This window comes from Sphaerodactylus townsendi, linkage group LG06, assembly GCF_021028975.2.
Source record: "Sphaerodactylus townsendi isolate TG3544 linkage group LG06, MPM_Stown_v2.3, whole genome shotgun sequence".
NCBI lineage: Eukaryota > Metazoa > Chordata > Lepidosauria > Squamata > Sphaerodactylidae > Sphaerodactylus > Sphaerodactylus townsendi.
The window spans coordinates 119,143,122-119,284,910 of NC_059430.1; the positions used below are offsets into that span (position 1 = coordinate 119,143,122).

A 141,789-nucleotide genomic window follows, 5' to 3' on the forward strand; every position below is an offset into this window, starting at 1 on the left:
CGGGCAAAGCTGTGCTCACTGGCAAATCTGCGCACTCTGGCTGCAAAGCAAAATTAAATTGGTGCTAGGAGTGGTCTTGCTTATCATTACAAGAGTAAAATGTGAAAGCGAGGCTTGAGAAAATACGACCGTACAAGCAATCTTGTGTGGAACCACATTTGCCCCCGTTGTGCAGCAGATGCCTTGTGTGTAATCGCCCACTGGGATTTTAAGGTTTTAATATGTCCGTTTTCTCCTTGGCTTTAACTTTATTGCAAACTGCTTTGAACAATGAGGAAAAGCAGTATAGAAATAATGTCAAGTGACTTAAATGAAGTCAGAAAGCTAGCAGAATAAGTCAGAGATTAAATTTCTATTCTCATTGAGGAACGGGGTAAAAGCCACAGTGCCAGGGAAAACAATCGTACAGGGGTGGCCAAACCTATCATAAGAGCCACACAGAATAAATTTCAGATGTTTGAGAGACACAACACAGGGACAAATATTACACACGTTTTGATAATTACATGCGCATTTTGATACAAACCTTGCATATACATATTAAGAGATACACATACGTAAAAATAATTATTCATGTACGTAATTTTTATTGATGTTACATGAGACCACCAAACATAAAAACAAATAATACTGCCATTGATACTTCTTTGACTTGCAGCCCCATTGAAAGATGAGGGCAAATCCGCCAGTAGGAGCGGTGCGTGGCCACACCAGCAGATTCGTCCTCCCCAGGACACTTGCCCGGCTATTATCCTAAGTCACAGGTGTCAAACTTGTGGCCCTCCAGATGTTCATAAACTACAATTCCCATCAGCCTTTGCCAGTATAGCCAATGCTCATGTTGGGAGAGACTGATGGGAACTGTAGTTCATGAATATCTGGAGGGCCGTGAGTTTGACACCCCTGTCCTAAGTGCTGGGGTCTGCCCCTTTTGAGTGGGAAAATTATCTAGCGCAGACCATACTTTAACGAGGCAGGGTAAGTTTAGGATCTTTTTCCACCAACATTTATTTTTATTTATTTATTTATTATTTGGATTTATTAACCGCTCCACCCCTGTAGGGCTCTGGGGGGAGTACAACATTATTTCATAGCACAGAAACTATAACAGGGAGCAAATAGGATAAAGATAAACAGGCTCCAATAAATACAAAAACGAAATCCCATTAAACAGCAATCAATATACAAAAGGCGCCCAGCAATAAAAACCCCATTAAAACCCTCCAAAAGAAGGAAGGGGGAATGGCGAGTACCACTGATGTTAAGGGACCCCCGGAGAACCGGGGGAGGGGGGGCACACCAGTGGCCAGACACTCCAAAAGCCCGGTGGAACAACTCAGTCTTACAGGCCCTGCGGAACTCACCCAAATCCCGCAGGGCCTGGACAGCTGGAGGGAGAGTATTCCACCAGGCAGGGGCCAGGGCCGTAAAGGTCCTGGCCTGAGTGGAGGCCAGCCGCATCATAGAGGGGCCAGGGGCCACCAGTAAATTGCCTCTGCCGAACGCAGAGGCCGAATAGGGACATATGGGGTAATGCAGTCCCGAAGGTACGAAGGTCCCAGGCTGCATAAGGCCTTAAAGATTAACACCCATATCTTGAAGATGATCCAGAACTCAACTGGGAGCCAGTGCAGGTGGTGCAGCACAGGCTGAATGTGATCATAAAAAGCACCCCGTGAGCAAAAGCATCGCAGCATGCTGGACCAGCTTTAACCTCCAGATCAAACGCAAGGGTAGGCCCACATAGAGCGCATTACAATAGTCTAGCCTGGAGGTGACCGTTGCATGGATCACAGTGGCTAGGTCTGCTTGGGAGAGGAAGGGAGCCAGCAACCCGGAAAAATGGAAAAATGCAACCCGGGTTGTATGGGCCACCTGGGTCTCCATTGAAAGAGACGAATCCAGGTGGACCCCCAGGCTGCGAACAGAGGAGGTCGGTGCCAATGAGACCCCCTCCCACACCAGCGGCTGAAAACTCCCAACCTCCCCCCCCCCGCGGCCAAGCCAAAGGATCTCCATCTTCGATGGATTGAGTTTTAACCTGCTCTGCTGCAACCAACCAGCGACCGCCTCCAAACTCTGCTGTAGAGCTGAAGGCGGCAACCGCTCCCCCCTCCATCGACAGAATGAGCTGAGTGTCATCCGCATACTGATGACAAATCAGCCCAAAGCTCCGTATCAACTGAGCAAGGGGTCGCATGTAGAGGTTAAATAACAATAGGGATAACAGCGCTCCCTGTGGTACACCGTGATAAACCAGGTACTTCCGGGAGGCTTGATCCTTGCTGACTCCGGTCCTGGAGGAACAAGACAATCCACTGAAGGACAGTGACTCACACTCTGGAAGCGGCCAGATGGTGGGGCAAAAGGTCGTGGTCGACCACATCAAATGCTGCGGTAAGATCTAACAAAACCAGCGGTAGCTATTTCTCCCAAGAAATGTGCAAGAATCCAAGGTAAAGGTTCACAATTTTATTGAAGGGTAAAATAATAAAACATCACAAACATACAAATCAAAGAAGCAGAGACTTCACATAGGCCTAGGATTTAGATAGTGTTGCGGGGATAGGTTTGGAAAAGATTGGGATATTTATGGGGAAAGGCTATAATTACCTAATCTAGAAGCAAAGTGGTCTGACGAGCATACTCCAGTGATCCATGGTGAACTCTAGAAGAAAACAATCCATTAGGGACAGTATCAACTAGACCAATGATGGTGAACCTTTGGCACTCCAGATGTTATGGACAATTCCCATCAGCCCCTGCCAGCATGGCCAATTGGCAGGGGCTGATGGGAATTGTAGTCCATAACATCTGGAGTGCCAAAGGCTCGCCACCACGGAACTAGACAGAGAGGTGCCCAGAAAGATACTGAATATTGACTTCCAGGTCAGGGGACTAGTTATAAGGAGAACCTGCCCCTCCAGTTATGCTAAATGATCTTGATCTCCCAGGGCAAAGGAGATTCTCGCCTGCCGGGGGGAAGACAAGAGAGGAACACTGAAGTATTGGGCACTTGAGTTAAGTGTTGGATACTTAAAATTAATGGCTAGACTCTTGGCTTAAAGTTCTAAGCTTGGGAGTGCTTGGAAATGGGGGGAGAAGCTGACTATAACAACTTCGAGACAAAGTCAATGTAAACGAAGGTGGTCTTAGAAGAGGTTCGTCAAAAATCAGAAGAATAGTATTTTAGAAGATTGTCTGGAAGGAATTCCTTGATGAAGTCATATTAGCATATTCTTTGTTTCATGGAACTATGTAGACCAGGGTTGGAGATGGGAGCTTGCTTTCCCAAGATGGAATATTGTGCTCTCCTAATCTCCTTAGGGAAAGGATGAGGCAGGTTATTCTGCAAGGCTGATGTTGGCAAGGGCTAGTCCAGTCAGGTTGGGTGACACTGTGACAATGCAAAGGATAGCATTTCATCTTGGCTCTGCTCTGTGAGGCACCCTAAGGATTGGAAGGATGGGTAGAGACACTGTTGTCCTAAAAACAGAGCTCCCCCGGCCACCATGGTTTGGTCTGGTAACACAGAGGAGGGGATTTTGCTGGCATGCAGTTGCCAGCATCTCTGCATTTCTTTGGCCACTGAAATCATAGTAGGGACATGGCCGGTGGAGGAGCCAACACAGCTAGAACTTAGTCCATTAAGCACAATGGATGCTTCCTGACAGCAGGGAAGCTTTTTTGCATTTCTAGCCTCCCTGCGCTGCCGGGAAGTATCCGTGGGAGCCGCAGCCCAGTGCCCGACCCCTTCGATAAAGCTGCCTGACTCTAAATACCTGGTCAAGGCATGGGGGGAAATATGTCAGTTCAAATGTTGCACTGCAAGGTGAGAGGTTCCCTTTCCACATTTTGCACAATCCCTCTGATCTTTGCACTGTGGATTAATTAAAGTCTTCTATGCTAGGAAGCATTCAACTTTCACGTTTGGGGAGAGGGGATTAAAATCCAGCATGGTGTAGTGGTTAAGAGCAGGTGGGTTCTAATCTGGAGAACCGGGTTTGATTTCCCCACTCCTCCCCCTGAGTGGCAGAGGCTTATCTGGTGAACTAGACGTGTTCCTGCACTCCTACATTCCTGCTGGGTGATCTTGGGCTAGTCACAGTTCTTCAGAACTCTCTCATTCCCACCTACCTCACAAGGTGTCTGTGGTGGGGAGAGGAAAGGAAAGGAGCTTGTAAGCCACCTTGAGTCTCCTTACAGGAGAGAAAGGTGGGGTATAAATCCAAACTCCTCCTCCTCCTCTTCTTCTGTTTGCTCTGCAGGAGCTGATGGTTCTTCAACTACACAGGGCAAACAGCTGGATAAAGGTGTCCATTTTCCTTTGCCCTAAGCTTGATCTTTTAAATTATCATCTAAGTATTTCAGATGGGAAACAGTAGAATTCTTATTGTTCTGGCTTGTAACTTTATCCCAGAGAATCAGACAATCCATCTGTCAAGGGTGGAGACCCTATTTTAAAAAATCTTAAATATCCCATTTTTTTCTTATCAAACAAACCAGTAAATTATCCCTGAGGGCAGCATCCTCCTTTGTACAACAATTTCAAAGATTTTGGCAAAGTTCAATAAGCTTTATGTTTTAATATATGCCTAAAGGCAATTCCCCCTCCAACCCCCAGGATATACCACTTCACCAACTATGCTAAAGGCAAACTTGGGGGCAGTAGTTTAAATTCTGCTTGCCCCAATTTCCTGAACCTATCCACAGGACCAAGACAGAGATCAATTAGAAATTAGATCTTTCCAAGGACTAATGAACCAACCAGAACCTTTTGACCATATTCCCCTCAAACAACAAAAAATTTAGAAAAGAGGAAACACAATGCTTACTACTCCAAAGACCTGGACACCGGAGAGGGAAAGCCCTATCAAAATAGTAAGAAGAATAGTTTGGATTTATATCCCCCCTTTCTCTCCTGTGAGGAGACTCAAAGGGGCTTACAATCACCTTTCCCTCCCCCCACCCACAACAAACACCCTATGAGGTGGATGGGGCTGAGAGAGCTCAGAAGAACTATGACTAGCCCAAGGTCACCCAGCTGGCATGTGTTGGAGTGCACAAGCTTATCTGGTTGACCAGATAAGCCTCCACAGCTCCAGCAGCAGAGTGGGGAATCAAACCCGGTTCTCCAGATTCGAATGTACCTGCTCTTAACCACTACACCAGTGTGGTGTAGTAATTGGGAGTAAAACTCTTACCAACACACACTTAGGTCAGTACCAAAGTCCAGGGTCTGCTCCGGACAGTCCAGTTGAACTCCCTTGTTCGTGATGCCAAACTAGGAGAAATCAGGCTCATCGACTGGAGGCCAGACCAAAGACACAGAGAAATTTATTGCACATCAATACACAGGGAGAAGTAAGTCCAACCAAGATAGCTGGGAGGAAGAGTTCTTACTGTACTACGGACTTCATAAGCATTTTATTGCAAGAGATAAACAACTTTGGTAATTTCATTAAATCCTTTGCAAGAGATGACATTTCGGCAGCTACTACGGTGTGTCTTTCTCTGGTAGGATTCTGGTTCTGCCCAGCATTTACCTGAGCTGGAAAGTTTACCCTTAGAATACCTACAGGATCCTGATTCAGCCTGACGTGTTATTGCCTACCTACCTGCCTAAGACCCTGTGTTTTCTCTCCTGCTTGTCCAGAGAAAGAACAGGACAAGATGTATCAAGTTAAAGTAGTGGTACCCCAAAGGCTCATTCCTATACAATGGAGCAGGAGCCATCACCCTTCCTGAGCCTGTGAATACCTTTGCAATCCTGACACAGGGTGGGAAAAATTCTACAATGGCTGCCTCAAGAGGTGGAGCCAATCACAAAATGGCGGACACAGGAGGCAAAACCAAACACAGAAGAAGCTCAAGTTCCAGTGGGAGGAGGGGTAATTTTAACAATCCCTTGGCGAAAAATGAAGTGAGAGGATAAAACAAACACGGTGGTGGCGGCTGCTGCTGAAATGATGTGATTTTAATCTAGGGCTGCCAACATCAAGGTGGGGCTGGAGAGCTCTTGGAATTATAACACAGGAGAGGTCAGTTCCTCTAGGGAAGGTGGTTGCTTTAGAGGCTGGATTCTACAGAATTATCCCCCCCTTGAGCACCCTCCCCCCAACTCTGCCCTTCCCAGACTCAACCAACAAATCTCCAGACCAGTGTTTCCCAACCTTTTCAACGTCGCGGTACCCTTGACTTCGCTCTTCATATCTCAGGGTACCCTTGAGGTTCATTTGATATTTTTTTTTGCATTTTTAAGGGTTTTTTTTCCTGTTTTTGGCCTGTATGTGGGGGGGAGTGGCAAGCAGGGGGAGGGGAGGGAAAGCAGCGTTGACAGCCGCGTCGTTTGTTTGCCGAAATTCGGCATGGATTGGGGGGATTTAAAGGGAGTGCTCCCTTCAAATCTATCCCCCCAATCCACACCGAATTTAGGCAAATAAAATAATGCTGTTTTTCAGTGTTGTTTAAAAAGAACCCATGAGGCTTCCAACCCCCCCCCCCCTTTCAAAATCCATTTGATTCCGGTGGGGGGGGGCAGGCGGTAGCATTGTCATGGTACCCCTGGGATGTGCTCAGGGTACCCCAGGGTACCCCGGAACCCTAGTTGGGAATCACTGCTCCAGACATTTCCCAACCCAGTGTTAGAAATTCTACTCTGATCTGCACAGCCAATCAGATTTTTAGTGGCAAATCAGAATCCCTGCTGAGAAAAAGTCCCACCCACCTTTTAAAGCACTGGGTGAACACCAAGAAAGGTATCAGCAGCTGGTGTGGGCACCACAATGGTGAGATTCCTATAACAGAGCAACAGTTCTGCAGTGCTATCCACAGGAACCAACCTGTTTTGTTAAAAGTAAAATGAGAAGTGACCAAAGCTATTTTAGAGTTGCAGGGTGACTCTTATGGGACCAGAAGATCCAAGAATTCCTGGATATTTTTCAACCCCTGTGTTGCCCTATAAAATGCAAACCTGGAATACTCCATTGAGGCAGATCCAAAGGCAAATTGTTTTCTAACGAATGGGGAGATCAAAGCTTCCTTCAAAGGGTGAGGAACCATCTAAAGGACTGTTCACCACATCTGTCACCCAGACCAAGACCAAGCCGGTTTCACCAACCACAACAAGAGAGGATCAAGGGAATACAAAATTAGCCTCTTTCGTTTAGGCAGTAACTCCTTGACATGTATCCTAAATAAGGATTTGCTGCAGACATCCCTGCTAAACAAGCAGCGGAATCCAAGTTGGAACAGAGTGTAGGGATGCACTGCTGACCCAGCGCTCCTACGGCCTTCTGGTCGCACCGCTCCCCCACCCCTCATCCCCCGATGAGTCACAGGTCATGAACTACCTGGCTCACAACCACCGGGTGTCCCGGACAAAGGGACAATGGCCTTGCCCCCAGGTGAGGATTAGGCCCAGACGCCGATGCTCCTCTCTGCACGTAGCAGCCAGGTGAGATCATGCATCACATGATGATCTCTCAGTCCCCCGCTCTCCCGCTCTCCCAGAATTCCCCCCGTTCCGCCCTTCTACACGCCCCCGCTAGAATCATAATAAAAGGTGCCAGGAACCAGCATACGGGAGAGTCGCTTGGAACACGGACACCCGCGCTCCCGTTGCTGGCGCTCTCCACCAGATGAAATCACCGCGTCTCGTCTCGTTCTTACGCTGACCTCGCGGCACGACTACAAGCTGGTGCCGAAACCCGGGAATCCTCGAACCTCCACCCTGCTCACCGTCGCCTGGGAAAGGGCCCGGTAATCAAGTCCGCTGGATCGGCGCATCCAGGGACCCCATTTCGGTATTGCCCGTCCGGCTGGATCGGCGCATCCAGGGACTTCGAAGTCCTAGGACACTCTCTCGTCCGACGGAACACCGGTGAGTATGGGAGCTTGCAAAAGCAGGGCTTATGACAAACGCGTTAACGAGCTAAAGCGTTAGCGAAACGCGGCAGGGTCCCGGTAAAGAGGAGCTGGCGCAAATTGGTCGAGGAGATTGAAGCTCAATGTCCATGGTACCCGGAGGGGGGGACATTGAATCTTAAGGATTGGGAAAACATCGGGCGCACTCTTCGCACAGAGCCTCGCACGCCGGTGTCGCTGCTACTGACGTGGAGACAATGTTATGTCGCCATCAGCCTGCAGACCTATGGCTCCCTTGCTGTAGGCCGCCCTCCTTTCGATCTTTCAACTTCAGTTTCACCCCCGGAATTTTCTCTATCCTCTAAATTGGACGCCTGTCCTCCTTCTGCCCCCAATGCTCCCCTGCCTCCTTCAAATTCTCAGCGGCTCGACCGCCCCCTCCCCTCGCTCCGCCTTCATTTTCTGGAAGCCATAGCACCTCCGTCGGCGCCACGTAATGGCGCGGGTTTCAAAACCCTCGCAGAACGTATTAACCACGACCTGCGAAAAAAGGAAACCCTGACAGAAGACGATACCGATATTCTCGCCTTATGCCCCGTTCACTTCACGGATACCGAGGGGGAGGATGGTATTGTTCGACGGGTTGTCGAGTACCGCCCCTTAAGCTATAATATCCTCACCGAACTCCGCAAAGCGATGCGGGACGTAGGAGTCACCAGCCCCTTTGTGAGAGGCATGCTAGAAGCAGTCGCAAGGAATCACCTAATGGTTCCGGATGACTGGAAGACCACCTTTCGCATGCTTTTGAGCCCTGCACAATTTGTGATCTGGGAAAGTGAGTTCCGCCAGCAGTGTATCGCTAGGGGAGCCGCCTCAGGCGGCGCCTACACCGCCACGCAGCTTTACGGCTTTGATGCCTTCGCCAACCCCAACGATCAGATTGTCCTGCCAGAGGCCACCCTTACGGTCGCCGAGATGCCTTGCTACAAAGGCGTTTATCAAGGTCCCTAATGCTGGCCAACCTACCCAAAGTTTCTCCACCATCCGACAAAAACCCCAAGAGCCCTACGCCGATTTTGTGAACAGGCTCCAGGAGGCCCTTAAGAGACAGGTAGATAGCGAGGAGGCCCAAAACGAGCTCCTCATGCGCCTCGCCAAAGAGAACGCCTCCACTGAGTGCCGTAGAGCAATCACGGGCCTAGGCAAAGATCCGGAACTGGCTGACATGCTTAAGGCTTGCCAGGACATCGGATCCTCTGCCCACCAAGCTAGCCTCCTTGCCGCAGCACTCTCCACCGCCCTAAGGTGATTGCTTTAATTGCGGCAGGTCAGGACACTTCCGGAGGGAGTGTAGGCAGCCCGGCGGGGGGGCCTACAACCCCGATGGAGGAGGGTCCTCCCGCAAGAGGCGAAGGCCTCCGAGGCCGCCAAGAACCCGATGCCCCCTGTGCCAGAAAGGTTTCCACTGGAGAAGCGACTGCCTGTCGGGAAACTCGCACCCGGGCATCTCCCCAGCCCAGGACCAAGGGGAAGAGTACTAGAGCAGGCCCAAACACCAAGACCCACACCCAAACCACCCCCCTCTCGTGGCATCTCGCTCATGTGCACCCAGCCAATCTCCTTTAAGTTCCCCCACGAGGTCCTCGTCGCCCCAACCCAATATGGCGACCCCATCCCTACCGGGACCATTCGGCTGGTGCTGCCAAAGGCCTCCGCCACTGAGCAGGGATTGTTCATCATCCCCGGAGTCATTGACTCCACGCACCAGGGACTCATCCATCTCCAAGTCTGGACAAACATCCCGCAGGAGCTGCCCAGAGGGACCAGCTGCGCACAGCTGATCCTCCTGCCCCATGTGCTGCCTGCTGCCGACACAATAAAGGCCACGAGCCCCGGCAGCCATCAGGGCACAGCCAATACTACCATCGCAGCGGTGGAAACACCCATCGGAAGCTCCCGCCCGTATCTGGAGCTCACCGTGGAGGGGTGTCTGTTCAAGGGCCTGGTGGACACCGGCGCTGATGTGACCGTCATCAGAGCAGCCGAGTGGCCTGACCAGTGGCCAACCGAGACCTGTCCGCACATCTGGGGGGTGGGGGGAAAACAAACCGCGAGACGGAGCATCCGCCCGCTCACGGTCCACAGCCCAGGGCTCGAGCGGCAGCTCACAGTCCGCCCCATCGTTCTGGACATCCATGTCAATCTCTGGGGAAGGGACCTCATGAGCCAGGTCAAAACGACCCTAGTCTGGGATGGATAAACCCATCCCACAGATCATAGATCCTAATTGTGCCTTCCGAACTCATTCTCGAACTTCCGCCGGGAAACTACCCCCCTTTTCTCTCTTTTCTTTTCCCTCTATCTTTCAACCAGCAGAGGCGGGAGGGCCAATTGGCTGACTGGCCCTCCCTGGATTAAAATCTGGGCCCGTCCTGGTACCGCAGCACTGCCAGGACAGGCCCCAGTTTAAAAAAGAGGCTGCCGCCACTATGCCCCTGACAAACCTGTTTGGCTTGTGGCTACCATCGCCAGGGCGCTTAGCCGAAACCGCCCCTTAAGGAGTGGTTTCGGCGGCCAGGGCAGGCCTCTAGTCAAAGGGATGCTGCCGCACCAAATTCACACACAAACCTGTGTGGGTTGTGGTTGCCCAGCGCCTGGCGGCTGTGCAAGGCCAGGCTTGGCGAAGCCGCCCCTTAAGGAGCGGTTTCGGCGGGCGGCAATTCCCCAAGATAATTCAATTACAAATTCAGCACCATTCCAGCCTCTCAGCGTTAACCACCAAGGTCACGGTAAGTACATTTTCCCCGCAAAGAAAGAACCCCTCCCCCTTTGTGTGTGAAATTTACCCCTAATCGCCTGATTACCTTGTCTCCCGGATGCATCCATCACCCAAAAGCGCATCCAAGCCCTCTTTTGTGTTGCAAAATAAGCATGCATACCCACAATTCCCCCAGGGTCCGCTTGCCCCTCCTTCCTCGAGGATCGGACCCTCGCTTTGATGCACCCTGATGACGCCCTGAAGCCAGCTTCCATCAGGATTGCCTACCCTCTGCCCTTCCTGTCAAACAATTTAAAGAAAGAGGAGTGGACGGCCCCCAGTAGACTGCATTAAAAGCAACCCTTACGCAGGCTGCAAAATAAGCCTGTCGTCCTATATCAAACACTAAACCCAACAAACCTGATTTAACAAACTTGATTTTGACCTCCCGCCATCGGCTCTCCAAGCCCGGCAGGACCCGGCCCCCTCCTATAACCTGGGGAAGGGGGTGTGTTTCAGTCCCTCTTCCTACAGATCTCCGGTGGATCCCGACCGCCATGACAGGCCAGCCCATGGAATGGCGCCAGGAGGAAATCGACCCCATCCCGGAGATGGAGCGAATCTCTCTGGAGGATCAGCCCAGCTGCCTCGACGGGAACGCCGCCACCGACGCCCAGACGGTCCAAAGATCCGGATGACCTGGGGGAATGTCAAAGCAACCGCCAGCCAAGCTCAAGAGCTGCTGCGCCAGCAAGGCCACCCCGAGACGCCCGAGAACCTCTGTGCCACCCTCTTTGCAATCATCACTGCCAACTCGACGGCCACCATCCTTTGCCTGCTCTGCTGCCTCCTGCCGGTGGCAGTCGGCCACCCCCTGACGAGATTTGACCAGACCAACATCTGGGAGCAATTTGCTGCCGCTGCCAACGTTTCGTCCTTCTGCTTGGGCCAGTACCTAGGAGTCGGGAGCCTGCTAAGCTCCTGCCTGCTCCCTGTTTGCAAAGCCCCTGGAGACTTCCTAGCGGAGTCTGGCTTAAGCCCCTTTATGAATGCTTCATCCATCAAGTACTCTATGAGCGCTGACTGGGGACCCGTCGTCCAAACCCTCCCGGCCGGCGCTCTCTCCCTTGTCACCAAGACTGTCGCAAATCACAAATCCAACACCTGCGCCCGCATCTCCGGCGCGACGAGACGAGGAACCAACCCGGGCCCATTCACCGGTTCGGCCAACTGGAACTGCACGCGCACAGAGGACATTCCCCCCGTGTACGGGAACATCTTGCTCCCGAAGGGTTGGTTCTGGACTTGCGGGGAGAGAACTTTCAACTACATCCCTGCTCAGCTCTCTGCCGGGACTCTCTGTTGCCTTAGTCGCCTCACCATCATCCTGCCTCAGGCTCCACCCCAGGAGCCCGGCCGCCGCCGCCACCGCTCCACTCTGCCCTTCGACCCCTCTTGCCGGAGCGATGCGGTTGCCCTCTCCGAAGTGGAGTTCGTCTCCCTCGCGACTTCCCTAGTGGGAGTCCCCAGACTCGCTTCTTACAACGCTAAGACCATTGGCCGGCTGGCCTGTGCCCTTGCGAAGTCCATCAACTCTACCTCCATTGCTCTGGATGCTCTGGCCTCCGAGCAGCAGGAACTTCGTCAAGCGACTTTAGATAATCGTGCCGCTATTGATTATTTGTTGTTATTGCATCACCAAGGTTGTGAGAATGTACATAATATGTGTTGTTTTAATCTTTCTGATAATTCCCATTTGATTCATATGAAAGTGCGTGAACTGCAAGATGTTGTATCTAATCTGAAGCATGACGTTCTACCCCACTGGTGGTCAGCCCTCTGGAGCTGGCTACCGGGGATGGTTGAAGATAGCTATTATACAGCTCTGCATTGGCTTGATTGTGTGCCTCATTGTTGGATCTTGTTTCATTCAATGTATATCTAATATTGCCTGTAACATGTGTAAGAAACCCCTTGACTTTCCCTTACATCGCAACCAAGTCCAAATGTTGCACAAGCAGCTCGGCCAGCTTGGCCAAACGGCGGAGGAGACGAGCGTCCCCCTAAATCGCCCCCTAACATTTCGGCCTCCCTTCTAAATGTAAAAAAAGGAGGAGATGTAGGGATGCACTGCTGACCCAGCAGCACCGTAAGTGGAGCGCCGGCACACCGGCGCTCCTACGGCCTTCTGGTCGCACCGCTCCCCCACCCCTCATCCCCCGATGAGTCACAGGTCATGAACTACCTGGCTCACAACCACCGGGTGTCCCGGACAAAGGGACAATGGCCTTGCCCCCAGGTGAGGATTAGGCCCAGACGCCGATGCTCCTCTCCGCACGTAGCAGCCAGGTGAGATCATGCATCACATGATGATCTCTCAGTCCCCCGCTCTCCCGGAATTCCCCCCGTTCCGCCCTTCTACACGCCCCCGCTAGAATCATAATAAAAGGTGCCAGGAACCAGCATACGGGAGAGTCGCTTGGAACACGGACACCCGCGCTCCCGTTGCTGGCGCTCTCCACCAGATGAAATCACCGCGTCTCGTCTTGTTCTTACGCTGACCTCGCGGCACGACTACAACAGAGATGAGGATCCCAATCCACTAAATGAGTAGCAGGCGAGTTATAGCAGGCCGCCAAGGTATCGGCAGATGTAACAACCCTTTCATTATATAACAGCGTTCCAAGAAGTCACTGATAATACTACAGAAACCTGTTCCTTTGATATTACCCCTGCCACAGCCAAGGTGTGCCAAAGTGTGCTCAGAGTTTTCTTCCAACTGTGCTATACCCTTTCTGGAGTAATGACAGAGATAACTAGGCCCACTGGCCAATAAGAGATTGTTTGGATGCAATTGTGGCAAGATTCTGAAAGGAATGTTTTAAAGGAAGAAGAGTTTGGATTTATACCCCGCTTTTCTCTTCTGTAAAGAGTCTCAAAGAGGCTTACAAGCTCCTTTCCCTTCCTCTCCCCACAACAGACACCTTGTGAGGTAGGTGAGGCTGAGAGAGCTCTGAGAGAATTGTGATTAGCCAAAGGTCACCCAGCAGGAATGTAGGAATGGGGAAACAAATCTGGTTCGCCAGATAGAGTCTGCGGCTCAGGTGGAGGAAAGGGGAATCAAATCAGAATATAGTCCACTGCTCATCACTACCGCGCTGGCTCTCCAGCCCAGCTAGATTACTCCATTATTCTGGAGAGACAGGAAGACTATCATTAACTCTTTACCACACAGTTCAAAGAACATAGGCATGGTATAATTAATGCATGGATGAATCCAGCTAGCTTTTCCACTGGTAAAAAGGGATGCCTCCCTTTGACCAACAAAAAAATGTGTATGCTGGGGGATCATGAGATCTTCACGGACTAATAGCTATGTGATACGTCAGTTGTAACAAGCAAGAGCATCGAGTAGGGAAAAGCTGTCTGGATCCACCACAAATCCCTTTGTGGTAAAGCAGTGGTGCGACCGCACTTGGAGTACTGTGTTCAGTTCTGGTCGCCACATCTCAAAAAGGATATCGAAGAGATAGAAAAAGTGCAGAGAAGGGCAACGAGGATGATTGAAGGATTGGAGCACCTTCCTTATGAGGAGAGGCTGCAGAGTTTGGGACTCTTTAGTTTGGAGAGGAGACGTCTGAGGGGGGATATGATTGAAGTCTATAAAATTATGCACGGGGTAGAAAATGTTGACAGAGAGAATTTTTTCTCTCTTTCTCACAATACTAGAACCAGGGGGCATTCATTGAAAATGCTGGGGGGAAGAATAAGGACTAATAAAAGGAAACACTTCTTCACGCAACGTGTGATTGGTGTTTGGAATATGCTGCCACAGGAGGTGGTGATGGCCACAAACCTGGATAGCTTTAAAAAGGGCTTGGACAGATTTATGGAGGAGAAGTCAATCTATGGCTACCAATCTTGATCCTCCGAGATCTCAGATTGCAAATGCCTTAGCAGACCAGGCGATCAGGAGCAGCAGCAGCAGAAGGCCATTGCTTTCACATCCTGCATGTGAGCTCCCAAAGGCACCTGGTGGGCCACTGCGAGTAGCAGAATGCTGGACTAGATGGACTCTGGTCTGATCCAGCAGGCTAGTTCTTATGTTCTTATGTTCTTTATGGCACATTCCCCCAACGACTATGGCCGACTCAATCAACTAAATTGGACTTTGTTTTCCTTTTGCTCTTGGGAGCAGAACGGGCCTCATTCAGACAACAAAGGATGACCGATTTCCCAAATCAAATCTGAAACCGAGGGGCGTGTGTCACTTCAGTTATTCTGCATACACGTTCCCGCAATCTAAATCAAAACTCTGCCCCAACCTTCTCATTTTTATTTTTGTGGTGGAAGCCAAGAGTGGGCACATTCGCCTCAGCCTAAGGAACGACTCCGCCACCTTTTTTGTGCAGTTGTTTTATTTTTGAGCTGCTATACAGCCGGACCTGTTCTGCTGCATCACCCACTTAAATTGCCACGTGCGAATACAAACAAAAGATCTATGAACCAAGATGAAAACAACATTCCACAAAGCTGTGGGTCTGTTCTGGACTTCTCCTAACTCAGCAGCTGAAGAAGACTGCTTCTCACCTTCCAGGTCTCTTATTTTCCCCTAACAGACCATTATCTTTGGCTGCTTTGCTTATCAGATTTTGTCAGAAAGTCAGAACTCCCATGAAGTTAGACCAAGCACGCTCTTCTCCTAAATGCTGGGAGCTTTGAAAGAAACTTGTGAATGATACTGTGGAGAAAGATTCCTCTTATTTGAATGATGTCCCATGCAATCCATATGAGGTCATTAATTGTAAAAAGTACTTGCCTGTTGTACATTATGCTGGCTCGGGGAAAATTGCTTGGTTGTGAACAGGGAATCCTGAACACATGCTGTAAAATGTTATCCCCGAGGACAGAGAAAGGCTGGGATTCAAGACATCCATCTCCTCCTCCTATAACTTCAGAGGGACCTCTGGCTGATCAAAATAACTTCAGTCAAGTAGCTGAATGGTGCTTAAGTACTTTGAGAGGCTTAATTTTATCACAACGGTGCCTCATCAACAGATTAGATAGTTAAGGCAATTTCAGATGTAAATGTACACTCACTGGAAAACAATGGTGGTTTATATACATAGAATAGGTCATTAAGACTCCTAAGATAAATTCCACAGGGAAAGCCACATCTGTCTGCTACATCCAAAACCCCCAAGACTGTTGTGCCACCTTTTAAGACTAATATATTCACTATGACATAAACTTTCATGAGCCAGAACCCACAGAAGCTGTGCCACCATAGGCAAAACTGTACAAATAGGCAATACTGCTACATCCAAAACACCACTGGCAAAACTGTACCATTTAGGCAAATTATAGGGAATACTGAAGTGAGGAACTGCTGATTCATGTTGCCATAGGTGTTCTCAGAAACTAACTTTGGCTGCTCCAACAATTAGGAGGGAAGGTAGAATGGTATAGCCCCGTGGTGGCGAACCTTTGGCACTCCAGATATTGTGGACTACATAACATCTGGAGTGCCAAAGGTTCACCACCACTGGATAGCCTGATCTTAGAAGCTAAGCAAGGCTCAGGTCTTAGGCCTCTTCTGCACAAGCAGAATAATGCACTTTCAATCCACTTTCACAATTGTTTGCAAGTGGATTTTGATATTCCGCACAGTAAAATCCAGCTGCAAAGTGCATTGAAAGGGGATTGAAAGTGCATTATTCTGCAGGTGCAGAAGGAGCCCTAGACAGGAGTCCATCAAAGACTGAAGAGGAAGGCAAACCTCTGCTTTTCATTTGCCTTCAAAGCTCCTTGCTGGAATCACTACATGGCCCCTTCCGCACACACAAAATAATGCGTTTTCAAACCACTTTCACAACTGTTTGCAAGTGGGTTTTGCTATTCCGCACAGCTTCAAAGAGCACTGAAAGCAGTTTGAAAGTGCATTATTCTGCATGTGCGGAATGAGCCTATAGGTCAGTTGCAACTACTTACCTATATATTCCGACCAACATAATACAATGCAAATTCTTACCTGTATATTCGATTCGATTTCGAATGCCTTTAATGGCATATAAACAGTTTAACATTAACATTGCAAGATAATAACAGCCCTTACAACTTCTGACGAGTTAAAATAACACCATTTTAAAAATTTAGCCACCGCTTCCAACAGCTCGTAGTTGTGGCTGTTTAAAAGATATATAACCTTCTGTTCATCTGTAATGCCTTCACATAATACAATGCAAATTCTTACCTGTATATTCTAACCCCACCTTATCGGAATCAATTTCAACATGCTGTCCAACCATAGCTTATAAAAACTGGCTGAGGACAGAGACAGCTGCTGCTGGAGGCTTAGAAAATGACAAGTATAGCTGGTGTTGAAAGAGGCCGGTTACCCACTGCTGGCTATTCCCCACCCTCGCGCCACTCTGGGGCAAAAAGTCACACCAGACGTGCTTTCCCTTTCTCCGCAGAGAGTGAGAAGCAGGCATGGGGGCAAGAGGAAGCGTGTTGGCGCAAGAAATCTATCAGCAAATAAATCTTGCCCCAACGCACCTTTCTTGGTGCGCCACAAAGAGGAAGTGCGTCGGGACAAGATTTCTTGCCCTGACATGTTTCCGGTCCCAGAGCGCCGGTGGATCATCGGCCAGAATGTCAATGTTACCCAGGTTCAAATGATCAATTCAATCGTGTCAACCGATATTAAAGATCATGGGAGGAGGGAACTACACAGCCCCCACGGCAGTCATCAAGACGGCTCCCACACAGATAATATAGGCCGTTTCCGCACGGCCACAATGGGGGTTGGGTCGGCGTACATAACGCCGACCCAACCCCCCCGGGACCGTTCGCACGAACGGTCCCGGTTGCGACGGGGAGGACGGCGCAGCATCCGCACAGGCTGCGCCGTCCCCCAAACGCCTCACCGTGTCCTCCGGCCTCCAGCGCGTTGCACAGGCCTGGGGACATGCCCCCCCCCTGCCCTTTGCGACAGCTTGGAAGTCGCAGGGCAGGGGGGCATGTCCCCAGGCCTCGGCGAAGCGCCAGAGGCTGGAGGACACGGTGAGGCGTTTGGGAAAGGGGAGGGGGAATGGTGCCTTCCAGGCACTGCCGTTCGCACGGCAGCGGCTGGAAGCCGCTGTTTCCCAAAAACCTCGCTGGGGAAGCGAGGTCGGGAAACAGCAGCTTTGCGCCGCTGGGGAGGCGCAACTGCAATGCAGCTGCGCCCCCCATGCAAACAGCTCCCTGGGGACGGCGTTTTTGCCGTCCCCAGGGCGCTGTTTATGGCCCGTGCGGAAAGGGCCTCAGACTTTGATAAAAACTTTCTACCCCTTATTCATGTGGAAAGAACAAAAGTGCTACAAAGACAGGTCAGATGTGCCACGATCTCGTTCAATCCTGGCCAATAAGATGGTGCTGTCAATCATATCAAAAGTGGCCACAAGATCTAAAAAAGCACCACCCTCAATGCTGTCTTTGCTCTGCTGTCACATTGGAAACCAGGCTGGAAACAATCAAGGAAGATTTAAAAACCTGGAGTTGTTCTACCACCACCCGCTTAATTATCTAGCCTGAAAGAAGGTCTGACGCTGACTTATAATTTGCTAAATCCTCCTTAAACAGCCCCCCTACCCCACCCCCACCCCCCAGCAGAGTCCGGAAAAACTGCCTCCTTCAGTGTTTTGAATACACAGCCTTCCACCGGGCAAGCATTCATTATCCCGGCCACGGGAACCGTCACCTCACTCGTAACACCATTTAATTAGCCACGAGGGGGTAAAGGATCAAGTTGACATGTTTGCACAACACCCCGAAACCTGTTCACTTTGGTCAGTTCAGAGGAAAGAGTCTATCAGCAACCCATCTTGACAACTGTCACGGCTGAGTAAACGGAACCTGATCTTCCAGAGAGTCCAACCCAAGATGCCGTCAACTTGTGCAATTATAAACAGCTCAGGGGGATGAGCGCGAGCTGGCAGAATGGCAGCGGAGGAGCATGCTTGCAGTCTTTGTCACCATCATCCCGTTGTCAAAACGTTGGCTTACAGGATCTCACACCTGGATCTCTAGCTAGTTTACAGTCCAGGGATGAAGAAATCTGGTGTCCTATAATAGAGCCCATCTGGCAAACTCTACATTTGCTATTTAACAGAATCCTCTTGGTGTTTCCTTTGCCAGCTACCCTGTTTCCCCGAATATAAGACATCCCCTAAAAATAAGACATAGTAGAGGTTTTGCTGAAGTGCGAAATATAAGGCATCCCCCGAAAGTAAGACATAGCAAAGTTTTTGTTTGGAAGCATGCCCGACGAACAGACCGCAGAAAAATAAGACATCCCCTGAAAATAAAACATAGCCCATCTTTGGGAGCAAAAATTAATATAAGACACTGTCTTATATTCGGGGAAACACGGTATTTCCTGTATAAATCCATGCTTTGCCACACTCAGGCCTCTTCCGAAAACATGCAGAATAATGCACTTTCAATCCACTTTGAAGCTGGATTTTACTGGGCGGAAGAGCAAAATCCACTTTCAAACAAATGTGAAAGTGGATTGAATGTGCATAATTCTGCATGTGCGGAAGGGGCTTCAATGCTACATCAAACTGAAAACATGCAATGCCTCGATCCTCTGAGCCGTTAAGTCACTTAGCAATCTGTGGGGGTCTGATATTCGTCTGGCTTGGGAAAGAAGCACTGTGGATTCCCCTTCATTCCTTTCCTGTTTGGTATACGGTTGTTTACTTTTTAACCCTAACTGGCATCTCCACCTCTTCCTTTTCTATCAGCTTTGCTCTGCAGCAAATTAAGCCTCTATTAATGGGCAGCACATTTTTTTCCTGGCCAGGAGGAAACTTTACTCTGGCAATCAGAGATGTCAACAAGAAACAGATTAATATGTGCTCAGCAACAAGAAAATCCAACAGGATAGGAAAATCCCAAGTCACACTGGGAACAAGATGGATTTGCCTCCAGGTTCTTAGCTAAGCTAGCCATGGTTTCTGCTTAGTCAGAGGCTAAGCAAATTTCAGGTCAAATTTGCCTGAGCCAGAAGTGTTTATAGGATCTGTACCCCGTGGAAGAATTCCCATAGCACAGAGTGGTAAGCTGCAGTACAATAGTCAAAGCTCTGCTCACAACCTGAGTTCAGTCCTGGGGGAAGTCAGTTTTAGGTAGCTGGATCCAAGTTGACTCATCCTTCCATGGTGAGGAAAAGGAGTACCCAAGCAATACCAAACCACCCAGAAACACACAGTCTGCCTAGTAAACATTGTGATGTGACGTCACCCAATGGGTCACTAATGACCCACTGTTTGCACCTTTACCTTAACACATGACTGGCTCTGGCCTATCACCAATCAAGAAAAACTGGATTGGTCATTATCATTCCCCACAGAATAAAATCAAATTCAAACTCATTACATTTAAAAGGGGGGGGGGGGGCGCTGAGCTGAGCCACTAAAATTCACACCGCAATTAGATGAACATCATATGGAAGTAATGCTCACTGGAATTAATCTAATTTCTGAGTAAAGATCCGTGGGATTGAACTACATCGATTTTCACCTTCCTATGTCAGGAACGCCTCCATTTTCTAATTGGATCACCTGCTCCGTTGTTTACAGGAAGTAGCTTCATCAGAGACAACTACCTTTTCCGCACAAGCTGCTTTACATCGTTTCCGGTCCAGTAATGAAACGTTTCCTCCGTCGAGTTGCACACATTTGCCACCTGTCCGGTCCCAAAAATGTTTGCAAGCACCTTTTGTCGCATTGTTTTCCAAAATATTTTTACAACATTTTTAGCTGAAATGTTTCCAAGCCGACTTCCCTAATGGTGCGGTCATATTTGATTTTTTTTCTCTTTCTCTTCAAAAAGCCTGGCCGTTTTTCCTGCCTCAGCGCTGTCGCCCAAGTTCCCCTCAGCGCCTGGTCCACCATTTTTTCATGTCCCCCACCTCACTCCTTTTCTGCTTTGCCTCTTTATTTTCGTCATTTCATGCCGGGGGGTGGGGGGTAGGAGGTTGCTGTTTTGGGCAAATCAACAAAGCATCAATTAAACAGATATACGGACCATCAAAGCAATGAATGAATGAAGCATCATTTCAACAAATAAACAAAAAGAAAAATCCTTACAGTGGCCATGAAACATTTGGTGAGTGTGAGCAAACAAATTGAGGTAACGAAGGGATTGAAAATATTCTTGAACTTGTGCGTGAAAGGCCAAAATAAAGGCAGTGGCTACAGAGAGCTATTTAGCATGAACAGCTGTACAGCTCCTACTTTTCCAGCTATCTTGCCATTTTTTAAAGAAGTTTCAGTTTTCCCATGTAAACCTTATAGTGTTCTCCAGCTCTGGGAAGCAATTAACCCACAGTTCTTTTTCTCCTTTAAAAACAAACCCCCTTTTTTTGCATTCTAGTTAATGCACAAACAGCCTACTCTGATGGCGGTAACAGAATTCTTGATGCTGCTAAGGCCCCTTCCGCACCTGCAGAATAATGCACTTTCAATCCACTTTCACAATTGTTTGAAAGTGAATGTTGCTATTCCACACAGTACAATCTAGCTGCAAAGTGCACTGAAAGTGGATTGAAAGTGCATTGGTCTGCATATGCAAAAGGGGCCTAAGTGTGACCAGGACTACAGAGTAGCCCATGGCAATCTATAAAATTATCAATCGCCTGGAGAAAACGGGCAGAATTATTATTTTTAAAAATTATGATAAAAAAGGTCCGTCAACTGAAAATATGGAAAACAGCGCCGTACATATACAGACCCAACAAGAATAAGCATCCGCTGACCAAATCGTGGAATCGAACCATCAAGAACAGGGCTGCGATCCTGAGCATCAGGGCCAAACCCCACCATGGACAACACCAGCTTCACTAATAAACCTGCACAAGGTTGTGTTGTTAAGCCAGAATGGTTCTCAACTTTCCTAATGCCGCAACCCTTTAATACAGTTCCTCATGTTGTGGTGACCCCCAACCCTAACATTTATCCATTTTACAGATGGAGAATACTGATGCAGAGAGTCTTAGGCTACTCCTGTGAAAGGGTCGTTCGACCCCCAAAGGGGTCCGAGCCACAGTTTGAGAACCACTGTTCTACCCGATCCCACAAACAAGTTCAGAGGTATCTGGGGGAAAGAGCAGAGTGCGCTCCGGGCATTTACACTGAATTTCCTGCAAGCCTATGCACAGACCATCCAAAGCCTCTTCTCCCTTCCTGTTCTTAGCCAAGTTCATGCAACGAGAATTGGGGGAGAGGGAGGGAAGAGGGGAGGGTTTTTGTTTTATTTTGCACCAGCTTGGCGTCTCCCCGCGGCCAACTCGGAGTAGGAGGCGAAGGGAGCTCCCGCTTCCGCCCGAGCTGTCAACACTCCCCGGGACCAGTCACCGCCTCTACAATGGAGCCCGCGCGCATGCGCCCTGGTAACACAAAAGGGGGGGGGAGTGGAATAAAAAAAAGGAACGCCGTGACTCCCCTCTAGTGCGCGGCTACCCCCACCCCCACCCCCGGCCCGATCTTGCAAGGTTCCGCGCTCTCCCCCTCCCGTCATCGCCGCCGCCGCCCTTTCATCTCAGGCCGCAACATTCGATCGCGGCGCGCGACGTTCCACCCCGCCTTCCCCCGCCCGCCGCAACGTTCTATCCCCTCCCCCTCCCCGCTCGGGCTGTTGCAACGTTCCATCCGCCGAACGAAGGACTCCCGGGCAGGCCGCGCGCGCGCCGTCCGTCCCCAGCCCCCCCCCCCGCCCCGGCTGCAGCCGCCCCCTCCTCCGGGCTGGGGCGCCTCACGTGTCCCGGGTTCCCGGTTGGGAAGGAAGGAGGGGAGGGAGAGGATCTCTCGCTCGCTCGCTCTCTCCTCCTCACATGACCCGAGTGTTTGTCCCCGTGATCAGCGCCTCGGCTCCCGTGTCTCCTCCGCGTCCCCTCTGCCTCCATCCGGCGTGAGATTTGCAGCTCGGCCCCCTCTCTCCTTTCTCCCCCCCCCCACCCCTCCCTTCCCCCTGGTCGCGGCAAGGGCGCTTTCTTCCCCCCCTCTCCCCCTCCCTTCCCCCTCTCCCTTCCCCCCTTCCCTCTCCCCCCATGGACATGCTGGATCCCGGCCTGGACACAGCCACTGCCTCTGCTGCTTCCAGGTAAGGGGGGGAACCCCTTGTTTCCCCCTCCCCCCAGGATCCCTCGTCGGGACTCGATCCTCAGGCCTAGGGAGGGATGGTGGGGGAGGGGAGAGGAAACCAGCCATGATCCTCCTCCTGCGGTAGCAGCACAGAGAAGGGGGAGGACAAAATGGAGGACGAGGCACGACTCGGGAGACCGGCTCTTGGGGGCCGGGAGTGGGGGGCACGGGGGGGGATAGTCCAGGGAGGCAATGTGGGGTGGGTGGGAGAACAAAGTGTGTACAGGAGGAGGGGCTGAACTCTGAGTGATGTCCCAACTGGGGGAGAAGAGACGGGACCCCCCTCCTCCCTTTCCTTTCTTCCCCTTTCATGGGTCTTAAAATGTATTGTCAGAAGGGACAGGGCGGGGCTGGGGTGACCTTGCAGGGGCCAAAGGGGGAGGAGGGAAAGGGAGAAGGGGAGGGATTCTCTGGTGTGGTGTTGGGGAGACACTACCTGGGGCAGGGTGCAAGTGACGCCTGGAAAGGGAAGGCTGGGCTGATCTGGGGGGGGGGGGGGGGGATCTCAGAGAAGGAAAGACACTGGGCTGTTCTGGGAGGGGTGAATCTTTGGGCAGAAGATTAAAGGGAGAGAAGTGCATAGCTCTACATTTGGGTCTTGTCTCCAGGAGGCCCACTGGCCACACTAGAATATTTTCAAAAAACAGGCAGAGATATTTGAATGCTAAGAAATGCGAAAATGCAGGCATATGCTGCATAGTGGGCAAAAAGAGGGGGTTGACCCCCAACTCCTCGGGGTGGCGGACTGGGGTTTGCTGCCATGTAATGTGGTAAAGACTTTTGGAGAGTGTGCCCCAGGGATTCCCTTGCTCCAGGGTTGTGGGATAGTGTCTCCTAAGTGTCGTGCGAATGCTGTGTGTGGCCTAACCTCGGGCTTGGGAGCATATATGTTTATCCCTCCTTTTTGCACAAACCTCAGGGCAACGTGCAGGGTTTCTTTCTTTTCCTAATGTCACCTTTTGCAACAACCCTGCGAGGTAGATCAGTCACCAGGAAGTTTTGTGTCAGGCGTGGGATTTGAATCCAGGGCTCTGTTTCTAACTTCTGCAACTCACTGGCCCTCTGCTTGCTTGCTCACCTATGGCGATTAAAATCGGGGTGAACCCAGTAAACTGGAAAATGGGATTTTGTCTTTAGGTGGCTGATACACCCTGACACAGCAACCTAGGCTAGTGTATATTTTTGTCAGGTGGTAATGCAGGTGAGCTTGCTCTTAAATATGAGTTTTTCTCTGGGAAATGCCCTACCTCCCCCACCCCTGAAAGGGAGCTGCCCCCGCCCCAGGCAGAGAAGAATGGGAGGTTATAATATGGGTTTGTGAAGGGCGATTGGAATAAGATCTCTGGGCCAGAGATACACAGCCGCAGCTGCTGACACCAGGATATTACATGATTCGAGATTAATTCTGAGACCCTCATCGGCGTAGAGGCCGGTCTGCGATCAGACGGTCGGGACACCAGATAGCAGGCAGCTAATGAAAATATTTTTTACGTAGCACCACGCAAGAATCCAAGGCACTTCACGCTCATTATCTCGATCGTCCTGACAAACGCCACCCCTGTAAAATAAGCCTATTATTATCCTTATTAGTGCATGTTTTGGAGGCAGGGTGGTGACGAGAGGCGAATGTGACCTGGAGAATCACGGCTTGCCTGAGGCCAGGTGCGAAGTTTTGTAGCTGAGGTGAAATTTGAACTTGGAGCTTCAGGTTTGCGGAGGCCGGTGCCTTGCCAAGCTGGGTTGCCAATTTCCAGGTGGTGCCTGGAGATCTCCCGAAATTACTGGTGGTCCCCAAACAACAAAGACCTGTCCCCCTGGAGAAAAATGGCTGGTTTGGAGGGTGAACTCAATGGCATTATTTCCTTCCCGCAAACCCCACCCTCTTTGGGCTTCGCCCCCAAATCTCCAAGAATTCCCTAATCCTCTACTTGCCTCCACTTTACATAGCCTCTTGGGTATGGAATGTAGCTGGGCCAGGATTACTTCTTATTTCTGTTGAACAGCTGTGTGTAGCTATGTGCGTGTGTGTTTGTATATAAACATGCTCTGACCTGGATGGGTCAGGCTAACCTGATCTCATCAGATCTCTGAACCTAAGCTGCATGATCCCTGGTTAGTACTTGGTGGCCATCAAGGAAATCCAGGGTTGCTATGAAGAGGCAAACGGCGGCAACCCGCCTCAGACCAACTCCTCCCTTGACAACCCTGTAGGGTCACCATAACCCAGGGATGGCGAACCTTTTTGAGACCGAGTGCCCAAATTGCAACACAAAACCCACTTATGTATCGCAAAGTGCCAACATGGCAATTTAACCTGAATACTGAGGTTTTAGTCCTGCGTACACCCGCCGCTCTGCCCTGCGCTGCTCCAGTCCTCCACCCCTCTGCCTCCACCCCACCCATTCGAGCAGGGGCCAGCCTGCTCTAGCCTCCAGCAAGTCCCACACGCACTGCTCTGTGCCTCTCTAGCATCTCCACCTCCTCTGCCTCTGCCCCCCCCTCGGGCAGCAGCCATCCAGAGCACAGGCACCAGGCCCGCCAGCCGAGTCCTCCCTGCTCTTTGTGGGGTGTCGTGCCCAGCGGCCCAAGCCAGCCTAGATGTGTGTGTGCATGGGGGGGGGGTGATTTTCTGCCCCCCCCGCATGATGGACCCTGTGTGTGCGTGCCCACAGAGAGGGCTCTGAGTGCCACCTCTAGCACTCGTGCCATAGGTTCGCCTTCACTGCCATACCAGCTGCAACTTAAACAAACACACACACATAATCATACTTTGCTTCCCCTTCCAAAAAAAGAAGACCCAAAGGAGTTTATATCGCTTTCTCCCTTTGTCCATTTTTATCCTCCCAGCCACAACCCTGCAAGGTGGGCTAGGCTGAGGCAACTGGGCCAACGCCGCCTGGAGAGATTTTGTGGCTCAGTGGGGGATTCAAACCTGGGTCTCCCACGTCTTAGTCCAGAATAGTAACCACAACTCCTTGTTGGCTGTAAATATAGCAGAGAAGCAAACGGCTAGCTTGCCAGCGTTAGCCTTCCTCTCTTTTAATTTACTTGGTCCAGTCTACATTCTTGGAGTTGGTTCATGATGTGTTTTGGGGGAAGGAACTGCAAAAATGTTGCTAACTTAGTGGGGGAAGCTATGGAGCAGGGAAGAAGCAGGATGGGACAGAGTTATCTTATGTCAGTGCAGCTGGTGCCAGTTGGGGTGGAGGTACAGATACATGCTTAGAGACCGGAGTTGGGTGTGTGTGTGGGGGGGGGGGTTAGCAGTAACAAGATAGTAGAGGCAAACAGAGGCCCCTTCCGCACATGCAGAATAATTCACTTTCAGTCTACTTTCACAATTGTTTGCAAGTGGATTTTGCTATTCCGCACAGTGAAATCCAGCTGCAAAGAGGATTGAAAGTGGATTGAAAGTGCATTATTCTGCATGTGCATAAGGGGCCAAAGACTGGCTTGGTCCACTTCAATGAAATTGCTCAGTCTGTTTGGGGAGGGATTGTATTGGGGGGGGGGGGCGGATCAAAGGAAGTCAAAAGGGATATACTTGCACGGCTGAAGAGGTAGTTCTCCATAAACAGGTCTCCATAAAAGTGGGGTGGGGGGGGGGCATTTTTGTCGTATGCCGGAAGACAGAGTCATGCTGTACAGATCTGAAAAGAAGTGGAATAAAATAAGTCACTTCGGATACTGTGAGAGCCATTGTGGTGTAGTGGGTCGTGGTTTGCCATCTAAGAGACCTGGGTTCCAAACCCCAAGCTCACTGTGAGACTGGCCTACCTTGCAAGGGTGTTGTGAGAGCGAGATGGGGAATGAGAGAACTGTGTTCACTGCCGTGGAGAAAGAGTGCGATTAAAATATGCCTAATAGCTTCTGATCTATCTCTTGTGTGTGCCTCTGTTTCTGTTCTCCTGACACTGTGAAACTCAAACTATAGAGCCCAGGGATCAGATTGGAGCAGGTTTGATTCTGAGTTTTCTGTACCCTTCTTTATGTCCCGTCCCCGCATGCATGAATGGTAACTGGTCTTCATACAGAGAAGTAAATGGCCAATTAGGATGTTGTGGGTTTTCCAGGTTGCATGGCCGTGTTCCAGTAGTATTTTCTCCTGACGGTTCGCCTTCATCTGTGGCTGGCATCTTCAGAGGATCTGAATGGCCAATTCTTGGGTGAAACCCTTTGCCCCAAGACCGTGTGTTCTATGATGGAGGTCTCACGTGTAGATGTCTGGGGTGGGTGATTCACCCAGGCATTTTATATGCCTAGATAAGAAACCACACATGGGCAAACCCAGTCGGGCATTTGGCTGGTGACCCAAAATGTATCTGAAGCATGTGCATCATGGAGTTCTCGAAACCAAAGTTTTGCCATCTGTACAAGGCTGTTTCCCAGTTTAAGAAACCTCAGTTAAGAAACCTCAGTGGAATATGTGCATGCAGGGAGGCAACATTCCCCCTTCACCGTTTACCCTAAGCATTTGTTATTCCAAGATAGACTGACTCCGAGCTTGGGGGTTCCACTAAACTGCAAAAAACAAATAGCATGCATTGCTATGGGGATAGATTTGCTGCTTAGCATAGTGATGTTCACATAACACTTCTGCATCATTATATATAATTCTGATTACACTGAAAATCTTCTATAATTGTATTTGGGTTTTTTTTAACCTATTCAAGAAAAAAAATGTATTTCCTTAACCCTGCAGGGAGTAAGGACAATTAGAGTCTTGCTGGGGGATTTTAAAGGCTAACAAGAGAGGAGTTTTGTGGGGAGGGATTTCCCTTAGTTGTCAAGTTTGTTCTGGTTGCTACAGAATCACGTTTTTCCCTGTTGTATGGATGCCTGTGTCCTACTTGGTGTGTGCTGTAGAGAGATGGAGCACAGCGCGAAGCACGCAGCGAAGCTCCAGAGTTTGAAAGACAGGAGCCCTTTATGGGGTACTGGGAAGTCCTGAGTTCAAATCCTCTTTCAGCCACGGGCCGGTGCATCACACCTGTCTCACGGGATTGTTTACGGATGACATGGACGAGGGGAGAATCAGGTACGCCACCTTGAGCTCCTCTGAGGGATAACTGCAGGCCAAAGAGGTGATGGAGGGGAAAGCCAACAGTGAACGCAAATGCCGGAATGGTTCCCGAGCAGAATCCTGAAGAGGCAGCGGGCCCAACTAGGGTCTGCATAGCGGCCAGAGGGAATAGGGATGGGGGAAACGTGCCAGGCACGGGAAAAGACAAGGAGGGAATAAAATTGGGGAGAAAGGGCTTCAGAGGGCCATCAGGAAAGGAGTCGGAGCAGTTCTGAAAATGGAGGGCCCGCAGCCAGCATTATAGTGAACTTTGCACATGGGTTGGAACTTATCAGCAAGATGTTACTAATTTTTTAAGCTGCACCAGCACAGTGTAGTGCAGGGGTAGGGAACCTGTGGCTCGAGAGCCGCATGCGGCTCTTCTGCCCTTGCACTGTGGCTCCATGAGCCACCGGCCCCATCCTTGCCTGCCCTGCGCACCAACTGCCCACGGTCAGCTGGGCCGTGGGCTTCCCCTCTCACCCGCCCCATTGGAGCAGGGCGGGTGCTTTCCCAGTGGCCGGCGAGGCCGAGCCGCCAGCTTCATCCTTGCCTGCCCTGCAGGCAGCAGGGCGGGCGCATCCATGCGCTTCTCAGAATGAGCGGAGTAAAAGGTGTTATCTTTATTTTAAATGTCAAAAATTATTTGCGGCTCCAAGTGTTTTCTTTTCCCGTGGAAAACGGGTCCAAATGGCTCTTTGAGTGTTAAAGGTTCCCTACCCCTGGTGTAGTGGTTTGGAACAGGTGAACTCTAATTTGGAGAACCGGTTTTGATTCCCCGCACCTCCACATGGGCAGCGAACTCTAATCTAGTAAACTGGATTTGTTCCCTTGCTCCTACACATGAAGCCTGCTGGGTGACCTTGGACCAGTCACAGTTCTCTCGGAATGCTCTCAGTCCCACCTACCTCACAAGGTATCTGTTGTGAGGAAAGGAGGGGAAAGAAGTTTGTAAGATTCTTTACAGGAGAGAAAGGCCAGACATAAATCCAGACTTCTCCTCTTCTTCTTTTTGCTATGAGACAAAGTTTTATGGTGAAATTCGTCATCATGGAAGAAATTTGAGCAGGGGTTACCAGTGTTCCATTACCTTCCTAATGCCGCGGCCCTTTAATACAGGTCCTCATGTTGGGGTGACCCCCAACCCTAACATTTATCCATTTTACAGATGGAGAACACTGATGCAGAGAGTCTTAGGCGACCCCTGTGAAAGGGTCGTTCGACCCCCAAAGGGGTCCCGACCCCCAGGTTGAGAGCCACTGGGTTAGACAAAGGTGTGAAGCAGGGGTGTCAAACTCACGGCCCTCCAGATGTTCATGAACTGCAATTCCCATCAGTCCCTCCCAACATGAGCATTGGCTATACTGGCAAGGGCTGGTGGGAATTGTAGTTCATGAACATCTGGAGGGCCGCGAGTTTGACACCTGCGGTGTGAAGGAATGGTCTAAGTGTGTCTATGTGGCATCTCAGCTAAGTGAATCCTCTTTGGTCAGGTGCAGTAGAACTTTGCATGCCAGATACAAGGGAAACAGGGAAACGGGTCTTACTCCTCCCCTTTTGGGTGGACCAGTTGGGACTTCTGGATGCTGGAGCAGACGGGCCCTCATCCTCAACCAGAAGGGCTATTGCACCCCACCTGGATTCACCATGGCTGCTCTGTAATATCATCCACCTATCCTAAGCATTTCAGGGAGGTTAGCTTTGGCAGAGCTTCAACGCTCTTAGAACCAGGTCCTCCTCCTAAGATGTAGAATTTCGTACAAGTCTGTGGGGTAACTTTTAGTGCCGCTGGAAACACAACTTGCTGGGGCAAGTGCCTGTCTGTTAAAAACATGCTGAAAGCCCGTCCTGCTATGCTATGCCGATCCCGGAGAATCATGCAAATGGCCAATAGGTGTCTTCAGTTTGTTTCTGGAATCTGCAGACTTCCGGAACCGAGTTTTGCTTCGTCAAGTTGAGCGTTGGGCAGCCGTCTAATGAAACGGGTTCCTAGCTAGTTGGCAGGGAGGTAGGACCGGCGCCTTGTTTTGGTTCCAGGACTTATCTTATTGGCTGCTGCAAAGTTACGGGATGGGAGGGCAGAGCTATCTGTCCCACACTCACCTTTGCAGTGAGCCCTACAGCTATCCAGAGCTGTAGAGCTCAAGTTTCCAAAGGTTTTTTTGTTCTTGCAAGGGTGCTGGCGGTGGAAGAGCCTCGTGGCCTTATTTTGGAAGCTGGGCTGGGCATGTGACTCAGCCTCCCAACTGGGCATGTGTGCGTGGGTTGCCTAGTTTTATTTCAGGTACCTCCAGCAGGTGATTCAGTCCTGGGTGACAAGACATTGATCCGAAGGTGTAAATTGCCTATTGGTTAGAACTGTTTGCTCTGCTCCAGGGGTTTCCAACTCTGGCGTGTCAGATGTCCATGGGGCTGATGGGAATTGTAGTCCACGAACATCTGAAGCACCAGAGTTGGACACTCCTGCACTACTCTGTTGAGTAATCGTGTTGTAATCATGCGAGCCACTGGAAGTAGTCTGGCTTCCACAAAAGATCTCTCTGGCCACCATTCTCTCCCATCCTCTGGTACGCATGAATACGAACGTAGACTTACAAAGCTGCCGGCTGAGTCAGACATTTGTCCCGGCAAGGTCAGTTTTGTCTGGTGGTGGCTCTGTAGGTTTTAGATAGAGGTCTTTCTCATCCCCCTGTTGCTTGATCCTGTTAACTGGAGATGCTGGGGACCGAACCAGACCATCCACATGCAAAGGGTATGCTCTGCCACTGAGCCACGGCTCCTTGTGTGGAATGCCCACATGCACGCACACACTTCTAGAAGTATCAAGCCTCTCCGTGGCTCAGTCTTTGCCCATGAAGATGCCAACATGATTCTAAATGTGCTTGCTTGTTGGATCCTATTCTCAACCATGGACGCAGGAGCCCCTTCCAAGAAAAGGTACCCACAAAGTGGGTTTAGACTACAGTTTCTGCAGAAAAATGATTTTAAAGCGGATCTTCGGCTCGGTTTATGCGGATTCCAACGCGGCACTGCTCAAAACCAACTGGTTAAACGTGTAGCATCTTTTAAGTAAACTAAGGAATAATGCACTTTCAATCCACTTTCAATGCACTTTGCAGCTGGATTTTACTGTGCAGAATAGCATAGCCCACTTGCAAACATTAGTGAAAGTGGATTGAAAGTGTATTATTCTGCATATGCGGAAGGGAGCCTTAGTATTTTTCTGATAGTACCCTTTCTCCTCCCAGCCTTATATGCCTTTCAGCTTAGGATAACGTCTGAGAATCAGAAAATATCTATATTCTTAAAGGCTTTTGCTAGGCTACCAGAGGACCCTTATGTTAGCCATGCCAAATGCTCTTAGTTCAGGAGTCTGCAACCTGTGGCTCTCCAGATGTTCATGGACTACAATTCCCAATTGGCCATGCTGGCAGGAGCTGATGGGAATTGTAGTCCATGAAGATCTGGAGAGCCACAGGTTGCAGACCCATGTCTTAGACTGTTCCAGGGTACAGTGGTGTGCTGGGAGAACTTTGTGCATTTGAAAGAGCTAAGCTACGTGAGTGGCATCCACCTGTTTGTTCCCATCGGAGCAGGGAAGCAGCGTTAACCAAAAAAACCCGGGCTTCATCTATAGAGCAGGAATTTCTACGATCCTTTGCTGGAGTCAAAGCAAGAGCTGAGCGTTATAGGGGGCAAATCCCAGAAGCGTCACTACTCAGAAGCACAGTCCTGCCCTTGAGGCTTGACTACCTGGCTTAAGAGAAGAAAGACTGCAACATCATCAGGAGGTCCTGCTGCTTCTTTCTGATAGCTGAGGAAATACTACCTATCTCTTTTCTGGGTGTGGGTCAAAAGCTGTCTCTCAGTATGGATACAGAGGGGCAAATATTCGCCAACAAGTTTGAAAAGGAGCTGTGGAAACCGGATCGTGTGCAAGAAACCCGGGAGATAGCTCCGGTTCAAACAGTTGTCCTTTGGGGAGCTCTTCCACCCGGACTCCCCTGTATGCGACGGGTGCTTTTGCATCTCCTGTTTGGTGCATTTCTGTTCTGCAGTGGTATCCTGTCGAGATACTGAGCGTTATCTCTCCCTGCCAGCATGAAGGATTATGATGGTTTAATGCTTTCCCGGCATCGCAGGCTGCGTCTCTGCAGGCGGCTACGTGCCCGCCTCCGTCCTGTCTTTGTGAAAGCAAAGGATATTAATTTGACCCTCGGCGCAGACATCAGGGAAACGATCTCCTGCTTTCAGGAGCGCTCCAGTGGAGTCGCGAGCTGAGTTTCTCTGGATCCTCGTAGTCGGGCGTAGCTGGGCTTCATAACACCCTCTTCTAAGCAAGCACAACACTGTTTATCTGGGCCACCGTGGTGGGAGATGGTATCGAGCAATCTGAATGCTGTATCCATTTGGCAACTAGCAGATCAGAACATCGATGTCCAAGATTCTCTGTGTTTTGAATATTTCTTTTTGTTTGTTTTTGGTTTAATGTCTATTATCCTAGTTTTGCTAATTATGAAAGGCCCTTTCTCACTAATATTTGGAACACTTATAAAGTCATCTCTTTCTTGCTCCTGAAATAGCAGGATTTGTTGCCCAATCGCTTTCATGCCTCTCTTGGCATTCATGAGGCCTAGAAACTTGCTTTTTTTTTTAAAGAACAGGAGAATTCCGTTTCCTACATAACCTGAGATTCGTCTCATCTGTTGCATTTTTCTCCTGCCCTTCCTCAGAGAGAGGTCACATTTTTCCACTCCCCTATTTATCCTTGCAACATCCCTGCAGGGTAGTTTAGGCTAAAAGCAAGCGTGGCCATCCTAAAATCAACCCTTTGAGCAGTGTTGCCAACAGCAGCTTTGTGCATTTAGGTATTTCTGAAGCGAAACAGTGGACCAAGCTCCCTGCTTAGTTCTGGATGTGTTCTATCAGGCGTTGTTTTTGGTTTGGAAATATCTGAGTGCATACTCCCAACTTGAAAGCAGGTTTTCCTCGTCTCCTGCTAACCACTCTGCCACTCTGGCTCCCTGCGTCGTTATATTTTCTTTTCTTATTCAGGGCTTTGTTTTGCTGTCCGAGGAAACTTCAGAATGAACTGTTCAGGACCAGTCTAGAGAATGCAACATAACAAACATGTTCCCTGTTTGTGTGCCTAAGTGACCTTGGTTCGGTTACTTGTGGTCTCTCTTCTTTAGCCCAACCTGCATCACAGAGTTGTAGCAAGGGCAACGTTTTCCGGGTGACCCTGGGCCCTTCCTTCCCTTGTAGCTTGATTGTACCATACAGGGTTGTTGTGAAGGTAAAGATTCTGACTGTGAGGAGCCCCGAAGTATCCTTGGCACAGCAGCATGAAGTAAAAATGTCAGCATGTAATAAGAACATAAGAACAAGCCAGCTGGATCAGACCAGAGTCTATCTAGTCCAGCTCTCTGCTACTCGCAGTGGCCCACCAGGTGCCTTTGGGAGCTCAGATGCAGGATGTGAAAGCAATGGCCTTCTGCGGCTGTTGCTCCCGAGCACCTGGACTGTTAAGGCATTTGCAATCTCAGATCAAAGAGGATCAAGATTGGTAGCCATAGATTGACTTTTCCTCCATAAATCTGTCCAAGCCCCTTTTAAAGCTATCCAAGTTAGTGGCCATCACCACCTCCTGTGGCAGCATATTCCATGGCAGCATGAAGAAGTGTTTCCTTTTATTAGTCCTAATTCTTCCCCCCAGCATTTTCAATGAATGCCCCCTGGTTCTAGTATTGTGAGAAAGAGAGAAAAATTTCTCTGGGTCAACATTTTCTACCCCATGCTTAATTTTATAGACTTCAATCATATCCCCCCTCAGACGTCTTCTCTCCAAACTAAAGAGTCCCAAACGCTGCAGCCTCTCCTCATAAGGAAGGTGCTCCAGTCCCTCAATGTACCTAGTGTATTTTGGAATTGCTTGAATGTGGGCAGCGAAGAGCAGAAGTGTGTTGATAGATATTCTGTATCCATACTGTGCAAAGACAGCTATTATCCTTGAGTGCAAGATCCAGTTTTATAAGATTGGCATCAAAACAACAACAACAAAACAACAAAATGTTTATCCTCTCTCCAGCAGTGGCATAGCGGTTAAGAGCAGGTGTACTCTAATCTGGAGGAACCGGGTTTGATTCCCCGCTTTGCCGCTTGAGCTGTGGAGGCTTATCTGGGAAATTCAGATTAGTCTGCGCACTCCAACTCACGCCAGTTGGGTTACCTTGGGCTAGTCACAGCTTTTCGGAGCTCTCTCAGCCCCATCTATCTCACACGGTGTTTGTTGTGAGGGGGGGGGGGGGAAGGGAAAGGAGTTTGTAAGCCCCTTTGAGTCTCCTTACAGGAGAGAAAGGTGGGGTATAAATCCAACTCTTCTTCTTCTCCAGCTTGGTCAAAATTGAGCACTCCGCATGCTCAGGTTTGCAGAGCACAGTTCTGTCTGCTGCAGACGCTGAATGTGCAGTGTCAGGAGTGTGCATATCCGCTCTCAGTAGTTGTGGTTTTTAGTCTCTGTCATGGGGATACCTGGCACAGTCTTAGAAACTTTAAAAAGTAGAAGATAAGGGACACTGAGTGAACCTGCTGCTGTGGATGTTCCCTGGCCACGTACAGCCACAGGGGGAGCGTTTGGAATGTGGTGCGCTGTACCACCAGTTGATGCTGTAGGCCAGTATGTGCAACAGATTCTCTGAGTGTACAGAGCTTGCAAGCCACTGTTGGAAAGTGTGGCAGCTGTCCTGTAACTTGGAACCAAGCCTCACTCTCATACAGAGGTCCCAAAACTTTGGTCCGGCATATTAGCCAACCACTGTTTGTAGTTGCCACTGACTCGGCTTAACCCTGTGTGCATGGAGCAGATGTGTGTCGGGGAGGGGTGTGTGTATCTTTTTGCATTACTGTTGCCTGTTCTTTGCTTGATCTCCTCTTCTCTCCCAGAAGCAAGGGGAAAGGTTGGGGGGGGGGGGATCAAATGTTGCCTTCTTTCTCCAGTATACTCTGGGAAGAGTACATACTTCATAGCAAAGTAGGGATTCAAATCCAGACCTGCCACCATCCTAACCCACACTGGGAACAGGGGGGATCAAATGTTACCTTCTTTCTCCAGTATACTCTGGGAAGAGTACATACTTCATAGCAAAGTAGGGATTCGAATCCAGACCTGCCACCATCCTTACCCACACTGGGAAAGGGGGGGATCAAATGTTGCCTTCTTTCTCCCGTATACTCTGGGAAGAGTACATGCTTCATAGCAGAGCAGGGATTCGAATCCAGACCCTCCACCATCCTAACCCAATGCGGAAGCTCTGATAAGGTTTCAGTGATCATCAGAGTTCTCCCTAAACTTCTTCCACAATCATTGATTCTGCAGTATCTTAAGTATGATACCACAGTCATACTGAAGCAAGAAGAAAGTGCCTGAATGTGGGGAGACCTTGTACAAACCCCCGTGTGTTCTGTGGAACCCATGACCCTAGAGTGTTTTGTTCCACGTGAACAACAGCTACATGGGCAAGTAGCATGTAAAAAAAACAGTACTTTTTGTTGCGTGCGGAAAACTTGTTGTGATGCAGATCCACACGGAGAAAACGGTGTGGCAGGGGCCATCCGTGTGTCCCTCTATGATTGCTTGCCCACAGTTGTAACACATATTAGTATATGGGGATTGGTTCAGAGATTTGGGCCCAACTGTACAGCTTTTTGGAAGGGAGTAGACTCTAGTAACTGAAGCAGAGGCGTAGCGCCAACGGGGCTGGGTGGGGCGCAATGCCACGGAGTGGGGGGCGTGGCCAGGACGTTCCGGGGGCGGGGTGGGGCGGACGATGCTGCAGCAGGGGTGCAGGGCGAGCACAAGTGCTCTGAGTAGAGTTCCCCCCTCATTCCGCTCCTGAACTCACGTGTGGGTAGGGGGCGCACCAAATGTGAGCACTTTAGATGGTCACTCAGCATTTTAGATGACCGTCTCTTCCCTCTCCATTTTTTTGTTTACAGCCACGAGAAAGCTCAAGAAGGAGAAGAGGGAGTCGAACTTCAGGAAGGTGAGGAGGGGTCCCAGGCTGGCCCAGTACCCACCCAATAATATAAGGCATGCAAAATGTCTATATTAGGAACCAAGGTGAGCTTTTAGCCTTCTCTTGCTAGGACCTTTCTCGGCCCATGTTCACCCATTCTGCATTGGGAGTCCCAACTCCTGCACACCTTTTCAGGTGTGCCGTTCACATCCCTTGCAAGATATTATTCACCTTGCCAAAAAGGGCAGCCACCTGATTTGTGAAATCGTAGGAGATTCTAATAACACGTGGGATCAGAATTGCATAACATGAATCCCGCGGTTTGGAGTGGTAGGCTGCAGCACTGCGGTCTAAGCTCTGCTCACAACCTGAGTTCGATCCCAACAGACTTCAGTTTCAGGTAGCCGGCTCAAGGTTGGCTCAGCCTTCCATCCTTTCAGTCAGTAAAATGAATACCCGGCTGTGAAGGGTGATAAAGTGTAGACCCGTGGTGGCGAACCTTTGGCACTCCAGATGTTATGGACTACAATTCCCATCAGATGTTATGGACTACAATTCCCATCAGGTTGGCTACAATTGGCCATGCTGGCAAGGGCTGATGGGAATTGTAGTCCATAACATCTGGAGTGCCAAAGGTTCGCCACCACTGGTGTAGACAGTTGGGGGAGGCAATGGCAAACCACCCCATAAACATAGTCTGCCTAGTAAACATCAAAATGTGGAGTCACCTCATGGGTCAGTAATGGTTTACCTTATTGAACACCGTTTTAATGCACATAAACCAGTCAGGAGTAGGGCTTGCCCATCCCAGGTTAGGAAATTCTTGGAGATTTGGGGGTGAGGAGCGACCTCACCTGGACTGTAGAGTCCGCCCTCCGAAGTAGCCATTTTCTCCAGCGAAATTGACCTCTGTTGTTTGAGGATCTTTTGCGATTCCGGGTGTTCTGGAGGTTGGCACCTGGCGATTGAGCTGATCTCTTTCTGTTATATGCACACACATGCTCTGGCATGGGCGGCTTTGCGCCAACTGAATTGGGGAAGAGACAGCAGTGCATTGTGGGAGAGATAGGCTAGATTCATGGTGGGTAGGGGACATTGACTCTTGTATTAGAGTTTGGGCTTGCTGGCCCTCTCTAGGGCTGCTGCCATCCCCTGCTGTTTTGCCTCACACGTGGCACACAAGGCAGGCACACATGAGGTTGTTGTGAGTCGGAGGTTGTGCCGCCTCTCCCCCTTAAATCCCCAAATGGGCATCTTCAGATCATCATGACTGACTTAAGGGTCCTCGGTTCTCACCCTCCCCAACATCTCCTTCCATGAGCAAGGGCATCTTTGTGACCTAGTAGAGGTCAGGGCGCCAGCCCCTCAGACGCCCATCATTGGTTTTCTCTTCATTTCTCAGGAGACGGCACTAACGCGGATGAGCAGACTGCAGTGGCTATCGCCAGTGTCCAGCAAGCAGCCTTCACAGATCATAATATCCAATACCAGTTCCGCACAGAGAACAATGGAGGACAGGTAACTTTGGAGAGACCGGCCCACCTTTATAAAATCCAGTACAGTCCACTTTTTAAATCTTTTGCCTGTTCTACGATGAAATTCGCGCAAAGTATATAAACCTCATTTTAAGACACAGGGCCTGACTTCTGATAGTTCCAAGCTGATCGTCCTGCTCAATACCCTCACCTTAGAAATGTGTGGGAATGTAGCTAAATTTCTGCAGGGAGCCATTCATCTCAAGCTTCCAAAGAAAAGGTGCTAATTTTTATTCTGGTCTTTTTTAATGCTTGTAACTCTTTACTTTTAAACTCCATGCCATATTGTTTTGTACGGTGTCTTTTATCTATTTTGAATCACGGTATATTTTCAATTTTTGTGTATTATATAATATTTTATGTCCTAGGTGCCAATAAAGGCCTTGGATTGGATTGGATGATGCAGGTGTTGTTGTTTTTAAATTTCATACTTTAAAACCAAAATCCAAAACTTTTAGAAAGACAAAAGTTGACCAAGTCGTAAAGTGCTTATTTCATAGAGACTTCGGCTCCTTCCGCACATGCAGAATAATGCACGTTCAATCCACTTTCACAATTGTCTGCGAGTGGAATTTGCTATTCCGCACAGCTGCAAAGTGCACTGAAAGTGGATTGAAAGGGCGTTATTCTGCATGTGTAGAATATTAACTCTGAACCGTTGAACTCTAAACTTTCAGCACTTGGTCATTAAAGGTCAAAACAGAATTAAACTATTGATTTAAAATATCTCGCTTTTCTCTACTGAATCTTGTGTTAACAGTCCTTAACTTTCAGAACTGCTAGCCACTGGCTCGGCCTTATGGGTTGAGTATGACGGGAGAGGTAAGGGTTTGGGATGTACAGATGCATTCTCTGGCAAGTTCCCCTTTAAGCAAATACTGGCTTAGCGATGTGCTTGTGGTGGTACCATTCCTGGGATCATGCTGGTTTACAATTTTCCTGGTGCAGTTGTCACATGAGTATATGGATGTCAGAATAAATTCCCTGCCTGTATAAAGTTAACCCATTAAGAGGGGAAAAGTTCTAATTGGGTTTTGATGTTTTTGTTTGTAGCAGGGCTTTTTTTGTGGTGGTACCTTGTGGTCTGAATATGACACCTTAGGGGTGGGGAAAATCTCAGGGCAGAACTGGTGGAATTCAGTGCAACTTCTACTTTTTTTCTTTTTACAAGCAAGCATAGGGTTGTGTGTTTGTGTGAAGTCCTTGCAAACACATAAGGGCAGCCAACTTCTCCCTTCCTCTTGAACATCAATAATTTTGTTTAATGTTTTGATTAGGTTTTCTTCCGTTTCCTCCAGCCAGATATTTAAAGCCAGGAAAGGGGTTTTGAGCACTCCACCACCAATAGATCCCGCCCTCACCCGTGACTATTTTTTCCCCTTTCTCCCCAGGTAACATACAGAGTAGTCCAGGTGACGGACAGTCAGCTGGACGGACAGACCGACGCATCAGGAGCGGTCAGCGTAGTCTCGACGGCGGCATTTGCTAGTGGCCAGCAGGCTGTTGCGCAGGTAGGAGTTGGCCCCTTCATCGCAGAATTTGGTGCCGCTTCATGTTTAGAGTCTATGAGTCTGTGCTAAACGGGGCATTGTTTCTGCCATCGCTTGCAAGCCGTGAGCAAAGTGGGCTAGTGGGGCACATCTTTTCTGTGCCAGATTGAGAGTTCAGGCAATCATTTTGTAGTTTTCCCTCCCAAAAGCAAGCCTGCAGTAGGATATATCCGTGTTCGCAGCTGTGCTTGAGGACTAGAAGAAGAAGAGTTTGGGTTCCTGTAGGAGACTCAAAGGAACTGACAATCTCCTTTCTTTTCCCCCCTCACAAGAAACACCCTATGAGGTTGGTGGGGCTGAGAGAGCTCAGAAGAACTGTGTCTAGCCCAAGGTCACCCAGCTGGCGTGTGTGGGAGTGCACAGACTAATCTGAATTCCCCAGACAAGCCTCCGGAGCTCAAGCAGCAGAGCAGGGAATCAAACCCAGTTCCTCCAGATTAGAGTACACCTGCTCTTAACCACTGCGCCACTAGCTTCATGCCTGTCGTAATAATCAGAGGTGCTGGGAAGGGGCATACAGGCTGTGATGGGATCCCCAATAAAACAATTTTCAGTGGTTGCCACGTGTGTGTGTCAGGGGGTGGGGTCCAGATCCTGCTTGTGGGGGAGGGGCTGTGGCTCAAGGGAAAAACCTCTGCTTGGCATACAGAAGGTTCCGGGTTCAATCCCCGGCATCTCTACTTAAAGAGTCTGGCAGTAGGTAATGTGAAAGACCCCAGGAAAACCTTCTGTCGGTCTGAGTAGACAATACTGACTTGGATGGACCAAGAGTCGGATTCAATAGAAAGCGGCTTCGTGTCTCCATGTGTTTAAACCCGCCCAAGTGTCCTCCATGTCAGGGTTTTTTCCTCCTCATTAATTAATTAATTAAAAAGAATTATTAGCCTTCTTGCTGCCCTGCGGGACTCAAGGCGGCTTACGCAGTAAATAACACAACGACCAAAAAAACAACACAACGTTGAAGACCACAGTTTAAAATCACAATTAGAGCCGCCGATAAATAAAATAGTAAATCAGTCAACTGCAATCCTCAATCTTCAACTACCTCTTAAAGGTCGAAAGCATGCGGCCCAGGCATGCCTACCTGGGGAACGGGTTCCATAATGGTGGGGCCGTCACCAAAAAGACCCCTGTCTTGTGTACTTACCAAAGAGCTTCTTTGATGGATGGGACAGCCAGAAGGGCCTGCCCCTTGATCTTAATTTCCAGGCAGAAATATATGGGAGATGATGGTCCTTCCCTATCCTGCCATATTGTGCTTTAAAGGACAAAAACAAATTGGGGCCGGGGTGGTTAAGAGCAGCCGATTCTAATCTGAATAACCAGGTTTGATTCGCCGCTCCTCTTCAAGAGCACTGGTTCTAATTCGCCACTCCTCCACATGAAGCCTGCTGGGTGACCTTGGACCAGTCCCAGCTCTGTCTGAACTCTCTCTGCCTCCCAGGGCTGTTGCTGTGGTCCAGGGAGACGATTGCAAGCTGTTTTGAGACACCTTACAGTTGAGAAAAGCGGGGTATAAAACTTAACTCCTATTATTGTTAATCACACAGAAATCTGCCTTCCAATTAGCTTCCCCATGCAATTCAAAATGCTAGGTTTTTGACCCAGAGACCCCTAATGATGTGGTGATGATGTGCTGGAAGGACCATGTGCTTCCACGAGGGATCCACCCAGTGATGGGATCCAAAAATTTTAGTGGTGGGATTCAAACTGTGGCGTAGTGCCAATGGACTGGGCAGGGTACGACGGGGGCGTGGCTGGGCATTCCGGGGGCAGGGCATTCCTGGGCGGGGCTGTGGCAAGGATGCAGCCGCTGCGCCGGTCCTTGGCCGGGAAACGAATGCACGCAGGCGCAGGCTGCCACGCACGCCGGTGCACCTCCTGCTAGACTGCTTCAAGTTCTGCGCGCTACTGCTGAGAGGAGGGGCGTAACTAAGGCAAAAATCACGTGGCAAAATCACCAATTAGTAACCCCCTCTCGGCACACACAAATAATTAGTACCCTACTCTCGGGAACCTGTGAGAACCTGCTGGATCCCACCTCTGGATCCACCCAGTCACTCAGATTATCCTTCGCATCCCTGCTTCCTGTTCAATCTCTGGCAGAGGCTGGGCTAGCCAGTGCCAACAATATAGCCTTTCCCAGACAGAACACCAGAGAGATCCAGATGTTAGCTAGCATTTCTGGTGCTTGTGTTTTCATAATTCTGTGATCATTAATATAATTGTATGTTTCCGATTCCTAAATCAAATGCAGTTTTTTATTTTGTTTTTTAAAAAATTACTATTGACAGAAGCACATTCTTGGGCTAAGTGCCCAAAGTAACCCCAAGATCTTTGTGAGTGAGTGGGGGATTTGGCCTCTCCTAATCTTCCCCACTATACCACTTTTCTTCACGCAACGTGTGATTGGTGTTTGGAATATGCTGCCACAGGAGGTGGTGATGGCCACTCACCTGGATAGCTTTAAAAGGGGCTTGGACAGATTTATGGAGGAGAAGTCGATTTATGGCTGCCAATCTTGATCCTCTTTGATCTGAGACCAGGTGATCGGGAGCAACAGCCGCAGAAGGCCATTGCTTTCACATCCTGCATGTGAGCTCCCAAAGACACCTGGTGGGCCACTGCGAGTAGCAGAGAGCTGGACTAGATGGACTCTGGTCTGATCCAGCAGGCTAGTTCTTATGTTCTTATGTTCTTATGCACTGAAGGTTGTGGTAAATGGCTGTTTTCGCACAGTTCACATTTTCTCTCCATTCTCACACACAACCTCAGTGTCTGTTCAGCTGCCTGCAAGGTGTTTTATTAATAGCATCCAAGCTGTGAATTAGTGATATCCCTCAGAGAAAAACTTCAATAGGATGTGGTTACTGAGTTCTGCTCATGCTGTGTGTGGGTGATTTCCGGCGTTTGCTCCAGTCGAGAATTCCCCCTTCTCTTTCTTTCCCCCAACTTCTGCAAAATATATAATCTAACCTTGCCTTAAAAGACATGTGCAAATTCTGATATCCGTGGAAGGAGCCTTCAGGTAGTGAACAGAGTTTGTCTTCAGCCAGTGGCAAGTTCAAATCCCGCAAGGTCCAGTTAGTATTTTCAGTGTTTGGGAAAATCTGCCTCTGTATGCGACTTCCAAGAGACACTGAAAGAGGAGAATACTGAACTAGACAATTCCCATGTGTAACATAGTTTCTGGACTTTCTGTTTGTTACAGTGCCTGTTTTTGAACCATTTTGTGTGCTGCAGCAGCTAGCAAAGTACCTTCAATTGCATATTCTGCAGCACCAGATTCCGGATTGCGCTCACTCACTATGTTGGCTTGTGGTTCTCTCTAACATCCTCCGTTCAAGCCTGTAGCGAAATATTTTGTATGTTAAGTGCCATCATGTGGTGTTTCCCCTAGTTGCCCCAGCCCTGCAGGTGGCTGTCCCGACCCACCTTCCCAGAACTGCGGCTTGGACTCCCCAGACGATGTTACATTAGCTTGGCCCTGAGGGCCAAGGAACAGTCTCGCCCACAGGGCGCCCTGCATAAGGCCACACTTTGTACCCTCCTCCCGTACCCTGGCCTTGAGTCTCGGTGGCCTGACCCCTCTCTCCCTCACTCTCTCTGTTGCCTCACAGAAGAGAGCCCCCTGATTGTTCCCTCCCTTCTCTGGCTTCCTTGCCCCACCCTGTTATGCTTCACAGGGGTGGGATGGGTTTGCAGCCGGTGTAAAGCCCAGGTTTCCCCAGTCTGTTTCTCCCACAGCGCTGGGCAGCAGCCCCTTCTAAGCTCCTTCCTCTTTCCGCCTCTTTCCTCCTTGCCTCTCTACCCTTCTTTCCCTGTTCGTTCTTCACCACTCCCTTTCCCTACCAACGCCCTCCCCAGTTCCTGCAGTGGCAGCTCCAGAGGCCCATTTCCCTTCTCCTTTTATCCTGTTTCCTTCAGCCCCACTTCCTTGGCCCAGCTGCAGCTCGCCACTGTCTCTCACAGCCGGTTCAGCTGTGAGAGGCCTCTCCCTGCCAACTCTCACTCTGCTGGCTTTTACTCTGCCGGCTGTTATTCTGCTGGCTCTCCCTTTGCCAGCTCTTGCCCTGCCTGCTGTGCTGAGTCCGGGCGCCGGGCCTAGGGACATGGCCACTCCCGGACACATCAAGTTGCTTTCATGGCGACCCTATGAATCAATGTCTTCCCAAACATCCTATCGTTTACTCAGGTCTTGCATACTGAGGCCCATGGCTTCCTTTATAGAGTCAATCCATCTCATGTTCGGTCTTCCTCTTTTCCTGCTACCTTCAACCTCTTCTAGCATTATTGTCTTTTCCAGTGACTCTCGTCTACTCATTATGTGACCAAAGAACAACAGCCCCACTGTAGTCATTTTAGCTTCTAGGATTTGCAACGCCTGTGCATGGGGAAGTCTTTAAGGAAAGGGCTGCAAAAATACTGCAGCTTGCAAGCTTATGGGCCATAGGAGCAGCAGTGGCGTAGGAGGTTAAGAGCTCGTGTATCTAATCTGGAGGAACCGGGTTTGATTCCCAGCTCTGCCGCTTGAGTTGTGGAGGCTTATCTGGGGAATTCAGATTAGCCTGTACACTCCCACACACGCCAGCTGGGTGACCTTGGGCTAGTCACAGCTTCTCGGAGTTCTCTCAGCCCCACCTACCTCACAGGGTGTTTGTTGTGAGGGGGGAAGGGCAAGGAGATTGTAAGCCCCTTTGAGTCTCCTACAGGAGAGAAAGGGGGGATATAAATCCAAACTCTTCTTCTTTTTCTTCTTATGCACAGCACAAATAAGACGTCCTGGGGATGTCTTTTTAAAAAGCTGTTTTTTATTTGCTCAACATGGACAAAAAAAGTGTCAGAGGAGAAAGAGGCTTTTTCCCCCCACCGGCCATTTCCTCATGCCCAATATTTTATGGTGCTTCCAGGATTCTCTGTGCCCACAACTACAGTGGAACCTCGGTTTTCGTTGGTAATCTGTCCGAAAAGAATCGATGAAAACCGAAACCGATGAAAACCGAGGCAAACTTTTCCATAGGAATCAATGTGAATCCAATTAATCCGTTCTAGGCACTCCAAAAAACATACCAAAAACACATTATTTGGTGAATAAACATAGTGTTTAATGCTGAAAACAGTAACAAACAATAATACTAGGACCAGCTTCAGAGCCAGTGGACCAATGTCGCACCAGAAAGCTGTCCAAAAAGGTCTGTTTCTGACGCCTCTTTAAGATTTGTCTGAAATGGGGCAAGACATTGTCATTAAACAAGTTGCAGACGGCCTTTGTCCGGGTGATTTTTCTCCACAAACCACCGCACCTTACTGCAAATCGATGAAAACCGAGGCAAATCGATGAAAACCGAGACAAATTTTTCACTGAAAAAAATCAATGAAAACCGAAACCGATGAAAACCAAAAGCAATGAAAACTGAGGTTCCATTGTATTTGGTGAAGGTTCCGGATGTTTTCTCTGCACTCGCTGCTGGGCACCTTTGCCGTCCGAAAAGTCCAAGGTTGTACTCAGTTTGTCCTGCAAGTTCTGGCAATATATAGTTTTCCCTTTAAAAAAAATTCAATGAGTTGTCTCATTATATTAGAAGACACGCAGACATGATATGAAAATCGGTGTGGATTCTGCGTGTCTTCGAAGACAACTCATCAAATTATTTTTTAAAAAGGGAAAACTATATTGCCGGTATCCGCAGGATGAGCTGAAAAGCTATAAAGCAAACGTCTGGGGCAGGGGTAGGGAACCTGCGGCTCTCCAGATGTTCAGGAACTACAATTCCCATCAGCCCCTGTCAGCATGGCCAATTGGTGGGGGGGGGGGGGGTGGGGGGGGGGGGGGGTGGTGGGTGTGGGGGGAGGGGGGGCGGGGGGGTGGGGGGGGTGTGGGGAGTTTGGAGGGGGGGGGGCTTGGGGGGGGGGTGGGGGGTGGGGGGGCGGGGGGGTGGGGGGGGGGGGGGGTGGGGGGGGGGGGGGGGGGGGGGGGGGGGGGGTGGGGGGGGGGGGGGGTGGGGGGGGGGGGGGGTGGGGGGGGGGGGGGGTGGGGGGGGGGGGGGGTGGGGGGGGGGGGGGGTGGGGGGGGGGGGGGGTGGGGGGGGGGGGGGGTGGGGGGGGGGGGGGGTGGGGGGGGGGGGGGGTGGGGGGGGGGGGGGGTGGGGGGGGGGGGGGGTGGGGGGGGGGGGGGGTGGGGGGGGGGGGGGGTGGGGGGGGGGGGGGGTGGGGGGGGGGGGGGGTGGGGGGGGGGGGGGGTGGGGGGGGGGGGGGGTGGGGGGGGGGGGGGGTGGGGGGGGGGGGGGGTGGGGGGGGGGGGGGGTGGGGGGGGGGGGGGGTGGGGGGGGGGGGGGGTGGGGGGGGGGGGGGGTGGGGGGGGGGGGGGGTGGGGGGGGGGGGGGGTGGGGGGGGGGGGGGGTGGGGGGGGGGGGGGGTGGGGGGGGGGGGGGGTGGGGGGGGGGGGGGGTGGGGGGGGGGGGGGGTGGGGGGGGGGGGGGGTGGGGGGGGGGGGGGGTGGGGGGGGGGGGGGGTGGGGGGGGGGGGGGGTGGGGGGGGGGGGGGGTGGGGGGGGGGGGGGGTGGGGGGGGGGGGGGGTGGGGGGGGGGGGGGGTGGGGGGGGGGGGGGGTGGGGGGGGGGGGGGGTGGGGGGGGGGGGGGGTGGGGGGGGGGGGGGGTGGGGGGGGGGGGGGGTGGGGGGGGGGGGGGGTGGGGGGGGGGGGGGGTGGGGGGGGGGGGGGGTGGGGGGGGGGGGGGGTGGGGGGGGGGGGGGGTGGGGGGGGGGGGGGGTGGGGGGGGGGGGGGGTGGGGGGGGGGGGGGGTGGGGGGGGGGGGGGGTGGGGGGGGGGGGGGGTGGGGGGGGGGGGGGGTGGGGGGGGGGGGGGGTGGGGGGGGGGGGGGGTGGGGGGGGGGGGGGGTGGGGGGGGGGGGGGGTGGGGGGGGGGGGGGGTGGGGGGGGGGGGGGGTGGGGGGGGGGGGGGGTGGGGGGGGGGGGGGGTGGGGGGGGGGGGGGGTGGGGGGGGGGGGGGGTGGGGGGGGGGGGGGGTGGGGGGGGGGGGGGGTGGGGGGGGGGGGGGGTGGGGGGGGGGGGGGGTGGGGGGGGGGGGGGGTGGGGGGGGGGGGGGGTGGGGGGGGGGGGGGGTGGGGGGGGGGGGGGGTGGGGGGGGGGGGGGGTGGGGGGGGGGGGGGGTGGGGGGGGGGGGGGGTGGGGGGGGGGGGGGGTGGGGGGGGGGGGGGGTGGGGGGGGGGGGGGGTGGGGGGGGGGGGGGGTGGGGGGGGGGGGGGGTGGGGGGGGGGGGGGGTGGGGGGGGGGGGGGGTGGGGGGGGGGGGGGGTGGGGGGGGGGGGGGGTGGGGGGGGGGGGGGGTGGGGGGGGGGGGGGGTGGGGGGGGGGGGGGGTGGGGGGGGGGGGGGGTGGGGGGGGGGGGGGGTGGGGGGGGGGGGGGGTGGGGGGGGGGGGGGGTGGGGGGGGGGGGGGGTGGGGGGGGGGGGGGGTGGGGGGGGGGGGGGGTGGGGGGGGGGGGGGGTGGGGGGGGGGGGGGGTGGGGGGGGGGGGGGGTGGGGGGGGGGGGGGGTGGGGGGGGGGGGGGGTGGGGGGGGGGGGGGGTGGGGGGGGGGGGGGGTGGGGGGGGGGGGGGGTGGGGGGGGGGGGGGGTGGGGGGGGGGGGGGGTGGGGGGGGGGGGGGGTGGGGGGGGGGGGGGGTGGGGGGGGGGGGGGGTGGGGGGGGGGGGGGGTGGGGGGGGGGGGGGGTGGGGGGGGGGGGGGGTGGGGGGGGGGGGGGGTGGGGGGGGGGGGGGGTGGGGGGGGGGGGGGGTGGGGGGGGGGGGGGGTGGGGGGGGGGGGGGGTGGGGGGGGGGGGGGGTGGGGGGGGGGGGGGGTGGGGGGGGGGGGGGGTGGGGGGGGGGGGGGGTGGGGGGGGGGGGGGGTGGGGGGGGGGGGGGGTGGGGGGGGGGGGGGGTGGGGGGGGGGGGGGGTGGGGGGGGGGGGGGGTGGGGGGGGGGGGGGGTGGGGGGGGGGGGGGGTGGGGGGGGGGGGGGGTGGGGGGGGGGGGGGGTGGGGGGGGGGGGGGGTGGGGGGGGGGGGGGGTGGGGGGGGGGGGGGGTGGGGGGGGGGGGGGGTGGGGGGGGGGGGGGGTGGGGGGGGGGGGGGGTGGGGGGGGGGGGGGGTGGGGGGGGGGGGGGGTGGGGGGGGGGGGGGGTGGGGGGGGGGGGGGGTGGGGGGGGGGGGGGGTGGGGGGGGGGGGGGGTGGGGGGGGGGGGGGGTGGGGGGGGGGGGGGGTGGGGGGGGGGGGGGGTGGGGGGGGGGGGGGGTGGGGGGGGGGGGGGGTGGGGGGGGGGGGGGGTGGGGGGGGGGGGGGGTGGGGGGGGGGGGGGGTGGGGGGGGGGGGGGGTGGGGGGGGGGGGGGGTGGGGGGGGGGGGGGGTGGGGGGGGGGGGGGGTGGGGGGGGGGGGGGGTGGGGGGGGGGGGGGGTGGGGGGGGGGGGGGGTGGGGGGGGGGGGGGGTGGGGGGGGGGGGGGGTGGGGGGGGGGGGGGGTGGGGGGGGGGGGGGGTGGGGGGGGGGGGGGGTGGGGGGGGGGGGGGGTGGGGGGGGGGGGGGGTGGGGGGGGGGGGGGGTGGGGGGGGGGGGGGGTGGGGGGGGGGGGGGGTGGGGGGGGGGGGGGGTGGGGGGGGGGGGGGGTGGGGGGGGGGGGGGGTGGGGGGGGGGGGGGGTGGGGGGGGGGGGGGGTGGGGGGGGGGGGGGGTGGGGGGGGGGGGGGGTGGGGGGGGGGGGGGGTGGGGGGGGGGGGGGGTGGGGGGGGGGGGGGGTGGGGGGGGGGGGGGGTGGGGGGGGGGGGGGGTGGGGGGGGGGGGGGGTGGGGGGGGGGGGGGGTGGGGGGGGGGGGGGGTGGGGGGGGGGGGGGGTGGGGGGGGGGGGGGGTGGGGGGGGGGGGGGGTGGGGGGGGGGGGGGGTGGGGGGGGGGGGGGGTGGGGGGGGGGGGGGGTGGGGGGGGGGGGGGGTGGGGGGGGGGGGGGGTGGGGGGGGGGGGGGGTGGGGGGGGGGGGGGGTGGGGGGGGGGGGGGGTGGGGGGGGGGGGGGGTGGGGGGGGGGGGGGGTGGGGGGGGGGGGGGGTGGGGGGGGGGGGGGGTGGGGGGGGGGGGGGGTGGGGGGGGGGGGGGGTGGGGGGGGGGGGGGGTGGGGGGGGGGGGGGGTGGGGGGGGGGGGGGGTGGGGGGGGGGGGGGGTGGGGGGGGGGGGGGGTGGGGGGGGGGGGGGGTGGGGGGGGGGGGGGGTGGGGGGGGGGGGGGGTGGGGGGGGGGGGGGGTGGGGGGGGGGGGGGGTGGGGGGGGGGGGGGGTGGGGGGGGGGGGGGGTGGGGGGGGGGGGGGGTGGGGGGGGGGGGGGGTGGGGGGGGGGGGGGGTGGGGGGGGGGGGGGGTGGGGGGGGGGGGGGGTGGGGGGGGGGGGGGGTGGGGGGGGGGGGGGGTGGGGGGGGGGGGGGGTGGGGGGGGGGGGGGGTGGGGGGGGGGGGGGGTGGGGGGGGGGGGGGGTGGGGGGGGGGGGGGGTGGGGGGGGGGGGGGGTGGGGGGGGGGGGGGGTGGGGGGGGGGGGGGGTGGGGGGGGGGGGGGGTGGGGGGGGGGGGGGGTGGGGGGGGGGGGGGGTGGGGGGGGGGGGGGGTGGGGGGGGGGGGGGGTGGGGGGGGGGGGGGGTGGGGGGGGGGGGGGGTGGGGGGGGGGGGGGGTGGGGGGGGGGGGGGGTGGGGGGGGGGGGGGGTGGGGGGGGGGGGGGGTGGGGGGGGGGGGGGGTGGGGGGGGGGGGGGGTGGGGGGGGGGGGGGGTGGGGGGGGGGGGGGGTGGGGGGGGGGGGGGGTGGGGGGGGGGGGGGGTGGGGGGGGGGGGGGGTGGGGGGGGGGGGGGGTGGGGGGGGGGGGGGGTGGGGGGGGGGGGGGGTGGGGGGGGGGGGGGGTGGGGGGGGGGGGGGGTGGGGGGGGGGGGGGGTGGGGGGGGGGGGGGGTGGGGGGGGGGGGGGGTGGGGGGGGGGGGGGGTGGGGGGGGGGGGGGGTGGGGGGGGGGGGGGGTGGGGGGGGGGGGGGGTGGGGGGGGGGGGGGGTGGGGGGGGGGGGGGGTGGGGGGGGGGGGGGGTGGGGGGGGGGGGGGGTGGGGGGGGGGGGGGGTGGGGGGGGGGGGGGGTGGGGGGGGGGGGGGGTGGGGGGGGGGGGGGGTGGGGGGGGGGGGGGGTGGGGGGGGGGGGGGGTGGGGGGGGGGGGGGGTGGGGGGGGGGGGGGGTGGGGGGGGGGGGGGGTGGGGGGGGGGGGGGGTGGGGGGGGGGGGGGGTGGGGGGGGGGGGGGGTGGGGGGGGGGGGGGGTGGGGGGGGGGGGGGGTGGGGGGGGGGGGGGGTGGGGGGGGGGGGGGGTGGGGGGGGGGGGGGGTGGGGGGGGGGGGGGGTGGGGGGGGGGGGGGGTGGGGGGGGGGGGGGGTGGGGGGGGGGGGGGGTGGGGGGGGGGGGGGGTGGGGGGGGGGGGGGGTGGGGGGGGGGGGGGGTGGGGGGGGGGGGGGGTGGGGGGGGGGGGGGGTGGGGGGGGGGGGGGGTGGGGGGGGGGGGGGGTGGGGGGGGGGGGGGGTGGGGGGGGGGGGGGGTGGGGGGGGGGGGGGGTGGGGGGGGGGGGGGGTGGGGGGGGGGGGGGGTGGGGGGGGGGGGGGGTGGGGGGGGGGGGGGGTGGGGGGGGGGGGGGGTGGGGGGGGGGGGGGGTGGGGGGGGGGGGGGGTGGGGGGGGGGGGGGGTGGGGGGGGGGGGGGGTGGGGGGGGGGGGGGGTGGGGGGGGGGGGGGGTGGGGGGGGGGGGGGGTGGGGGGGGGGGGGGGTGGGGGGGGGGGGGGGTGGGGGGGGGGGGGGGTGGGGGGGGGGGGGGGTGGGGGGGGGGGGGGGTGGGGGGGGGGGGGGGTGGGGGGGGGGGGGGGTGGGGGGGGGGGGGGGTGGGGGGGGGGGGGGGTGGGGGGGGGGGGGGGTGGGGGGGGGGGGGGGTGGGGGGGGGGGGGGGTGGGGGGGGGGGGGGGTGGGGGGGGGGGGGGGTGGGGGGGGGGGGGGGTGGGGGGGGGGGGGGGTGGGGGGGGGGGGGGGTGGGGGGGGGGGGGGGTGGGGGGGGGGGGGGGTGGGGGGGGGGGGGGGTGGGGGGGGGGGGGGGTGGGGGGGGGGGGGGGTGGGGGGGGGGGGGGGTGGGGGGGGGGGGGGGTGGGGGGGGGGGGGGGTGGGGGGGGGGGGGGGTGGGGGGGGGGGGGGGTGGGGGGGGGGGGGGGTGGGGGGGGGGGGGGGTGGGGGGGGGGGGGGGTGGGGGGGGGGGGGGGTGGGGGGGGGGGGGGGTGGGGGGGGGGGGGGGTGGGGGGGGGGGGGGGTGGGGGGGGGGGGGGGTGGGGGGGGGGGGGGGTGGGGGGGGGGGGGGGTGGGGGGGGGGGGGGGTGGGGGGGGGGGGGGGTGGGGGGGGGGGGGGGTGGGGGGGGGGGGGGGTGGGGGGGGGGGGGGGTGGGGGGGGGGGGGGGTGGGGGGGGGGGGGGGTGGGGGGGGGGGGGGGTGGGGGGGGGGGGGGGTGGGGGGGGGGGGGGGTGGGGGGGGGGGGGGGTGGGGGGGGGGGGGGGTGGGGGGGGGGGGGGGTGGGGGGGGGGGGGGGTGGGGGGGGGGGGGGGTGGGGGGGGGGGGGGGTGGGGGGGGGGGGGGGTGGGGGGGGGGGGGGGTGGGGGGGGGGGGGGGTGGGGGGGGGGGGGGGTGGGGGGGGGGGGGGGTGGGGGGGGGGGGGGGTGGGGGGGGGGGGGGGTGGGGGGGGGGGGGGGTGGGGGGGGGGGGGGGTGGGGGGGGGGGGGGGTGGGGGGGGGGGGGGGTGGGGGGGGGGGGGGGTGGGGGGGGGGGGGGGTGGGGGGGGGGGGGGGTGGGGGGGGGGGGGGGTGGGGGGGGGGGGGGGTGGGGGGGGGGGGGGGTGGGGGGGGGGGGGGGTGGGGGGGGGGGGGGGTGGGGGGGGGGGGGGGTGGGGGGGGGGGGGGGTGGGGGGGGGGGGGGGTGGGGGGGGGGGGGGGTGGGGGGGGGGGGGGGTGGGGGGGGGGGGGGGTGGGGGGGGGGGGGGGTGGGGGGGGGGGGGGGTGGGGGGGGGGGGGGGTGGGGGGGGGGGGGGGTGGGGGGGGGGGGGGGTGGGGGGGGGGGGGGGTGGGGGGGGGGGGGGGTGGGGGGGGGGGGGGGTGGGGGGGGGGGGGGGTGGGGGGGGGGGGGGGTGGGGGGGGGGGGGGGTGGGGGGGGGGGGGGGTGGGGGGGGGGGGGGGTGGGGGGGGGGGGGGGTGGGGGGGGGGGGGGGTGGGGGGGGGGGGGGGTGGGGGGGGGGGGGGGTGGGGGGGGGGGGGGGTGGGGGGGGGGGGGGGTGGGGGGGGGGGGGGGTGGGGGGGGGGGGGGGTGGGGGGGGGGGGGGGTGGGGGGGGGGGGGGGTGGGGGGGGGGGGGGGTGGGGGGGGGGGGGGGTGGGGGGGGGGGGGGGTGGGGGGGGGGGGGGGTGGGGGGGGGGGGGGGTGGGGGGGGGGGGGGGTGGGGGGGGGGGGGGGTGGGGGGGGGGGGGGGTGGGGGGGGGGGGGGGTGGGGGGGGGGGGGGGTGGGGGGGGGGGGGGGTGGGGGGGGGGGGGGGTGGGGGGGGGGGGGGGTGGGGGGGGGGGGGGGTGGGGGGGGGGGGGGGTGGGGGGGGGGGGGGGTGGGGGGGGGGGGGGGTGGGGGGGGGGGGGGGTGGGGGGGGGGGGGGGTGGGGGGGGGGGGGGGTGGGGGGGGGGGGGGGTGGGGGGGGGGGGGGGTGGGGGGGGGGGGGGGTGGGGGGGGGGGGGGGTGGGGGGGGGGGGGGGTGGGGGGGGGGGGGGGTGGGGGGGGGGGGGGGTGGGGGGGGGGGGGGGTGGGGGGGGGGGGGGGTGGGGGGGGGGGGGGGTGGGGGGGGGGGGGGGTGGGGGGGGGGGGGGGTGGGGGGGGGGGGGGGTGGGGGGGGGGGGGGGTGGGGGGGGGGGGGGGTGGGGGGGGGGGGGGGTGGGGGGGGGGGGGGGTGGGGGGGGGGGGGGGTGGGGGGGGGGGGGGGTGGGGGGGGGGGGGGGTGGGGGGGGGGGGGGGTGGGGGGGGGGGGGGGTGGGGGGGGGGGGGGGTGGGGGGGGGGGGGGGTGGGGGGGGGGGGGGGTGGGGGGGGGGGGGGGTGGGGGGGGGGGGGGGTGGGGGGGGGGGGGGGTGGGGGGGGGGGGGGGTGGGGGGGGGGGGGGGTGGGGGGGGGGGGGGGTGGGGGGGGGGGGGGGTGGGGGGGGGGGGGGGTGGGGGGGGGGGGGGGTGGGGGGGGGGGGGGGTGGGGGGGGGGGGGGGTGGGGGGGGGGGGGGGTGGGGGGGGGGGGGGGTGGGGGGGGGGGGGGGTGGGGGGGGGGGGGGGTGGGGGGGGGGGGGGGTGGGGGGGGGGGGGGGTGGGGGGGGGGGGGGGTGGGGGGGGGGGGGGGTGGGGGGGGGGGGGGGTGGGGGGGGGGGGGGGTGGGGGGGGGGGGGGGTGGGGGGGGGGGGGGGTGGGGGGGGGGGGGGGTGGGGGGGGGGGGGGGTGGGGGGGGGGGGGGGTGGGGGGGGGGGGGGGTGGGGGGGGGGGGGGGTGGGGGGGGGGGGGGGTGGGGGGGGGGGGGGGTGGGGGGGGGGGGGGGTGGGGGGGGGGGGGGGTGGGGGGGGGGGGGGGTGGGGGGGGGGGGGGGTGGGGGGGGGGGGGGGTGGGGGGGGGGGGGGGTGGGGGGGGGGGGGGGTGGGGGGGGGGGGGGGTGGGGGGGGGGGGGGGTGGGGGGGGGGGGGGGTGGGGGGGGGGGGGGGTGGGGGGGGGGGGGGGTGGGGGGGGGGGGGGGTGGGGGGGGGGGGGGGTGGGGGGGGGGGGGGGTGGGGGGGGGGGGGGGTGGGGGGGGGGGGGGGTGGGGGGGGGGGGGGGTGGGGGGGGGGGGGGGTGGGGGGGGGGGGGGGTGGGGGGGGGGGGGGGTGGGGGGGGGGGGGGGTGGGGGGGGGGGGGGGTGGGGGGGGGGGGGGGTGGGGGGGGGGGGGGGTGGGGGGGGGGGGGGGTGGGGGGGGGGGGGGGTGGGGGGGGGGGGGGGTGGGGGGGGGGGGGGGTGGGGGGGGGGGGGGGTGGGGGGGGGGGGGGGTGGGGGGGGGGGGGGGTGGGGGGGGGGGGGGGTGGGGGGGGGGGGGGGTGGGGGGGGGGGGGGGTGGGGGGGGGGGGGGGTGGGGGGGGGGGGGGGTGGGGGGGGGGGGGGGTGGGGGGGGGGGGGGGTGGGGGGGGGGGGGGGTGGGGGGGGGGGGGGGTGGGGGGGGGGGGGGGTGGGGGGGGGGGGGGGTGGGGGGGGGGGGGGGTGGGGGGGGGGGGGGGTGGGGGGGGGGGGGGGTGGGGGGGGGGGGGGGTGGGGGGGGGGGGGGGTGGGGGGGGGGGGGGGTGGGGGGGGGGGGGGGTGGGGGGGGGGGGGGGTGGGGGGGGGGGGGGGTGGGGGGGGGGGGGGGTGGGGGGGGGGGGGGGTGGGGGGGGGGGGGGGTGGGGGGGGGGGGGGGTGGGGGGGGGGGGGGGTGGGGGGGGGGGGGGGTGGGGGGGGGGGGGGGTGGGGGGGGGGGGGGGTGGGGGGGGGGGGGGGTGGGGGGGGGGGGGGGTGGGGGGGGGGGGGGGTGGGGGGGGGGGGGGGTGGGGGGGGGGGGGGGTGGGGGGGGGGGGGGGTGGGGGGGGGGGGGGGTGGGGGGGGGGGGGGGTGGGGGGGGGGGGGGGTGGGGGGGGGGGGGGGTGGGGGGGGGGGGGGGTGGGGGGGGGGGGGGGTGGGGGGGGGGGGGGGTGGGGGGGGGGGGGGGTGGGGGGGGGGGGGGGTGGGGGGGGGGGGGGGTGGGGGGGGGGGGGGGTGGGGGGGGGGGGGGGTGGGGGGGGGGGGGGGTGGGGGGGGGGGGGGGTGGGGGGGGGGGGGGGTGGGGGGGGGGGGGGGTGGGGGGGGGGGGGGGTGGGGGGGGGGGGGGGTGGGGGGGGGGGGGGGTGGGGGGGGGGGGGGGTGGGGGGGGGGGGGGGTGGGGGGGGGGGGGGGTGGGGGGGGGGGGGGGTGGGGGGGGGGGGGGGTGGGGGGGGGGGGGGGTGGGGGGGGGGGGGGGTGGGGGGGGGGGGGGGTGGGGGGGGGGGGGGGTGGGGGGGGGGGGGGGTGGGGGGGGGGGGGGGTGGGGGGGGGGGGGGGTGGGGGGGGGGGGGGGTGGGGGGGGGGGGGGGTGGGGGGGGGGGGGGGTGGGGGGGGGGGGGGGTGGGGGGGGGGGGGGGTGGGGGGGGGGGGGGGTGGGGGGGGGGGGGGGTGGGGGGGGGGGGGGGTGGGGGGGGGGGGGGGTGGGGGGGGGGGGGGGTGGGGGGGGGGGGGGGTGGGGGGGGGGGGGGGTGGGGGGGGGGGGGGGTGGGGGGGGGGGGGGGTGGGGGGGGGGGGGGGTGGGGGGGGGGGGGGGTGGGGGGGGGGGGGGGTGGGGGGGGGGGGGGGTGGGGGGGGGGGGGGGTGGGGGGGGGGGGGGGTGGGGGGGGGGGGGGGTGGGGGGGGGGGGGGGTGGGGGGGGGGGGGGGTGGGGGGGGGGGGGGGTGGGGGGGGGGGGGGGTGGGGGGGGGGGGGGGTGGGGGGGGGGGGGGGTGGGGGGGGGGGGGGGTGGGGGGGGGGGGGGGTGGGGGGGGGGGGGGGTGGGGGGGGGGGGGGGTGGGGGGGGGGGGGGGTGGGGGGGGGGGGGGGTGGGGGGGGGGGGGGGTGGGGGGGGGGGGGGGTGGGGGGGGGGGGGGGTGGGGGGGGGGGGGGGTGGGGGGGGGGGGGGGTGGGGGGTGGGGGGGGGGGGGGGGGGGGGGGGTAGCATGGCCAATCGGCCATGCTGGCAGGGGCTGATGGGAATTGTAGTCCATAACATCTGGAGTGCCAAAGGTTCACCACCACTGTCCTAGAGTGTTGCAGGAGCAGTGCCATCAAAACACTTCCCTCCCCATTTTCCTCCTGTTGCTCTCTGGACTAGGGGGGAGCAATGGAGGTGGTTACAGGAGTCCCCCCGCCCTCAGTGGGCACCTCAAAATCCTATTATTACCCCATCTCTCCTTTTAGTACCCCTTCCCCCTCAGGATGGTGGTGGAATAATAGATTTAGGATCTTCCCATCCTGTACCTTTTTTCACTTAAATTGGGATTGTGCTGTTTCCTGCTTCAAGGGGGTGAATAGGAGCCTTTGGGGGTGACCCTTTTTGTTTTCTTGAAAACCTAGGAAAATGGACGGGACACGAACGCCACGAGATGAGAGGAGAAGAGCACAGCACAATGAAGGTGCGCAAGCAGAGCCTCTTTTTTCTATACAGCTTGGTGTAGTGGTTAAGAGCAGGTGCATTCTAATCTGGAGAACTGGGTTTGATTCCCCGCTCTGCCACTTGAGCTGTGGAATTCAGATTAGCTTGTGCACTCCAACGCACGCCAGCTGGGTGACCTTGGATTAGTCACAATTCTTTGGAGCTCGCTCAGGCCCACCTACCTCACAGGGTGTTTGTTGTGAGGGGGGAAGGGAAAGGAGATTGTAAGCCCCTTTGAGTCTCCTAACAGGAGAGAAAGGGGGGATATAAATCCATACTCAATCCATACTACTGCTACTACTATTCTTCTTCTGCTACTACTATCTAAGAAATGTCGGACAGCTTTAATTTGCTCTGTTGTTTCGTCTCTTGTGTTGTTGTTGTTTTTAATTCCCTTTATCTTATCATGCAGCCAATAGTCATGGCAGGTGTGAATTCTTCGCTTTTCCAAAATTTAGCTTTAGAGTTTTTACATTGAAACTGACAGCTATCCTAATCGACTGTGAAGCTTTCAAAGTTCGTTGACTTCAATAGCTTTGGGTGAATCTTGCTCTGTTTCGGATTGTACTGTATTTATCTTGTCCTGGAACTTTCGGAGAGGACCGCCAAAGATGTGAATAAGAAATGTTTCTCCTGCATTTGCTCCAGGAAATTTTGAGATGCTGTGGATCCAGACAGTGGATTTCGCCCAGTGTTGAGTTCCACCTGGCCCGTTTTATATCCTGCTTTTTCCTTGATGCTTATGGAGGTGATTTTGAAAAGGGGCATAAGCATTGTTCCAAGTAACCGATTCCTGATCACCCCCAACACTGGCTATTGCTGATTTTTATTATTTTGTTACCCTGTTTTTCTTTCAAATTGCTCAGCAGGGTGATGTGTATGATTCTCCCCATCAGGCCCCTCCTTATCTTGAAAACAACACTGCGAGGTGGGCCGAGCTGAGATTGAGCGACTAGTCCACAGTCCCCCGGGGAGCTTGATGGCAGAACTCAAATTTGAACCAGGGTCCAAGTTTGCCATCCCTCACCGGCCGTGTTGCACCGCTTTCCTCTACAAGCGTGGACAGCATTACCACCAGACACCGGGCTTTGCGTAATCAGTGACCTCTCGTCTCTTTGTCCCTAGTGGAGCGGAGGAGGCGGGACAAGATCAACAATTGGATCGTCCAGCTGTCAAAAATCATTCCAGACTGCAATACAGACAACAGCAAGACGGGAGCGGTGAGGGTCGTTGCCAGGGGCTGGCTGGATAGTGGAGAGCAGGCCTGGCTGCGGCCAGGGATTAGCAGACCCGTGTAGTTTTTCTCCCATGGCCCGAAGGAAGGTGGAGAGTTTCGCTCATCTTTTAGGGCTTTGCTCAGGGAGTTTTTAAAATTTAGCTAGAGCGAGGGTCTGGCTCTACTCCCTTCCCACTGCCCTTCCCCCACTGAGTTTGCAGCTACTGTTTTTCCTCACGTCCTTGTTGTAGCCAGGCCTGTTGGACAGCAAGCTTTGTTATAAGGCAGGGATGGGCAATTATTTTTTCTATGGGGCCGCATAAGAAACAGAAAATATTGTGGAGGGCCAGGCCAAAAGGCAGGGGGGCCAGTCAGGGTCATCCGGCGGGCCGGATGTGGCCCGCGGGCCGTATAATGCCCAGGTTTGTTATAAGGGCTCTGTGGCAAAAAAGTGGTCCATGGAGATTGCAAAACAGAAGGGAGAGCTTGGTAGGAGGGACTCCAGGGTCCGGTGGGCAGCTTAGCATGGTTCAGTTGCAAGCACTCAGAAGCTGTGTGACGTGTAGCCTTGCGGGGACTTCAGGGGTAGGTTTGTGCCTCCTCAGTCTCTGCTCAGGAGGAGAAAAGTGCACCTATTCCCCCCCCCCCGGGGTGGCGGGGGAAGGGCGGGGCTGTGGCTCAGCAGCCGAGCTGTTGTGGGATTGAGGACAACTTTTTCCACGTCTCGCAGAGCAAAGGGGGCATCCTTTCCAAAGCCTGCGACTACATCCGGGAGCTGCGCCAGACGAACCAGCGCATGCAGGAGACCTTCAAAGAAGCCGAGAGGCTGCAGATGGATAATGACTTACTACGGCAGCAGGTACACTTAGCAATCGTGCGCCATATCCTCTTGACGGGTGGTGACGTGGACCAAGTTGATAGAGGGAAAAGGTCCACCCATAGTCATGGAGACTAAACAGAACTTCTATATCCAGGAGCACTGTAGCTCTAAATGTCAGCCCCTGGAGAGCGCAGTGCAGGGGTAGCTTTGGCCTCCGTACCTTGCTTTTAGGTCTTCAAGGGGCATCAAGTTTTCTGCTGTGGGGAAACGTGATGCTGTTGATCCGACTAAGTGTAGCTTACTTGTGGCCCACTGATCTGATCCAACTAAGTGTAGCTCAATTGTAGCCCATTGATCTGATCCAACTAAGTGTAGCTCAATTGTGGTCGGCTGATCTGATCCAACTAGGTGTAGCTCAATTGTGGGCCGTTGATCTGACCGACTAGGAGTAGCTCAGTTATGGTCCACTGATCTGATCCAACTAAGTGTAGCTCAATTGTGGCCTGCTGATCCGATCCAACTAAGTGTAGCTCACTTGTGGTTCGTCGATGCAATCCAATGAGTTGTAACTCAATTGTGGCCTGCTGATCCAATCCAACTAAGTGTAGCTCACTTATGGACCATTGATCTGACCCAACAAGTTGTAGCTCAGTTGTAGCCCACTAATCCGAACCAACTAAATGTAGCTCAGTTGTGGTCCATTGATCTGATCCAACAAGTTGTAGCTCAGTTGTGGCCTGCTCATCCGATCCAACTAAGTGTAGCTCAATTGTGGCCCATTGATCTGATCTATCCGAGTGTAGCTTATTTATGGCCCCTGACCTGCAGCCTGTGAAATGGTACACGCCTCCTCAGAGAGAAGGAGGCCTTTGACTTTGCAACAATAGCTAACCTCTCTTGTAACTTTTTTCCCTCTCTCTCTCTCCACCCCATCCCCCCAAGATTGAAGAGCTGAAGAATGAAAATGCACTTCTGAGAGCCCAGCTGCAGCAGCATGGGATCGAGATCATGGGAGACACCCCGGGGCAGTAACCCACCCACCCACACACACACACACACACTGCCTCTCCATTCAGGAGTACAACCTCCACTTCGACTGTCCCTTTTGTATAGCGCAAAGAGACCCTTTCCCCCTCTTCCGAGCGAACCTCATCTCAGCCCTCAGATGCGGGGATGTTAGAGAGGTGGGGAGAATTGGGGGAGGGGAGGAGAAAGTCTGACCATGTGACGTATTAGCCACACCAGTCCAGCCCCTCCTGTTCTTGTGAAAGGGTCCTCCAAACGTCCTTGTCCTTTTTCTTTCCTAACTTTTTCTCCCCGCTGCCCCCTTTCTCATCCTTTCCTAAGGATATGTTAAGATAAAAGAGGCAAAAGCTGCAGTTTTTTTTTTTACGGTAGATTTTTAACACAGATTAGCCAACTTCCATTCCTACTCTGCTAGATCTCCGGGGTGAGGACACGTCCCGGTAGACTCAGCCATTCAAGCTATCCGGGTGCATCTTCTCTTGTCCCTGGCCTTTCGGAGTTTGCGGGTGAATTTGGCGAGGAAGGGTCTCGGGCACAACCTGTGACTCGCTTCCCTTGTGCGAGGCGCACATGCGCAAAACAAGCGCTGCTTGTGCAAGGGCTCGGGGGCACTGCTGTGTCCATCCTGTGTGTTAGCCTGCAAGCAGCCTTTATTGTGCAAAATTCAGCTACTGTTCCATCACGGGCAGGACTGGTCGGTTGTGACTGAGACATCATTCACGCCAGCAGGAGAGAGAATCGGCACAGTGCTGAGATGGTCAGTTGGACAGCAGCATGGCAGACTGCAAATGGAGAATTCCAGTCTTCACATAAGAATTCTGCGCCAGATGAAAGCTAGCACCACAGTGAGAAAGCTGCTTCCCCTTAGGATGTTGTGGGTTTTCCGGGTTGCATGGCCCGAAAACCCACAACATCCTAGTGATTCCGGCCGTGAAAGCCTTTGACAATACTTCTTCCCCTTCTTTACTGCCTATGCTAGCTTCCAGATTTCAGGGAGTTTTTGACATAGGTGAACATAGCAGCAACTGATCCTCCAACCAAGTGGTGCAGTCTATTCTTTTTGTCTTAAGCCCATCTTATTCTGTTGTGTGTGGAGACTGGTAGGCCTGAAGCAGGAGAACGAGGCAGTAGAATAGGCTGCCCAACTTGAGATCGCACGTGAAGGACCGTGTTTTGGAATGCTTCTCCCTGCAAGTAGAAAACCAGTGAACAGCATACCTGCCGTGTTTGTTTTCTGCTTGCAGGGAGTTTTTCATGCAAAGGCAACACCCAAGAATTGGAATTCTCCCCTACTTATCTGAAGCAGCCCATTCCCTTCTGCTGTCTCAATGCCACCTCATTCCTCTGCATGTGTGAACCTGGTCTGGCCCTTTTCTTCTTCTTCTCAAGTAGATTTTGCTGGATTGTGCTTCTGAGGGCTCAAATACACAGCAGTTTCTTCCACCTTAAACACCTTATATAACTTCTTCAAATTTAGGTGCCAGGACAGCTTTATTAAACTGGAGAATGGCTAGGTAAAGGCAGACTTTTAACCCTTTCCTCCTGTTAAGCTTCTCACTTGAAGAAACTGCTTCTAAGCAGAGGGGGGGGGGGAAATACAGGTGTAAGTTTGCTTTTCCTCCAGTTTGGAAAAAAATGGATGTACTTGTATTTGTTTTTCCCCACAATGAGGGTAAAAGCAGTTCCAGGACAGTTTTCCCACGAGAAAGCGGAAGCAGGGAAAGGGTTAAGAAATTTCTCCTCACCCCCCCTTATGCTTAATAAAGCAATCCCGGAGGGTTCCTTTGCAGAAATAGAAAGGTCAAAATAATCTGAGTCCTTCATTGTGCCCCCCCCCCGCCCCCCCAATTCAAACCACTCTGCTATCACACAGGTTTCCCAGATTTTGTAATGGAAAGCAATCTCCCAGCCTGCTTCTGTCTCCTCTCTCTTGTTTTTGTTTAATTAGTTTTGGGGCGGGTTTTTGTATAGAGGTACGTTGTTTGTATGATAGCTGAAACCCAAGCGAATTAGAGAAAATTTTAGTGGTGGATTGAATTGACAACAGGGATGCTTTGTGTCTTTATTATTATTATTTTTGGTTGTGTTTTTGATATTATATAATTTTTTTAATTAAACTTCAGCAGTGTTTTAGGACTTCAGGTTTAAAAAAAAAAAATCCCGCGATCCATTTTTAAAAGAAATAATTGCCTATATTTGGGGGTGGGATGGATGCTCTTTCCTCCCTTTCAAGCAGATTTTTTTTTAAGGACGAAAATGGCTCTTAGGCAAATATTGTAATATAGCAAGTTTCTTAGGTTTGTTTTTTTATATATATGCATAAATCTATATATCAGATCCCCCCCCCCCCCCCGGAAAAAAAACAGGATTGCAGCTGGAATTGTGGAAATATTTGTATCGTCGGGATCCGCTTTAACTCCAGTGACTGCGAGGCGGAAGGGGAGAGATTTCAAAATCACGGGAAAGAAAAGCAAAAAAAAAAAAAATGGTTTTGTCACAAATGAAGATATGGGTTGGCTTGAAGAATTTTGATTGTTGGAAAGTAGGAAATAATTCTGTTTATATATAAAAGAGGAAAAAAAAACCTGCACAGAAATAATACGGTTACTTGTGATCATTTTGGGGATTGGGAAGGATTTCCGCAAGTGCTATTCCTTTGGATGCAGTGCAGGAGGTCAGATTCGCAGTGTGAGGACCTAGGGCCCAATTCAGACATCACAAGTAAACCGGAGTTTGCTTGTGACAAGCAGAAACCCAGTCTGTTGTTGGACCGATCGTTGCTTCCCACACACGGTGCATTAAGAAAGAACCTTCAATCCAAAGTCAGTTCTCCATGATGTCTGAAGTAGGCAAAGAAAATTCCCTCATGAATCTTGTTGATTCTTAACTCCGGTTTAATTCGAGATCAGATTCCTGTTGAATTGGAGAGGGGAAAAACTACCTTCAGTGTGGTCACATCTCTCTGTACTTGATTTATCTTTAAAAAAAACCCAATAATCTTCCTCTTAGAAGTCCTCAAGAAGGTTTGCAGTCACATAATGAAATGGATTCAAATTACGCCAAAGACTGAACCACTAAATGCCGCCCGAAGAGCTTCTGGAAAAATAAGGTTCTCTTTCATCCAGAAGCCTTGCCTAGGGAGAATTTTACAATGTGGCAGTGACGAGAAAGACCATCCCGTGGGTCTCAGTGAACCTGCCTGAAGATGTCCAAATTAGGAGGGTGGTGGAAAGACCATGTAGGGTGCCAACCAAGCATAACACGATTTAGCCTACTTGTAAATAAGCTTTGGATTGTTCGTGATGCTCAGGGCTTTTTGGCAGTCATCAGTGGGGTTTGTTATTATTTTATTATTTGTTACATTTGTGGGCTTGTGCAGTCCAGTTTGCAAGGAAAGTCCATGTTGTCTCTGTTCTTGCCACATTTCCATCTACGTTCCACTTTGAGTGCTGGGTCCAGTAATGGACCTCTCTCTTGCCACACATCCACAGTCGCACAAGATGGTCCCGGCAGCCTTTGTGCTTCAGGAAGGAAAGGAGCTCGTAGACCACCTTGAGTCTCCTTGCAGGAGAGAAAGGTAGGGTATAAATCCAAACTCTTCTTCTCCTTGTCTCAGCTGTCAAAGTGTTGCTGAAAGCATCTGCCTCCACTCTGATCCTGTCCCCTCCTTGCAATATGCATGGCGAGGAGCTAACTCAGTTTTTTTTTTTTAGAAGCAAGCCTTTATTGGCATAGACAACAGTACAACAATAATAAAAAAACGGATTAAAAAGCATATACAATACAGGAAATAAATGTTAGGTCGAAGGAAATCTACTGGCGTTTAATAATTTCCAGGAGAAAGTCTGCCACTATCATACAGAGAAAAGGATCAGGATTGTCCAACAAGTAGTGTAATCTAATTAAATCGGGGAGATCGGGTAAATGTAAAAGAGTAAGATTCACATACTTGGATCTGATTTCCTTGAATCTGAGACAGTGTAGTAATTGGTGGGCCAGAGATTCAACTGAGCCATCATTACATGGGCACAATCTTTTAGCCTTTTCTTGCTTATTAAATCTGCCATGTAACAAGGCAGAAGGCATAACATTAAACCTGGCGAGCATTATGGCTCTAACCCAGTGGCATCTTAGAGACCAACCAGATTTTTAGAGTTTAAGCTTTTGAGTGTCAGAGTAGTGAGGGAAGTTTGCCGTTTGCAGAGTTAGGGTCTTCATCCGTGCATAGGTTAGGGTGAAGGTTAACTGTGGTTGGAAAGATACTCAAATCGGTGTTTCCATTTTTTTTTTTTGCAAAGTCTACTTATTCAACCTGACCGTGTGCGCTGGACTGCATTCAGACATCCTGAAGAACCATGTTTTGATTGAGCCCTTGGTTAGTTGTAATATCCTAGTGTGGAAAAATTCAACACATCAGGATCTAGCGGTTAGTGCCAATCGGAGATCGCCAATTGTTGGTTCGGCGAGAGGTCTGAAGAAACGTTTTATTGCAGGATTGGTAAACTAAGAGTTTGCCGTTGGGAAACCAACCCAGTGCATTTTACTCAGGGTGAAGTTCACAGTGGCACCCCAGAATTACAAGAACCACGGCTAGACGCTTCAGTCGGCCTCCACACCTTGCTGAGCAGTTCAGTAAAGCAGCTGTTTGCAAGAGGGTTTTCTTATGTAGACAAACTGATCCTCTTGCAAATGATTGAAGTCAAAGAGTGTTGAGAACTTAAGGTAAAGTTTCCCCTTCAGTCGTATTCGACCCTGGGGTACCACTGCAAGCAGTGATTTCATAGGCAAAGCCGTTTTTGTGGGGTAGTTCGCCATTGCTTTCCCCGGCTATTCTTTACCCCCTAGCTATGTGCTAGGTACTCATTTACCGACCAAGGAATGGATGGATGTATGGCTGAGTTGGCCATGAGCCAGCTGCCAGGATATCTGACCCACAGGGGGCTCGAACTCCTGACCACGTGAGTGGCAGTGCAAGCACTTAACCACTAGGCCACTCAGCTCTTGTTGAGAACTAGCGTTATGTAATGATTAAGAGCAGCGGGACTTTAATCTGAAGAACCGGGTTTGAATGAAGCCTGCAAAGGCGATCTTGGGCCAGTCACAGTCCTCTCAGAACTCTTGCAGCCCATGCAGAGGCAGGCAATACCAAATCACCTCCAAATTCCTTTTCCTTTGAAACCCCTATAGGGTTGCTGCAAGTCATCTATGGCTAGATAGCACTTTACACACACACAGAAAACAGTGCTACAATACTGAACCAAGGTGTGAACGCAGAGCCAGTCTTCTGTGAGGAAGTTTTTCCCTGCCAGGTTTAATGCTTCCTTGAAGCCTTTTTAAAAACAAATAACAAAAGACCATCAGAGGATTCTCCCCCACGGGACCCTCCATCAGTAGGGTGGATGTGACCTCTTAATATTCCTCCAATCCCTCCACATCTGCCCAGCTTCCAGCATCCCCACCTCCTTCCCGGACTTAGAGCTGTAGTAATAGTGTCCTTGGGCCGTCCTGACAACATACAAGGGGGCATCCCCTCTCACACACATACAAGCCGGGAAGGGCGCAGCAGGACAGAATGCCCAGAGGACAGGGGCCTATTGCGAACAGTTTGGCCAGCCTGCCTGTCGCCAGTCCGTTGCAGTGTCCGGCGCCACCTGCAACCTGTGATCTTTGCTGTCACCGTCTGGGATTCAGATAGGAGCGAGGGGGGGAAGACACTGAGGGGGGCAAACAAGGTTTGTGTCGCAACCGTCTCTGACTTGTTTGCAGACACGGAGCTCGGCTCTTGCTATGCTGCAAAGAGTTCTGGTTCAAGAGAAGTTCCTTGGGGATCCCACACTTTGGGGAGCTTGGGGTTTGGTTGTGTGTTTTGGGGGGGGGGGTGTTTCTGTGAAACTTAGGAGACCTGCCAGCAATTGGGGTTTCAGGCTCGTTTTAGGGATGGAGCCATCTTAACACCCTGTGCAACTTGGATGCTCTTGCTAGTCATACAAGGAATATAAGTTAAATTCTGCTCCTGAACCTGATGGCATTCTTGCAGGTTACTTTACGGCAGTGATGGCGAACCTTGTTGAGACCGAGTGCCCAAACTGCAACCCAAAACCCACTTATCGCAAAGCGCCAACACGGCAATTTAACCTGAATACTGAGGTTTTAGTTTAGAAAAAATGGTTGACTCCGAGGCATACATTACTCGGGAGTAAGCTTGGTGGTAGTCATTAGCTTTGCTTAGAATCAACCATGCAACTCTTCGAACGGGTGAATCACGACCCTAGGAGGGTTTACTCAGAAGCAAGCCCCATTTCCAGCAACCGAGCACACTCCCAGGTAAAGGATCACACTTCAGTTCTTTGCATGAAAATCAGTGGGGTTTAACAGCGCTTAACAGGGTTACCTACACTGCTTCCCCAAAACTAGGTCTTAGGTTTGATGCTAATAATCGAACCCAGCTGCCCAGGCCAGCCTAGATGTGGGGGGGGGGGCGATTTCCCCCCCCCCACATGATGAACTCTTTGCGTGCCCACAGAGAGGGCTCTGAGTGCCACCTCTGGCACCCGTGCCATAGGTTTGCCATCACTGCTTTAAGGTGAGTTGCTGCTAATGGGGGAAGGAGTTGGGAAGTGAAGGATGAAAAAACAACCTTGAATATTGAATAAATGTTATGCAGGTAGAAGAAATAACTGCAGAACAAAGTTATGGTATTTGTAAGGGGCCGTAAGGTCCTCAGAACCTGCGGTCATGTTCATCTCCGCAGTAAGAGAAAAGTTTTTTCTGCTAATAGTTGTAGGTTAAGTATGTGTTGGGAGACCCATGTGAACCAGGACGGGTTTTTTCCCTAATTGGTTGGCAACGCTCATCTGCTGCTGTCACTGAATTGATACAGCTTCCCCTGAACAAAGTTGCATATATAACGTTCTAGATGTACAATTCTGTGCTCCAGAGTAAGGCTGGTGAAATCAGTAAGTTACTCCAGAGTTAGGCTGGTGAAATCAGTAAGTTACTCCAGAGTAAGGCTGGTGAAATCAGTAAGTTTAGACAGGTGCAGCTCTGTTTTCGTGATGACATGATAAACTTGGCCTGTAGTTACTTGATTCTCAAAAGATGTTCAAAATCAGACCTGAGTTTTGATTTATAGCAAAAGACGTTCTCCAAATGCCACTATTTCAATAAATGTTAGGGAGGTTTTCTCATTGATTTGTTCTTTTACTAGCTTCTACCATAAATCTGCAGAAGAACAGAATTCGATACTGAGTATACCGTGACAATCTGCAGATGACCGAAAAAGTAATTGTAGGTCCCATTAAGCTCGGCCCCTATCATTTCACGTCTCTTTATTTCATCCTCTTCATTCTTCTTTCCCAGTCTCTCTTCCCTTGTCTCCGACTAAGGTCTACTGGTTGCGAAATCTGGCTTGGGAAATTCCCAGAGATTTGGAGCGGGGTATTGGGTGGGGGAGCCCAGGACCCCTTCCGCACATTCAGAATAATGCACTTTCAGTCCACCTTCAATGCACTTTTCAGTTATGCAGAATAGCAAAATGCACTTGCAAACAATTGTGAAAGTGGATTGAAAGTGCATTATTCTGCATGTGCGGAAGGGGCCTAGGGAGGGCCAAGTTTGGGAAGGGTGCTCAGCAGGGATGTGATGTCATAAAGCTCACTTTCACTGTCATTTTCTTCCAGGGGAGGTGACTTATGTGGTCTGAAGATCACTTGTAATTCTGGGGAAAAGCCAGGTCTCTCCTGGAGATTGGCAACTTCAACATTTGAGAACTGTGATGACCAAAGATTGGATATTAATCCTGTTACTAGCCACGGATTCACTCATTAGTGGGAACCCTTGCTAAGACCCGTCCCCTGGCCAGGAAGTGAACAGTCTCTGATTTGCTGTGCTATTATCCCCCCTCCCCGAATTTCCTATATGTTGAAGGTAAGGTTGTCACCTCTGGGTTGGGAAATTCCTAGAAATTTGGGCATAGAAACTGGGGGGGGGGGGGTATTCAGTGAGGGGAGACACCTCTGCAGGGACATAATGACATGGAATCTACCCTCCAAAGTTGTGGAAACCATAATTGTGGGAACAGCAGTGGCGTAGCGCCAAGGGGATAGGGGGCATGATGCACCGGGCAGACACCAGTGTGGCAGGGTCGCAGGGCGCATGCGTGCCCCGGGCACCGTTCCCCCTTGCTCCAGCCCTGGGGAACAGCCCCAGCTTTTCCCACCTACATGCTAAACATGTGAATTTTGTGACTGGAAATCTGAGGCAACAACTGATACACAAAGGTACTTCACTAATTGATTCTTTTCTTCCTGTGTCTTTTAGATGAAAATACACTAATTGGTTATACACAAAAGTAGCTTATATTTATTTACATCATTTAGAGTCTCCCTCATTTGGACTCAAGATGGGTTACACAGGGCGAGTCAAAACGATCAGCCAACTGGGGTGTTCAATAAACAGTACAATAGGGTTAGGGGTGTAGAACTAGTCAGAAATCTAAAAACAGGACTGAAGCAAAGCATAAGTCGATGTAACAGAATGATGCAGGAAGTACATGGTAGGACCCTAGTTTCAGCAATCTAAACACAGTAGCCTAGGCCATACTCCTTACTAATTTCTCTAAATAACTTTGTGAATAATCATTGGTATATCAACTCTCAAGCATGGCCCCATCTGTGGATACCTAAATACATGGATTGGGGCCACATTCATCCAGAAAAATCTGAAGTCTCAAGAAATACAGTGGGGGGGTGGTTAAATTTTCTCCAAAGTAAAATGGGTACTTTCCATGGTTCACTGGGCCCCTTGTCAGCTATGGTAGATCCGGGGACCTGCATCAACTACCTCAAGAGTCCAAGAGCTGTAACCGGCCCAGCAACACCCCAGAATTTTTAGAAAAATCTGAAATCTACAAAGTATATCTTTGGGGTTTTAAAAAACCCAAAATGATAAAAAGAGTGCCTGTAGCTTTAACTAATCAATTCACCAAGGTTTGGTTCCTGTGAGTAAAGAGGGGGGATCCTTTCCAGGGTTGCTTTTTGCCATTGAGGGAAGATTCATCAGAGTCAGATCTGACAGCAACCACTGGAGATTTGATCCCACCTGACTTGCATGACTCACTTAGGCCTGGCTCATTTCTACCCTTGAACAGCAGCCACCCTATGAAACCAGTATGGTGTAGGAGTTAAAGCTTCAGAGTAGGCTCTGGGAGGCTCAGGTTTGAATCCGCATCTTACTGTGGAAGCTCATTGGGTGACTTGGCACCAGTCACATACTTTCAGTCTAACCTACCTCACAAAGTTGTTGTGAGGAGAAAGAAGATGAGTTGGTTTTATACCCCACTTTTCTTTATCTTAAGGAGGCTCAAAGCATCTCACAATCACCTTCCCTCCCTCTCCTCACAACAGACACCTTGTGAGGTAGATGGAGCTGAGAGCTGAAAGAATTTCACAAACCCAAGGTCACCCAGCAGGCTTAGTGTGGAGGAGTGGGGAATCAAACCCAGTTCTTCAGATTAGACTTGCTAGTTTCATCAGCTGTGATCCCTAGTGAGCTAAGTGTTGGTTTAGCTTTAGCTCATTTGGCCTTTGCTGTGTGCCCCTCAACTTGAGCACAATTTCAAGTTGGTCTGCCCCTGTGGGGTAGCACGGTGGAGTCGAAGAAGAAGAAGAGGAGGAGGAGGAGGAGTTTGGATTTATATCCCCCCTTTCTCTCCTGCAGGAGACTCAAAGGGGCTCACAATCTCCTTGCCCTTCCCCCCCTCACAACAAACACCCTGTGAGGTAGGTGTGGTTGAGAGAGCTCCGAGAAGCTGTGACTAGCCCAAGGTCACCCAGCTGGCATGTGTGGGAGTGTACAGGTTAATCTGAATTCCCCAGATAAGACTCCACAGCTCTGGCGGCAGAGCGGGGAATCAAACCCGGTTCTTCCCAATCAGAGTACACTTGCTCTTAACCGCTACGCCACTGCTGCTCCTTGTCTTTCTTTGTTGAAGCAATGGGTGGGTGCTTGAGGCTACGGTGATGACTGAAGAGTCGATCTGCATCGTGTACAACCTTCTACGTATATGGAAATTAGCCTCGCGAACAAGCTTAAGATGCTCGCCAGCAACCGAAGCTGCCAGCCGAACGTTTATTTACTTACTCATAAATATTGATCAGTCGCCCGTCTCCTTGAAAAGTCCATGGCAATTTGCAACGCCAATAAAACACGATTTTTTTTTTCAAATGAATAAAACCAAAAGTTAAAATTGGCTCTTGGCTTGCAGTCGTTGTGCAAGGCATGAGTTGAGCATGCAGATCTTACCCAAAAGGTCCTCTCCGGTGTGTAATGAACGTAGACCAAAAAAAAGTTATAACGAAGCAATATTTCACGACACCATAAATACAAATAGTGCTTATTTAGGCAGCAACTGGAATGGCATCATCTGGATCCTGATAATGGCACCTTTCCCCTCTCCTTTGCTCTGAGGGCCAGCTAGGACCGATGCTGCCAAGGTCACTGGTGCTGGGCAGAGTACATGGAAAGAAAGGTGTTTTGCCTGGCGCCTTTGGGTCTGTGCTTAGGCGACCGAGAGGAGCCAGGTCAGCTGGCACCTGACCAAATCCCATCAAGGATGCGAGCGCAAGTGGAGGAACGCCAAACAAACTGTCTGCTCTGGACTGTGAGCAAATAGTTTTGCTGAGTGGCTATCAGCGGTGACCATATGTTAACTCAAGGGAGCTCTCCGCGCTGCCTGGAAGGGGACGCGCTGTCACTGAACACACAGTATCAGGGCTGGAGGGAGGGTTCCCCCCCCCCCAAACACTCAATGACATCACATTGTGAATGCCCAGGATTACGAAACAGAGCCTTGGCCCCAAGCAAATGGTAAAAGGTGAACAGTCTTAGCCCCGAGGTGCCCCCAGGTTCTGTTCACAATTCAGCATGGGATGGGGGTATTAAACATCCCCCATAAGAATATGTGGTGAAGAGAATGTCAAATTTCACCCCAACATCCTCCAGTATAAGGAGGAGCAGCAGTGGCGTAGGAGGTTAAGAGCTCGTGTATCTAATCTGGAGGAACAGGGTTTGATACCCAGCTCTGCCGCTTGAGTTGTGGAGGCTTATTTGGGGAATTCAGATTAGCCTGTGCATTCCCATACATGCCAGTTGGGTGACCTTGGGCTAGTCACAGCTTTCCGGAGCTCTCTCTGCCCCACCCACCTCACAGGGTGTTTGTTGTGAGGGGGGAAGGGCAAGGAGATTGTAAGCCCCTTTGAGTCTCCTATAGGAGAGAAAGGGGGGATATAAATCCAAACTCTATAACCCTGACCCGAATAGCACAGAAGATAAGAAGGTCAGCCATGGGTACTATTTGGATGGAAGACCACCAAGGAAATTCAGGGCTTCTACTTAGATACAGGCAATGGCAAACCACCTCTGAACATCTCTTGCCTTGAAAATCCTATGGGTTATCATAAGTTGGCTGCAGTTTGACAGCACTTTCTACCATCACCAGTATATTAACGAGTAATGAAGAGAAGAACAACTTGACACATGGTGGCCTGTGTAATAAATAAACGTAGATCCTAATTCCATTCAAAGTTTGCCCTCAACATTCCAGAATCATTCCCTTTCCAAGTGATCAAACCCATTTAAACATCTCCAGTAACCAAGCTATATCCCTTTTTCTGAATCACAACTGGATTCACTCTTAAGAACAAAAACTTGACGTTTCTGTTGGAAGCATAAGAGGAAAAACGATCTCGCTCCCTCAGAAAAACCTAACCTATCCCTGTGTCTCTGTGCGAGTTACTGTTCTAGGCAGCTGCTGAATCTCTGTAGCAGAGACTGAAGGATCGAGTCTTAATGATGTAGAGATGTGCCAGATTCCAGCACCACAGCATTGTGGTAACCTTTTCATTAGAAGCAAAAAATACCACAAGAGAATTAGCAAGGTGAATTTTCATCAGTCAAAGGCTTGGAGAGCAGGGAATATTGTGGATTTAATCAGAATAGTGCTGGATACAAAACCGAATTCAAATTGCATCCAAGTATAAAAAGCTAAGTATAATTTCCATCTCTTGGCAAAGATTTATGCCTAGTTTTAAAGGAAAGTAGGATTGAGCTTTTTTTAAAAAAACGTGATGGTTCTTCCTCTTAGCTCCTTCTAATCTAATGAAAACAACGTCTCCTTTAAAAAACGTCTGCAAGCTTATCTATTCTATCATAGCCTGAAACATCTTTTCCTTTCCCTGGCTCTGTTTATGTGTATACTGAACATTCAACATGGTGAGGAATTCTGTGGAACTAAAAAACTTTCTCACTGCATCAAGATATTTGCTTGGTTCCAGTGGAAAGGTGTCACACTGAATGTTGTTTTGGGATTTTGTTTTTTCATGGACCAAACCACAAACCTGCAATCCCAGAATTTGACACAGATAGATCTAACCAGTGGTGAGACTCAAATAATTTAACAACCAGTTCCGGTGGTGGGTTTCAAATAATTTAACAACTGGTTGTCTATGAGCACCATTTTAACAACTGGTTCTGCCGAAATGGTGCGAACCTGCTGAATTCCACCACTGGATCTAACAATTGGATCAGGCATGTTTATTGGGGATCTGAACCAAAGATAAAGATCTCAGCCGCAAAACATGTTTCCCTTACAGAACTGGAGTAAAATCCAGGAACCCCCCCCCCCCCATTCATCCAGGTTTTTAAACTGCTACATATATTCCCCCCCCCCCTCCCAATGTGGATGGATTTTTTTTAAGACAGGTTATTAGTATATCCAAATAGCCCTGAACTGATCTCTGAAAGAACTTGTTCACATAACAGGAACGCATATGGTTGCAGACAAATTATAACCCAGGCAACATATATTCTTTTTAAAAACTCTTTTTAAATTGAGAATTTTTGTTTATTTTGCACTTCTAGATACATACATAGAAAGATAAATAAGAGATCCCGAAACGTGTACTCTTAACACAGGACCTCAGATTTGTTTTACAAATAGGATAAAGTCTGTGTCTTTTTAAGTGGCTCAAGCCCAGTAATGTTAAGTATTAAATCATCAAATTCTTCAACCTGTGCTAAAACTGATTAAAAGGAAAATATTTGCACTCAAGTTCAGTAGTCAGAATGTTTGACTAGTATGCACGGGATCCAGGTTCAAATCCCTACCGTTAAATTCCTGGGAACTAGTCATCCCCCCACCCCCAGAACGGTTTAGTAAATAGATAAGTTCATTACAATGGGTTTTCTCCAGGGTTTTTTTAAAAAAAAAACCCTTTAAAATAATATGCATTTGAAAATAAACCTATGTGCAGTTCTATTCATTAGTTATGAAGATCTTCCCATAGGCTTGATTTCAAATTTCAGTAATTTCAAATTTCAAAATTCAGTGGTTACTGAAATTTCAAATTTTAGTCATTGCCTTAAGATGCAAGGGGCTGGGGGTTTGGACCCTCATGCACCAGCCAGTCTTAACTGGAGAATGTGATTTTCTAAAGTCAGGGCAAGTTTGTACCACTGGTAATTGTCCATTAACATTCACATAATTTCCTGGTGTCTATATATAGACATTAATTTCCATTTGCAATTCCAGTTGGAATTTTTACTCCAGATTATCTTCTGTAAGAATTTGAAAGAGATTTAAGATCCTCTCCCCCCCCACACACACAAAAAACCCCAGAACCAATGTGGCAAATGCTTGCAAACAAGAACTTTGTATGACTGTAGTCAACTAATAACTGAATAATATCTAATTGATTTTAAAAGTTTTGATAACTTTTGAGTGAAAAAGAAAAAAAAAACCTTACCTATTAATTCGCTTCATGTCTTTGATGAAGTGACAAACAGCGCTTTCCTGATTGTTCAATGAAATTAGAACGAAATATAAAATCCCTAAAACTGAATGGAATCTTGTTTTCACCAAGGACACAGTCATCTGGGGTGATACACAAATCACCAAAAATGTGTCAGTTCGGTGTTATCAACTCTTTGCTCCTGAGGGAATTGCGCAAAACAGCCGAGCTTGTTTTTCAGCAGCTGAAGAAAGGCGATACACTCTTGCGTGGAAAGAATGTCAACAAAATCCTCCACTTTTCCTTTTAGAGCCAAACATTATGGATGAGCAAAAACATACTTAATCAATAAACACCAACTGAGAAGTCTACATCAGTTACATAGGCAAAGAAAGTATTCAGTTAATGTGTGATCATTAGAAAAGCAAGTCAGATTAAAAATGTGCAATGAGAATGGATATTTCCTATCACAGATATTCAGAAATGTGAGAAGTTTTGCTTTGGAGAAAATTGATTTTACGGTAGATCTAATTGTGTTGATCGTTTGATACATAATTATATAGATTTAGAGTCTCCTTTTTGGCTGAAATTTTCCAAGTGGGGAAAAACCCTGTATTGTGGAAATGTTTAAACTAAAACTTCTTACTACAAACTCTGAATAATAAGCTATTTATCTGAATCTTATTTCCACACAGTCTTTTAAACCAAAAAAATGTTAAGGAATAAAGGTAAATATTCCTAAAAGGCAAACGATACTGTTTCTAAGCATCTTGGCTTAGCTCCAAAATTCAACTTTAGATGAACATGTTTTGAACTAGGATTTTCCCCCAAGCAATAACCCTACATTTAACATTCTATACTTCATCTTGCTTTTAAAAGCCATTTCATTTTCAGAAACATATTATTGTAAGAGGACTGCAATTTACAGCATTATGGACACTTTAATGTCAACCGCTCTGATTCTTTATCGAACGGTCATACGATCCACAAGATCGGTTTTTCACAGGGTGTAAGTAGGACAGCGCTGGGAAGAGGAGCTGAAAGTCTGGAAGAAAAGAGCATTGCTTTTCAAACCAAAAAAGGTGCTAAACAGCAGTTTCATTTAGTTACCAAAATGCCCTAAAGTGTTGTCCTTGACTGACACATTTTGAGCAGCGCTTATTCTTCACCTGAGTGTTTCATGACGATGTTCCCCAAACTACGTCAATCATTTTGAGCATTTCATCCCCTAAATAAACCTAATTTGTTGAGTTCCATTCAAAATCTGTTCCAGTTTGCTGGCCTGACAACCCCAATGAATGAATGACAGATCCCACGCAGCCATGTTGTAGAATTTTAATGCCATTTCATGTGTATTGGATTGTTCACATTAAAAAAAAAATCATGGTTGATTCGTATTGATAACATTTATAAACAAGTGTTCTGACACTGACCTGTGCTAGTTTTGTTTGGTTAAAGAACTAAATGAACATTTGAACACAAAAAAAACCCGAATCTTCATTATTCTATATCCATTTGGTTCACTTCTCCACTTATAAGAACTCTGGTAGCAGATTAAAAAAAAGATCTTTCTCTCCCCGAGATCCTCCACATTGCCAACCCTGAACTAGAAGGAAAATTAGTCCAACACAACGTAAACCAGATGTGGTTTGAATTCCGTGTGGCTCTTCTGTCACTGTGGCATAGACTTTCCTTTGGCACAGAGGTTATCTCATCAGTAACAGGATCAACAAGAAAATCTTTGCTCCCGTTTGCAAGCTGCAACATTCCAGGATTCAAATGTCGCTTTTGGGAATCCAGCTTTGGGAAATAAGTTTATTGTTTTTGTTTGAAAAGAACAACCTGTTATCTATGAACTTTAGCATGTTTTTTAAAAAAATATTTATTAATATGTTCTAACATTTCCCAACATACTGATTTTCCAAATCTTACTACTATTTGCTTTTAGAAATATCTATAGTTTAAAACATTTTGCAGGAGTAACGAAAAATTTCATTAGGAACAGATACATTTGAACTCTTAACAAATTCAGACTAGAAGAATTCAAACATCCCTCTTAAATGGGTTGTAACTTTAAGGAAGCTCCAGAATAAAGAATACAAAATCCATTTTCTCTCGCCCCTAACCTCATACACTTTCTATACTGGACACAAGAGATTACCTGATTTCAGTATGTTAGAAAGTTTTTGTTACCTTTAGAGCAGATTGAGTTGAAACTTGCAAAAACAATTATTACTCATTCTTTGGGGGGAAAACACTTGAACAAAACTATAGTTGGAGAAGGGACTTTACAAAATCACAAAGCAGAAATTTGACTTAAGGCAACCACATTTGCTGAAACTAAGCAATTCTTGTTGTGGTCAGCACATAAATGGGAAACCAGGAAATTATATCTATGCCTCCCTTGAGTTGCCTGAGGTGAGGAAGTAGGATAGAAATGTTAATAAATAATAGAATGTCTGTGGGCTACACGGAACCTCCAGGTGTAGAGGCAGTGTACCTGTGAAAACCTTCTTAAGGGGAAGGGTAGCTGCTTTCATGTCCTGAATGTGGACTTCCCAGGGGTATTTGGTTGACTGATATGTTGAATTAGATGCTGAGCTAGAAGCACTTTTGCTCTGATCCATCAACAAAATGTTAACGCAAATTCTGGGGTTTGTGCCTTTTAGAGTGGGGAATTAGGGTCAGGCCTTGCTTAGCAAGAGGAGGCAACCAAGATCTTTCTACCTGTCTTATGGTAGGTTTTTCTCTATAGAAATCTGCAGAAGTCGGGAATAAAGATTAACAAATTTTATAAAGTAAATGATCAAAATTACACCCAGACAAATGATAAAAATGCAGACACACAAAGAGTATTCACACAGTTCTTGGATTTAGAAAGTTGTGAGGGGAAAGGTCTGGAATAGATCAGGGCATTGTGGGGGAAAGAGTCAGGGTGAAAACAGCTAGCACACAGCATAACTGAACCAAAAGGTGGTCCAAAAAACACCAGGCGCTATTTGTAAGGTGTGCAGCTAATTTATAGGAAAAATCAGGCCTTCTAGCTATGCTAAGAGAGCTAACTTTCCCAGAAACTAACCTTCCCAATGGAGAACAAAAGATGGATACTTAGGCTTGTTCCAGAGGAGAACAATAGGTGGACACTTAGGTTTAACATCCCAAGCCTGGGGAGCATTCAAATATTAATTTTAGGGTGAAACGGATACAGTCCCAGGATAATGCTAATGCCATGAAGGTGGTCTTTTCTAGCAGTTAGTCAGGAAAATTGGGTTTAGTGCATTTGAAGAATGTCTGAAAGGAAGTTCTGATTGTGTTAGGTTGTCTGCTATCTGCATAACCTTTATTACTGGAGACAGGTGTGTGGGAATCAAGGTGTGGGAATCAACTGGTCTTTCCCAGGCTCAAAGCTTTGTATTTTCCTAATTGCTTTAGGAAAGGTGAGACTGGCTATTTGCACGTCAGTGTTGGCAGGAGGCAGGTTCTTTTCCCTTTTGGTATTACAAAGGCCCTTTCCGCACGGGCCAAAAACGGTGGCCTGGGGACGGCAAAAATGCCGTCCCCAGGCCGCCGCCCTCACAGGCGGCGCTGCTGAAACGCAGCAGGGCCGACCTGGCTCCCCTTCCCCTCCCTCAGGGTGGCGTCAGGCCGCCCTCAAAAACACCCATTTAAAGGGTAGTTTTTAAGTAAACAGCGTGTTCCTGGCGGCGCGGTGCGAACAGCACCACCGGGAACACGCTGTTTCCCCATCCCTCTCTCACATACCTCGTCGCCATCGTCGCCCTGCTGTCCTCCTAAGACCCTCCCTCGCTGTCCTCCGACCCCTGGAGGTCGGAGGGCAGTGTGGGCAGGGCTTAGGAGGCCAGCAGGGCGATGACAGCGACGAGGTAAGTGAGAGAGGGACGGGGAAGAGGCGGCTCCGCACGGAGCCGCCTCTCCTGCGCCGGCCTCTGCTGGGGCCGCTTGCACGCTTGCGTGCGAACGGCCTCCACCCCCACGCCGGCAGAATTCTTTCCGGTGTGAGGACGCATAGAGGCCCATGCAGAAAGGGCCAAAGCCAATGCAGAGGATGGCATTCATCTAGACACTGTCCTGATAGGTACCTCTAAGGCTGGTAGGACAGGTAGAGACTCTGTGTTGTTAAAAACAGCCCCCACCCATCCCATCATGGGGCTAGGTGGTAATACTAATGCTCATCTTCTATTGATGTTCTTTTTAATGCAGTTATTGGTTTTTGAGGCTTTCCCCAGTGAACAGCACATGTAAGAAAAATGCATCATGACTTGGTTCCTTGAATTAAATTGCTTTTGCAGCCTCCCAAAGTCATTTAAAACACAAACCTGGGGGTTCCTCATTATCTTCAACAACAAAATGTGAAAAGGTAATTCATTTGTAAATTTATTATTAAAAAAAACCCTAAAACCAAGCCATTAAAAACCTGGAAGCAAAGTAACCCTTGATGATTAAAGGATGCAGCTATTTGCAATTTGCAGCACCATCTGAAGAACACATTCCTGGTCGTAATTAGACTAGAGTACAATTCTGACTTGTTTAGGATGACTCTCTTGATCTCTACAGAGTTGCAGGCCCCTTCCCCTTGAATCCATTTGCAAAGATAGAGTAAATAAATATTCACTGAATGATTGTACTGGTAGTGGCCCTAGCTCTGCGCCAGCCAGGTCTAGCCCTTTCGTTCTAGAGCTGGAATAAAATTGGATTAAAAACTATCAAAGTGTAAGATTCTAGGTGCAAAATCTAGGTGCACTTTGTATACGAGTCCTTCCAAGTTCTGTAACCAAGCAAAATCTGATCCACATTTAGTGATGGAACTATATCCTCATTTCTGGGCATCCCCCAGGAACTACGGGATTTCTCCCCTCCTGGTCCTAACAAATTTGTTTCTTAAACTGGTCAAACTTGGTTTGCTTGCAGACTGGAAAAAGAGTTGCAAAACATGGGAGATTTCTACTCCGTAAGAGTTCTTTTCTTAATTGCAGGGTTTTTTTAAAAAAAAAAAATGTCTCAGGTCACAAAATTACAGTAAATATTTTGAAATGTTCGGGGAAACCCCAGAAAGGATTAACAATTAAAAACCACAAAAGAATGTACTGAACCGTATTATCCTTCCTTCCAAACATCTGACTTTCTTCATTCATTTCCCGTATGCGGCATTTGGGGATATAGTGTAAAGCCTAATAGAGGGATCTGAATTGACATCCATTGGGAAATCTGGGCCGTTTTCCATGTATGTTTGAAGAATATCAGTTCTACAAACGCCATCAGACTATTGACCTGTTTGTTCAAGGGTTATCTTTCCAAAACGTGTTCTTTGTTGGATCACAGTGGATTGGCCACTTCCAACCTAGGGAGGGACTCTCCGGTCTATAAAATTGGGCCTCTTGTTCACTCGAGAATCACAGAACCTCCCCAGACTGAGACTGAGAACAGAACTGCCCGAAAAAGGACACAAAACCCAAGCCAAGGCTAGCCACAGGAAAGGACCATGAAGCTTCAGTTTATCTGTTTGATCTTTCTTCTTCTCAGCATGACCACTCGAAGCCTTTGTGCCTTCACAATTCAGGTGAGAAGAAATTAGGAATGTCAGAATCTTCTTAAGAGCAGGAATGCCGGTTCATTTCCAGATCAGTTCCTTCAGAGGGTGGACTCTGGGACACTGCCCATCCCTGAGGTCCCCGTCTGCCCCAGGCTCCATCCCCAAATCTTCAGGAGTACCCAACCTGGATCTGGCAACCCTGCCCCCCAACCCAGAGGTGGGATCCAGCAGGTTCTCACCAGTTCCCGAGAGTGGGTTACTAATTATTTGTGTGTGCTGAGAGGGGGTTACAAATTGGGTCTGCTTTTCCGTTAGAAATTCCATTAGGTCCAAAAATCATGAAGTCCTGTTGTTTCCCATGTGGCTGGTTAGCGAAGGTAGAAAATGGGATAATTCTCCCTGTTGGGCTGTTTTAAAAACATGTTTTAGAAATATGGTAAAGTTCCTTGTTTAAGGAAAGTATCCTTCTTTTGATTTCTAGAAACAAAATTAAGTATTTGAAAGTATTAAGTATTTGACAGGCAGTCGATTAGAGGAGAAGTAGTTGTTTCTGTTGGCAGTAGACGATAGGACTTGCTATAATGAGTTTAAATTATGGACAGAAAGATACCAGCTGGAAATTGAGAACTTTTTTTTTTACAGCAATAGTTTTTTACAATAACAGAGAAATTATTAATGCCCCGCCCCCAGAATGCCCGGCCACGCCCCCATCATGCCCCGCCCAACCCCATTGGTGCTACGCCACTGTTTGAATCCCACCACCATGGGAACCTGTTACTAAAAATTTTGGATCCCACCACTGCCCCAAACCCACCAGCAGCCAGGAGAGACCTGGCAACCCCCCTTAAGAGTCATAGCCAAGCTTGGGAGAGACCTGGCAACCCTCCTTAAGAGTCATAGCCAAGCTTGGATGGCCAGAAGTCCCCATTTTTCTCAGAGGACACAGGCCTCTATTTCTGCTTGTGTTCAGTCAAATTGGCTAAATTAACTGTAGAAGCTGAGTTCCTGAGCTGCCATGGGCCGCTTGGAGCTCCCTGCAGGTAGAAGAAGGACGTCTTAAGCTAACTGGGCTGGTTTTTTTGGGGGGGGGGGGATTAGAGATGATGAGCCCTTAGAAGGGGAAAGGTGGACCTTGCAGATATCTCCATTCACAGTTAGTGCTTCGATAGCTGATACTGTGGAGAGCTGCACTTCTAGTTATGGTTGCCAACTCTGGGTTGGGAAATACCTGGAGACCTTGGGGGTGGAGTCTAAGGAAAATGGGGTTTGGGGAGGTATATACCGAGTTATATACTGAGTTATTACATTGGTCATTCGACTCGCTAACTGTAGAGCTTCCATTATATCTTCTTTCTGTGGAAAGTTGGAGTGAAAAAGTACTCCCAGATATCAAAATTGTTTAACTTGCTCTAATTTTTGCCCATTGATTTCCCCTACTGGTGCCCCATAACTCATGTAATGTAGGAAAACAGAAGACCCATGAAAGAGATCGGATCACATGGGAAAACCGCTCAAAATAATGTAACTCTCCACCCTCTGGCTTGGTCACAGCAAAGATTCTGGTTCTTTCATCGCATAAGAACAGTAACCCTATCTTCTCCTGTAATGTGAGAATCAGAAACCATTGGTAGCAGGGTTTGAGTTGCTGCATAGTCTCAAATGCAATGCAACGAACACATGTCAAAAAAGGGGGTTAAATTCAAGACTACCAGAGCCAACGAAAAAGCCACTGTGGAGATTTGGAAAAAGATACACTGCATTGCTGCCTGGTTTAGTGAAACCTATTTTACACACACACACACACACACACACACACACACACACACACACACACACACACACACACACACACACACACACACCCACCCACCCACCCACCCCCGTGGAAACCTTTGTAAGATTTCCCCCATCTAAAATAGAGGAACTAAAGCAGGCCTCTGTGTTTCTCTCTGTTGACAGACACAAGTCAAGAAAGACCTTGCCAGTTCGGAAATGCACCATATAGAAAATGGCATGACGGAGACTTCTGGCATGCAGGTAGGACTGGGGGTGGCTTGAAATATTCCAGTGTGGAAGGGGTGGGTGCAGAGGTGGGATCCAGCAGGTTCTCACAGGTTCCCGAGAGTAGGTTACTAATTATTTGTGTGTGCCGAGAGGGGGTTACTAATTGGTGATTTTGCCACGTGATTTTTGCCTTAGTGACGCCCCTCCTCTCAGCAGTAGCGCACAGAACTTGAAGCAGTCTAGCAGGAGGTGCACCGGCGTGTGTGGCAGCCTGCGCCTACGTACATTCGTTTCCTGCCCAAGGACCGGCACAGCGGCTGTGTCCTTGCCACAGCCCTGCCCAGGAATGCCCCGCCCCTGGAATGCCCGGCCATGTCCCCGCCGTGCCCCGCCCAGCCCCATTGGCGCTACGCTACAGTTTGAATTCCACCACCATGGGAACCTGTTACTAAAATTTTTGGATCCCACCACTGGGTGGGTGGAATGTGGTATTGGAAGAAATGGATACTGGAAGAATGTATGTTTGCTGTCTTGGGAAGGGAATTCTCCAAGTTTCTGTTGTTCATCTGATGGTATCATGGTACTAAAATGGCAAGGGAGAGTTTGACTCAGGCCCCTTCCACACATGCAGAATAATGCACTTTCAATCCACTTCCACAGTTGTTTGCAAGTGGATTTTGCTGTTCCGCACAGCTGCAAAGCGCATTGAAACTGGATTGAAAGTGCATTATTCTGCATGTGCGGAAGGGGCCTGAGAGTAGCATCTCCTGCCTGTTAATTCTTCATGGAAACACCTTTGTTGCTCTTCACATGTTTAGAGGCACCAAGATGCTAAGTTTATTTTCAAGCAGCAAGAGAATGACCCATTAGGCCAGTTCAGGTTTTCTTGGCCTGAGACAGACAATCATAGCATCACATAGTTCTTGGAATGCTCCATGCAATGCCAAATTTTCAGTGTTGCATCAATAATCAAGGATGGCCCCATTCCCCATGAAGTGCGCCCTTTTTTGGCAACTGAGACCATGGGGCAGGTGTGACTCTAGTATAAGGTGACCAGATTGTCACCTTTGTAAACTGGGGCCCGGGCGGGGGGCTGCACATGCGCGCGCAGCCGCAGGAGCGCACTGCCTTCTGGGGCGCTCCCGTTTCCTGCCTTGTGACAGGGCAGGAAAAGGGGAGCGCCCCAGAAGGCAGTGCGGCAGCCTTCCAAAAATCGGGACGGTTCAAAAAACCCGCAGGACACGGGACAAATTGTTTTAAGGCGGGACTGTCCCGCCAAAAGTGGGACGTCTGGTCACCATACTCTAGTATATCTATGCTTATATGTGCTTCCCACACTTCACATCCAAGCCCTGTCCCAATCTCAAAGGGCTCTCTCGTTGGTAGTAGCCAAGTCAGTGTGGCATCACATCACTACTGAGCTCCCTCCCAGCCCTAAACTCTGCCATCTCCAGGAGTTCCCCAACCCAGAGTTGGCAACCATAGTTGTCCGCATCTCCGAAGTTCAAGATACAACCTGTCTGCCATTTGGGGCCTGAAAAATTCGAGTCTCCCTTCTGAGAGAAAATTAGTGACTGCTCATGATTTCATTACATTGTCTGTTCCGCCAGTTTCTGATTGCTGTTCTGTGTGGCCTGTGATGGTTGTAAGCTCTTTATCCGGGACAAGCAGGATCCAAATGGTTCAAAGCTTTCCTTTTCCCGTCACAGGCGTTGCTACGGAGGTCAAAGCGCTTCAACAGTCACTTCCCCATTTGTACCTATTGCTGCAACTGCTGTAGTAACAAGAAATGTGGTTTCTGCTGCCGAACGTAAAGAGAGCGAAGTCTTCAATGGATAATGGTGCATCGTGGGACAGCTTCCCATTCCAGCACCACACACACACCAGACTCACCGCACAGCCCCCAAAAGCTGCTCCCCTTTTCCTTCCAAGCCTCCTTATTTATTTCTTCAGCAGTGTTTCACTTCGTATTTTTTTTTTGTAACTTGGCATTAAAATGTTTTTACCTCATGAATGTCACTGTGAGTTTCCAATTACCCTGTTTCCCCGAATATAAGACATCCCCTGAAAATAAGATGTAGCAGAGGTTTTGCTGAAGTGCGAAATATAAGGCATCCCCCGAAAGTAAGACGTAGCAAAGTTTTTGTTTGGAAGCATGCCCGACGAACAGAACACAGAAAAATAAGATATCCCCTGAAAATAAGACATAGTGCATCTTTGGGAGCAAAAATTAATATAAGACACTGTCTTATTTTTGGGGAAACACGGTAGCAGCATTTTAAAGTGGGATCCTTTTAATGGTTTTTTTCCTGTTTATACCCTCCTTTCTCACCAATGGGAGAAAGTTTACATTGTTCTCCAGTCTTTTAATAGCAACCCTGTAAGTAGGGTAGGCTGAGAATGTGTGACTGACCCAAAGTCACCCACCAAACTTCCAGGGTGAGCCAGCATAGCATGGTGGCTAGAGAGTCAAGCTAGGATCCTGGAAGATTTGGGTTCAAATTCCTACTCTACTCTGGAAGTTTGCTGGGTGATCTTGGCTCTTGGGTCAGTCACATATTCAGCCTGATCTACCTCACAGGTTTGCTGCTAGAAAACAAAGCAGAGGGAAATGATATTATCAGCTGCTTTGGAGAGAAAAGCAAGATATAAATAAATAAAAAGAGAGATTGCTGCCCTTGCTGCACAAACCAAACAAAATGTTTTAAAGCAAGAAATAAAATGTTTTCTCCAGGATTTCCACATGGTTTTTAGCCCAAAATGTTTTATTTCCTGTCTCAAAATGTTTTATTTGGATGCTGTTCCCAAGCAATCTTTTTCTGAAAACAGTTTTCTGGAAACATTTCTTTTGTGGAACCATTTTCACTTGCTGTGTGGATCTCTTCAAAACATTTCCCATTCCGCTCTGTGATTCCCAGACTTCTTCATTAGCATCATTTTGTGAGCTCACACTGGCAGTCTTGTGCTATATTTCCATCATTTACAATTTTTTGCCAGGGTAGGGTGTTGTTTCTACGTAGCTACATAGCTACATAGCATTGAATCTACAGATCTGTTAAAAGAAACAAATATGGAACGACCACAAAATGGTGGCCAGAAAACGTTTTTGAGGTTTGAATCCATATAAATGGAGGGTTTCGCAAACGTTTGCAAAATGTTTGCATGGATAGAGTCTTTGTCGAACAAATCGAGTAGCTAGGGTCTGTGTGTGGATAGGGTCTTTGTCGTACAAATTGAGGCAGTATGAACATACAGGCATTAGAAAGAGTATAAAGCTGGTAACCTCTCCAATGTGCGCAACTGTTTTGTATAATTTCCCACAATCAGGCTTCAGTACTAACCTCCTGCCTCCCCGCACTCTCAAACTCCAAACTGATCACAGTAACAAAAGCAACAGGATGTCTTGAAAGTACAAAAATAGAGACATATACTTTACAAGGCGTGACAGTACAATCCACCGATACAATAGGCTCAGCACAGTATGAAAGAGCTCTATCTTGGAGGGAAGGGGATTAAATAACTCACCTCCATTCAGCGGACAATCTGGGGAGTTAGTTTATTCCCTTGCGCTACGGAAATCCGAGGGTCAGGATCATTATATAGGGTTGCCAGCTCTGGGTTGGCAAATACTTTGAGATTTTTAGAGTGGAGCATTAAGATGGTGCGATTTGGGGAGGGGAGAAACTTCAGTGGGGAATAAATGCCATACAGTCCACCTTCCAAAACAGCCATTTCCTTCAGGTGAGCTGATCTTTGTCACCTGGAGATCAGAGGAAACTGCAGGAGATTTCTAAACAGTACCTGGTGGATGGCAACCCAAAGAATCCAGAATATTTCCTCCAGAAGGAAGTCCGAAGGAGGTAGTGCCATAATCCCACCCCGCAGTTTTGAAATCCAGGGTTCTACCTCTGTAATCATAACTGTCTACTGTCAAACCTCAACTGACTCATGGCAACTTTAGAATTTGGGGTTTGCAGTTGCCTTTCTCTGCATAACAATCCATCTTCCTCCGAGGTCTCCCATCCAAGCACTAACCGTGGTTGACCCTGCTTAGCTTCCAAGCTCCGAATAGCCTAGTCAGGGATATTCAGACAGTTCTAACTCTATAATATGCCCCCAATATAGCAGGAAGTAACACTAATATTTCCCACAACAAGGAGTCCCTAGGGATTGTACTAAGCGTACTTTGCTGAGAATTCTGGAAGGCAACATTTACCATGTAGATCGAGGGGGGTTTGGCGGGGCGGGGGGCGTGTTAGTCTGCAGTAGTAGAATAGTAGTAGAATAACGTTTGAGTCCTGTAGCACCTTGAAAACCAGAGTAATTTTTCCAGAGCATAAGTGGACATGAGTCATAGCTCACTTACGAGCTTTGACTCACAAAAGCTTTACCAATTGGCAACTGTGCAAGGTTATTTATATAGGTGTCTTAACTACATACCCCCTCGTGCCTCTCTGTCTCCCCGCCATTCCCACCAGTTGCTCTAGCTACTAATATTTCTAGTTCTGGAAGCACTTGAAAAATAGAAACGCGCGGGATGTCTCGGATCAGACGTTGGAGTAGATCTGGTCAGTCCCCGAAGCCGCCTGCCAGTTGCCCGTGTTCCCAAAATTCCCCAGAGTCCCCATCGCCACTACGTTCTCATAATCTTCGTCTTTGCTTTCCATGGTCTCGTAGGCTTCTGTGGATGAGTCCTAAGTGAGGAACAAGACAGGCGGTTATACGCTTTGAGAAATGTTCTTGAGAAACACAGAAAAATGCTGGAGCAAAATAAATGAATGAAATGCATTTGAAGACCACTGGTCCCTCTAGCTTGGGGGTCCCCAATCTTTTAGAACCTGTGAGCACCTGTGGAATTCAGACAGCTGCAGGAAGTGGAGCCGACTACAAAACAGGTGCCCCAGCTTAGCTTCAGTCTTGCAGTGAAAAGCCTTGCACTGTTGCGGAATCTGCGACCCAGCTTAGTCGATCAAATTGCCATTGGCCAATGGGAAGCCTCACTGGGCAAAATTGCCATTGGCCAATTGGAAGCCTCACTGGGCAAAAGCTCCGCTCTGCTCCGACGACTTTCTAAAATACTTGGCAGGTGACAGAAAAGGTATCAGTGGGTATCATGAGTGCCCGCCTGCACCATGTTGGGGACCTCTGCTCTGGCTTATGGCCTGCTTTCAGCAGCAGTGGGTTTCCAGACTCTCAGGCGTAGAACAGCCCCACGATTCTACCACCTGAGATTTTCAAGTGGAGATGCCAACGCTTCAACCTGGGGCTTTGTTATGGTCTATCACAGAGCTGGTTAATTGCTCTAAGAGAGGGAAGGCTAATTTCTATTTTACACTGGGCTCAAAAGAACACAGGAAGAACCTTGCTGGATCAGACCAGTAGCTCATCTAGTTCACAGTGGAGAACCAGTTGTGAGCCAAGAAAGAGGCCATAGAGATGAAGGGCTTCCCTTGACATTTCCTCCTAGCACTGATATTCGGAGGATCGCTTGGTGTGAAAGCAGAGGTTTCCTCTAGTCTCCATGGTTATGGTTTACGGATTTCTCCTCCATGAATCCATTAACGTTCCTTTTAATGCCATCTGTACCAATGGCCCTCACTATGTCCTCTGAATCCCACAATATCATTACTCACTGAATGATGAAGCACTTCCGTTTCTCCATCCTGAATTAGTTACCCACCAAATTCGGCCAGCGTGGTGCAGTGGTTAAGAGCAGCAGACTCTAATCTTGAGAACTGAATCCAATGCCCCATTCCTCCACCTGAGTGGCAGACTCTCATCGGGTGGGCTGGATTTGTTTCCCCGTTCCTACACATGAACCCTGCTGGGTGACCTTGGGCTCGATGCAGTTTTCTCAGGACTCTCTCAGCCCTACCTACCTCACAAGGCGCCTATTGTAGAGTGGGGAGGGAAAACTTTGGAAGTCCTTATGGTAGGAAAAAGTGGGGTATCAAAACCAACTCTTCTTCTTCACTGGGTGCCCCCCAGAGGTGGGATCTAGCAGGTTCTCACAGGTTCCCGAGAGTAGGTTACTAATTATTTGTGTGTGCCGAGAGGGGGTTACTAATTGGTGATTTTGCCACATGATTTTTGCCTTAGTTACGCCCCTCCTCTCAGCAGTAGCGCACAGAACTTGAAGCAGTCTAGCAGGAGGTTCACTGGCATGCGTGGTAGCCTGCGCCTGCATGCATTCATTTCCCACCCAAGGACTGGCGCAGCGGCTGCGTCCTTGCCACAGCCCTGCCCAGGAATGCCCCACCCACGGAATGCCTGGCCACACCCCCGTTTTGTTGCCCCGCCCAGCCCCATTGGCGCTATGCCACAGTTTGAATCCCACCACCATGGGAATCTGTTACTAAATTTTTTGGATCCCACCACTGGTGCCCCCCAATAATGTTCTAATACCATAGAAAAAGGAAAAGAATTTCCCCATATCCTCTTTCTTGACCCCATGTATAACTTCATAACAACCCCCTCCCCTTTAGAAAGAATAGCCAGACAGTGATCACCAATGACCGACACAGTAGAGTGGATATTTAACCCAGATCTCCACAGTTAAAGTCCAGGGCTTTAACCATTATACCACACTGTTCAAAGGCTGCCTACATTGTAAGTAGCTGGGCTCCTTCCTGCTGTTGACTTGCTGTACATGTTGACTTGCTCTTCCTTCTCAGAGTTGGACGGCTTTTCTTCTTTAAGAGATACCTTTTGCTCTGTATTTCCATCATTGACATACAGTGTTGGGTCATCCTCTTCTTCCTCCTCCTGTCCTTCTGCTGTCTCTTTCCTAGCATGAACAGGAGAGTGTGTATGATCATTCACCAAATGAACAGAAATGAAGAGACTACATTGGCCTGCTTTGGTGCCTAGGAACAGGGATTTGACCTGCAGGAATCTGTGGCAGAAGTTTTTCAGGGCATGGAAATGAAATATGATTTAATACCCGAGTTCCCAACCTTGTTGAGACTGTGGGCACTCTTGGAATTTTGAGATACCACACAAAATGGCTGCCACGGGGGCTAAGGCCAATTAAAAAATGGCTGCCACAGAAAGGTAGGACCATTTTGAAGATACTGGAAGGTTCCAAGCCAAGCATCCTCCTACGAATGAGGCAGCTGTTTCCAAAGGGGTGCCTCGTGAAGACACAAATGGGATGCCTGCTGGGATACTCTGAACCAGTGATGGGATTCAAATAATTTAACAACTGGTTGTTTACAAGTACCATTTTAACAACTGGATCTGCCAAAGTGGTACGAACCTGCTGAATCCCACCACTGCTCTGAACCATAGTGTTACCATCAACTTTGGCTCGTGTTCAAGGTTCTGGTGTTACCCTTTAAGGTAAGGTGACCAGATAGTCACCTTTGTGAACTGGGACAGGGGGTAGGCGACTGCGCGCATGTGCGCGCGCGCTCAGCTGCAGGAGCGCACTGCCTTCTGGGGCTTGCCGTTTCCCGCCCTGGGCAAGCCCCAGAAGGCCATGCTCCTGAGGCCGTGTGCGCGGGAGGCTGCCGCACTGCCTTGCGCCCCAGAAGGCAGTGCGGCAGCCTCCCAAAAATCGGGACAATTGAAATAACCCGCGGGACGCGGGACAAATTTTTTGACGGCGGGACTGTCCCGCCAAAAGCGGGACGTCTGGTCAGCCTGCTTTAAGGCCCTGAGTGACCTGGAACTGTCATACCTGTGGGACCACATCTCCCCATACTGCCCATGGAGGACCCTTTGGTCCTCAGTGAGTAATCTTCTGGTGGTCCCCAGCCCCAAGGATACACGGCTGGCTTCTACTATAGCAAAGGTCTTTACAGCTCTTGCTCCAACTTGGTGGAATGTGTTCTCTGTGGAAAACAGAATTCTATGGGACATTTACTAATCCCGCAGAGCCTGCAAGATCATGTTGTTCCACAGAGCAAACAACTAAAGCCAATAAAAATCTATGCAATCATATCGCTCCTTCTGTCGTCCAAATAAGATTGATAAGACTGGCAGAATTTGATCTGGTATGGGCAGTGTGATATTGCTTAAATCACCATCTGGGGCTTAACAATCAATGTTGAAACTTGGTGTTTTATTTATGAGTTGCTTGAATTATGAATTGATCTAAATGCATTTTCATGTGTTTTAGCTGCCCTGAGGCCAGGGAGGGCGGGATATCAAATAAAAATAAAAGTAAGTAAATAAATGCCATCCTCCAGGTGGGCAGGGAGAGCTTCCATAATTACAAATGATCTCCAGAGGACAGAAATCAATTCCCTCTGAGAAAACGGCCTCTTTGGAAGGTGAACTATATGGCAGTATGCCCTGTTAAAAGTTCCTCCCCAGACACTAGCCTCAAATCTCCAGGAATTTTCCAACCCAGAGTTGGCAAATCTATGTGAACTCGCCTGCTACTTCAGTGGGGTGGAAGAAGGCAAGGATTGGTTCTTTGTTTTGGGGAAGAGATGTTTTGTGGGGAAAGGACGTGTGTGCCAGGAAACATGTCAGCGGGCACCATGTTGGGGATCGCTTACAAGCTACAACAGTTCCATGAGGTAGGTCATTGTTGCCACTTTATTGCATGCTAGGAGGGGTAAAAGCTGAGAAAATGTTGCTTGCATGAGGCCAGGTGGTGAATTTGTGGGGAGGGCGGAAGCTGGCCTGCAGGGAGTCTGGGAGGGTGGGTTGCCACTACCTCTGCCCACCACAGAGTCCTGCCCCCCCCCCACATCCCTGCAGGCCAACTCCTGCTCTTCCCAGAGCCTGGGGAGGGCAGCAGCCAGCCTGCAGGGAGACCAGGAGGGCGGGATGCCACACCATGCAGCTCAGGCACATGCAGAGGTGGGATCCAGCAAGTTCTCACCAGTTCCCAAGAGGGGGTTACTAATTATTTGTTTGTGCCGAGAGGGGGTTACTAATTGGGTCCGCTTTTCCGTTAGAAATTCCATTAGGTCCAAAAATCATAAAGTCCTGTTGTTTCCTATGTGGCTGGTTAGCGAAGGTAGAAAACGGGATCATTCTCCCTGTTGGGCTGTTTTAAAAACATGTTTGAGAAATGTGGTCAAGTTCCTGGTTTAAGGAAAGTATCCTTCTTTTGATTTCTAGAAACAAAATTAAGTATTTGAAAGTATTAAGTATTTGACAGGCAGTCAATTAGAGGAGAAGTAGTTGTTTCTGTTGGCAGTAGACGATAGGACTTGCTATAATGAGTTTAAATTATGGACAGAAAGATACCGGCTGGAAATTAGGAACTTTTTTTTTAAGGTAAGAGTTTTTTACAGTTACAGAGAAATTATTAATGCCCCGCCCCTGGAATGCCCGGCCACGCCCCCATCATGCCCCGCCCATCCCCATTGGCGCTTCGCCACTGTTTGAATCCCACCACCATGGGAACCTGTTACTAAAATTTTTGGATCCCACCACTGGGCGTATGCCGTTTCATCACATGGGGGCTAATGTCCCCATTAGCGGTACCTCACAGGTGGCAGGAATAAGACTTGAACCCAGAGCTGCCTGCTTTGCAGCTTGGCCTGCACTAACTAACCTTACAGGTTAAAACAAATCAGCCTCCAGTGGGAAATAGGCTTGATGTGGATTGGTTCAGCTGTGACTTTCTCACCTGGTCTTTACCACTTTGAAGATCACAATCCCTAGCAAGGTAAAGAGGAGGAGGCCCCCAGCTGCAGCCCCACATGCTATGAATAGCAGGATAGACTGGCCTGAGAGAGAGAGAGAGAGAGGTCACATTTGCTTTAAAAGGCTAACAATACTGGTTAACTGCGTTGCCAATTGGCCAAGAAAGAACCTGGTATGCGCCTGTGTCTTTAAGAGCAGTTTGTCCTTTGTAAGCTTATCTCTGTGGCATGAAAATCCGCTTTACGTGCAGCCCCCTGAGATCAAGCTACTGTTAAAGCCACAGCAGCAAAGGTAAGTGAAAAAAGTTGGCAGTGCTATATGAAAATGGCCTGCTTATATTTAGAATGAGGGATTTTGATGTTCAACATCTGACATGATTTTCAAAGACATTTTTTCGATAGATGAAGGGAGCAGTGAGTCTTGAGAGCTTATACCCTGAAAATCTTGTTGGTATCTGCTCCTGGACTCGAATCCAGATCTTCTGCTTGAGGTGCACAAGACTATGGTCTAGAAATAGTGTGATAGACAGTTTCTACAAGTTGGTGCTCGGTTTGTTTTGTTGGAACTTTTTATCCATTCATTTATTTAGATATTTACAGCTGAGTGTTCTCCCCAATGGGAACCACTGCATCATCTTGCGACATTCTCCTCTCCTCCATTTTATCCTCACAACAGCCCTGTTAGGTAGATTAGGCTATGAGGGGTTCATTGGCCCATGGCCACCCAGCAAGTTTCCATGGCAGAGTGTAAATTTCAGCTTAGGTCTCCTAGCCAAACACTTTAATCAATACATCACCCTAGCTGTGATCATACCTGGTAGCAAATTTTTAACTGCACTCATACCAGCAACTAGTCTAGAAACACATTTACAGAACTGGGGCCTTGATGTAAAAAGAGAGAGTGCTTTTGAGCACATGCAGAGAATTACCTCTTCATTCCAGCCCACCAAAAACACCTGGGATAAGATTCTAATAAAGACGGCGGCCCAACCATCTGCATCTCTGTTCTTTGACATTCTGTCCCATCTGCCTTTGGCCTTACCTGCTTGAAAGGTGGGCAAGGTGAGCAGGCTGGGCCCATGCATGTTAGTGGCTGAGCAGGACACATTGGCCAGTATGGATGAGGGGCCCCTCAGTACCCCAATAAGTGTCTGCCCCTGTGAAGCCGAGGCCGCCTGCAGTTCTGAGCTGTTAAAGTCCTCAGGAATGGTTTGGTTTGTCAGCTGCCACTCTATTCCTGGCAAGGGGTTTCCTTCCACCAAGCAGTAGCACGTGATTGTCTCTCCGGTCCTGGATATGGTGCAATTCCCTTCTGGAAGGATCACTGGTTTGTCTGCAAAGAGAGTATTTGCTGCCATGATCCCAGTCCAAATAATGCCACCCCCCTGCAACCCACCATGGTACCCATCAACATCTGTCCTGCTACCCACCAAGTGTTCTTGGAAAGTGGGTGTGGTCAGGTGAAACATCTGCTTATCGGGGCTTCCGATTGGCTACTGGGAATTTGATTGGCTCTGCAGATTTTTTTAAAAAAAAATGCTTTGGCAAGCAGCTGCCATCACAGCACAAGGATCTTCACTGTATGACTGAAGGTAAGTTATGGCAGCCATTTTGAGACTGACTCCACCCTCTGCAGCAGCCATTTTGTGGCGGTGCCCACTGTATATTGTTAGAAGTCCAAAAGTACCCAAAAGGCTCAAAGAAGTCCAAGAAGTGCCAAAATACCCAAAAGTACCCAAAAGGCTGAGGACTACTGATGTAAAGAGTTGTCCCAAAGGAGTTAAGGTAGGAAGGAGTTAAGGTCGGAAGCTTAACTCCCACAAGACCTTGGCTTGTACATGATCCTAAGTACATTGACTCAAATATTCATCCCTTGACTGTCATGTTTTTATTCTGCCTTCCCTCCAAGGCACTTGGGACAAACTGCCCTTCCTCATTTGCTGATGTAAACTATTAAAAAGCATGCTTAAATGTTTGAGAATATTCCCCTAAATCTAGCAATAACGAAAGAAGGAAATACGGTCACTGCCTTACACTCGACATTGAGGTAAGCAGGGGGCGAATCCTCTCCCATTCCAACGTCATTCTCTGCAACGCAGTAATATGGCCCAGAGTCCCTTTTGACGTCTGTCAGCTTCGCCTCCTGCCCTGTCCCTGCTCCCCGCAGTGGTGCCTTTTGCGGCCCAGAAAACCAGCGGTAACTGAGGGCAGGGGGGTTACTGTGGCTGCTACATCGCAGGGTGACACTGTCTCCTTCCTTCAGAGTCGGGTTCCCCACCACAGAGACGATGGCATCCTTCGGGGAATCTGAAAGAGACAATCCACCACATGGGATGATCTTGCACTCTTCCAGTCTGAAGAGTCCTATCCCTCACCCACCAGACTTTCCCCTCCTTCCTACCTTGTTCTTCTAATTGCTGAACACTGTGAAATCTTAAACGTTCTCTGCCATCTATCACAAAGCTTCAGCGCCAGGAGGGCAAGATTGTAAGGCTCCAGCACCAAGAGTCAACGAGAGTTAACGAAAGTCAACCCCCCTGGTAGTTTAGGAATAAAGGAACGGCTCAATTGTATCAGCCTTATACCAACAGCTCCAACCCTAGACCCAATGGTTCTGGGGGGTTTTCCGGGCTGTGTGGCCGTGGTCTGGTGGATCTTGTTCCTAACGTTTCGCCTGCATCTGTGGCTGGCATTTTCAGAGGTGTATCACATGTTAGGAACAAGATCCACCAGACCACAGTCACACAACCCCGGAAAACCCACCAGAACCAGTTGAATCCAGCCGTGAAAGCCTTCAACCTAGACCCAATGGTTTGGAGTCTATGACACTGTACCCACTGCAGTTCTCTTCAGGCACTGCAAAGGTTTTCCTCTGTAGTGGTGCTCCCTTCGTCTGCCCCTGGCACTGGGCACAAGGATTGCTTGGAAAACATTGCTCTTGTGCAACTGAACGTCCTAACAGTAAAGAATGCAAGATTTGCAATGGAGAAAACAACCTCCACGGTAGCTGAAGAAAAGCATGAGGGAAGGATGTCATAGGATTTAGGCCCAAAATATGGATCCAAGCCAGTATTTCCGAGTACTAGGGGATAATAGGGCAAGAGTCTCCAACGTGCTTAAGAAGAAGAGTGAACAGCTGTAGGACTGGCACCTTGTCTGTTGACTGTAAACCTGCACTTGCAGTAGCTGTGTGACAGGTGGAAAGTCATCTGGTACAGCCTCATAGGATAAAGAAAAGAGTGTTGCTGAATATTTGCCTCAGACAGCAGGGAAAAAGAAGTGGTCAACAAACAGCTCTGCCTAATGGGTATAATAACATTAATGATAATTTGTTTCCTGATCACAAGCAGCTTCAAGAATTATCCTTTTACCTCACCCTGGAATCTTTTTTAAAGTCAGACCAGTGGAGTCCAGCAAGACAGGAAAGGAAATGTGGACATTCAACATGGCTCAGAGCATCTCCCAGTATGAATCAGCAAATTACCACAAGAGGTTAAACTGGCAGTTACGACAGCAGTTTACTAGGTGGTCTCGTGATCCCTGAACATCACCCCAAACCCAGGTCCAGTCTTATTCCCAGAGAGATCATCCATAACTGAAACCAAATCTGCCAGAGTATGGCTTCTTCTTCGCTTGCTCTTCATAAACTTGACAAAATGGAGCCCAATGTCATTGTCTAAAATAATAAGCAAGAATCGTTTGGGGGATGGACTGGATGGGCCTTGGGGTCTCTTCCAACTCTATGGCCCTTTCCGCATAGGCCAATAACAGTGCCCTAGGGACGGCAAAAACACTGTCCCTAGGGAGCTGTTCGCATGGGGGGCGCAGTTGCACCGTCCTCGCTCCCCTCCAGTGGCGTGAAGCCGCCATTTTCCCACCTCGCTCCCCGAGCGAGGTTTTTGGAAAACAGCGATTTCCAGCCGCTGCAAGGCGCCATCCCCCCTTTCCCGACTCCAGAGCTGTCACGCAGGGCAGGGGGGCGTGTCCCCTAGCCTGGGCGATGCGCCGGAAGGTCGCAGGGAAGGTACATCGTTAGGGCGACGGCGCAGCGCTATGCCATCTTCCCTGCCTTTACCAGGACCATTCGTGCGAATGGTCCCCGGGTGTGTGTGTTGACGTTGTATATGCCGACGCACCCCCCAGCGTGGCCATGCGGAAACGGCCTATGATTCTATGACCTCGTCCTCATGGTGACTGGAAAAGAGTTTAAAATGTGTTCTGCTGACTTAGGATAAAACATTTGTTGTCCCCTGTGCTGACGGCTTACCCCCCCACACAAAATACTCACATTTAACCTGCAAGGTGATACCATTTTGTGACAATTGCCGGGTGGGGAAAGTGGCCGTACACTGGAGGTATTTGCCATTGTCCTTGTGGGAGGGGATGTAAGTGAGCTCTGATTCTGTCCGCCAGACACCCCCTGCCAGACGCTCCTGGACTGTCACAGCCTTCCCTCCTGCAAGGCTCCAAGTGAGGTTAGGCGGATCCATAGGGCAGGTGTGCAAAACTGAGCAGGTCAGTGAGGTGCGATCCCCTTCAGTCAATAATCCCGGGTCGCTCATCTCAAGCTGGCTTGGAACATCTGGAAATGAGAGAAGGGGTGGTAAGTAGTGGTGGGCGGGGTATCCAGAAGCTGCATTAAGAGGAAAGCTATCCTATAGGATTTTGGCCTGTTGGGCGTGGGAGTGTTATTAAGAGGCCCACCTTTTTTACGAGATCTCCTTCGTGTTTGGGTTTTGCAAGTGTCTGTCACAACTCAGTTAGGAAAGGGTTAACTGTTTGTATGTAAACAAGTTTCTGAAGTCACTGTTTATTACCTGATCTATTGATTAGCTATTGGTCAGTCAGATAGCCACTGCTTACATGTTAATGAGTATGTACATCAGAAGTTATAAAGTTACCTTTGTTTCTTTGCTTGCTTCCGCACATGCAGAATAATTCACTTTCAATCCACTTCCACAATTGTTTGCAAGTGGATTTTGCTATTCAGCACAGCTGCAAAGTGCATTGGAAGTGGATTGAAAGTGCATTATTCTGCATGTGCGGAAGCGGCCTAGGAGAAAGGACAAAGACATGTGAAAGAAGTGAAGCCATGTGCTGAGACAGCAGCAGAAGCAGAAGCAGAAGCAGAAGGTGTGGGAGTGTACAGGCTAATCTGAATTCCCCAGATAAGCCTCCACAGCTCAGGCGGCAGAGCTGGGAATCAAACCTGGTTCCTCCAGATTAGATACACGAGCTCTTAACCTCCTACGCCACTGCTGCTCCTACGCCACTGCTGCTGCAGTAGGACAACACATAGTTAGCAAGATGTATCCCAATGCATAGTAATGTGGACATGCAACAGGAAAGAAAGGATTTCTTATTTTATCTCCATGTAACCTTCCCTTATGGCTAGTACACTTATACACAAAAAGCAACTGGGAATCTGTCTCTTCTATTCTACTCTGCTAAGCATTTAACTGGGGCATCTTGTTAGAATCAGCTACCCACATTTATACATCCTACACTTTGCCTGATTCCAGAAAGCCACTGGGATCTTTGGAGAAGGACCAGAAGCAGACGATAGAGGAATACTGCTCACCTGTGACTTCCACCCGAACAGTGACATCATAGAACCGGTGCTTGACTGAGTCGGGATTGATCCACACGTAGTAACTCATGGCGTCCTGCTGGTTCACATCTTTGAGGAGGAGGGTGCAGTTGCCCATCTCTAGGTTTCCCACCACCTCCGTCCGCCCTTGATACTCACGAAGGACACTACTTGAGCTCTTGCTGTTATAGATTTCAGGGTAACCTCTTGACCAATACTGGTACCAGGCCACGCTGAATTTGCTCCCCCAAGAAGTGCGGGGACCCGGGAAGGTGAAGGAGCACGGAATGACCACGCAGGATCCTTTCAGGGCTTGGATTGAGCTGGGCAGCGTGGAAGTCCAGGCCACAGAGACAGGGCTGTAAAACAAAACTGGGGGAAAGTGTTTTAATCCTGAGCTAAGTTGCATTGGCCTATTGCTGTTATGGGGAGGGGGGGTCTGTTCCCCCCCAAATATACTTTTTTTTGATATAGGCATTGATTCCCCTTGTGTTTGTTTTTTTCTCTCTTTTCAAAAAGAAATTCTCTTTGATTTCTCTTGGTAGAGAAATCAGTGCACCCTTTAGTAACTTCATCTCTTGCAGTTGTTTTCTAGTTCACACCACAAGGTGGTGCTCTAATAGGAGATTAGGAAGGTTTGGGAAGACACTCGCTATTTACACACTTGTGGTCTCGTTCACATTGAGTGTACATTTCCTTTTGGGTTGCGTTCTTGGTTATGCACACATTTTCCCATCTTTGGCATTCGCCTCACTCTCAGATCAGAGAATCCCCACAGTTTCCAAAAACTGTTAAAGTGTGACTTTTTCTCCCCCTTCACAAAGAAAGCGAAGGAGATCACCATGCATTAAGGTTTCTTTGGTCCTCTCACTCTTTGGGCCACCGTTTCAGAACAATCAGAACGGCTTTCTTTTTGTTTTGTTTTAACACCTAAGATCTTTCACTGGAGCAATAGACCCTGAAATGAACATGAAAGTAATGCTAGTCCAAAGGCGGCAACCAAAAAAGGTGGGCGGCAAACAATCTCCCCAGTTGGAGGTTGCACTGACACGACAAGGAAGTGGAGGCAAAATGGTGGAGGCAAAATGGTGGATTGCTTTGGCTAGGGACACTTTGCAGCGGAGAATCCCTGGGCAAAGAAAAAAACCTTGGGAAAACCCCACTGCAAAGCAGACAGCTGCAGGGGCAAGTAGGCATACGTAAATGGCCATTGCCTGCCTCTGAGCATCTGCAAAGTGAAATTTTGCAGAAACTCCCTTCCCACCCTTCCTTTCTTTGAATTTCTCTTTGTCTGAAATGACATTAATTAAAAACTGAACCCAAATTCCTAAAAGGAGGGAAAGGAAACAGATGGGTAAAGAAGATTGAAGAGAACTTCTCATAACCTTAGCTGGACCACTAGTCTCCCAAAGGGACTGTGCAGATTCCAGACCTGCGAGCAGTGAGGAACGTACCTAGGAGAAATCCTGATGGAATACAGTTTCTGGAGAGTTGCATGTTGCAAAGTCCCCGTTGGATTTCAGCCCCGAGAGAGGCTCAGGGCCAGGGGAAGGGTCTTTGCTTCTGCCTCTTGGCTCAGTCATGCACCACCTAAGAAAACTGGATAGAAGGAGAAGAAGACCCTAAATACATTGATTGAAGTGTTTTCCCCTTGCAATTTCCATATTTATAAATGCAAAGTGGCCAATTTATTTATGCAAGATGTCCCATTCTCTCTCATACGCACGCACGCATGCACGCACGCACGCACACATGCACGCACCCCTTCTGAAATATGGGTGGGCATGATTCTATGTCTTTAACAACTGTTTTTTTTTCTGCACCAGACAGTGGAGGAAGTTATTCTCATCTCCTGACTTCTGCAGACCAAACTGCTGTTGAAGGCATGGGCGGGATGGGACAGGGGTACTTCAGGTCAGCTGGCACATTGAAATATCAAAATTTCAAAAGACGAGGACTCCAAAGTTTGTCTGTGCTGTGGCTCAGTGACAGAACTCCTTTTCTGCCTGCTTCCAGGGTCATCCTCAGACATCTCTAGTTTAAGAACCCCAGTTATCAGATATGAAGCCTTCCTCTGTCTCATTACTGTCAAATGAGAGCAGGCAAAAAGTAATTTATATGGTTCACTAATCTGATTTGTTATCAAGGTGGGACCAAATAAGGACCAGCTCTTTCTAGGGTTGTCAAGTTTCCCAGCACCCCCCTCTTTCTACTGCAGCTTTGTCAGCTGACAGGAGAAAAATAATTCAAAAATCAATGTCAGTATAAGAGCGTGGCTTTGCTTTTGGGAAAAACCTGGAAGCAACATCAAGCTGCTCTAGGAATCACTGGAAACACTATGGTTTCTGGTGGTTACCAGAGCAGCATGACATCACTTCTGGTTTTCCCCAGGTAGTAACATCACACCTTCACATGGATGGCACCCCCATGTCTTTGTCCACACTGTCTCCCACTGGGTACCTGCCTTACTTACTCTCATATTGGTTCACCCATCAGTTAAGATCCTTATCTCAAACCTTTCTTTCCATGCCCCTATCATGTGAATGGAGACCAGGGACAGGGCTTCTATATACCTGCTCTCACTATTATTATTCCATCAAAGTGATGATGTTTGGGTATTAGGGAAGGGCCCATCATGGCTCAGTGATCTGCACATTGAAAACCCCAGGTCCGAACCCTAGCATCTTCAACTAAATAAACAGGTGCTGGATGATGTGAAAGACCTCTACACGAGACTCTGGAGAGTAAGAATGCAAACTGCCAAATGTATAAAGGTAAAGTTTCCCCTTCAGTCAACCCTGGGGTACCACTGCAAGCAATGATTTCATAGGCAAGCTGTTTTTGTGGGGTAGTTTGCCATTGCTTTCCCCGGTTATTCTTTACCCCCTAGCTATGTGCTAGGTACTCATTTACTGACCAAGGAATGGCTGGCTGGCTGGCTGAGTTGACCATGAGCCAGCTGCCAGGATATCTGACCCACAGGGGGCTCGAACTCCTGACGGTGTGAGTGGCAGTGCAGGAACTTAACCACTACGCCACGCGGCTCCTGCCAAATGTATCCACCGCGGTGAAAGAATTTGGAGGTTTATGCACCGGTAGCAGCACAAAGAATCTGCATTAAATAAAGGCTCACCTGTAATACATCAATCACAACATCCAGGAACAAGGTTTTATGATTGTATATTCCCAGTTAGGAAGCAAAACAAAATGCTCAGCTGTGCTTTTAGTGGCAAAAAAAATGATTAAGTAAAGGAATACAATTTCAAGTGCATACTTCGTGCTGTACAACAACATACAATGGCTGTTTTGGAAGGTGAACTATATGGCATTATTCCATGTATGTATGTATGTATGTATGTATGTATGTATGTATGTATGTATGTATGTATGTATGTATGCATGTATGCATGTATGTTGTTTATAGCACAGTATGCATTTGAAATTGTATTCCATTACTTAATCATTTTTTCCATTTAAAGCACGGTTGTGCATATTGTGCATACCAATGACTGCATCTCAAATGATCCATCTGTTAAAATACTGAAATTTGCAGATGATACAACAGTGATTGGTCTCATTCGAGACAACGATGAAACCGCATACAGACGGGAGGTTGAACAACTAGCCTCGTGGTGCCACTGGAACAATCTAGAACTGAACACACTTAAAACCGTAGAAATGGTGGTAGATTTCAGGAGAAACCCTCCCATCCTACCTCCTCTCACAATACTAGACAACACAGTATCAACAGTAGAGACCTTTAAATTTCTAGGCTCCATCATATCTCATGACCTAAAATGGTCACCTAATATCAAAAATGTCATCAAAAAAGCACAACAAAGAATGTTCTTTCTGCGCCAACTCAGGAAGCTCAAACTGCCCAAGGAGCTGCTGATACAGTTCTACAGAGGAATCATTGAGTCTGTCATCTGCACCTCTATAACTGTGTGGTTTGGTTCTGCAACTCAACAAGATCGACACAGACTTCAGAGAATAATCAGAACTGCAGAAAAAACAATTGCTGCTAACCTGCCTTCCATTGAGGACCTGTATACTGCACGGGTCAAAAAAAGGGCTGTGAAAATATTTACTGACCCCTCGCATCCTGGACATAAACTGTTTCAACTCTTACCCTCTAAACGTCGCTACAGAGCACTGCACACCAAGACAACTAGACATAAGAACAGTTTTTTCCCGAATGCCATCACTCTGTTAAACAAATAATTCCCTCGATAATGTCAAACCATTTATTATATATTTATTATATAATTACTGCACTACTTTTTCATCATTCCTATTACCCATCTCCTCCCAATTATGACTGTATGACTATAGCCTGTGCTGACATTTCATTTTATTTTATGATTTTACATTTTATGTTTTTATTACTATTGATTGTTTCCTGATTGCTTACTAGACCTATATGACAATCATTAAGTGCTGTACCTTATGATTCTTGACAAATGTATTTTCTTTTATGTACACTGAGAGCATATGCACCGGAGACAAATTCCTTGTGTGTCCAATCACACTTGGCCAATAAAGATTCTATTCTATTCTATTCTATTCTATTCTATTCTATTCTATTCTATTCTATTCTATTCAATTCTATTCTATTCTATTGCTTGAGTTTCATAACTATGAATATACTATCATAATACACTGTTCCTGGATGCTGTAAGTGCCAAACGTAACCTGAAGTTCTTCTAGAATTACAACCGATCTTCAAACTTGCAGAGGTCAATTCCCTTGAAGGGTGAACTGTATGGCATTCGCGCTGGCTGAAGTCCCTCTCCGCCCCAGATATGCCTCTAAATCTCCAGCAAAATCCCAAACCAGATTTCGCCTAAGGTGGATCAATAAGGCTTCTTTACCTCCCCAACCCACGGCTAGATTCAAGTCCCATAGCACCTGAGGCTTCTTCTGCACAATGCACTTTCAATCCACTTTCAATGCACTTTGCAGCTGGATTTTGCGGTGTGGAATGGCAACATCCACTTGCAAACAATGGTGAAAGTGGATTGGAAGTGCATTATTCTGCATGTGCAGAAGGGGTCTTAGGGGCTTTCCCCACTGAAAGAGTTGAACTGGTTTCTACCTAGGTTCGCCTCAGTGAATCCCCACTGCCACCGAGCTCAACATTGTTTTGTCTCAGCCCCCCCCCCCCTCAGAACTGTGACATCCTTGTTGCAGTTATGAACTACACTTTTCTGCCGGAACAAGGTCGATACCGCTTCGAAGCTTCGAAGTGGGGAAGCATCGAAACGACGCCTCATCCGCTCAACCAATCACGAGCCGCTTTTGTGCATGCGCAGAATGGGAGAGTCGTGGCGGGCAGAAAGCGCATGTAACTGTAAACTGTAAAAAAAAAGAACGCTCCCGTTTCCCGCCGTAGCACAAGCTCCAATCACGATCGAGGAGCGAAACAGGCACCAAGGTGATCCCGCCCACTTAGCTCGGTTCCAGGGGGCCAACTCAGTTGCTGTGGGGACAGCCTGGAATCGCCCTCCACTGAAGGGAACCGAGTCGACCTTAGCTCCCTTCTGTAGTGGGGAAAACCCCTTGGAGACCTAGAAGATTTTTGAGGTATAAACATTCAAGACTAAAAGACCCCTTCATCAGATAGTAAACTGCTTGCTCTCGGCAAGTCTGGCCAAGTGCAACCCTCAATTCCCCGCCCCTTTTGTTTGCCAGCACATCATAATTTGCACAGCAGACACTGGCGTGGTGGCGGCGGCGGGGGGGAGGGGGGATGGAGGGAGGATTGGGCCCATAAAGGTCATCAACTCAGATAACTCAGAGCTTGAAATAACTATTGGGGGGAAAAGAAGTCCTTCCTTTGCTTTGGAAAAACAAAATGGTTAGCAAGATGACCCTTTCCTGACATTTCCAAGGGCATATTCACCCCCTCTGACCTCATTCCCACAGGAGGGGCTGCAATTCCTGCGTAGAGACACATGGAGGGTGGGAAGTGGGAGGGGAGGGGGGGAATTAGGCAACTTCCAGTCTCTTTCGGGAGCCCTTTCCCCCAATTTTATCAGCCAGGGAGACTTTTCGCAAGATGCAAACACAGCCTAGTTCTAACTGTTCCAATCTGTCCTGCTTTGTGGCAGCAAAGTTCAATGAAAAGTCACGCCTTTTCAAAAGCTCTGTGGCAGGCCGAAATCCGTCAGGTTAATCCTCTTCCCTGTGAAGTCAGACAATGGCAAACCACCTCTGAGCATGTCTTGCCTCGAAAGCTTTACAGGGTTGCCATGAATCAGTTGTGACTTCACAGCGCTTTCCACCCACAGTCTTCCCCATCCTTAGTTACCCTAACTGCATGCACAGAACAGCTCCCCCAAGCCAAGAGAAGTTCTTCTGCCTGCAGGAGAAATAATTCAAGAAAGCAACCGAGCATCTGAATTTGGCACAATAGCTCCAGGGCAGAAATGATTGCAAACTGGAATTCACCTGGGTTGAACAAATTTTCAACCCTGGAGCAGCAGTGGTGTAGTGGTTAAGAGTAGGTGCATTGTAATCTGGAGGAACTGGGTTTGATTCCCAGCTCTGCCACTTGAGCTGTGGAGGCTTATCTGGGGAATTCAAATTAGCCTGTGCACTCCAACACATGCCAGCTGGGTGACCTTGGGCTAGTCACAGCTTTCCGGAGCTCTCTCAGCCCCACTCATCTCACAGGGTGTTTGTTGTGAGGGGGGAAGGGCAAGGAGATTGTAAGCCCCTTTGAGTCTCCGACATGAGAGAAAGGGGGATATAAATCCAAACTCCTCCTCCTCCTCCTCTTCTTCTTCTTCTTCTTCTTCTTCTTCTTCTTCTTCTTCTTCTTCTTCTTCTTCTTCTTCTTCTTCTTCTTCTTCTTCTTCTTCTTCTGAATCACAGGATTAACAACTCTAGATTGGGGAATTCCTAGAGATTTCGAGGTGCAGCCTGAGGAGAATGCAGATTGAGGGAGAGAAGAGGTCGCAGCAGCATATTGTTCCGTAGAGTCCGCCTTCCAAATCATTTTTCCCAGGAGAACTGATCTCTGTGGTCTGGAGACCAGATGTATTTCCAGGAGATCCCCATGCCCCACCTGGAGATTGGCAACCCTAGTCACAGCCTGTCCCTGAGAAACAGAAGAACAAGAGCATCCTTGACAACATGCAGAGTATGTTGCCTTCAGGATTTGGTAGTCCTCATCCATCCGCGGTTCTACCGCCCCCCACTGAAACTGAGGCTGCCTGTTTTTCCATCTTGGTTGGGCCCTGATTCCATCTTGGGCCCTGCCTACTCCCTCCCCCTTTTTGGCTTTCAGATCGGGCGCCTGTTTTTAAACAACTTCTGTTGTTCTAATCTATATTTATTGTTAGTAACTGCTGCTTAAGTTTTTATTGGGTTTAAGTTCTGTGTTGTATTGATTTGCTATCTTAGAGAACAGCCACATTGTGAGCCGCCTGGAGCCCTTCGAGGGTGAGGCGGCCTATGAATGAATGAATGAATGAATGAATGAATGAATGAATGAATGAATGAATGAATGAATGAATGAATGAATGAATGAATGAATGAAGGCAGTTTTTGAACTATTAGTAAGGAGAGGGACCGGCCGGTTAGGGCCAGAGGTGGGATCCAGCAGGTTCTCACCAGTTCCCGAGAGTGGGTTACTAATTATTTGTGTGTGCCGAGAGGGGGTTACTAATTGGGTCCGCTTTTCCATCTCCACGCCCTCGCCTCCCCGAGAGGCATACTGCCTTTGAACGTGAAGGTTCCATATAGCAATTGTGACTAATAATGTAACTCCCTGAACTGGGTTAATCCCTTCCAGGTACTGCAATTCATGGATTCTCAGCCTTTCGTACCTTTTATCTCACCAGTCTCTATCAAAGAACCTGTGTGTTTCACCACTGCTGTGTTCAGATTTGTGAGTTGGGGCATTTTCTATAATGTGACAATGATTTAGAAATGACCTGGTGCAAAAAATGTTTTTGGGGTCATGGTGGGGTGGCTGCCCATGGGGGGGCATCCAACTCAGGTTTTGCCCAGGGCTCAGGTTTACCTAGGTACGCCTCTGCCCCCTTTGCTGAGGGGGGCTGGCGAGGGAACCTGTTACCAAAATTTTTGGATCCCACCACTGGTTAGGGCTGCCGGGTTCCCCCAGGCCACCAGCAGGGAGGCCTCCAAGCTCCAGAAGAATAATAGTTGTTTTTTAAACCCCACCTTTCCCATCTGTCAGGAGTCTCAAAGTGGCTTAAAAAGCCCTTTTCCTTCCTCTCCCTGCAACAGACATCGGGTTAGGTAGGCGGGGCTGAGACCACTATGACTGGCCCAAGGTCAGCCAGCAGGCTTCATGTGGAGGAGCAGAGAAACAAACCCGATCCGTCAAATTAACCACTCTTAACCACTACACCAGGGGTAGGGAACCTGCGGCTCTCCAGTTGTTCAGGAACTACAATTCCCATCAGCCTCTGTCAGCATGGCCAATTGGCCATGCTGGTGGGGGCTGATGGGAATTGTAGTTCCTGAACATCTGGAGAGCCGCAGGTTCCCTACCCCTGCACTACACCATGCAGACTCTGGTATAACTCTTGGAGATTTGAGGATGGAGCGTGGGGAAAACAGGGACCTCGCTGGGATACAATGCCGCAGAATCAGAGGTGGGATCCAGCAGGTTCTCACAGGCTCCCGAGAATAGGTTACTCATTATTTGTGTGTGCCGAGAGGGGGCTACTAATTGGTGATTTTGCCACGTGATTTTTGCTTTAGTTACGCCCCTCCTCTCAGCAGTAGAGTGCAGAACTTGAAGTAGTCTAGCAGGAGGTGAACCGATGTGCGTGGCAGCCTGCGCCTGCGTGCATTCGTTTCCCGTCCAAGGACCAGCGCAGTGGCTGTGTCCTTGCCACAGCCCCACCAAGGAATGCCCGGCCCCCGGAATGCCCGGCCACGCCCCGGAATGCCCTGCCCAGCCCCAATGGCGCTACGCCACAGTTTGAATCCCACCACCATGGGAACCTGTTACAAAAAATTTTCATCCCACCACTGCACAGAATCCACCCTCCAAAGCACCCATTTTCTCCAAGGGAACTGGTCTCTGCAGTCTGGTGATGAGCTACCATTCCAAGGGGTCCCCAGGTCTCACCTGGAGGCTGGCATCCCTACAGTCAGCCTGTTCTCATCCTGTGAGCATCATGGTTTTAAAGATGGGTCTCCCCAGCTGTAGTCTTCTGCTCTAATGCCCCTCACTGGCTTCTAGTCAGAGCAGAGGAAGGTACAGCTTTTTGTCTGGGGTTCATTGACAGGCGTGCCTGCGCACACAGAAGCGCCTGAGCAAGTGAAAGAGTGCTCGCCCCCAGGGGTTGGCAAGCAGCCAGAGCTTGGCTGGTACGAGCAACCAGCCTCTCTGCAGAGCACTGGAGCCTCAAACACGAGCTGGCCACCTCCAACAGGGCCCTGTCAATCCTCGCCTGCAGCCGCCCCAAATCTTTTTTTTTTTCAGTTCTGTACCCCCGCAGAACATCCTCCCCATCCTATTCTGCAATCTACATACATGCCTCTTTCAGCTGAGTGTCCATCTCAAAGTGAGCCACGGGTGTGCCAGCAGGAAGTGTGCATAATGTCCTAGCTGTGCACAGAGCGGTAACCTCAGGGCAATTGAAGCGTCTGTCTGCACCAATTGATGCTGCTGCCTCTTACGCGCGCTCTCCCCCCCCCCCCTCCCCGCCTCCCCCCGGGCTAAGCAGTGCTTAATTTTAAATGAGAAATGTTGAGCTCTGTTCTGCCTGCGAGTCGTGCCCTCTGATCAGAGAACCCTGCCCCAGCACAGAGAACGGCCTCTGCATGCATCATGTTTTCTCCTCGTCCCAACAATGCTTGCGTGTTTGTGACTGTGTGCGTAACCCTTGCTAGCTGGGATTAGGTGAGGGAACCACACCAATTTAGAAGAAGAAGAAGAAGAAGAGTTGGATTTATATTTCCCCCTTTCTCTCCTATAGGAGACTCAAAGAGGCTTACAAATTCCTTTCCCTTCCCCCCTCACAACAAACACCCTGTGAGGTAGGTGGGGCCGAGAGAGCTCAGAAGAACTGTCACTAGCCCAAGGTCACCCAGCAGGCGTGTTTTGGAGTGCACAGGCTAATCTGAATTCCCCAGATAAGCCGCCACAGCTCAAGCGGCAGAGCGGGGAATCAAACTCAGTTCTTCCAGATTAGAGTATGCCTGCTCTTAACCACTACGCCACTGCTGCTCCCCTTAGAACATCACACTCTCCTTCTCAACTTAAACCTCACAACAATGACCCTATGAGGTAGGTTAAGCTGAGGCAATGCCAGAGATGGCCACAAGCAGGGGTTTATAAACCCAGTCATCCCAGGTATTGGAGACTTCTAACCACTATGTTTGCTGGCTCTCAAAAGCCCTATGTGAGCAGCTTGGAAGGTTGCCAGTGGACCACAGAGGAGGCAGAATGGCCAAATGGGCGATTCTGCACATGCTAAAATAATGGGTTCCGGGGTGTGAAAAAAGTGTTAAGGGGGGAGATGTTCCCACAGAACATACCCTCCAAATGCACCTAACCCACCAGCATGGTGTAGTGGTTAAGAGAAGGTGGATTCTAATCTGGAGAACCGGGTTTGATTCCCTACTCCTCCACCTGAGTGACAGAGGCTGATCTGGTGAACCAGATGTGGTTCCACATTCCTACAATCCTGCTGGGTGACCTTGGGCCAGTCACAGTTTTTCGCAACTCTCTCAGCCTCACCTGCCTCACAAGGTGTCTGTTGTGGGGAGAGGAAGGGAAAGGTTTCCTTACAGGAGAGAAAGGTGGGGTATAAATTCAAACTCTTCTTTTTCTTTTGTATTTGGCTGAAAGCAGGTTACATGAAAGTCGCTAAATTAGTGACTTTTTCATTTCACCTGGGTTTCAGATGCTTCCTGCTTGCCTGTGAGAAATATGGCAAGCAGGAAGCATTCTATTACACCATCACCACCAGCCGTCCACCATTATGGTGGATACTCCAGGCGATTGCCATTAGAGTGGATTCTCTAGGCGGCCACCATTTTGTGCCGGCAGGTGTGTGAGGTTGATTCTCGGGTGGGGGGATTCTCGGATGTGTGGTTTGCAGGAAAATACAGTGTTTCCTGTGTGAACCATGCCATAGCCTGAACTCCAGAATCCTAGAAATCTCAGATGGCCTCTTCACTTGCCGTACAAATGGTGACACAAGCAACACGGGTTCATTGAACCCGTTTATATTGCCTGGGCAGAAGGTACCAATGTTGATCAACTGATGCTTTCACTACTGCAAAAGATATGGGAACAGGATCCAGTAAAAAAGGTAACATCCTAGCCAGAGGGGTCTTTCTTTCATATATGGTGGACGTCTAAAGAAGCTAAGACTTTTTGGGATATGATACTTAAGGAATTGCAAAAGATTCTGAAGACAATTTAAAAAACTGAGTTTTTTTGTTGAGAATTTTGGAGGAGGACTTTCCTAAACAACATAGAACCTTGTTTATGTATATGATGACTGCAGCAAGAACTTTACATGCATAAAAATGGAGAGATAATAAGATACCAACAAAAGAAGACTGAATTCTGAAAGTTATGGAATATTCAGAAATGGTGAAGTTGATGGCATTATTAAGAGGCAACAGTTAACCTTTTTTAAAAAGAAAACTGGAAACATTTTGCAAAATATCTTTTGAAAACTTATTCAAATGGAATAGTCCGGGCAGAGCTTGAAATCTAAGGAAAACAGTGCTTTGTAACCATTAGAACACATTTAAGAAATCACTATTGAATTAATGTTTTAATTATGTGTGCATGAACCTAGAAGTAACTTTTAATCAAAGATGAGATAGCTGTAGTGCAGGGGTAGGGAACCTGCGGCTCTCCAGATGTTCAGGAACTACAATTCCCATCAGCCCCTACCAGCATGGCCAATTGGACATGCTGACAGAGGCTGATGGGAATTGTAGTTCCTGAACAACTGGAGAGCCGCAGGTCCCCTACCCCTGCAGTGTAGTGGGTTGTGTGTTTTTCTCTGTTTGTATGTTTTCTTTGTTTTATGTGTGAGAAAATAAAAATTATACATATGAGGAAACTGAAATCATTCAAGACTTTCTATTCCTTGCCTTCATTGTCAACCAAAAGTGAAACTGCAACCAATAAATCAGAAGGAGATTGAGGCCCTTTCCCCACTTACCTTAAGCCGCATGCTACTCTTCTCAAGTAGAGCGGGGTCCCCTGGCACTCCCCACTAAAGGGGCGGCGACAACGCAGCCGCCCTGATGCTGCCGCTCTTGCGCCCCCTCAGCACGCGGCATCCCTGGCGCTCCTCGAAACGGCGCCTTTTGATGACTGCGCGCAGAGCGCGGGGTCGTGGGGACGCCCGGGCGCGCGCCAGAGATGACACACTCTGAGAGTAGCATGCAGCAAAGAGCAGCAAAGGTAAGTGGGGAAACACCCTGAGATTGGAAGGGCAGCAAGGAAAGAGCTATAAAGGACTTTTAAGGTAATTACCAAAGCTGGCTCTGCCCTGCCCTTGCCCCGCTATGGCACAAAAGTTGCACCAGAAGTACTCTTGCTTTCCACGGGGAAAGCGAGAAGCACAGGTGGGGCAAAAGGAAGCATGTTGGGACAAGAAATATTTCCCTGATGCACTTCCTCTCTTGGCGTGCCACAAGGAGGAAGCACGTCAGGACAAGATATCTTGCCCCAATGCGCTCCAGCTGCCAGTTTGCCTAAGTGTAAGAATGTGTCACTGGCAACTAAGGTCAAGTTAATCCATGCCACAGTATTCCGTAATTATTATGTATGAGTGTGGAAGCTGGACAGTGAAGAAAGTGGTTCCTTTGAAATGTGGCGATGGAAGAGACTAGAGTAATATGGACCACCAAAAAGACAAACGAGAGGGTTCTAGATCAAATCAAGCCTGAACTTTCCCTTGAAGCTAAAATGACTAAACTGAAGCTCTTGTACTTTGGTCACATTATGAGAAGACAGGAGTCACTGGAAAAGTCAATGATGCTAGGAAAAGTTAAAGGAGCAGGAAAGAAAGGAAGACCCAATGATCTGATGGTCTGACCGTCGAAAGGTTTAGAGAATCTCATCAATTTTATTTAGAATATTTGGGAAACTATGTTAAGGAAACAAAAGCACACAGCCAATTTATTAAACTTCTCAACAGTATACCAATTTAAAAGTTCTCTAATATATAGGGAAGCAAACATTCTGTGTAGATATACTTTTCAAAAGCAGACATTAATGACACTAATTTTTTTTTATTTCCCTGTTTTTTAATATAAAGACCTTATTGAGGCTGTTAACGATAGCATGCTTTGGAGAATACTGATTTATAGAGTCACCATGAGTCAGAAGTGACCTGATAGCACTTGGTCCACACATATATTCAGATGTAGTTCTTTTCTCTCTTACAATCATTCTGTCAAAGAACTTGGGTCAACTCAATGTATGGCAGCTGTGAAAAAGGCAAACTCTATGCTGGGGATAATTAGGAAAGGAATTGATAATAAAACTGCAAAGATTGTCATGCCCTTATATAAAGCCGTGGTGCGACCGCACTTGGAGTACTGTGTTCAGTTCTGGTCACCACATCTCAAAAAGGATATTGAAGAGATTGAAAAAGTGCAGAGAAGGGCAACGAGGATGATTGAGGGACTGGAGCACCTTCCTTATGAGGAAAGGCTGCAGCGTTTGGGACTCTTTAGTTTGGAGAGGAGACGTCTGAGGGGGGACATGATTGAAGTCTATAAAATTATGCATGGGGTAGAAAATGTTGACAAAGAGAAATTTTTCTCTCTTTCTCACAATACTAGAACCAGGGGGCATTCATTGAAAATGCTGGGGGGAAGAATTAGAACTAATAAAAGGAAACACTTCTTCACGCAACGTGTGATTGGTGTTTGGAATATGCTGCCACAGGAGGTGGTGATGGCCACTAACCTGGATAGCTTTAAAAGGTGCTTGGACAGATTTATGGAGGAGAAGTCGATTTATGGCTACCAATCTTGATCCTCTTTGATCTGAGATTGCAAATGCCTTAACAGTCCAGGTGCTCGGGAGCAACAGCCGCAGAAGGCCATTGCTTTCACATCCTACATGTGAACTCCCAAAGGCACCTGGTGGGCCACTGCGAGTAGCAGAGAGCTGGACTAGATGGACTCTGGTCTGATCCAGCTGGCTTGTTCTTATGTTCTTATGGGTCCCACTATGGTAGAAGCAAAAGGCACAATTCACCCAAGAAAGACATTCATATGTTTACAGGCATTCCATTTTCTATTTAGCATTCATGGAGATTCAGGGTGAACCATTTCTTAGTAGATGTCACATGTCCTATCAGTGGTATATATACTACTGGCTGAGAACCCCGATTCTACAGCATCCCCTTCCACCTGGTCTAGACAGGTTGGACATGTGCCCTGAAAGCAGTTTGCAGGGATAAGTTCAAACTAAATGCGGTCATTCTTCTTCATCACAGACTCCATTATTCTTCAGTTTCCTTTTATATCTCCATCCATATGATCAGAAATGTATTTGTTTTCTTGGACAGCTATGGGTTTGTTACAACTGGATGGCAGGCTGAAATTCAACAGTCTATGACCCGTTATGCACAGAGCACTTCCTGCGTTGCTCTTCGCCCCGCAGAGTTTTGCCCTCCTCGCATTTCTTTGTTTACACGCGAGGAGGTACCCCAGTGCCCACTGAGCGGCTTGCCTGCCCCTACTTCCAGGTTGCTCCCTTGTCCAAGCCAAGAATGAAAATTGCTGTTTGGGATTTTTTTTTAGTCTTTTAAATGTAATATTGATATTCCTTATATCAATGTTGTGCAGGCTGTTACCAGCTGGCATTTCCTTTAAAAAGCAAACAGAACGGTAGCAACTGGTCGTTGTGGGATTTGCGGGCTGCGTGGCCGTGGTCTGGTAGATCTTGTTCCTAACGTTTCACCTGCATCTGTGACTGGCATCTTCAGAGGTGTATCGCAGAGAGAAGTCTGTTACACACTGTGTCTAGAATGGTAGCAGCCTGAACAATATCGATATAAGGACTATTGGTAGTACATTTAAAGGGCAAAAAACCCTCAAAACCATCAATTTTCATTCTTGGCTTGGATGAGGGAGTGACTGGGAAGGCGGGAAACCTCAAAGTGAGAGGAAACGTCAGGATCTCCCTGATCTCATTAATCACAGGGCTTCCTGGATTAGCCGAACCATAAACGTGTCTGTACAGAAATCTCTGCTGAGAAGGAAACTTTCCCTTGCTGCACAGCAGAGCAGTAGTGCATAATCAGTTGCGTGTTTTCCCTTGTTGAATTCCTACCTGCCATGCAGTTGTTTGTTTCTGTCATATGCACACACAAAAAGTCCCAACCTGACAACCCTACTGACATCTTCAAATTCAGCCAATCAGCGATCCCCTTTAGCATTGTCTCTAAAAAAGGGCGGTTGAGGGAATACTGGTACAAAAGTCTTTATTAGCACACGCGTTGCTGCATCTGACAAATTGCTTTTGAAAACTGGATTCAAAACCATAAGATCCAACAGCTGGATTTTAGATTCTTTAGGGATGTTTAGTTTTGGAGCATACGAAAATTGAAAAGTTTGTGTTTCAGAACTCACATGTCACCAATTCTCTGAAACACTCCAAGTATTTCCAGAAATCAAAATAAATGTAGTACACTGTAGTACTACCTTTCCAATGTAAAAATGGTCACAATTCAGAAATAGAGATGTATTACAAATTGTGTTCTGAAAACTTTAGACCAGAGATTCCCTGTTTTGATTGTTCTCCTTGGAATGAACCTATCTACCTACCTACCCAGAGGTGGGATCCAGCAGGTTCTCATAGGTTCCCCAGAGTAGTTTACTAATTATTTGTGTGTGCCGAGAGGGGGTTACTAATTGGTGATTTTGCCACGTGATTTTTGCCTTAGTTATGTCCCTCCTCTCAGCAGTAGTGTGAAGAACGAAGCAGTCTAGCAGGAGGTGCACCGGCGTGCATGGCAGCCTGTGCCTGCGTGCATTCGTTTCCCGCCCAAGGACCGGTGCAGTGGCTGCATCCTTGCCACAGCCCCGCCCAGGAATGCCCTGCCCCCGGAATGCCTGACCACGCCCCTGTTGTGCCCTGCCCAGCCCCATTGGCACTATGCCACAGTTTGAATCCCACCACCATGGGAACCTGTTACTAAAATTTTTGGATCTCACCACTGCTACCTACCTACCTACCTACCTACCTACCTACCTACCTACCTACCTACCTACCTTCCTTCCTTCCTTCCTTCCTTCCTTCCTTCCTTCCTTCCTTCCTTCCTTCCCTCCCTCCCTCCCTCCCTCCCTCCCTCCCTCCCTCCCTCCCTCCCTCCTCAAGGATTTTCCCCATAAAATATCAGTTTCTCCAACACTGTCTGTGAGTCAATCACCATTATGCAATATTATTTGTGAGTCAAATTATTTGTGAGTCAATCACCATTATACATTTTAGTATGGATTCAAATTACTTGCTACATACGCACAAACTGTGCATAAAAATGCAAGGCATGTAAACAAAATGCAAGCAAAGCTTCAGAAATAACAGCAAAAACCCAATGCTGAAACCACTGATAAAACAAAAACAAACCATGAACAAAAAAGCCCAACTAAGGAATAATCATCCCTCCCTATAGTCTCCAACGTGCCCAAAGCTTTTGTTTCAAGGATCAGGCATTCTAACCAGGGCTAAAATGAACTGGGAGAAAGAAGGGCTCCTTCCGCACATGCAGAATAATGCACTTTCAATCCACTTGCAAACAATTGTGAAAGTGGATTGAAAGTGCATTATTCTGCATGTGTGGAAGGGGCCCTTTTTTCTATTTTGCTATTCCGCACAGCTGCAAAGGGCATGGAAAGTGGATTGAAAGTGCGTTATTCTGCATGTGCGGAGGGGGTCAAGAAGATGGCAAGAAACTGCCGCTCCAAACTGCTCATTTCACAAAGTTTTGTTTCAAAAGCTGCAGTTTCAGAGTCTGGCTACCAAATTCTGAACATGTGAAATCCCATCTCAGTGTTAGTTGCTGGCAACTATTGCTGAAGGTACTAACTCCAGACTGGGAAATCCCTGAAGAATTTTTTTGGGGGGTGGGGGTGGGGGGAGGGAGACCTCAGCAGGGATAATCCCATGGATTCCTCCTCTCCAGAGCAACCATTTTCTCCAGGGGACCGGTCTCCATGGTCTGGAGATCAGTTGTAATTCCAGTGGATTCCCAGGTCCCACCTGGAGCTTGGCAACCCTCACTAATGCTCATGATATGCCCTGGATGCTGAGCCTTAGAACAAAAGAAAGATGCACACACAGGGGCTATTTTTAAAATAGCAGTAGCGAGCACTGGCCAGCTGCAATAACATTCTGTTCGATCCATCTCGAACACACCCTCTGTCCACCCTATAAAATTCCATCTGCCTATTCTTCTGGCTGCCGCTCCCCGATTGTTTCCATCCATTCGCACCCACTCTGACCCACATCCCTTTCTCTACTAAGCCAGGCAGGCAAGGAACCACCCACCCATGCCCTCGTCCCCATCCCTGAACTTCTGTACCCTGCAAGCCAAAACGACCCTCTGTCTAAAGCTCGTCCTAACATTTTCCCACTTTAGTTACTGCAAGGGTGTGTGATGCTCTGCTGCCAGGCTGATGGCCGCCAGCACTGGGCTTGCAGTCTGAAGAAGAGTTGGTTTTTATACCCTCCTTTCAGGAGCCTTAAAGTGGCTTACGGTTGCCATCCTTTTCCCTCCCCACAACAACCACCTTGTGAGCTAGGCGGGGCTGAGAGAGTTCTAAGAGAACTGAGACTAGCCCAAGGTCACCCAGCAGGCTGTATGTCGAGGAGCGGGGGAAACAAACCCAGTTCTCCAGATCAGAGTCCGCCGCCCTTAACCACTACACCACGACATGTGCCCGGCTCAATTTTCTATTTATTTTTTTCCACATTTAAGAGCCAGCGTGGGATCATCGATAAGGATGCAGGGCTAAGAAGGCCCTAAGAAACTTGGGTTCAAATCCCTGCTTCTATCACGCAAGCTCCCTGGGCGACCTAGGGGCCATCGCAAACTCTTGGCCTGACCTACCTCACAGGGTTGTTGTGAGGAAGCAGTGGAGGAGCAAATGATGCTGTTAAGCCGCTTTGAATCCCAACTGGGGGAGAAAAGCAGGATGCCAATAAATAAATGCAGTTGTGCCTTGGGAGAGGGCCGTTCACACCACCACTGGGCTGATAGTCCTGAGAGCAGGAGCACAAAATCTCATGTCACCTTTTCCCCGGAACTTTCCAATGCATGTCCAAAGCTTTGATCCATCATGCAAAAGCAACCTTGCTGGACAAAGAGAATGGGCCATCTTCCAATTCCCCACAGTGGCCAATGGAACCCCCACCAAAGACAATAAGCAAGACACCGAGACCCAAACCATCCTCCTGTTCTCTTGGAAACTGCAGTTCCAAACTACTCTGGCTCTGAACACAGATGTACCGTTGTGCCCCCACAGCTGACATTGATTGATGGTCCATCCTCCTTTCCATGAATATGCTTCATCCCCCCCCCCCCCCAAGCCATCTCAGCTAATGGCCACCACTGCATCTTGTGGCAGTGAATTCCGTAAGCCCATTTTACTTCGAACCAAGGAACGTGTTAGTCTCTCTTGTCTATGGACTCAGTTGCAGGCTGCATGCAATCAGCTGGACGGATGCACAGAATCCCAAGCACCCGCTGCAGCGCTGAATAGTTTGCAGGGATCTATCTTTAATTTCCAGACCCCTTCTCTGGCCTGAATATCATTCATGCTCTGGCTTTACTGGGATGGGGGGTGGGGGAGGGAAGGGGGGTGGAAATCAGGATTCCTGTTCAATAAACCACAACGTGGCGTTCTTGCTTCTCCAAAACACGAGAACGAGAGAACCAAAGTATGACATCCACAGCGTAGGAAAGCTGTTGTAAGCCTGGAATTCCTCAGGAGTTGTTTTTTTTTATCGCAAGGTCTCATAGAGGACAGTGAAGTCTTAGCAGATCCTATTGAGCTGCGTCCATAGCTGCAGGAACAGATTGGAGTCGCTGGTTCAGCATAGGGGACAGGGTTAAAAGGGAGTCTCTATATGGAGAATGGTGGCAGGGCGGGGGGGGGGGTAACTGGAATCCAGGCTTTCAGCCTAGCTGTCACAGGACAGGAGGGGCTGGGTGGGGGGGCAGCAATGTCCCTGCTGGGAAAGGGATTCTCTTGGGTGAAATGGATTCTCTGGATTCTCTTGGGTGAAATGGGTCTGGATTCTCTTGGGTGAAATGGGGGAGATTCTCCCATGCTGTGTGTTCAAGCCGCCCCAAACCTTGCCCTCTTCATCAGCCCAGGTGTTCTGCAGCAAAGGGGAAAAAAACGTGGCTTCCACCCGCAGCCGCAGCACGGGTCAGGAGGGTGCTAGGCACCAGCAGGGCACCCGGGTCGGTTTCTCCCGCCAGCTGTGCAGTGCGGGATTGAGCATCCTTGTCAACACCCAGCGATTCTCCCCCTCCCACCACCGTGCCAGCTGTTCTCAATCCGCCCCAGCAGTGTCCCTGCCAACACACAAATCCACACAGGCACGTAGATCTCTCCAAAAGGGCTCACCTGTCACGGATGGAGGGGTCCCCCTCTGCACCCCCACCGGCACCTGCAAGCGGGCCAGCGTCGTCCGCACGTTCTATTCCTTCCTGCCTGTCATTCTCATTACCATTTCATCCCTTCCCCTCCCTGCTGGTCTGCTTGCTTGTCTCTCTCTCTCTCCCCTCCCTCCCTCCCTCCCTCCCCCTTGTATCCTCTCCCCCTTTGCTGCCAACTATAAATAATCACTTCTCCCTCTCTCTCTCTCTCTCCCCCACCCCCTCCTTCTCTCTCTCACTTTCTCCCTCACTCTCCGGGCCTGGGGGCCTTGCAAAGTTGTGTGTGCCGCTTGCTTTCGGACTTCACCCACCACTGGCCTTTGCGAAACAGCCTGACTTGCAGTTGCTGCTGGAGCCGAAACAATGGCAGGTTTCCTGGGTTTGCAAAGCCAAATCTGGCTGTGTGGAAAGCCAGCCTCGAGGGGTTTTCTCTGCTCAGGATCAGGGTCTAGGAAGCGTGGGGTAAGTTACCAGGGGGCTGGAAGCCCAGAGGGAGCCAGCCCGGGCAGTAACTGAAGCAGCATTATGACCTAGTGTATTACATCCTCTGGGAAAAAAAACGTGTTTTCGGGACTCAGGAGCCCCTTCCGCACACGCAGAATATTGCACTTTCAATCCACTTTCGCAATTTTTTTTTCAAGTGGATTTTCCTATTCCGCACAGTAAAATCCAGCTGCAAAGTGCATTGAAAGTGGATTGAAAGTGCATTATTCTGCATGTGCCGAAGGGGTCAGGGGGTCTGCTTTGTGTTTCAGGGGTCCCAGATTCGCTCCTCGGCATCTCCAGATTGACTAGCAGGAAAGTGATGTGGAATCCTTCTGACAAGAGAGTGACCGGCCGGCCGTCACATTGATAGGTGGAAGGTATGATGCAGTAACAAGCAACTTTATATGTTTATGGTACTAATAAGTTGCCAAGTGTAGACGGGGTTCTGTTAGACAGAAGGGGGCCTTGCTCTATCCATTTTTATCCCCCAAAGATCCCAGAGGGGCAAACACAACAAGCTTGTAAGGTAGGAAGAGCCAGCATGGTGTAGTGGTTAAGAGCGGTGGACTCTAATCTGGTGAACTGGAATTGTTTCTCCACTCCTGCACCTGAAGCCTGCTGGGTGACTTGGGCTAGTCACAGCTCTCTCTGAACTCTCTCAGCCCCACCTACTTCCTCACCAGGTGTCTGCTGTGGGGAGAGGAAGGGGAGGAGTTTGTAAGTTGCTGAGGAAAGGGGAGTATAAATCCAGACTCTTCTTCCACTCTTCTTCTAGGCTGAGAGAGGACAACAGACCCAATGTCACCCAGTGAGTTTAATGGCTGGTTGTGACTTGCTTTGGGGATCTGAGCCTCTAAGCTTTCAAGTCCAGCACTCTAACCACTATACCACACAGTGCTGGAACTTGACACTGAATCCAGAGAAATTATACTTGAGCTCTTCCCAGGATGATTCTTAATACAGCTGTGCAACATGGGACCCAGTCTCTTTTCTCTCCAGTTTTCCTGTATGCATCATAGTCTGAAAACAGTCGATCAAACAGAGAGACAAGGCAAAAGTTGAAACACACACACACACATGCAAAACAGCAAGAGTAAATGCTGCAATAAATGACCCCTATGGAATCATTTACCCTCTGCCCTCTAAAAGAATCCAAGAGCGTAACAGAAGTTAGTGTGTCGAGAATAATGCGTGTGTTTTAATGTGTTTTAAACGTTTTAAGCACAAAATCAAAAATCTGGACGGTTTTGCAATATGTGAATTTGGTTTCTCTTCACCGAAACTGAGAATCACACTCCTTTTCTGCTGCTTCCTATTTGTTTCAGTTCCCTCTGCAAGGTGGTGATGGACTAGAGTTACTGGCTACAGCTGTTGCTCAGCAAACAGCGTGGCAAGAACTTTCCCATTTTGGACATGACTATTCTCAACACTTCCACCTACCCACATATGAATCAAAATACCATAGTATAGAAAAGAAGGGTAGGGATTAGTTAGTGCTGATTTTTCCAGCAAAAACAGACATTTGGGAACTCAACTCTGAAAACAAGGCCTTGTAGGCTCCTCTCGCTAACTTAATCCCTATTTTTTTTTAATTCTACCTGTCCCTTCTGACAGTCACATCCTATCCCTCCCTTTTCCTCTCTAGACACAGAAGGGTTTTTATTTTATTCAATTTGTACTCCATCCTCCTCTGGCCAAACTGAACTGGACTGTGGGCAGCATCCACCATACTACGATCCATCTGTCCTGATACATAATATTACAATCCATCAGTCAAAATAGAAGAAGAAGAGTTGGATTTATATTCCCCCTTTCTCTCCTGTAAGGAGACTCAAAGGGGCTTACAAACTGCTTTCCCTTCCCCCTTCACAACAAACAACCTGTGAGGTAGGTGGGGCCGAGAGAGCTCAGAAGAACTGTGACTAGCCCAAGGTCACCCAGCTGCCGTGTCTTGGAGTGCACAGGCTAATCTGAATTCCCCAGATAAGCCTCCACAGCTCAAGTGGCAAAGCGGGGAATCAAACCCAGTTCCTCCATACTAGAGTACACCTACTCTTAACCACTATGCCACTGCTAGAAAAAGAGTTGGTTTTTATACTTGCTTTTCTCTACTTTTAAGGAGTCCCAAAGCAACCTACCATCTCCTTCCCTTCTGAGAGAGTTCTGAAGAACTGTGACTGGCCCAGCAGGCTTCATGTGGAGGAACAGGGAAACAATTCCAGTTCACCAGATTAGAGTCTGCCACTCATGGGGAGGAGTGGGAAATCGAACCTGGTTCTCCAGATTAGAGTCCACCACTCCTAACCACTACACCATTCTGCCTCTTAGGCAATGACATGAAAATACAGTCTGTGATAATAACAATCTTGTTAAAGGCTTTCATGGTCAGAATCAATTGGGTATTTCAGACTGTATGGCCATAATCTGGTAGCTTTAGCTCCTAACATTTCACCTGCATCTATGGCTGGCATCTCTAGAGTCGTGTTGCTGTGATCTTACAGCCCAGAAACCCCACAACAGCCAGACAATTAAAAAATCACTTTTTAGTTAAACATAAAATCAATGCAATTCAAACTCCAGGATTTTGTGCCTCTTTCTATAAAGTACGGTGTCTGCAATGTTGTTCACATGTAGATTACAGGAAGGACAAAGCTGGGGAGACCTCAAAAATGAATGCCGGGTGCTAAATGTATTTGTTTGCCGATCCAGCATGGAAAAGAGAAAGGAGAGGAAGAAGGGGAAGGGAAAAGATGGATGGGAAGGGAGAAAAAAGAGAGAGAATGGACGCCGGAAAGGGAAAGGGGGGAAAGGGAAGAGGGGAAAACGAGAACGAAGAGGGAGGCCACTCTGGGTTGAGCAAACTGGCAGAATGGGGCAATGGTTGCTGCGATAGCAGTTTTCCCAGCTGCCCTCCACAAAGAAAAATGAAAGAATTGCATTTTCTCAAGTGCGGCTGCCTCGGACAAAAGACCGAAAGGTCTATAGCTATGCTGCAAATGTATAGTCAACGGTTCTATTATCTGGGCTTGTTTTGAGGTTGCCAACTCTGGGTGGAAAATTTCTGGAGATTTGGGAGCAGAGGGTGGAGTTTGGGGGAGAGCTCAGCAGAGATTTAATGCCATCCGGTCCACCCTCTGCAGCAATTTTCTCCAGCAAAACTAAACTCTATCTAGAGATCAGCTGTAATTCTGGGAGACCCGACTTTACGCCATGTCTGGAAGGAGGTGACCACACCAGCATAAGGTGACGTCGTGGCAGTAGGGACCCATAGTCTATGACAAATGGGCAGAGGTGTTATCCAGCTGGTTCTCACAGGTTCCCGAGAGTAGGTTACTAATTATTTGTGTGTGCCGAGAGGGGGTTACTAATTGGTGATTTTGCCACGTGATTTTTGCCTTAGTTACACCCCTCCTCTCAGCAGTAGCACGCAGAACTTGAAGCAGTCTAGCAGGAGGTGCACCGGCGTGCGTGGCACCGCGTCCTTGCCACAGCCCCGCCCAGGAATGTCCCGCCCAGGAATGCCCTGCCACGCTTCAAGGTCGTGGCCCCCCCCCCGCCCAGCCCCATTGGTCTACGCCACAGTTTGAATCCCACCACCATGGGAACCTGTTACTAAATTTTTTGGATCCCACCACTGCAAATGGGTGATATAAGGGCCAAGTTATTTATTTATTTATTTATTTATTTATTTATTTATTTATTTATTTATTTATTTATTTATTTATTTATTTATTTATTTATTATGAGATTTATAAGCCGCCTCACCCCCGAAGGGCTCGAGGCGGCTCGCAGAATGGTTACATGTTACAGTTTTTGTTGTATTGTTTCTGGGTCCCCCCACCGGTTAGACATGCCAGTTTCAGGTTGGCAAATTCCTGAAGCTTTGGGGGACAGACCCTGGGGAAGGCAGGTGGGGAGATAAGGGGGTATAGTTCCATAGAGTCTGACCTTCAGAACAACCATTTTCTCCAGAGGAAACTGATTTATATATGGAGAGATCAATGTGATTCTGGGAGATCTCCAAGCTCTTCCTGATCTGGGATCATTCAGTCATACATCTGTTAAAAGAAACTCATTTCCCAAGCCTGCAGGGTCCCAATTCAGACAGTAGCTGGCTGGGTCAGGTGATTCCAGCATTTCCCCACCCTACTGCTTTCCCCCCTGAAAGGGTGCTGGTTCCATACTGGAAACTGAATGAGTTCAGATGGGCAACCTCACAGCACGTATCCGCAGGCCAGGACCTGGGAGGGGGAGTCACAGAAAGAGTGCATCATGTTGTTAAGACTTGTCCAAAATTATTGGGCATAGGTGGTGCACCTGCAGGGGCCAAAACTAACTACAGGCCAAAGGCGACCCGGAAATGAGCGCTGTGGTCCTTTCTGCTAATAAAATGATTCTGGCCGTGACACAAAAATAGAAAGAAAGGCCCCAAAACCACGAACAAGTTCTTGCTGGGTTTGCACCTTCTAACCACTTGATCGCACGTGTGGGCGGAGGCCAGCTGCTTCCTCTCCTTGTATATTTAGCTGAAATAAGAACAGGGCCCGGAACAGAAACAAGCGAAGTCAACGCTGGTGGTGACTCAAAAGCACAGGCTATGTGGAGACCACTTCCCATCGTCCACATGGCAGTGACTTGCATCTATGCTCAGCCATTCCCCCATGCTGAGCATGCCACAGGCTCGACACCATCGGCGTTAAAGCACGAACACGTTCCCATTCACTTCAATGGGACCGAATGCTATGCTTTAGCCAGAGGTGGGATCCAGCAGGTTCTCACCAGTTCCCGAGAGTGGGTTACTAATTATTTGTGTGTGCCGAGAGGGGGTTACTAATTGAGTCTGCTTTTCTGTTAGAAATTCCATTAGGTCCAAAAATCATAAAGTCCTGTTGTTTCCTATGTGGCTGGTTAGCGAAGGTAGAAAATGGAATCATTCTCCCTGTTGGGCTGTTTTAAAAATATGTTTTAGAAATATGGTCAAGTTCCTTGTTTAAGGAAAGGATCCTTCTTTTGATTTCTAGAAGTAAAATTAAGTATTTGAAAGTATTAAGTATTTGACAGGCAGTCAATTAGAGGAGAAGTAGTTGATTCTGTTGGCAGCAGACGATAGGACTTGTTATAATGAGTTTAAATTATGGACAGAAAGATACCAGCTGGAAATTGGGAACTTTTTTTTTTACAGTAAGAGTTTTTTACAGTAACAGAGAAATTATTAATGACCACGCCCCTGCCGTGCCCCGCCCAGCCCCATTGGCGCTACGCCACTGTTTGAATCCCACCACCATGGGAACCTGTTACTAAAATTTTTGGATCCCACCACTGGCTTTAGCGCCATCTTTCCTGCAATGCAAACTAGTTAATGTTGGCCCTTTGTGCACTTATTCATTCATTCATTCATTCATTCATTCATTCATTCATTCATTCATTTTGATGCCTCACCCTCTCCGAGCTAAACCAGGTTCAGGGCGACTAGCATACATGATTCAACACAACCATAAAACAATAATTTAAATAGTTAATAATTTAAGACATTTCATACAAATGTTCTGACGATGATTTAAGTTAAAATCATAACATCCCAGTTTTGCCCAATCATACAAAGGAGGGTTGTAAAAGTTTGGGGTCAACAGACTTCATAAAGGGTCCATATCAATTTCAGTTGCAAGTGTGGAGGAATATCTCAGTCTTATATGCTCTGTGGAATGATTTGATATCCTGCAGAGCCCTGATATCCACCAGTAGTATGTTCCGCCACCGTGGGAGCCAGGGATGTGAAGACCCTGGCTCTAGTGGAAGCCAGCCGTATGTCCTTGGGGCCAGGGATCACCAGAAAATTGCTATGGGAGGACCAGAGAGTCCTCTGTGGGCAATACAGGGAGATGCAGTCCCTGAGGTACGACAATCCCAGACTCAAGGCCTTGAAGGTTACTACCCAAACCTTGAAAATGATCCGGAATTCAACTGGTAGCCAGTGCAGTCAATACAGGACAGGTCTTATATGCTCCCTCACCAAAGTCCCAGTGAGTATTCTTGCTGCTGTGTTCTGGACCAACTGCAGTTTCTGGAACAGTCTCAAGGGCAGGCCAGCATAGAGCGAGTTACAGTAATCTAGCCTAGAGGTGACTGTCACATGGATCATTGTAGCAAGCGAGACAGATAGGGGGCCAACTGCTTAGCCTGGCGGAGATGGAAGTTTGGCTGTATGTGTGACCGGGGTCTCCATGGGTAAGGAGAACTTTAGGATCACACCGAGGCTTTTGGCTGAAGGGGCAGGTGTTAAATTGCAGTGCAGTTGCGTGCTTAGCAATGGAGTCTCCCTGTATTTCTTAATTTATGCACAAGGAGGTGACCTACTGCTTCCCCTGACCCTAGCTGCCATTTTGCCTGCCCCTGCTTCTGGGTTGGGAGGTTGTTTGTAGCCTGTTTGTTGTCTTAACCTATTGCTTCGGAAACAGATTGAAAGCATAAAAAAATTAAAGAAACTTCATCGATCCCCTGGAAATGCCAGTGAGGGAGTGGGTGGAGCTGCTGCTGCATGGGTGGGGGAAGATGGGGAAGAGAGAAAAATCCAAAGGAAGCAAAATGCATATTATTCTGCTTCGCCCACTTTCACAAACTGAGGGGTTTCTCTGATCTGCGAGGCGGTGAGTCCTGAAGATGGGGAAACGTGTGTAACTTAAAATACAACCTGAAGGGAATGCATGCTTCATCAGAGGCATAGCTAGACCATCTCATGTTCAATCTGGCATGGGAAACTACTGAGGTAGGGGAAGCAATCAACCCCAGAGGTTTCTGTATGTGGATGGCTTTAATGGCCTTACCATGAAAATGGTCAATAACATTTTATGAAAAGGCATCCAAAATTGCCCCAATGGCCCATCAAACACCAATGGCCCATCAAACACCAGGGGGCATTCATTGAAAATGCTGGGGGGGGGGGGGAATTAGGACTAATAAAAGGAAACACTTCTTCACACAACGTGTGATTGGTGTTTGGAATATGCTGCCACAGGAGGTGGTGATGGCCACTAACCTGGATAGCTTGAAAAGGGGCTTGGACAGATTGATGGAGGAGAAGTCGATCTATGGCTACCAATCTTGATCCTCCTTGATCTGAGGTTGCAAATGCCTTAGCAGACCAGGTGCTCGGGAGCAGCAGCAGCAGAAGGCCATTGCTTTCACCTCCTGCATGTGAGCTCCCAAAGGCACCTGGTGGGCCACTGCGAGTAGCAGAGTGCTGGACTAGATGGACTCTGGTCTGATCCAGCAGGCTAGTTCTTATGTTCTTAGTGTGTTCTGGCCTGCTCCATTCCTAAAAATAAGTGGGGGGGGCGCCGCGGGGGGAGGGTGCCGCGGGGGGAGGGGGATTTTTCCGGCCCCCACTTAACTAGAAATGGTGCGCTCGGTGCGTTGCATGCCCCCCCGCCCCCTGGTGGCTTCATCACTGCTTCATGTGAAGGAGACCACAAGTGGGTAAATGGCCGTTGCCTGCCGAGGCTCAGAGAAATGCGTGGGTAAAATCCATGCACCGCAAGACTTGGCTTGCTGTCTCCCCCCACCCCCAACTCCTCTCTACCATCAGTTCCAACTCCAGGGAAGCATTCTTTCACAAACTGCACAAGCATGTAGAAATGGCCAGAGAGCTTCTGTGTGTGTGTGTGCGCGTGCCGTGCATCCACATTTTATAAATATAATCGAAATGTTGCAATGAGAGCAGAATTGGATGACCTGTGTAAAACATCCAAATGCAGCAGCTTTGCATATGTATATATGTATTTGCATAAAATGGTTTGTACAAAGTCTTCTGCATCTGCTGGACGTGGGTAAAAACAAACAAAACAAAAAACAACACACAACGTTGAATGTCCCAGTTACAAGGAGATGTTTGCTGTTACTGTTTCTCCCTGTGCAATGTACAGTGGCCAACAGGGGCACTGACTGTCATTCCTTTTTGGTGGGGATATCTCCTGGCACCAAGGTTATTGCCATAGAGTAAGGAGGTAGCAGTGAAAAGTTAAGAGGCATGCATTTCTCAACTGGATGACTACTGTTCCTCCCATATTTTGACATCTCAAGTCCAACCCAACCTTGTCCACTTGTGCTCTGCAGATTCTGTTGGGGAGAGATCCTTTTCCCAGAGGTGATGGACGTTGCCATCTATTCATCTCATACGCTCCTTATCCAAACCTTTCCTTGTGCAGCTCATGGTGGAGCAAATGGTTTCTCTCTTCCCATGAGAAGCAGAGGTGGGTTTGCCATTGCCTTTCACTACAGGGTCCTATGCAGTGGCGTAGGAGGTTAAGAGCTCGTGTATCTAATCTGGAGGAACCGGGTTTGATTCCCACCTCTGCCTCCTGAGCTGTGGAGGCTTATCTGGGGAATTCAGATTAGCCTTTACACTCCCACACACGCCAGCTGGGTGACCTTGGGCAAGTCGCAGCTTCTTGGAGCTCTCTCAGCCCCACCTACCTCACAGGGTGTTTGTTGTGAGGGGGGAAGGGAAAGGAGATTGTAAGCCCCTTTGAGTCTCCTGCAGGAGAGAAAGGGGGGATATAAATCCAAACTCCTCCTCCTCCTCCTCCTCCTCCTCCTCTTCTTCTTCTTCTTCTTCTTCTTCTTCTTCTTCTTCTTCTTCTTCTTCTTCTTCTTCTTCTTCTTCTTCTTCTTCTTCTTCTTCTTCTTCTTCTTCTTCCTTGGAGGTTTCCCTTCCAAATACCGACCCTGCTAAGCTTCTAAGATCTGACATGATCAGGCTACATCAAGCTGCCTTCCCTCCCTCATCTTCTGCCCTACACAGAATGTATCAAGGATGGATTTAGCCCCCAGCTGTTGTGAACTGTGATTGGGAAGGAGGTCCAAAGAAGACACTAGAGAAACAAAGAACTGACAAAAAATGTCTCAAATTCCTTAGCTGTGTTGACCCAGGGATTATTGTTTCTGATCAGATCTGGCGACTGTACATTGTGCAACTGTTTCGTTTGCAGTTTCGTTTGCAATTACATGCTGGCCTATCAAAAGTCACTGAAGGACCGAACTGGGATCCACTGGCCAATTAAAATTTTGATGAGGAGGCAGGCAATGGCAAAAACCACCTCTGAATGCCTCCTGCCATGAAAACCTCCCTGGGGGCCACTGTAAATCAGATGTTGCTTGACAGCAAAGATGGGGTGGGGCCATAGAAGTTCTTTGATCAGATCTCCTGAAATTTGTGGTATGCTTCATAAAAAAGGTGGATGTGGATGCTAGGTTTGGACCTCAGCTGTGGAGGGGAGTTGTCTTGATCCATTGTAATTGTCTCCCCCCCCCCCCCCCCCAGTCGTGGTGAAATGCATGCTATCCTCTTCTCCCCCGACCCTCTACCATGACAGCTAATGTCCTGACTTGGGTGACCAAGATTAGCCTGATCTTGTCAAATCTTGGAAGCTAAGCAGAGTTGGCCCTAGTTACTAGTTGGATGGAAGGCCTCCAACAATGTCCAAGGTTGTTATGCAGAGGCAGACTATGGCAAACCATCTCTGCTCCTCTCTTGCCTTAAAATCTTATGGGATTGCTATAAATTGGTTGTCACTTGACAATACTTTCCAACACCATGGTAGCTAATAGCAGCTGGGGGAAATTCCTGTCAAGAAAAAGGTGACAGCTGAACCATCAACCTCACCCTGCCCAGTACCATGGCTGGGATTCAAATTCCCCCTTCCCAACTTCCTTTTTAGCCTCAACCAAAACATCTTGAGACTGGATTATGGACTTCCCCTCTCACTAAGTGAACAGCTTTGTGCCAGTGGGGCTGAGAGGAGAGTGACACCCCGTAATGTTGCGGCAAGACCACTCAATAAAGACCTGTGTTTGCTTGGAGGTTTTGGAAGGAAACACAAGGGGGATTCTCTCTCTCTCTCTCTGCTTCTATGCTTAGTAGTGCAGTGCTAAGTAGGTTATGCCCTTCTAAGTCTTCTGAAACCGACGGGCTTAGAAGGGTGTAACTTTGCTTTAAATGAAATCAAATCTCCAGGGCCTGATGAACTGCATCCCAGGGTATTAACAGAACTGGCAGAAGTAATCTCAGAACCAGTTGCAATAATGTTTGAGAATTCCTGGAGAACAGGAGAAGTTCCAACAGACTGGAGGAGGGCTAATGTTGTCCCCTTCTTCAAAAAGGGGGAAAAAGAGGACCCAAACAATTACTGCCCAATCAGCCTGATATCAATACCAGGAAAGACTCTCGAACAGAGTCTGTAAACAGTCTGTAAGCACTGGGAAGGGAAAGCCATAATCACTCAAAGGCAACATGGGTCTCTTGAAATCAAGTCATGCCAGACTAATCTTATCTCTTTTTTTGATAGAGTGATAAGCCTGGTAGATGAAGGGAATGCTGTGGATGTGTAGAATATATTGATTTCAGTAAGGCCTTTGACAAGGTCCCCCACGACATTCTTGCAAGCAAGCTAGTAAAATGTGGGCTAGACAAGGCTGCGGCTAGATGGATTTGTAACTGGATGACTGACTGAATCCAAAGGGTGCTCAGCAATGGCTCATCTTCATTCTGGAGAGAAGTGACTAGTGGGGTACTACAGGGTTCTGTCCTGGGCCCAGCACTATTCAATATTTTTAGTAAATTACTTGGATGATGGAATAAAGGAAATGCTATTCACATTTGCAGATGACACCAAATTAGGAGGGGTAGCTAATACCGCAAAGGACAGGCTCAGAATCCAAAATGACCTGAACGGATTAGGGAGCTGGGCCAAAATAAAATGAATTTCAACAGAGATAAATGGAAAACACTACACTTAGGCAGAAAATAAAATAAAATGCACATATAAAGGATGGGTGATACCTGGCTTGACAACAGTACATGTGAAAGGATCTGGGAGTCTTAGTAGACCACAAACTGAACATGAGTTAACAGTGTGATGCAGCAGCCAAGAAGACCAATGCAATTCTGGGCTGCATCAATAGGAGTATAGTGTCTACATCGAGGGATGTAATAGTACCACTCTATTCTGCATTGGTCAGACCTCACCTGGAATACTGTGTCCAGTTCTGGGCACTATAATTCAAGAAGGGTATTGACAAGCTGGAATGGGTCCAGAGGAAGGTGACAAAAATGGTTAAAGGTCTGGATTCCATGCCCTATGAGGTGCAGGTTAGGGATTTAGGTATGTTTTGTCTGGAGAAGAGAAAGTTAAGAAGTTACATGAAAGCCATGTTTAAATATTTGAAGGGATTTTATGTTGAAGAGGGAGCAAGCTTGTTTTCTGCTGTTCCAGAGGCTAGGAAAGGGAGTAATGGATTCAAGGCACAGAAAAAGAGATTCCACCTAAACTTCCTGACAGTAAGGGCTGTTCGACAGTGAAATATGTTGCCTCGAATGGGGTGGAGTCTCTTTCTTTGAGGCCGTTTCTGCACGGGCATTTAATGGCGGCCTGGAGACGGCAAAAACGCCGTCTCCAGGCCACCATTTGCACAGGGGGCGCAGCTGCATTGCAGCCGCGCCGCCCTCGCGCCGCCCGCCCGGCCCAAAGCCGGCATTTCCCCAGAGCGCTCGGAAGCGCTCTTGTTGGGGAAACGCCGCCCTGAAGCCGCTGCCGAGCGAACGGCAGTGGCTTCAGGACGCCTCCCCCACCCGGCACTTACCTTGTCCCTGGGCCTCCGGCGCGTCACCGAGGCCTGGGGACACGCCCCTGCCCTGTGCCGCTGGAGCAGGCACGCAGGGCCAGGGGGGCGTGTCCCCAGGCCTCGGCGACGCGCCGGAGGCCCGGGAACATGCCGGGTCGGCCAGGTGCCGGCGCTCCGCGGCGCTGGCTGCCCGGCTGTTGCCAGGACTGTCCATGCGGACGGTCCCAGCGTCATCGGGTCGGCGCAAAATGCGCCGACCTAGCCGTTTCCGCCTCCGTGCGGAAACGGCCTGAAGGTTTTTAACCAGAGGCTGGATGGCCATCAGTCAGGAGTGCTTTGATTGTGCCTTCCTGCTTGGCCAAGGGTTGGACTCGATGGCCCTTGTGGTCACCTCAAACTCAATGGTTCAATTATTTCTAGAATAGCACTGTGAGCCTCTTAAATGCAGCCACATAGTTTCATATTCTTCACTTGTTTATAGATCAAGGGATTGCACTATTTTCTCTCCACTGGGGATTTTACTATTTTCTCCACACTGGATTGCCTCTTTCTTCTGATCGTTTAGTTTCAAATGAACCCATGGTTTCGTTGCCCAGTATTTAACTTCCAGCATCTAACTCTTTTCCCTTGTAAGTATGTACAAGCATGTCCTTAAGACATATCTGCTTGTTCTGGCTTTCTTGGTTGATCTCCTCTACACATGAACACTTCTAAACTCTAAAATGTAATTCTGCAAGAACAGGGCCTGATTTGGTCTTAATTTTCATGCAACATTTAGTGACTTTAAGTGTCTTTTCATATAATAACCTAACTAAAAGATCCTCTCCTTTCTAAGCAGATGAGGAAAAGAACAGTGATTTTTGCCTTTCCGAAGAGCCCTGAGCCAACAATTTAAAGGAAAAAGGGGGAAGAAGAAAGGGTCAGTGCAGGACAATCAGAAGACCAGGGCAGACTTTGGTATAAGAAAGATGATCCCAATCAAAGAAGGTGACCATATTATATTAAAGGCAACCATATAATGCTGCTAAGCCAAAGGCATTAGCCCAGGGATTCCCTACTTTTCTGAGCTTGTGGGCACCTTTGGAATTCTGAAATGGGAAGGGGGGAGGGGATATAGATAGATAGATAGATAGATAGATAGATAGATAGATAGATAGATAGATAGATAGATAGATAGATAGATAGATAGATAGATAGATAGATAGATAGATAGATAGATAGATAGATAGATAGATAGATAGATAGATAGATAGATAGATAGATAGATAGATAGATAGATAGGGCGGGCGGGCGGGCGGGCGGGCGGGCAGTGGGCCCAACTCCAAAATGGCATAGAGGAAGTCAAGGTGCAGGTGTGAAAAAGGGTAATTTTAAAAAAATATATACTGAGAAAGAGAAGTGAGCGAGAATGAAACAAACACAGTGGTGGTGTGAACCCGTTACCGTGCGGTAACAGTGGCAGTTTTTGTGGAGACATTATTTTAACCTGCGAAGCCGATTGGATCTTCTATGACCAATTAGAAGTCCTGCTTAGCAAGAACCCCATCCACATTCTAAAAAATGTGCTGGACACCAAAAAATGTGTCCGCAAGCACCATCTCCCCTCTGGGCACCTCTGAAGACTCCTACACCCTCTGAAGACTCCTACACTAACTCCTTCTGTCATTTCCCTTTCCAGAAAGGAGAGAGGAATGTGGATGAGGGCCACCTTGGTGTAGGGGTTAAGAGCAGGTGGATTCTAATCTGGAGAACCAGGGTTGATTCCCCACTCCTCCACCTGAGTGGCAGAGGCTTATCTGATGAACCAGATGTGTTTCCACATTCCTGCATTCCTGATGGGTGACCTTGGGCTAGTCACAGATCTCTCAGAGCTCTCAGCCCCACCTACCTCACAAGGAGTCTGTTGTGGGGAGAGGAAGGGAAAGGAGCTTGTAAGCCACCTTGAGTCTCCTTACAGGAGAGAAAGGTGGGGTATAAATCCAAACTCCTCCCCCTCCCTCTCCCTCTCCCTCTCCCCCTCCCCCTCCCCCTCCCCCTCTTTCTTCTTCTTCTTCTTCTTCTTCTTCTTCTTCTTCTTCTTCTTCTTCTTCTTCTTCTTCTTCTTCTTCTTCTTCTTCTTCTTCTTCTTCTTCATTAACCAGCATGGTGTAGTGCACAGGTGTCAAACTCACGGCCCTCCAGATGTTCATGAACTTCAATTCCCAACAGCCCTTGTCAATATAGCCAATGCTCAAATTGGGAGGGACTGATGGGAATTTTAGTTCACGAACATCTGGAGGGCCGCGAGTTTGACACCCCTGGTGTAGTGGTTAAGAACAGTGGACTCTAATCTGGAGAACTGGGTTTGATTCCCCACTTCTCCACAAGAGCGGCAGACTCTTATATGATTAATCAGATTTGTTCCCCCACACTTCTACATTCCTGCTGGATGACTCTGAGCCAGTCACAGTTCTCTCAGAACTCTCTCAACCCCACCCACCTCACAAGGTGTCTGTTGTGGGGATAGGAAGGGAAAGGAGTTAATAAGCCACCCTGAGTCTTCTTTCAGGACAGAAAGGTGGATATACATCCAAACTCTTCTTCTTTTCTTCTATGCCTAGAGATGGTTCATAAAACAATTTAGGTATATTTATTGTCATCTTTGGTGACAGTTCAGGGACCCTTCCCTTTTGGACTGCCATTTGTAAAAAAAAAATCAAAAACAAACACACACAAAACAACCCTGCCTGTGCTCTCGATAGCCACTTGATGTGCAGAAATCAACAGGCCGAGAAGCTTTCTGCAAAAAGCTCCTCACCTGGTGGAACTCTCTGCCTGGGGAGACCAGAGCCCTGAGAGAATTAATCCAATTCCACAGAGCTTGTAAAACAGAGCTGTTCCAACAGGCATATGGTTGAGGTAGCTACGGTGGAACATTCCACTGCCCCTCCAGCAGTGGTGGCATAGTGTTTAAGAGCAGGCGCATTCTGATCAGCAGTGGCGTAGTGGTTAAGAGCAGGTGCATTCTAATCTGGAGGAACTGGGTTTGATTCCCCGCTCTGCCACTTGAGCTGTGGAGGCTTATCTGGGGGAATTCAGATTAACCTGTGCACTCCAAGACATGCCAGCTGGGTGACCTTGGGCTAGTGACAGTTCTTCTGAGCTCTCTCAGCCCCACCTATCTCATAGGGTGTTTGTTGTGAAGGGGGAAGGACAAGGAGATTGTAAGCCCCTTTGAGTCTTCTACAGGAGAGAAAGGGGGGATATAAATCCAAACTCCTCCTCCTCCTCCTCCTCCTCCTCCTCCTCTTCTTCTTCTTCTTCTTCTTCTTCTTCTTCTTCTTCTTCTTCTTCTTCTTCTTCTTCTTCTTCTTCTTCTTCTTCTTCTTCTTCTTCTTCTTCTTCTTCTTCTTCTTCTTCTTCTTCTTCTCCCCTACTGTGGTACATCCCCTGTTCCTCTTCCCCCTTTCCCCCTCTCTCCTTCCCCCTTCCCTTCCATTTCTCTCCCTCTTTTCCTTTCCTTTCCTTCCCATTTCCCTTCTCTTCTCTTCTCTTCTCCCCTCCCTTCCCCTCTTTCCTGTTCCTTTTTTTCTATTTACTATATTGCTTATTGATCCTGTTGCTGAAGTCCCCTTCACGTTTGAGGTCACAAATGCTGGTAGAATGAGAGGCACATGTATAGACCGATTAATGGCCTGCATTAGTTTTTATTGTTTGATGTTAAGTTTTGTATTTGTTTTAAAATGGAAGTTTTAAACTATTTATAATGGTTTTGTATTGTCTTATCAGACATTGGAAACCACCCTGAGCCTGCCAAGGGAAGGATGGGATCGGTACACAAATGTAACAAACAAATAAGAATGAAGATCAGCTGGGTGCCTCAAGCTGCTATGAAAAGCCCAGGGCCGAAGTTAAAAATCTTGGCAACCCTAGCTCGATTATAAGAAGTTAATATATGTGAAGCCATTTCGAGTGCTCAAAGCACCATACAGATGCTAGAAATCATAACAATAGCATTTGATAACTTGTAGTTTGGCACATCATTCACCAACATGCAAATTCACCAACATGCAAATTATCTGGGGGAATTCAGATTAACCTGTGGAGCAGCAGTGGCGTAGGAGGTTAAGAGCTCGTGTATCTAATTTGGAGGAACCGGGTATGATTCCCAGCTCTGCCGCCTGAGCTGTGGAGGCTTATCTGGGGAATTCAGATTAGCCTGTACACTCCCACACACGCCAGCTGGGTGACCTTGGGCTAGTCACAGCTTCTCAGAGCTCTCTCAGCCCCACCTACCTCACAGGGTGTTTGTTGTGAGGGGGGAAGGGCAAGGAGATTGTAAACCCCTTTGAGTCTCCTGCAGGAGGGAAAGGGGGGATATAAATCCAAACTACTACTACTACTACTACTACTACTACTACTACTACTACTACTACTACTACTACTACTACTCTTCTTCTTCTTCATCATCATCATCATGGACTGAAAGGTGAATTCTGCACAGCATGAATATAACATCTTTAGGATGTTATAAAAAGCATTTGGGGGAGAACTCTGAGCAAACGACTTCAGCCTATTTTATTTCTCTCAACCCAGGTTTTCAAAAATCACTAAATTAGCAATCTTTCCCCTGCAACTTGAGTTGAAGACGTTTCCAGCCTGCCGAGCGAACACAAGCTGGCAGAAACCACTTTATTTCTCCCACCCAACCCTCTTACTTTCATTTTCGCCACTTGCGCCCACCACTTTGTGTGCTGCACCAGATTCTCCGTGAAGACTCCCCTTGGAGGTTTCCTCTCTGTGCACGATTTCATTGTCAAAAGTAGATGAATAAAGTTTCTTGTGCCTAGAGATCCCATACATGTGTTGTTTTTCTTTTTTTTGTTTTGTTTTGAGGGGGGTGTCTGTGAAGCTACGGTGACACAATTAGAGAAGCTACAATATGTGCATATTTGTGCGTGGCTTCTTGCCACACTACTCGATAACAGGATTCCAGCACCATGTATGAGGAGTCCACACACCATAGTTCCGTTTTCTACCAGTTGTGTTCCAGCTTCCTGGTAGGAACACAACTGGTAGAAAACCCGGCCTGAGTTGGAAGAGACCAAAGGGCCATCCAGTCCAACCCCCTGCTAAGGAGGAACACACAATCAAAGCACTCCTAACAGATGGCCATCCTGTCTCTGTTTAAAATCCTCCAAAGAAAGAGACACCAACACACTCCAAAGCAGTGTATTCCACTGCTGAACAGCCCTTACTGTCAGGAAGTTCTTCTTAATGTTTAGATGGAAATACTTTTCTTACAGTTTGAATCCATTACTCCTTGTCTTTGTCTCTGGAGCAACATGACACCCCTTCAAATATTTAAATATGGCTATCATGTCACCCCTTAACTTTCTCTTCTCCAGACTAAACACACTGAGTTCCCTAAGGCCCCTTCCGCACACGCAAAATAATGCGTTTTCAAACCACTTTCACAACTGTTTGCGAGTGGATTTTGCCATTCCGCACAGCTTCAAAGAGCACTGAAAGCAGTTTGAAAGTGCATTATTCTGCATGTGCGGAATGAGCCTAAGTCTTTCTTTATAAGGCATGGGTTCCAGACCTTTTACCATCTTGGTTGCCCTCTTCTGGACACACTCCAGCTTGTCAGTACCTTTCTTGAATTGTGGTGCCCAGAAGTGGACACAGTATTCCAGGGGAGGTCAGACCAATGCAGAATAGAGTGGTACTATTACATCCCTCGATGTAGACACTATACTCCTATTGATGCAGCCCAGAATTGCACTGGTCTTCTTGGCTGCTGCATCACACTGTTAACTCATGTTCAGTTTTTGGTCTACTAAGAATCCCAGATCCTTTTCACATGTACTGTTGTCCAGCCAGGTATCACCCATCCTGTATCTGTGCATTTCATTTTTTCCCCCTAAGTTAAGTACCTTACATTTTTCCTTGTTGAAATTCATTTTGTAATGTTTGGCCTAGCTTTCTACTCTGAGCCCTTTGGGGGTAGGGCGGTTTATCAAATCGAATAAATAATAATAATAATAATAATAATAATAATAATAATAATAATAATAATAATAATAATAATAATAATAATAATAATAATAATAATAATAATAATAATAATAATAATAATAATAATAATAATAATTCTGACCCTGTTCTTTGGGATATTAGCTACCCTTCTTAATTTCATGTCACCTGCTAAACTGATTAGCATTTCCTCTATTCCATCATCCAAGAAATTTATTTAAAAAATATATTGAATAGTGCTGGGCTCACTATTTATAAAATTTAGTAAAAATATTGAATAATGCTGGGCCCACTATTTTTAAAAATTATTTTAAAAAATTCAACAGTGCTGGGCTTGGCACAGATGGAGGTAGACATTGTTGCTGGAGAGCGGTAGCTCCTACTGTGCTAGCAGAGGCCTGTATGTGTAGCTGGTGGCAGCAACAGAAGAGCCATGAACACTTTCCTGGTACACAACTCCCCATGGTTGCAAGAAGTACGCTTCATGTATATCAGTGCAAATCTATATCCACTCCTCTGAATGGTATCAAGTTCTCAAATCAAAAATTTACTCAATAGGTTTATTACTGGAAGATCTCTGTATGCTGACACCCAGAGAGATTTTCCAAACCCTGAAAAGTAAACTTCTAGAACAGGAATATCACATCTTGTTGGGGCAAGCAAATAAATCATGCTCACCCCTCTCTGTTGGAATAATACTGGAACAGGGGCACATAGCCAAATATCTTGAATTATTAACTGAACCCCAACAGAGATGGATTATCACAAGGGCCAGATCCAATACCTTCCCATCAGCCATTACAAAGGGTCGCTACTTATCCATACCTCTCCAGGATCGGGTTTGTCCACACTGTAAAAATCAAGTGGAGACTCTTGCTCACATTATTCTTGACTGTCCGAGATATGTGGGCATAAGGAATTTCTCTCCCAGGCTGGACCTAGACAAATCTGAATGTGACTCTGACTGTTCTGTTGTGGAGCTTCTGTTAAACAACACAGATGTCATGCTCTTGGAAAAAGTAGCAAAATTTCTTTTACAAGTGACAGAACTTTCTAAGTAATGTATACTGCTATATAGTCTTCCTGTCTGCGCTTTGAATGTACTCTTGATTTGTATTTCAAAAATGTCTGGCAATGCTCTAGAACCTATTTTTAAATGCCAAATAAAGGTTGTTGTTGTTGTTGTTGTTGTTGTTGTTATATCCACTGCAAATCCCCTCCAAGGGATTCTCTCCCAATTTCTGTGTCATGAAAGTACTATTTGTACTATGGTGTGTGTTACTAAAAAAACCCAACACATTGTAGGTGGTTGTCGAACAAAATGCGATTGGCAGTTAGAAAATGGAAAATGGCAACCCATGGCTTGAGGCATTTTAGTTCTGTGAAAAGCTGATCTCATCAGATCTCAGAAGCTCAGCGGGGCCTGTCATAGCTAGTATCGATCAGTCAATGAAGAAATGTCAATTCCGTCGGAAAAGCACTACGGCCAATAGCTCGCTAAGACATGACATCTCAGCATCGCGAGAGCACCGGGGAAAAGCTTCACGTGGCCAGCGCTTCAAAAATTAGCAATACTGCGCTGGTTTGTTAGGGCGCATGTGAGAAAGAAAGTTTAAAAGAGAGAGGTGATAGTTGACGTAGAATGACAATTCGCTGGAGCGTACAAGCCCACGGAGTATAACACGGCTCAAATGACTAAATGCAGAACAAGACAGTGCAAACAATGAGGTGGTGGAAGGGAGACATAAACAGCGGGGGGGCGGGGCAGAATTGTGGTGAATTTGGCACATCCAACATTGAACCTTGCAGCTCAAACATATCGGGAAAAATGAGGAAAAGATTAACAGGGATAAAAGGCAGCTGCTTGTGTAGCTCAAAGGTTCCCCTGGCTGAAGAGAAATTTCTGACAGTGGACTGAAGAGAAATTTCCTGTTCAGGTAACAGTGGTGAGAAGATATATGCAGCACTGTCAAACATGTTCTTCCTCGGAAATGAACAGAAGAGGAAAGGAACCAGATCATCCATCTTGGAGGACATATTGTCTATAAAACTCCCTCCAGACTCTTTTGTTTACATGAATGCCAACGGTGGCAGGACTCCTTCAACTCTGTCCCTGGTCCCTCTGTCCTGGGATGCTAATTCTGCGTTGGGAAGTTCCTGACGATATGAGGTGGAGCCTGGGATGAGTGGGATTTGGGAAGTATTTTTTTTAATTTGGGGTGGAGTAGGGTGCTGGCTTCCAAGGGGTGACTGGAGATCTCCCACTATTAGAGCTGATTGACAGGCAACGAAGATCAGTTCACCTGGAAAAAATGGCCACTTTGGAAGGTGGACTTTATGGCATTGTACCTCAGTGAAGTCTCTCCCTTTCCCAAACCCTGCTACCGGCACCAAAATTTCAGGGAGTTTTTGGGAGACTCTCTTGATGATACCACCCAGGTTTGGTGAGGTTTGGTTCAGGGGGTACAAAGTTATGGACTCCTAAAGGCAGTGCCCCCATCCCCCATTGTTTCCAATGGGAGCTAATAGAAGATGGGAGCTATACTTTGAGGGTCCATAACTTTGGACCCCCTGAACCAAACTTCACCAAACTTGGGTAGTATCGGAGAGTCCCCTAAAGATACCCTGAAAGTTTGGTGCTGCTAGCTTAACAATTGCACCCCTGACAGCAGACACCCCCCCCCCCCAAATTTTCCCAGATTCTCTTTTTAAATCCACTCCCTTTGGCATGGATTTAAAGGGAGAATCTGAGGTCCCCAGTTTAAACATTGAAAGTGATGCTGTTTCAGGGTGGGGAATAATCCACCCCAAAACAGCATCAGTTTCAATGTTGTTTAACTGGGGACCCCAGATTCTCCCTTTAAGGTGGATTTAAAAGGAGAATCTGGGCTCCCTAGTTTAAACACCATTGAAAGTGATGCTGTTTGGGGGTGGATTCCAGCATCACAGCGGCCACAAAACTCAGATTTTGCAACGGGCTCAATTTTCCCTAGCTATGCCTCTGCTCGGAGGGGAGGGCAGAAGGGACTGCCGGCTGCCGGCTGGGAGCCCACCTGGTGGGGGGGCAGGGCAGGGCAGGGCAGGGCAGTCTGCTGCCCCTGGGCTTGGAGAGCTGCTTTTATAAGCACAGAGGCGGGGCGGGGCTTTGGAAGGCGTGGCCACGCTCCAGGGGTGGGTGGGGGCCTGGCACCGCCCCCCGAACCGCCCCATAAAAAAATCTATACCTACATCACTGCTGAGTATACATGTTTGTGAGAAAGAGCCAATGCACGTTCATTTCATAATGGACCAGTATCTGGATAAACGCAGTTCGTGCATTCAGCTGTTCATGCATTGAAGGCAAAATGAGAATAACTCAGTGCAGCTACAGTGAAAAACCAACTGTACACTGCAAGTTGATGTTGGTGAATAAAGCAGTTAGTGGGTGGAAAACATGAGCAGAACACATCTGGCAAGCCACGAGTGTAGGCCACTGCCACATCCAGATGTTACTGATGTTACCTGGAAACTGAACGCACTTTTGCACGTGGCAAAAAAATGGAGGCCATTTTCACTATACTTTGCAACTGGATTTTATTTATTTATTTATTTATTTATTTATTTATACTTTAGGCTTATATACCGCCCCGTCCCCGAAGGGCTTTTACAATGCGAAATGACAAAACCCACTTATGGACATGCATTGAAAATAGATGGTAATTGTAATATTGACTGAGTGTTTGAAAGCACAGCGAAAAGAGCCTTCAGGCTCACTGTCCTGCCTGGGGTTGCATGACAACGGGAATAAACAAACAAACAAACAAACAAATGTCCCATCCATGTGAAATCCATGGGGGGGTTCAAACCTTGCTGACGCCACACAGTTTACATCTGCATGGAAAGTCCGAATCTGGACAAAAAAATCCAACTTGAAAGAGGTGAGCCTATAGCACCAACTATAGCTCCCCCTCCCCATATATTTTTTCACTTATTGCAGCCAGACCCTTTCATTATTACAAGATCATCTCCAGCTTGATCTAAATTCCTTTACTTGTTTTTTTGCCACCCCAGCCCCACTATGGGAAACCTGTTTCTCTTTACAGGAATTAAAACGGTGCCGTTCTTGGATGAGTGTCATGGAGTTAAAATTGGTATGTATATTTAAGCCAGATTTCCTAGTTCATTGTATTACATGCTGTTCTATAGCATGGTTTGTATGTTGGGGGGCCCTCTTTTTGCCAGGAAAAGGCAGGATAAAAACCTAATAATAATAATACATTTACAAAACCTTTATTGGCATAATAAATCAGTTGAATTGACAAAAAAGCAGCAAATAGTTGAATAACAGCCTGAACAACCATCAAACACTTAGGGTACTTATTTCTAATACATTATCTCTTGCAAAATTATTATTATTATTATTATTATTATTATTATTATTATTATTATTTTGATTTGATATACCGCCCTATCCCGGAAGGGCTCAGGGTGGTGTACAGCTTAAAACTTTGCGGGCATTGCTGTATCATGTATTAATTTGCTGCATTTTAAATATGCTATTTAGTGATTAATTTATATATTGTTTTTATGCTTATTGTATTTGAATTTTGTGTTGTCCGCCGCCCAGAGCCCTTCGGGGGTTGGGCGGGATATAAATTTGAAAAATAAATAAATAAATAAAAGCATCATATATAAAATCATCATAATACAATTATCACAAATACAGTTAAAACCAGCAATAATAGCAATAATAATAGCAATAATTGCACCAGGTGCGGCTTAGAATCCCACCCTTCCACTGATTGAACTGGATTGCTTGTAAACAAGGGGAGGGTATTGAAAAGGAGGGGCGCATTTGGAGGATTAGGGGAGCAGAAGTGGGGGACAGAGATATTGGGGGGGTTTGCAAGATGTGATCTGTACATTTCTCAACTCCCACCGTTGACCCTAATAATGCTCCCCCCCCCCCACCCTAGCGACGGCTTATTTTTGACTCCGCCCCCACTGCACAAGCCTCGCCCACGGGACTGGCCCGCATGGACCCGCCTTCCTAAAGACACGTGGGGACTGGGAACCGGGCTAAGCCTAGGAGCTGGCGCTGGGTCTGAAGCAGTTCGCTTGCGGGGTGAGGTTGCATGGCCACCTTTCTCCCGTGCAGCCCCCCCTAGGGCTGGCAGCCCTTCCCCCTGGGCAGATTTGTCCCATCCCGGCCAGAGCCCTTTCTCTGCGCCAGCCTGGCCACAACTCGGGGGTCCCTCCCCGGGCGCCCTTGCGAGCCACCCAGTGGAATTGGGGGGAGGGGAGCTCGTGCAGCGTTTCCCGGGCTCCCTCTTGCAAGTGCCCGTTTTGTTGCAACTTGCAAATGCCTTTTGCAGCCCCCTGGAAAGCGAAGCTGAAGTTTAGGGCGAGGCTACTTAGCTGGGAAAACCACCCGTGGGCAGCCCGCAGATCAATCTCAGAACAAGCCACTCCACGTGCGTTTGGTAGCAACGTGCTGCCAATAGATCGATATAGCTATAGCAGCATGTTTGCTTCGTTTTTATCATTAATAAGGCGGTTTTTTTAGGTTGGTATTTAACGGGGGGTGAAATGTTAATCCGTTTTGATGGTCCACCTTTTAATTAGCGTGCAGTTGTGAATTTGCGCTTCGGTGAATTTTGTTATTGATTGTCTGTTATAGATAATACTATTTATTATTTATCATTGAGCGCTATTAATAATCACAATTACCTATTAATCATCATAATAGCTTCTCTCATTCATAAACTGGTTTAAAACGTGTTCACGTTTTGATGTGCATTATCAATTATTTGCTATCTGTAATTCGTTACTATTTATTATGAATGATTGTTGCCTATTAATAATTGTCACGATATTTATTTATTACATTTTTATCCTGCCAATCTCCCGAAGGACTCAGGGAGGCTTATCAGTCATAATTATCATAATGAATTATGGGGATAGGACCGGATATAAATCCCAAAATAAATAATAATTGTGATACAAATAATGGAGTTGGCCTCATTCTCAGTGTTTATTTTTGGGCTGTCCTCCTTTATCTTTCATTCATAAACCAACTTGGTTTAAAATGTGTTCATGTTTTCATGTTCACTGCTTTGGGGGCCCTGATCTGGTGAAAAGGTGGCATAAAAATGATATAAATAAAATAGTGATAATTCCAGGTAGGGAGTCGTTTTCTTTTAACAGCAAAATAACACAGGTTTCCAAGGGCTTCCTAAATTGAGTTTGGTGCAGATTTTCTGGCAAGATTTTCTTAGATTCATGCACAAAAAACTATGCTGGGACAAATTAATCAGTATAGTGCCCCTGGACTTCTGTTTCATTTTGGTTTTTAAAATGAGGTCTGAAAAGAACGCAAAAACTACAGTTTATAGCTACAGTCACATATGCCCTAGCTCCGTGGTGGCAAACCTTTGGCACTCCAGATGTTATAAACTACAATTCCCATCAGCCCCTGCCAGCATGGCCAATTGGCCATGCTGGCAGGGGCTGATGGGAATTGCAGTCCATAACATCTGGAGTGCCAAAGGTTCGCCACCACTGCCCTAGCTCCTGTGTCAGACTGCAAAAGTAAAAATAAGATTTGGGGCGTGGCCTGGCAGGCCGAGGTGAAGCGCTCACGGGGACCTGTGGGGTCAGGTGGGGGAGCAGGTGTTGCCCCGAGTGCCATTCTCTCTCTCCCCCACCTCTGCTAGCAGGTCTTTGTTTATATTAGGGTTCAGATGACAAATTTCAACACTTTTCACTCTCCAGATCGCAGTGTCGAGAAACTGCTCAGTAACTCCAGCCTGTCCTTCTGGAACATTCTGGGCAAGTAAGTAAACGTGTCTTTGTCCACGTACGTAGAGAGAGCCAAACAGAAATCCTAGCTCTGGCGATTGCTCTCCAAGGACGTGAAAATTTGGCTGTGCAAAAAATGCATCGGCTGAAGAGCCAGAGATTCTTGGTTTGCGTTAAAGGTTCATTCTTTTTTCTTGCAAAGAGAGGTGCTTTCTTGTTGCAACCCAGTGCATTTTTGGCAAATGTATAAATTAGACACCTTGCAATGATAGTTTAAATAAATGACTTTAATTGTCCCCTTCCCCCTTGGAGATTTACACCAGGACCTACCTCACAAGGCGTCTGTTGTGGGGAGAGGAGCTTGCAAGCCACCTTGAGTCTCCTTATAGGAGAGAACGGTGGGATATAAATTCAAACTCTTCTTCTGTATGCCCTTCGTTTAAATTTTTGACAAATCGAATGGGTCTGGGTGCTGAGCCCTCTTATCGAGCTCTTCCTTGCTACACCAAGCTATGAAGCCAGTATATGCCTCTGTGTCAAATGCTTTTGGGACCAGCTTTCTAATAATTGCATGGCACTGCATGTGCCGAAGGCAACCTAGGAGGGACGAATCTACCTTCCAAAGGTAGCCACATGACCGCTTTTGCACCTGGATGTAGGTGTCTGTGTTCCAGCATTAGCATTTCTTTGGAAAACCAGCATGGTAGACAACGTGCTCTCTGTGCTGTTTCTCTACATCAGTGGTTCCCAACTTATTTTCACTTGTATATTTCCCAGAAATTGTACCCCCATATTAGCAAACCCGTTACGTATTTTTTTTCACGTATTCCACAACGCTGTGGTGTGTATGCCTGGAGGGATGCATACCCCAAGTTGGGAGCCGCTGGCTGTACGCTGAGGGGAGAGGTATGTTTCCCCCCTGAACACACCCCGTGCTGTGGTAGCACTCAGACACAAGAAATTTCATGGTGGTGGAAAGTTCTGTCAGGTCACAGTCCCTTGATGGCAAGCCCTTGGTGTTTTCAAGGCAAGGAACAGTCAGGGTTGATTGACCATCGGTGGTCTCCCCATGGCAACTTTGGACTTCCTTGATGGTCTCCTGTCACAAGGAAATAAATAATAATAATAAGAGTTGGATTTATATCCCCCCTTTCTCTCCTGCAAGGAGACTCAAAAGGGCTTACAAACTCCTTTCCCTTTCCCCCTCACAACAAACACCCTGTCAGGTAGGTGGGGCTGAGAGAGCCCAGAAGAACTGTGACTAGCCCAAAGTCACCCAGCTGGCCTGTGTCGGAGTGCGCAGGCTTACCTGAAGTCCCCAGATAAGCCTCCACAGCTCAGGTGGCAGAGCAGGGAATCAAACCCGGTTCCTCCAGATTAGAGTACACCTGCTCTTAACCACTACGCCACTGCTGCTCTTAAGAGGCCTTATTTACTGCAGTTCTTCTTTGCAAAGGAAAGAGAGCTTTTTTTTTTTTGCATTTGGATTAATGTGCTTTTCCAGCAATAATCCTGGATCACTTCAAAAGTTGGAGGGAGGGGTTATATAGATGGGCTTCCAGCAGCAGGTGAGGTAGTTTGTCAGAGTGGCGACTGTGGAAGTTGGGCGTGGTCCAGATAGTTTGCAAGTGCATTCTTGATTGGCTAACACACTATCAAAGTATGGGCTAACCAGTCAGTTGCTTTATTCGTGCATAATAAGTTTAGGCTTTGGCTCCTCCTCTTGTTCGACCTTCAGTGGGTGGTTCTCATTACTTTAAAAAATTCATTTAGCCTTTATTTGGCATAGACAGTATAAAATCACATCAAAATCACATCAAAATACAAGCTTGCAATTTTTGTTTTAGTAATTTATACGATTCTGAACAAGTTAAAGGTAGAAGGGAGTCAAGGGGTATACCAATTGAGATGCTTCCCAAGATAGGTCATTTTAAAAGACTTATTCTTACTTTTAAACAATCTAATAATAAGTGTAGGCTTTGGTTCCTCCTCTTGTTCGACCTTCAGTGGGTGGTTCTCATTACAATGATTTTAAGAAACTCACCTCACCCTTGACCAAGGTAGGTCAAAACCCGATAGCCAAGCAGTTGATGACTCCTTGAATACTGTCCAATCCAAATTTTTCCGTAAAATTATGGGCCTGCCAAATTGTGTACTGTATGCGGCCCTCTGTTTAGAACTGGGCCAAAATTCATTAGTTTATAGGGCTTGGTTGAGAGCCTTTAAATTTTGGCTTCGCCTGCATTTCTCGCATGATGAGCACTCGCTGATTCACCTACTTTTGTCTGATACTCAGGCTAATCCATGGTTCTCTCTGATCGAAAGAAAGATTGAATCACTTGGTATATCTCTTGACTCGCTTTTCCCGCTATCTAG

At 50.4% G+C, this 141,789-nt stretch overlaps 3 protein-coding genes and 1 long non-coding RNA gene across 5 annotated transcripts; 2 read left to right on the forward strand and 2 right to left on the reverse strand.

Annotated features, from left to right (window-relative positions):
• Window positions 1-20,497: 20,497 nt before the first annotated feature.
• LOC125434545 lies at window positions 20,498-22,137 on the reverse strand. The gene is made up of 2 exons (XR_007244798.1): window positions 21,407-22,137; window positions 20,498-20,654 (listed from the first exon to the last, which is right to left on the reverse strand). It is a non-coding gene; the product is annotated as an uncharacterized LOC125434545 (long non-coding RNA).
• A 10-nt stretch (window positions 22,138-22,147) lies between these two features.
• Window positions 22,148-60,926, forward strand: USF2 (upstream transcription factor 2, c-fos interacting). The gene is made up of 9 exons (XM_048501664.1): window positions 22,148-22,774; window positions 35,873-35,919; window positions 37,295-37,410; window positions 38,819-38,938; window positions 54,945-55,051; window positions 55,187-55,245; window positions 56,391-56,485; window positions 57,212-57,340; window positions 58,244-60,926. The coding sequence occupies exons 1-9, from the start codon at window positions 22,722-22,724 to the stop codon at window positions 58,331-58,333; spliced, it is 816 nt and encodes a 271-aa protein (XP_048357621.1). The 5' UTR covers window positions 22,148-22,721; the 3' UTR covers window positions 58,334-60,926.
• A 15,266-nt stretch (window positions 60,927-76,192) lies between these two features.
• Window positions 76,193-81,679, forward strand: LOC125435110 (hepcidin antimicrobial peptide). The gene is made up of 3 exons (XM_048501156.1): window positions 76,193-77,692; window positions 79,625-79,702; window positions 81,379-81,679. The coding sequence occupies exons 1-3, from the start codon at window positions 77,615-77,617 to the stop codon at window positions 81,481-81,483; spliced, it is 261 nt and encodes an 86-aa protein (XP_048357113.1). The 5' UTR covers window positions 76,193-77,614; the 3' UTR covers window positions 81,484-81,679.
• Window positions 81,680-83,079: 1,400 nt separating this feature from the next.
• On the reverse strand, window positions 83,080-114,618 carry LOC125435875 (myelin-associated glycoprotein-like). 2 transcript variants are annotated; one of them, XM_048502333.1, is made up of 9 exons: window positions 114,482-114,618; window positions 96,322-96,457; window positions 94,859-95,239; window positions 93,566-93,859; window positions 91,312-91,584; window positions 90,320-90,610; window positions 89,262-89,361; window positions 86,276-86,456; window positions 83,080-84,363 (listed from the first exon to the last, which is right to left on the reverse strand). In XM_048502333.1, the coding sequence occupies exons 2-9, from the start codon at window positions 96,362-96,364 to the stop codon at window positions 84,217-84,219; spliced, it is 1,710 nt and encodes a 569-aa protein (XP_048358290.1). In that variant the 5' UTR covers window positions 96,365-96,457; window positions 114,482-114,618; the 3' UTR covers window positions 83,080-84,216. The 2 variants fall into 2 exon arrangements, with proteins under 2 accessions (XP_048358290.1, XP_048358289.1); XM_048502332.1 differs by having other exon boundaries at window positions 96,322-96,466.
• Between the last annotated feature and the right edge of the window lie 27,171 nt (window positions 114,619-141,789).

Excerpts from the sequence above, each read along its gene's own strand:
- USF2 (XM_048501664.1), top strand. The coding sequence starts at position 22,722 with ATGGACATGCTGGATCCCGGCCTGGACACAGCCACTGCCTCTGCTGCT. Across the intron at positions 55,052-55,186 it reads ACCCCTTCCCCCTCAGGATG|GAAAATGGACGGGACACGAA; the intron begins GTGGTGGAATAA and ends TTGAAAACCTAG. Across the intron at positions 55,246-56,390 it reads AAGAGCACAGCACAATGAAG|TGGAGCGGAGGAGGCGGGAC; the intron begins GTGCGCAAGCAG and ends CTTTGTCCCTAG.
- LOC125435110 (XM_048501156.1), top strand. The coding sequence starts at position 77,615 with ATGAAGCTTCAGTTTATCTGTTTGATCTTTCTTCTTCTCAGCATGACC. Across the intron at positions 77,693-79,624 it reads TTTGTGCCTTCACAATTCAG|ACACAAGTCAAGAAAGACCT; the intron begins GTGAGAAGAAAT and ends CTCTGTTGACAG. Across the intron at positions 79,703-81,378 it reads CGGAGACTTCTGGCATGCAG|GCGTTGCTACGGAGGTCAAA; the intron begins GTAGGACTGGGG and ends TTCCCGTCACAG.
- LOC125435875 (XM_048502333.1), bottom strand. The coding sequence starts at position 96,364 with ATGCAACTCTCCAGAAACTGTATTCCATCAGGATTTCTCCTAG. Across the intron at positions 95,240-96,321 it reads TCCATCAGGATTTCTCCTAG|TTTTGTTTTACAGCCCTGTC; the intron begins GTACGTTCCTCA and ends ACTTTCCCCCAG. Across the intron at positions 84,364-86,275 it reads GGAGCCCAGCTACTTACAAT|GACTCATCCACAGAAGCCTA; the intron begins GTAGGCAGCCTT and ends TTCCTCACTTAG.